At 39.8% G+C, this 129,938-nt stretch overlaps 1 protein-coding gene across 2 annotated transcripts; it reads right to left on the bottom strand.

The window, feature by feature from the left end:
* Positions 1-13,170: 13,170 nt before the first annotated feature.
* On the bottom strand, positions 13,171-111,367 carry mmp17a (matrix metallopeptidase 17a). 2 transcript variants are annotated; one of them, XM_080046209.1, is made up of 11 exons: positions 111,054-111,119; positions 96,422-96,482; positions 56,569-56,701; positions 55,403-55,538; positions 40,981-41,267; positions 31,604-31,780; positions 30,675-30,777; positions 25,160-25,242; positions 24,277-24,429; positions 23,813-24,070; positions 13,171-14,387 (listed from the first exon to the last, which is right to left on the bottom strand). In XM_080046209.1, exons 3-11 carry the CDS (start codon positions 56,606-56,608, stop codon positions 14,062-14,064), a joined length of 1,563 nt encoding a protein of 520 aa, XP_079902335.1. In that variant the 5' UTR covers positions 56,609-56,701; positions 96,422-96,482; positions 111,054-111,119; the 3' UTR covers positions 13,171-14,061. The 2 variants fall into 2 exon arrangements, with proteins under 2 accessions (XP_079902335.1, XP_079902334.1); XM_080046208.1 differs by lacking the exon at positions 96,422-96,482 and having other exon boundaries at positions 111,054-111,367.
* Positions 111,368-129,938: the final 18,571 nt, after the last annotated feature.

Here is a 129,938-nt window from a genome sequence, read left to right as displayed (position 1 = left end):
TTATGTGCAGCAGTTGTTGCCAATGGAGTTTTTGAGTCTCAAGCTCCCTTCAACAAAGTAATATAAAAGATGAAAATGTAAAAGAGAAACAAACACAGAAGTGGAAGAGAGTCACCTAAGTAAACACAACAATAGTGCAAAGCATGGTGAAAATGTAGTGTAGGGATAAGGTGTAATAGATAATAGATAGTGATTTTATTTAAGCACTATCAAGCTAACGTAATGGAAACAATTACGTACAGTACACAGATGAAGTAATCAGGTATTTTTTAGGACCACCAAAAATATCACAAAGGAAACATCCCACTCTCACAAAGTAACTGATAGCAAAGATCTTTTGTATCTCGTCTGAAATTGAGTGAGGTGGCAGCCACTTATTGTGTAATACTGGTGCAGTTCTGTCCAACAACACTAGTGTGTATGCTATCATAAATCAGTTATTGTAGTTTTACTGAGCCAGGAATCAGGCATTCACACAGCGCTGTGCAGGTCTGCAAAATGATGACAACACAACAGGCTGCAGCTATAGAATCATGCTGTGATGTGTTCATGTATGTATTAAAAAAAATGGTGTCCATTCTTCGTTGTGTTTCACTGAGTCTGGAAGGTTATTGGCTATATTACAGGACAGTTGGTTTATTTTGCTTTGGGCAGCCCACCAGCCACTATCACAGGTGTCAACTCTGCTGGGGTTTTGGAGTTTTAAATATTTGAGCTGCTCTGGGGTGGCCTCCCACAGAATGATTGAGCGGTTCTTCCTGGTCCACATTAAGTCTCTGCTGGTGACATTTGCTGCAAAGGCCTTCGGGTATAGAGTACACCGGTCAGAGAAGAGGCTCCATAGCTGTCTCAAAACACTAGCACACTGGAACACAAACTTGAAGGCTGTTTGTTAACTTTTAGTTGTATTGGAATAATACAACACACTTCTGTATCGGTTGTGAGATTGATATTCATGTATCATACACAAACAAAGTAATGGTATAATTTGTGCTTTATTTGAATTTTGACTCCTGGTAGTTAATTAAAATATTCTGTATATGGAATAAAGTTAATGAAGGTCCCATTGTGTGTGTGTGTGTGTGTGTGTGTGTGTGTGTGTGTGTGTGTGTGTGTGTGTGTGTGTGTGTGTGTGTGTGTGTGTGTACATGTGCTCACGTGTGTGTGTGTGTGTGTGTGTGTGTGTGTGTGTGTGTGTGTGTGTGTGTGTGTGTGTGTGTGTGTGTGTGTGTGTGTGCACTTTGTGGCGACCAAAAACAAGGTAAGGTCAATCCATTTCCGAGAAACAGCTAAATGACTTAATTTTTCATAGAGCTACTCCCTTTTATTATCTTTTCACAGAGCTTACCGTTTGAAGCCATCTCATCAATCTCTCAACCTTGACATTTACTGTCCCTCTAATATCTCCTAAATAGATCTCTTAACATGAACCCATGTTATTTAAAAATAAAAACTTTCTCTTGTCTCTGTATTGCTCTATTTACTTGTTTCTCCTCAAGGGTACACCACACCATGTGCATGTACCTCCTTGACTGATGGCTAGGGGGGCAGCCTGCCTCCAAGAAGGCCACTCCATCCACATAACTAACATTAAGTGTTATGACACTGTGTCCTGCTCATCTCCTCTGCCTTTTACTACCCACTAGGTGGGAAAGTTGCCCTGCTGAATGGTCGCCAACTTTTTCCTATAGATGGATAGCCTCAAATCTTGCCACGAAGGTCACTGCTTTTATCCAACCCATCTCCGCGCTCAAATGAACTTTTAGGACTTGATCAGCATAATAGTTTTGTCTGCACATTGCATTGCTGTGCTTGGCCGTGTGATCCTTGCCAGTAGGTCATGCCAGATAATTAAACTGAGAAGCTTAGGGAAATTCAATGCGCTCTATTACAAACATGGGAGCCTTAAGACTCTTGGGGGACTCTGATATTCATGGACTGGATATAAAGCTTTTCTAAGGCATTTAGTGGCTCCAACTCCACTTGGAAACACAGGTCGTTAAATGTTTCAGTGTTAGACCTAAGCGTTGTTCCATCGCCTTTCAGTAAAATATCACAGGAGCTGAGTGAAGGAACGACCACGATAAATCCTTTTCAAAACTGTTCTTTATCCTCTGCAACCCCTAACCCCCTGTATTCTCAATGACCATGAAGCTAACAGTTGACATATTTATTTTTATTGATTTGTCTTTAATTTGAATCAACATCCTGCTACTTCTTGATGAAAGGAGGCAGCACTATCCTTATGGAGTCAAGGATGCGGTCACGTATAGTAGAGAGACATAAGTATGCGGTCGTTAGAAGCTGTGTTAAATCTTCTTTATAATAAAATAGGAAATCAATTTAAAGGGCTCTACCAAGTGCTCAAATCAGTACTCCACTGATTGAGTATTGCACTCCTGTAACACTGAGTGATCCACGATAAAGAATTAATTAAAAAAAAGGTTAAAAAGTTATGCAGCAGTATGGAAGCCCTAAACAGACATGGAATCATACTGTTTTTCCATCATAACAACTTAATTTGAGCTGGTAACTCATGATCACGAGATAACCAAGCTTGTTTTCTCTCATCACTAGTAATATTATACTCTGTTATCTTGAGATCACGAGTCAATCACCCCATCATAACTAAAGGTTGTCTCCTCGTATTTCAATGTTCTTGTGACCTCCAGAAAACAAAGCACGTTTTTGCATGATCACAAGTTGTTTGAATCGTGCTCTCGAGCTAATTGCAACTTCATTTAAATGAATGACTGGAAATTAGCTTTGTTATCTTACGGTAACTAGTTAATTATCTCTTCATCGCAGGAAAACAGAGAAAATAAAATGTATGATTCCATGTTCATTAAGGGCTTGCATCCCAAAATGCAGCTCAACTATCGACAGTTTGGTTGGAGAGTTGGGTGTCTATGCTAGTAGCGGCTAATGTAGTCTCAATCCACTAACATCAAGCAGAGACAAGGAGCGGGCTACATTGGTCAGATGAGGTAACTATTTTCCATCTCATAACCCCTAAGAAATAATGAATTTTGGGGCGCTCTTAGCTCAGTTGGTAGGTCGTCCCCCCTTGGGCCGGGCCCAGCACAGACCCGGGTTCGATTCCCGCCCGCGGTCGTTCTCTGCATGTCACTCCCCTCTCTGCCCCATTTCACCTCTGTCTCTTCAAAACTATCAATAAAAAGCATGAATAATGCCCAAAAAATATCTTATAAAAAAAAATATATAGGCCTATATATATATTTTATATCCAGGCATGTCGCCTAGTCCTCAAAGCCATGCGGCGCTGACTCAAATGACGTTGCTTGAGGCAAGCAATCATATGTTGTGCAGCTTCCTCTGGAACCACAAACGTCTATGTTAATTAAACTTTTTATTTTTCCACATACATAGGCTACATACATTACATCGAGGGCTTGGCGCAAAAGGGGCGTAAGTGACATTTTCAGAATTTTACAGGGGAGCAAAAACTAACTTTTCATTGTTTGTAATTATTTAATAAAAAATAGTATATGAAAGCAAACTCTACTTTAATCGAGATTAGGCTTCAAAGAATTCATATTTTAAGAGATAATTTAAAAATATCCTACAAAACTAATACATTTTAACAGAAACGTCACTTACGCCTTTTGTGCGCCAACATTCTATTACTTTTTATTTGTTGTTAGGGCGTATGTGACATTATAAAATATGTGATACTGGAGCAGAGACAGACTAACAAGCCAAAATAAGTTTTATCATTGTATTTTTTATTATCATTACCAACACAACAGCACATTTAAATAAAAGTTAAATAAATAAATAAATAAAAATTTAAAAAACATGTATACCATTACTTTATTTAGTTATGGATACATACGCCCTTGAAAGTGATTTTTTTAACCCCATGTTATGGACATTTCATTGTGACAGTAAATGTATTATCAGTTATCATTAACATTGTATCATTAATATGTTATGTTTAAAAACATGTTATATCATTAATCATATAAATTAATTTAATCCTACGTTCAAAACATTCAAAAGCTAAACATACACAGATATTATGGCTGAAAGGCCCAAACAGATTACAAATGTGGTACTTGTTTTCTAGAACTGTATTACTTAAAATAGTTAATTGAACCTTTTGTTACTCCTGCTCTAATTAACTCTAATTCTTGAAAATACAATTCCCCAACTCTTCAATACAACCGTATCCAAATACAAGTAACCCCAAGAAACCCACCTTATTTAAAATCTAATGCGAGTTGAAACATTAGGATTAAGATCGAGAAGTTCAACAACGAACTGTGTACTGTAAATAATTTACTTAAGAATCTAAGTATTCCTTTCATCTGAATATTCTATATAGCTATTGAGCATTCAGTCTTCAACATTTAGAGAGTTATAGAACTCCAAGTAGACCTGCGGGATGCTGCCATTTGTGCATAAGGTGACAAGATCTTTTTTCTTTGCGGCACTGATCCCTGGAGGATTCTGAAACAAGGTTGGTAGAGAAGCTGTGGATGATCGTGTGTCCTTGTTGACCACAAGTCTCCTAAATGAGGCATCCATGTTATATTTAAATTGGATGGCATTTTTGTCTTGTTTTGTGTAGCGGAGCCACTTAATTTTTAGCCAGCTGACCTGCTTCGCTTCAACGTCTTTTGCCATGTTTTTTATTTTAGTTGATGCTAAAGTTTTAAAATCAATACATTTCTTGTGGCTCAGCTCATGGACTTTGTAGGCTTTGTTACGTCTTGCAGCCCTAACAAGAGTGTAGTAACCATCAGGAGAGTACACAGGCATTTTCTTTCGTGCTGTTTCAATAGCTGCATGGACACTGTCACACTCCATTTGGCTGTGTCCTGACTCAAAGAACTTGTGATCAATTATGAGCAGAGGAAGGTCCTGCACAGCCTGAAGGCACATGGTGCTAAATCCCACATTTCTATTTTGCCCCCCACATGTATCAGAATACATAATGACATGGTCCACCTCTGGACTGAGGCTGTGAAGGTAATTATGGACACATGTACTGATCTCAGAGGATCCTCTCTTCCCCTCTCCCTCATGCCACATGAAGCAATGCGCATCCTTAGTGTCAACTTCATACACTGTTAAGTTGTAGGTACTTAGTTTACGTGAGTAAAATAAACTACTGACGTTGCTCCATGGTGTTGTGAGGACCTGTTCAAGGTCAAATGTGATGACTTTAAGCGACTCAGTATTTTGGGCGTTCTCCTTGTCTATATTTTTATGCTCCCTTGACTGATCTTTCCTTAACTGATGTTCAAGAAAGTCTTGCCTTTGGAGAGCCTTCTCTTGCTCCGTAAGATGTTTGAATGTTTCGCATTGCCTGCAGGCATCCTTCTTGGGGACATGAAATGCCATATTAAATTCAGTGGTGAAGATGTTTCTATACATGCTTTCTTTAACTGGTGGTGTATTCCACTCAATGCACTGCAGTGTGTAAAGCTCATACATTTTCTTCAAATTAAGTGTTCCTTCAAGATATGCCTTTCTCGTGTCTTTGCGACAATAATGACTCTCTACTTGAGGAAACGACTTGATGTGTTCCCTAACTTTGTTCAAAGTTTCGTTTGGAATCTTGTTTTTTGGAGTATGTTTTCCTACATTTAGGCTTTCACAAATGCCATTTCCTGTTGCACTTGACAGTGAACTTCTTGCCATTTTCTCTGAAACATCTAGTGTCTTCAAGAAAAAATCTTTACAGACTCTAACTTTGGTTCCCTGTACAGTTAGGTTGTAAACTAATGTGTTTTGTTTACGTGTATCCTGCTTTTTCCCCCTTTTCTTTTCTTGTGATGTGATGTGATGTATGATAAAGTCCCTCTGCCTATTCTTATCCCCCATCTCCCAGAAATGTTTAAAAATGCTTTGCCTCTCTTGGTCATTGACACTTGCATTGCACTTAAACCTGCATCTCAAACAATCTTTGGGTTTTACTGCCCTGGCTGGCACTGAATTATTTCTGCCGTTAGTGTAACTGTGGCCAGCATTTCTTAAACGTTGGCGTTCATTTCTTTGCCAATGGTCAGGCTCCCTTTTCCTCTTCCTCCCTCGTTGCTGCTCAGCATCATCCCTAGCCTCTAGGTCCTCCCTTACGTCTTCCCTGTGTTCCTCTGAGGTATCAGGCAACTGTGTGACCTCTAGCAACTCAGCTTCTAGCACCTCTCCGACCTCGTCCCTGGTGTCGACCATATTGCTGACTTCCTCCCTGGCCTGCTCTAGCATCTTCCTGACTTCCTCCCTAGTCTGCTCCAACATCTTCCTTGCTTCCTCCCTAGTCTGCTCCAACATCTTGCTGGCTTCCTTCCTGCTCTGCTCCAAGATCTTGCTGGCTTCCTCGTTGGCCTCTAGCTCATGATTCTCTGCCTCAACATGTGCATGTGCGTGTGAGTGTGTCTGCCACGTCCCCAGGTCTTTAGATACAGTAAATCAAATAGACAGAAAAGGCAGATTTAAAAAAAATCATTTTATTTCAATGTCAGCTAAATACGCAAGATTTTTATAAACTAGTAAAAAACATACAGCAAACAGTAAACATAAAGACAAATAGGCCTAGTGCTAAATGGTAGGATTAATGGGCAAAGGCTAATGGACACTTAATCTACCTCAGTGAATTTATTTTAATTTTTCATTTAACCTTTATTTATACTCGAGATATCATTGAGGGGTGACCCTCATTTACAATGTCGAGAAACAAAAACAACATTACAAACACAATTATTTACAGCATTGGCTTATTTAATGTAATATTCCAATTTATACTGGGAGTATGTCCTTCAACAAAATATATTTATTTAAAAAAAAAAAAAAAAAAAAAAAAAAAAAAAAAAAAAAAAAAAAAATTCCTTCACTTTTATTTTGAAGGTCATATTCAAAATGGCCCGCCGGTTAGGATCGTTTGGGATCAACGATCTAGCTAATGTAATCAAGCAAAGTTTACTAAGCGTACCACAAACCTGCTAGTCAGCTAACAAGTTGATTTATGGTTAACCCAGTAGCCTAAGCTTGTTCTAGGTAGCTAGGTTATAGCAAGCTAGCTTAGCTAGCTAGCCTAGCATTTGGTTAATATTTAGTTTTCAGACTTATCCTTTATTAGGCGATTAACCTACTAACTATAGTTCAGAAGTAGACTATCAAATGATAGGCTATTATTTGCCTACTTACTATAAACTACAGCTATTAACCCCAACCCTAAATAGAGTAGATTTACCACAAACCAGCTGGCTATAGCCTACATTAGGTCAATAGATTATCTATTTCTAGGCCTATTAGGCTTCAGTTATTTCCTCACCATCAGAAAAAAGTATTTGCTCCTCTTCATTTGTGGGTATATCAAATTCTCCAACCATATTTAATAATACTTGTTCCGCAGTGTACAATTTTGGTCTTCCTTTATTCAGTTCAGCCATCTTCTCAGCTCTTGTAGGTGAAGAATGCACTTACGCCTTTGGTGCGCCAAGCTCAGTGCACTTACGCCTTTGGTGCGCCAAGCTCAATCGATGGTTTTCACTTACGCCTTTATGTTTCTAGCCTTTATTTCAAAAAGTAAAATGTAATGTGACTTTATTCTTTTACCATTTGATAGAGCTAATCAAGACCTTTAAAATGATATATAAAAGTCATTTTCGCAAAATATGTCACTTACGCCCCTTTTGCTCCAAGCCCTCGACATGCATTGTTACTCCGCTAAAGCCTGTGAAAAGATTTTGAGACGTGTTAAATCGGTGGAGTTCTCACTTAAGAGCTGGGGAAATAATTAATTCAAATGCCTGCTAGTTATTACAATGTCAAATTGTAGCATCTGGTATCTACGAACATGCCTGCACACCGCTTACATTTTTCACGAGCAAAGACGCACAACTTGTTTGTTTTGGGTGCATTAATGAGTCACGTTCAACTAGTTCAACTGTTGAATAATAAATGAGAACAGAAGGCTTTGGAGAGTTGTGTGTTGCTGTTTTTATCTCTACTGGATTAAGGGCCTCTGAGGCGCTTCACAGTCATCACCTGATAAAATGTGTCAGGCTGTTCACCAGAGGAACGCCAGACTGACATTCCAGTCGCTGCTCTCATCGGCTGCCAGTTTGATTTGTTTCAAAACTTTAATGCAAGTGAGAGGATAATGATGAAATGACTGACAGTTGGATCTAAGCTGACAGCATTGTGAAAAACAAAAAAAATGGAACGAAAAAAAAATCATAATATACACGGGATATATGCCATATAGGCTACCTTACTCATATTCCGACTTACATTTTTTATTTGTGCTTTGAGTACCCATATGAAATTGCAGCCTGCTTGTGCTCTGCATCTATTTTTGCAACGTGACTCCACACACATACACGTTCCATCAAGGTGCACCTTGCCATGTCCAGCGCTGTCACTCTGTCGCACCTGGCACCAAGAGTGGATTCGATGCTCCTGCTCAAACTTTTGTAGCCGAGTAGAAAAATAAACGGATCCTTCCTGCCCCTATCTCCAGGCTTTTTTGCAAGTTGAATTTGATGGTGACCTTTGAAGGAATGTGATGGCAGAGGTGTGCCAGAGCCCAGTCTGACTGGTCTGCCAAATGAATGTATCGCCCTGTAAGCTTGAACTGGCTCCTTCTGTGGGTCAGTCAGGGGTTACTTATCTCCAGATGTTAGCCATATAAGTCCAAATCTCTTCGTCTATCTGTCTTTTTTTCTTTTAATTAAAAACAAACTAACTTATTTCCTGTATGCCCTTCTGCCAAAACCCCGACCTCATAATTATAGCTGTACCAGTGGTTTCACTGAGGGCACCATCCAGATGTACATTACATAACATGATGGTAATGGCTAATTTTGTCTTCTTGCTCTTCTGGTAAAATGTACCAGTTTGAAAAGTATAAAATATCACGCCTAATATTACAATTCAAATATTCTGTGTTTGCATTTGTGTTGTAATCAGTTAGGATTATGCAGTTGGTTCTCAAACATGAGTCAGTCACAGTTCACCGCCTCAGAAGACATTGAGGTCTTCATTTTAATAAATCAAACCTGCCAAGCCGGATTTATTCAACCAGCTGTTGGACAGCAGCGCCAATCAAGTCCAAGCCAGGTTGGGATGTATTAATTAAAATACAGCGAATGTGAAACTGCTGATAAAAAATAAAAAATAATTAAAAAAAAAAGCAATAACTTTACATTCAACAGTTCTATTAAAATCACAGTTTGAGATAATCCCCATTACATTTCCCAGATCCAATACCAGGTACGAAACGCCTGCCAACTGTGAAAATCTTAATTCAAACAATAAAGTCTGGTTAAAGTAGCGGCTAAAATGGGATCAGTCAGACCATTTGCTGAAATGTGACCTGTCCTTTTGCATTCGCCCCTGGGAGCAGGTGCTCTCCCGGTGGCCGTCGAGGCACACCAGTTAATTAACACCACTCAAGTAAGTCAAGAAGCTGGGAAGAAATATTGCTGCCCTTAGTGGTTTCACACCCTGCCTTCCAAGGCGTGACAAAAAGAAGACGTGTCGGGGGGAATAACAATGGATTCATTTTAAAGTAACGTGCTGATCCATAATGAAAACTCAAACAAAGTAAATGGAAAAAAGCAAAATAGAAGTACAACCTCTTACAACAGAACACAATGGTCGATTGCGCTTTTTTGAGATTCAGAATACCAAATGGAAGTGTCTACAGAATAATAAACATTTAACAGGAGTGTCATTACCGAATAAATAATAGTCAATGCTTTCTAAACTTAACTCCAAACAGAGTGGAGTTTGCTTGTGCACATTCTGGTTGGAGTTTATCTGTATAGCCTCTTGGTTGGTTTAATTACTGTAATTTCCAATTGAGTAACTTAGTTTATGTGTGACTGACATGGGGATTTCCTGTGGCACGCAGTGTTCCTAAGCACTTGCCTTATAGCTGCTTGCCACCCACAGTTCACTTTGATCTCCAACTAAGCAGCATCTGAGCGGCTAGATATCTCGGGATCAGGTGACATGACTTCTCTCATCTACTTCCCTGAATAAATGCGGGTATATACGTAATCCTCTACCAGGACAAGCTGCTCATAATGCCACTCAGAGTGTGTGTGTGAGTGTGTGTGCAATGTGATTGACATAACGTGGTTTGTATTCCCATTACCAGAGAAAACGGGCTTAAGAAACATCAGAGAGATGGAGAGCAGCTGCCCAGTGTCTTTCTGCAAGCTGTCCCGTTACCTTCATCCCGCTTCAAGGCTGGGCTCTTCTTCATTGACACTCAATTATGAAACACTCCGCTCACACAGCCGAAAAAGCTGTTTTCCACAAAATATTGCTTGCCCAAATTCATGTAACCAGTTAGCCAATGAATTAATTCACATCCTTTTATTTTTCTACAAAAATATTTTACATTAGAAAACACACTTTGAAATATACACAGTCCACTTGATTTTGCAGGAACCACTGAAAACACCTCAACTCAAATATATGTGTCTATATTTTAAATTTTAGATAAATATATCGGCGAGAATAAAATCTGGTTGCCATCTCGAGAGGTCTGCTCGTGACGTCACAAGAGGGAGCTCGGATTGATGAAGGAAATTGTCCAGCGGCGAAAAAGGCTCCATGAACTACGATCTGATCCAAGTAAATATGGAATCACAAGCCATTTATAACAAAAAAATCTAACAAAAACAATACTGCCTCTGGTAATGGCAAGGGAATGCTTCCGTACCAGGGTTGAATATTATGAATCCATGGAGATACATGAGCGGCGGTTCCTCAAAGAGCGTAGGAGGGCAGGTAAAGGGATTTCAAGCTAACAGCATTGAGGATAATGGCGTTAAGCGACATGTAGAAACTCTCAGAATGGAATTCATCAATTTGTCTCCCTTCCCACACCTATATGTAGCTGTACTGGATTTATTTTTATTTTTTTACCTGTCTACCTCTTTACAGCCCTAGACACCATTGTTGATAACCCATGGGGCCATTCATATGTAAATGACTATCACTACCATTCAAATGTTTGGAATCGCCAACCACAAAAGATTGATCGGGTACATTCAGGTGGCTGAGAGGACCACAATTTTGAATGGTCTTTCATGCTTTCAAGTCATAGAAAGTCCTCTTTACAAATACATTTTCAAAAAAGTCATGTTTTGAACATGAGAACAAAACCCTGTACTATGGCTCAAACAGAATGACGAATGAAAGGGCAGAAAGAGATCAAGAGACCTCTGAGCAACAGTTAAATAAGAATATTTAAAAAATCACCAGTCGTTTGTAAAAGAAACCTCAAAGCTTTGCATTAAAGAAATGCAGATTAAAACGGAGTCAGGTGCACAATGAATAAAGCCTTTAACAAGCTGGAATTAACAGGCGTGTTCCTTCAACAAAGCTATTCTTAAAACTTTAAAATCAAAGAAAAATCAAGGTGAGTCTACGGTTAGCGCTATTGAATATCAGCTGCACGTATCATGGACTGAAAAAGGACAGTTTACACCTTTTCAGTCTAACCACTCAGAAGACTGCACAAGACCCAATGAAAAACGGGTTCCCAAAATATGTCCAGCCCAATAGAAAGCAGAGTTGTGTTTTAATAATGATTAGGGTTGCAAAATTCCGGGAATTTTCAAAGTTGAAAACTTTCCATGGGAATTAACGGGAATTTATGGGAATTAACGGGAATTTGGAGAATTAACGGGAATTTACTAAATTTAAAGCCACCCAAATGCACAAAATTCTCCTAACTGTTATTTCAGTCCAGACAAACGTTCTAGACTGTAAAAAAAACAGTTTTTTCAACTAAGCTTTAATATATTTATGAACATTTAATTTCAAATCAGATTTTTTTTAAAGTTTATTGAGACACCCAACTTGATATCATATATTTATTTTTACTAGACCAGGTTTACAGAGGCTTAATCTGTGATTTTAAATATAGTTGGGGACAATGTATTTTAGCATAATCTTGACTAAAACAACCAGATTTTATGCAAGTACACTTGGCAAATTGCACATAGCACACATCCTACTGCAGGGGTACTGAGGCCATGCCCCCTACATGCTCTGTGCATTCCTCAATCACATGGGGGGCATTTGACTTTAATGATTGACTGTGTATTGGACTGCAGATTCTTAAAAAAATAAATAATAATAATAATTTATATGTATATATATATATTTATATATATATATATATATATATATATATATATATATATATATATATATATATATAGCTATATATATATAAACAAAATGTTTTTTGTTTGTTTTATTTTTGTTTTATTTTCTGTAACAGTAACTGTGTATCTGAATCCGAATTTGATGAAAATGGGGGCGGGACCTGATAAGCCTTTGGCTTCTTCCGTCTCCCTTCGGACAACACAAAGTATGATGTATGAATATTTGCAAGAGAATATTGTGTATTGTGTGGAATTGTCCGAAAGAATAATAAATAATAAATGGGTGGGGTCAGACAGATGAGTATTATTTAACTCAACATTCATCTTTTTGTTGTTCAGTGAAATTATTGATTGTTCATAAAATAATCTGTTCTGTTCAAATGTAATGTTTTTTTTAAATTGTATTATTTTGCATGGATGACTGCCTATGACCAAACATAGTGTTTAAATGTTTAGATTTATGTTTGGGTATGAAAAAAAAAAAAAATTTAAATTACCGACATTTAGTTAATTCCTATAATTTCCAATTTTTAATATTCCCAAAATTCCCGATTTTCCGGTAATTTACAACTAACTTTTAAATCATTAAGTAATTTTTATTTGAGTCAAAACCATTTCAAATGTAAATATTACATTTGGTGTCTGAATTATACAGTTTTTCATTTTCATAATTATAAAAGTTCAACTTGCCATTATTGAAGGAAACAACAAAAACACAACAGACAAATCCAAACTTTTGAATGGTGGGGTGTCTGCCTTCTTTAAACAGAACCATTTGATTGGTTGGTGTACATTATACTGGAAGGCAGTGTAGCAGAAAGTTCCGCTCGCCTCGCTATTTAAAGCAATATAACTTTTTGCTTTCTTGCTGAGCGTTATATGAGGAGATCGATACCAGTCTCATTCAATATCTGTATGGTAAATATAAGGACAGGACCTGGTTAGCTTAGCTTAAGATAATGACTTGAAACGAAGGGGGAAACTGCCAGCCTAAATCCACCTACCCGCACATAACCCCAAGGGACTACAGATGCAAATTAGTTTAAAGCTATAATCTGGTATAGTGCATCAAATGGCAACATTTATGTTCTAACTGTACATTGTCCCTTTTAAATAAAGATTTAAATTTAAATTTAACTGCCTGTAAAACCACTACCAGAGGTTTTTGCACTTCAGTTTCTTGTTACAGTAGACAGTGTGGTTTGATGTTAACCCTGTTTCAAGCTAAGCTAACCTGTTGCTAGCTTTAGTCGAATATCAAGACAGGGATGAGAGTGGTTTTGATGTTCTCATTTAACTCTCAGCAACAAAGAGAATACAATTATTTAATTTAACAAAATGTTAGAGCGTCTCTTTAAATTTGAAATGTTTCTTTATATCCATTCACCTGTCTACCTATTAACATCTCAGGATGCCATTTAACCATCAACCTGTGTACATCCCACGCTATCATTCATTATTGCTGTAAACTTGCACATCCAAAAGGAAATAATAATTGGTAGGCCTACTGCTGAAATACTGTTGTATTCAATGATAATATATTTCCAAACAATTATCTTCCTTGCTAAGATGAGACGGTTTAGCCATTCAAGAAGAAACGGAGAGATAGAACCTGTGATTCCGTGTAACTCAATTTGTAAAGCACGGCACTAGCAGTGGATTGATGCCTTCTAGATATACCCTAGTATGAAAATAAGATAATGTACATATAGTATGCACTTTATATGACCATCAAATGGCATGTGAAATAAATAACAGCAAAATAATAGCAAAACAAATACCAATTGATATTTATATGGACAAAAGGTTAAGAGTTTGTAGTCCACTGGCCCTCCACCAATGGGTCTCTTGTTTTTGTTTTGTTCAACCAGCTTGAGAACCTTGTCCCCAGGCTTTGGCATCATAGCAGTACAGAGTGGAGGGCCAGCCAGAGCGTCCAGAGAGGTGTGAGCAGCCATACAGGGGAAGGGGAGGGGCGGGCCCCTAAAGGCGAGGCGCTGTCGGAGGTGCAGGAGCACACCTCGTATCCGTTCTCTGCGTGGTCGGGCTGATGCTGCACGTTGCCTCTGGTCTCGGGGCTCTTGGGCTCCGTGTCCGGAGAGTCCGACTGCATCTCGGTGCACAGCAGCCAGTCTTTAGCAATGAGGCGAGGGTATCCTGCCTCCACCTCCATGTCACTGCCCGGCACTCGCCAGTACTCCTTCCCCTTGAAGAAATACGACGAGCCTTCAAAAACACAGAAAGAGAGAGATACTTATAATTTGTATCACCATAATTTAATTTTATTATAAATGTGTTACTTTTTTATAATAATAATAATAATGGATTAGATTTTTATTGCGCTTTTCTAGGCACTCAAAGCGCTTTACAGGGTTCCATATTCCATTCATTCACACAGTCATACCGGTGGCGGAAGCGTGGCTGCCATTCAGCGCCTACGGCCCCTCCGACCACCACACACATTCAGCAGTCATACACATTCACAATATTCACAAAGTAATATCTGTAATGCTTTGGCAATACTGTTTACTCCAAAAGTCATGCCAATAAATCTTTTCAAATTGAGAGAGAGAGAAATAAAGAGATAGGGGGAGAGAAAGAGAGAGAGAGAGCATGGTATTGCTGGTATTAGTATTTTTTAAATAGAGGGAAATAACAGAACAACAAAGCAGACAATTAAATTCTAACTTCACACTGTCCTTGCCCTGAAGGCACGCAAAGCGTGGCAAGGATGTAAATTAACTTCTAAAATACAGCAAACACACAAAGAAATATTTCAAGGATTATTGAGAAAGACAAATTCATCACAGACAATAAGCATGTTCTTTTGCCGCTTCCCCTAACCTGTTTTTGATTTGCCCTCCAGCACTGTTCTAATTATAATCATATGATGTCTCTCCTCCTTTCAGCAAACCTGTGATTCCTCCATGGTCCTTAACACTCACTGTTCACCGCCAGTTGTCAATAAGTCCTCTCTATCTTTCCTCTCCTATCCTTCTCCCTCTATCTTTATTTCTTTCATTATCCTAGGCTTGTGGAAACAGCCTAAAGACAGATAGAGGCTTTGATCTGGCTCCAGTATATATATATATATATATGAATTTGTGTAGTCTTGTATATGAACATAGATACATATTTGCAATTTTTATGTTGTTTAATAACGTTGAGGATTTGTTTGTTTTTGGCCAGTTGTGTCTCACACACACACACACACACACACACACACACACACACACACACACACACACACACACACACACACACACACACACACACACACACACACACACACACACACACACACACACACACACACACACACAAACACACACACACACACACAAACACACAAACACACAAACACAAACACACACAAACACACACACGCATCAAAGGGCTTGGAACGGGACCTCTGCTGGCGGAAGCTCAGACACAACACACACCTCTAAACACCTGACAGGGAAAAGAGCTTTTGGCACGTGCAGCTGGGTTGTTGCTGCAGGGGAGAGAGGTGGTGTTGCTTGCTCCCACCGAGCGCGGCCTGAAATGAAACTCAGTACCATCCTGCTAATTAGTTGTTTTTTGTGCCAGGCTTTTTTTTTGATAACACCTACAAGTGCTTTTTATCAAAGCCTAATCTGTGCAGCCAACTGGTGGAGGCATTCCTTGAAGGGGATCTGCTCGGTAAGGGATGCCAAAACAATACCAGTGAAGTTAAACATCGTTAATCCTTTAAGGAAGGTAATACGTCTGTCCCCAGCATTTGAGATATATTGTAATTGCTTTGAAACAGCAGACAACCTTTCTGCATCACCTGGAGACCAACTCCAGATACGGACCCTTGTCTAGTCAAAAGGAAATGTCAGGACCAAGGCCATACAATTTTAAAATGTCATTTTCTCAGACAAAATATTCTCCTTATAAATGATATTATCTCTGCAATTGTTTAGTTGTACAATGGTATGAATACATAACCCCTTAACCCCCATGTTTTGTGTTCCGGGCAAAATTGGCCAACTTTCTGTAACAAATATAGTATATATCATTTGACTGAACAAATGTATTCCGGCAACTGGGTATTTGAACATGAACTGAAAAGTAGTGATGACCACTGTCACTGAAAAAACATAACACGAGTCAAAGTTGAACAGCATGTCGAGGTATATTTTTGGTATAACTGACAGCAAATAAGAAATGTATAAACCATCATGACCAGTGAATAAAGCAAAAATGTGTCTGAGCTCTTAGGAGTGAGTGAATAGTTTACTAAAACATCATCACCAGTCTAATACCATCAGCCACTTTAAATGAGTTCTTTACTTCCTCCTCCCTCGTTAAGGAGAGTGGGAACCAATCAATCTTTGATTTACACATGTTGCTAGGATCTCCATAAGAAGGTGTTAATTCAAACAAATCTGTTCATCCCTATGATGAAGGTGAATGGGTTTATCTTTTTCCTTCAAGCAACACAATTAAAGCTGGGGTATATGATTTCTGATTGGTCAAAGTTAACATGAGCTGACGCTTTGACCAATCAGAACGAGGCTCCGATTCTCTGTTCCTATAGGCTGTTGGGACTGTCCATTCACTTTGGCACAACTTTATTTGTGTAGAGCAGGGGTGTCCAAACTACGACCCGCGGGCCAACTGCGGCCCGCTTTTTATTGGCCCGCGGCCAATTTAAAAAATATAATGTAATATGGCCCTTTGAAAAAAATAATAATAGAAAAAATTGCATTTCTTAGTTAACCCACTAGTGCAGGGGTGTCAAAACTGATTGATTGGCCCGTGGCACATTTTAAAAATATAATGTAATATGGCCCTTTTAATTTTTAAATAATTGAAATGCACTCATTATATTACAGAGAAATATGTCCCATAAAAGAAAAAGAGCACCAAGCCCATCCCAGAGGACCATGCATAATATTTTATTTTAAATTAATATTATTATGGAAAATCCATGTGTCCTTCTCCAATAGCTTCTAATTCATCAAGAGGGGGAATGTATCTGTTTAATGTGCAAGTAAAGTGTTGCCGTGAAGAAGGATTACAATTTACGAAGACACTATGAAACTAAACATCAGAGCAGCTACATGTCCTGATAAATGTGTTATTTTTGCAAAGTGGCCCGGCCCTTCGTAGATTTTTCTGTATGTGGCCCTCAGGGAAAAAAGTTTGGACACCCCTGGTGTAGAGTGTCAGGGAAGGACCAAAGAGAACAAGTGGAGCGGTTGAGGTATTTGGATTTGAATCTCTATCCCAACTGCCATTTTCTCCCCAAATCCTCCACCCCAGCTTTAATATATCATTGGTGTGAAAAGGTCTTTCGTGTTTATACCAGCTGTCATATTTTAATGAAGTCTTGAGTTATGTCATGCTTGCATGATTCTTGAATTTATTTTGGGTCTTACACACATGGCTGAATGTAAGTTGCTTTTTCTGAATGTGATGTAATGTGATGCTCCACTTCCTCCTGTGCTCACAGTGATGAGGTGATCTCGTTATGAAACAGGCTCCCCGTATTAACCTATTTAGCCGAGAGAGGGGGGAGGGGGTCTAAATCTCAATAAACTTATGAAGTTCTAACTGGGAGAGAAAATAAATAAATAATAAAAATCGGAAATACTGTACATGTTATGCAAGACACGAAAAATAAATAAAAAGCATCACTGACAAACATTTCACACTTGAACTATTTGGTGAAACTGAACATTTTGATTATTGGTTCTTATTACTGCAATTCATTTGTTTCACTATGCTCATAATGGCTCTTCATTATGGGTAATGTCATGCTAATGCCACACGTAATTACACAGGGCCATCTGTGAGCTCTCTCTCTCTCTCTCACACACACACACACACACACACACACACACACACACACACACACACACACACACACACACACACACACACACACACACACACACACACACACACACACACACACACACACACACACACACACACACACACACACACACACACACACACACACACACGTAGGCTGCGTCGGTTTTTATAGAACAAACTAGACATTTTATAGGCGGTAAAAAAGACCAGAATGTTTTACAACCACAGATGCGAAAACTGTGTAAAGATTAGTGACATGGCAGATTCAGGCGTAACATGCTCCAGTAATGATCACATTACCCCACCTCCTCCTAGAAGAGCTAGCCACCTTCAGATAACTGAGAGGAGTGAGAAGAGAGGGGGAGGTGAGGGGGAGAGAGGAAAGAGAGACTTAGGAAGGGAGGAACAAACGCATCAACACACAGACCTCCATTTGAACTAATGCATTTTATTGGCATAACACTTGCTTAGTTAAATCGTTGGGCATGAATATCACCTTGGGCTGCCTGTCTTTAATGACTGCTCCAATTATATTGACAAAACTATTTTAGTGAGTCGGTCACTCTAATAAATGTTGATAGCACTATTTGTGCGTGGAGGAAATAACAAAAGCCATAACCTTAATGTAAGGTAACCAATTTGTTTTTAAGACGGTGTGTTCTGTACTTCACAACTCTGCTCCTGTAAATGTAAAATAGAATTCAGGAATTTATATTGTAATATATTTTATTGCTTCCTTCCAACCATATCAGCTCATTTAGAAAGATTACAAACGCAGGTAATGTAGAACAGATCTATAACAGTACTGCGTATGTCACAATGTCTAAAAAAGCCGAAACAATTTTTTCCTTTTTTCATTTGGTTTGTGCTTCCTCTGCAAAAAATAAAATAGTCCTCTAACCTCTGACTCAAAGTGAATTATGAAGCGGAATTCACTTATCGATCAAACATGAACTTGCTGAACAATGCTTGAAAAAAGTGATGGTTGACGTTTCTTTTTCCAAGTTTTCTTTTGTCAACTGCTGTGTCAGCGGTTGACCATGTGTCGTAAAAACCTATGAGGTAATTTTTTTACTCATGTAGCAGGGAGAACAATATACCCGCGTGTTGTCCATCTGGCACTGACACTACTTCCCCTGACGTTCCAGAAATTTCACACATTATAATCATGTGTTGGAACCAGTTTCATTATAAGCGAGCAGAAGGCAGTGCCCATGCTGCCACGACACAAACATTTTCTATGCGCCACTGCTCAGCGATAACAGACGAGTATAGGGAAATCTCAAAAGGAAAGAAGAAAAAGAAGCAGAAGAACAAGTCTTGGCGGTTGCCGGTGAAAGCCACAATCAGCTTAAATACTGCAGGCTGCCGGCTGTCAAAGTTGAACAAACAGTCTGGGGCTGACAGTGGAGATGAGCAGTGACAACTTGGGAGGCTGATGAAACACCTGTTATTCCATGCGGCAATGCCAAAGCTGTGGGCAGCATTAGTGAGGAGACACGCGTTCAATTAAAACAACAACTCAAACAGTGACAGCAGCACATATTACTATAGGTCAAATAGCACCTCACCCTGTAAGTCTGATTGACTTGACATGATTTCTCACACAGACTTTGGTGAAGGTGCTCTACAAAAAAAGCCTCTTGGACCATGGCAGTCCACCGAAAACAATGTTGACCAAATTTGCAAAAAAGCTAAAAACAAACAGTTGTTTCACCTTAACTTTTAGGTGATGATTTTATTTCACGGTAACGGTATAAATCACAGTATAGTATTCTTTTTTTGTGAACAGAAGCCAGTTACGCTTCCCCGGTTAACAGATTTGACCGTTTAAACCAGTCGCTCCGCCACCGTGACATAAAGTTGGCTATACTGTAACGTGACGGCGCACAGGAGCTACACTGCTAGAAGTAAAAAGGTGAGGCTTCTTCTGAATGTATTGAACCTGTCTTGAAGCCAAGCACTGGTGTAACTGTAGTGACTCAGAGGGACAGATGCCTCCTGCAGCATACAAACACACTAGGCATTTGCAAATCTCTCCCGGTAGACACATTTCTACAGTCGACGGTATAATACTGCCATACCGCCCAGCCCTACTTGTAATTAATTTTTTTTATCTTGTGATAACAAGAAAACGTATAACTTATATAATCAAAGTCTGATATCTCCAGATCACAATTAGTTATTTAGTTTGTCTTGTAGAAATGTGTTATCGTTATCTCGGGTTCAGCGATAATCAACCCATCATCACAAAAGGTTGTTTCCACTTATGGTCATTATCTAGTGATCTTGAGAAAGCAAAGCTTGTTTAAAAAAAATTATTGAAAGCACGGCCATTCTTGGCTTCCATTAAATATGTGAGGATAAGTAAAATAAAAGTTGTGTTAGCAAACAGTTGCCTAGTCATTACTAGCAAGTCTACACAAACTCCTGACAGAGTCGCTAACTTGCTTACATTGACTGTCCACCATCTGGTGCTGGGGAGCAGGGCCGCTGCTAAGCTTTTGGGTGCCCTAAGCTTAAATTGTCAGTGAGCCCCCCCCCCAAAAAAAAAGTTGCCTAGTATCCTACTAAATGCCTTTGGAAAGGAATTGAATGATTCATAGACGGATTATGAGATAGTGGGCCCCTGGGCACACACTCTTAAAGGGCCCCCCACTCGTCCCTATCCAGTCAGGTACACTGAATTTTCCACACAGATACATACAATGAATGGCAAAAACATATTAAGGAAGATGTTTCCCACAGGATTTTGGGATATTGTTGGAGGGACCCTGTACCTTGTTGGGGGGTTCGGGGGTATGCCCCCCCGGAATTTTTTTACCCATTTAAAGTAAAATGCATCAATCTGGTGCACTTTGAGAGGAAATTTTAGAGGCCATATCAACTCCTGAGATGCAGAAGGAACATTATTTTTCAGATTTTTCTTAAACAGGCAGCACTCTTTACTCTGCAACTGTAAAAACAGCACAGTAGATTGGTCTGCAGACCCAGGTTCTATGATGGAGGGGCCCATTTCAACAGATAAAGGGTGGATAGCTACTTTTTATGAACTATTTAGAATTCACACATAGAAAGCTTATTTGTTCTTATTTCTCAAGGAGCCCCTTAGACAGAGCTACTAATGCTGTTGTTTTTAACTTGCTTTTGTATTTCTTCCCAACCTGTTGAGGGGCCCATGATGATTTCTATCTTGTTAAATTCTGAGTATACTTATATTTAGGCTATTCCTTTTTGGATCCTGTTATTGACATCAGTGACTGAGCTCTTTGACTATGCGACATGATAAGTTACTATCAGTATCTCTGGCTAAGGGCCCCCCTGAGCCCTTGTGCCCCTGGGCCTGTGCCCGGTGTGCCTGTGCAATAATCCAACCCTGGATAGGTTACACAATTAAGAAAAAACAACGATGGGCCATAACTAATTTATATATTTTTTGTAATGTAATGATCATCATGAACTTTTTTTAAAAACCTCAATTTTGGGGGGCCCTCGGATCATCTCTTTTTCCTTTTTAATAATAAAAAAAAGGAACTTGGTGCCCTACGCGCTCTGCGAACCCTGCGTATAGGGAGCGGCGGCCCTGCTGGGGAGGTAACGTAGTGGATTTGTAGAGCTTTCTCACTGAAAATGAGCTGGATAAGAGCTGAGAGTGTGAATAACTAAAGGTGCGGGTCGTAAAACCAAAACAATGAACCAAAAGATGCTCAAACACTGTGTAGAGCTGAGGAGAACCACAGTTCTGAAGTGAGTATTTCAAACCGTTGTGAATGTAACATAATAATGATTAATGCAGCTGGATATCTGGCAAATACATTTTGTGCTTGTGGAAATGATTGATGACATACCAGAGAAGACTGACAGATACACAGTTCAAGACTGACATAACAGACAAGACTGATATAGCAGACAAAACAACAAACACATATTGCAGACTCAACATGCCGGTAGATTAAAATTGGTACTGAAAGTGTGTTCAAATATTTGAGATTTCTGTATTTAGAATAGGGACAGTGCATATTGATGAACATTTATGTAAATATGCAAGATTATAGCTGGTTATGAAAGCCGGTAAATGCAAATATGTTACTAGTCTGAACAGCAACGTGGTGAAATGACTTGTACACAAACTGCTGTGTGTGTGTGTGTGTGTGTGTGTGTGTGTGTGTGTGTGTGTGTGTGTGTTAGATAGAGCACCTGTGATGGTAATTGCAGGGATGGCCGAGGACGTTGATGACAGCAGGAGAGTAATTGATGCAGAGGCAGACAGTGAAAATGCGTGGGGTAAAATTGGCGCTTTCTTTCATTGGCTTATTTCTTGCTCCAGTGACATTTAGATCTTTAACCGAACACAACCGCAAGCTGGCTGGCTGACTGCTCAAAAAGTTAAAATGAAAAACTTCAGTTTTATCTTGCTAACAGGAAAGTGTTATCAAGAGATGGATCTATAGAGGTTAACTCAACTTAGGAGGAAAATTCCCTGTAAGACCTCCTTGATTATATTATATAGCGATCTTGTCGCCCAATCTAAGTAAAAAAAAAAATACTTAACTCCCCATGAAGCCTGAATTAATACAGAGAGACCGGCTTGTAGATTCACAACACTCAACTGGACTCTCTGCTGTGTTTGCAGTGTAAAGGTCAAGGGTGTTGTTTGCAAGCTGAGATGTCAGTCTTACCACCTCATTCTGGTATACTCACTCAGTGTCTGTAATAATGCAAAAGTCCCTATAGGCAAAACATACAACTGTGCTGTTCATCTCTCCAGAAACCTCGCTCACTTTTTATGGGTCCCTGATTTTCAGTTTTTGAATTGTGTTATTATCATTCTTGACAAGAGCCTATATATCTACATGAGTTTTTGTTGTAGACGTAGTTTTGCATGTGTTCAGTTAGAATATGGTTTTCACTTGTGGTATAAAATGAATTCCATTATTTGTTAAAAATTATACAAATGATTATTAACGTCAAACAAAGGCTTTCAAAATGTTGCTGTAGGTATCAATGTGAATTGGATTGAAGTACAGCAAAGCTACGTTATTTTTTTGCAGACTTCATAAGCCTAGCTGCCAACCACTGCTGCCGCGGGCCCAAATGACGTCGGGGCCAACTATTTGCTTAAGCATGATTTCCATATAAATGTCATTATTTACAAGCTAAAATTACCCATGGGACACAATTATACTAGCAGTTTTATAGTTCTCTTTAGAGCCATGTAAAATTTAAATGAACCCGTCGTTACCTTTTGAGTAGATTTCCATTGAAAGGGAAATTGTGATTGGTTTACAGGTAAATAGCATCAAGATGTTTGTTTTTTTAAAGCTACAGTGCATAACCTTTTCATATAAAAATGTTTTGGTTACATTCAAGCTATTGCCGTATGAGTTGACACAAAGTTGATTAAGCCTATCAGCTCCACAAAACTCTCTCTGTATATCTCATTATGGCGGGTCTAGCCCGGTGACACTGGTGCAGGAGTTCAACAAGTGCCCACAAAATGTGTCAGTTGTTGATTCTACTGCTAAGAAAACACTGCGACGTACAGCACAAGGAATAAAATCCACGTGCGATCACCAAAGGCTTACCTTATGTAGATGGGCTGACGGTGTTGTTGTTATTACTCAGAATTCCCAATGGGGGCCACAGAAGTTACGCACTGTGGGTTTAAACTCTCTGTGGAATTCAGTGCCACTCTTTTAAGGACAATCTAAACTAATTACATTGTATACCCACCTAATAACCAACTAATTGAGTCATCAGTAGTTAAATGATAGGTGCTGATCTTTGTGGCCACTCACCGTCAGACCACCTCATGGAATCGTCCAGTTGTGGTGGCAGCCCCTTCCAAAGTGAGCTGTCTTTAGGGTAGCCCAGGTCCATACGCCTCAGGTGGTCGTCGTAGCGCCAGTAGTGGTTGTCCTTGAAGAAGTAGGTTTTGTCGTTGTGTAGCCAAACAAAGACCGCATCCACTCCTTCCAAGGGTAGGCCAAAGTCACTGATTGAACGTGGGTAACCCTCTTCCACATTATTGTCTTTAAACACCCAGTACCTTACACCTGACGATGGCAGAAACAAAGGTGACAATTAAATGGGAGAAATAACATTTCTATAGGGTGGAATGTAACTACAGAAACAATAAAAAAAGAAGCACATTAATATTGATTGTGCTTGATGTGGAGATATGCCCAGTCAGTCAGTCAACTAAACGTACACTGGCAAATACAAAATGGATGCAGAGAGAAACTTTAATCAAGATGTTAACCTTTGAAAAATACTATTTTGTGGTCCCCAGGCCTCTCATACACAGCATCCACACTGTCCAGATTGGGTGGGAGGCCCCTCCAGAAGCGATGGATTTGAGCCGGACGCAGAGACACCAGGTGCTTCTCTCGAGTTAGTCGCCAGAAGTATTTCCCTACGACAGATGGGAACAGATTACAGCTTGAAACGTCTGCACAATCCCCCGTAGGATTCGTTTACAAGAAAAGCCATGTTAAGTAAGTCATTTTACAACAGGTCCTGACCTTCCGTCACATTGACAGGCCGAATAGACTAACTAAAGCTTCGATGTTACCATTAAATTGATTTAAGATCTTTCTTTAGAAATAATAATGTTACCTTGCTAGCTACCATTGTCTACTTGTATCAACATGTGAAAAAGAGCATTGAGAAATAAGGAAGTTGGGTTTGTGCTTAAGACAAAAGCGTCTGACAAAATAATGGGAACCATGCCCAAAAACATCATGTACAGTATTATGTTTAAAAAACTATTTTTAATATGAGTTTAAAGAAGATGTCCTGGCTAAGAAAATGTCTCTTGACTTGGCAACATTGACTAAATGTTCCATTTTAAACTCAGCGGATAATAAGCTTACAGTAAAACCGAGTGGGCCCCATGGGAACGTATTACTATGGACTGCGGTATATGTGACGGTGTGTGAGACAGTGATACGAGCCCTGGGAGCCACACATGACTTGACTTTCTATTGATCGCTGGAGCCAACACTCTGACCCAGCCCCCTTGTTCCTTACTATTTCACTTTTTACTCCATTCAACAATTTTTCTCACTGCTCTCAAACTGTCCACACCCTCTGTATGTCTGCCTGTCTCTCCTATACACTTTCTCCTTTCAGACTGGGATTACCTTTGAAAAAGAAGGCCTCCCCTCGTATTTGGGCTACGGCATCAAAGTGACTGGTGCATCTGTCGGGAGCGTCTCGTGCCAGCCTGAGAGAGCAACGTGGGGGAACAGAGGAAATAAAAGTAAAGAGAATAGCATATAGAGGAGGAAGGAGGAAAAGTTGTATAATGTAAGAAACAAAGAAGAAAAAACGGTATATGTTAAGGTGGAGACAGCACATTTTGGATAACGCTTGTTGTCAAAATCAGTGAATATCTCCTCACGATCTGCTACCTGTATGTACTCAAGCATTCTCCAGAATCGCTGTCTCCACCTTTAAATGCATACTGTATATTGAACATTGAGTGGTTTAGGCTATACACATAGAACATCCACACTTTTTTAATGAATGTATGCCATTAACAAAATAACACCCAAAAGCTATTTGCATACAAAAACAACAATGTTATAATTGCACCCACCCACTGAGGGACTAAATGTGTGCATGCATGTGCATGCGTTTCCTTCTATTAGAGAGGCTAAACATTAGGTGAAATGCTATCACGCTGTCACGCTGAGGTCCCTATGTGAATTTGTTCCGGGGGCTAATAAGCGATTTAAAGCTGTGACGTGGTCGGCCTGCCAACGATGAAGCCATTAGCACCACAGGGCTGCCACTGTGAGTGGGAGGCCGCCCTCGTATTATCAACAAAGATCTCCATTCAGAGCTCTATTAACACGACACCGCTGCCTAGCGTTCATCAAATCTGACCCCTGTCAAGCATAATCCAGCTTTTCCACGCATCATGACCAGATGGAGGTGGTGGGAAATGAGTAATGAGGACAGTGAAGGGCTTATACTAGTGAGAAAAAGAGAGAATTTAATATGCCTGATTTTGGTTCTGGAACTGCTGTGTAGTCTTTGCATGTTGGAGTGAGTGTATGCATGGAGGTTGGAAAGCTTCGGGTTTTGTTGTCTGCCTAGTTTGAAACCCAGTTTGATCTCTTCCAAAGCAGGCTGCCCTCCCTCCATTTTATTAATTTACGAGAAAACTCCAGTCTCTGTTTATTATGTTTCATAAAAATGCACATAGCAGAGGTTAGTAGTACTATGGCAAGTTTATTCAATCCAAAAAAAAAAAAAAGTCTATAATGCTGGATAGGGATGGTTAACTCTTACGTGCCCTGCTAGTTGATGTACATCATATCAATAATCAGACACAGTCCCAGCAATATAAAGATCACACTAAAAAAACATGTCCTGTTTTGGGTGTGTCATACTGTGTAGACCGACAGCTCCAGATATAAGGAATCCTATGAAGTAACAGAAGCCTCCTGAATCCAGGTCATCACTCAAAATTCACTTATGGTTCATGTGCTGTGGCACGCTGCACTGCTGCAGAATTAATGGTGGGTCAGCTGGTCTGTCCAAGTCTTTGGTCCACAGTGAGATGTCTTAGCAACCAATTAACATTTTGTTTTGATACCCATAGACCCCACATTATGATTCCTAACGATGTTGATGTCTCCCATCCACTTTCCTATAGGGCAAGATACTGAGTACACTCATGCTGAGAACACAGTGGGTCCACTGCAGAGATAAAGAGCCAATATTCATGTATTTCTTAAGTCTCCTAGTGCAGGGATTCCCAAGTGGGGAAAGTACTTGTACCCTAGGATGTATTGTTGCAGATGCAAGGGGTTATGTGGAAAGATTGTAGAGTCGCAATTTATTTGATGAAATATACAGTATCTCACAAAAGTGAGTACACCCCTAACATTTCTTCAAATATTTCATTATATCTTTCCATGCGACAACACTGAATAAATGACACTTTGATACAATGTCAAGTAGTCAGTGTACAGCTTGTATAACAGTGTAAATTTACCGTCCCCTCAAAATAACTCGACACACAGCCATTAATGTCTAAACTGTTGGCAACAAAAGTGAGTACACCCCTAAGAAAAAATGTCCAAATTGGGCCCAAAGTGTCAATATTTTGTTTTGCCATCATTATTTTCTATCACTGCCTTAACCCTCTTGGGCATGTAGTTCACTAGAACTTCACAGGTTGCAACTGGAACCCTCTTCTACCCATTCATGACGACATCAAGGAGCTGGTGGATATTAGAGTCCTTGCGCTCCTCCATCTCCCGTTTGAGGATGCCCCAAAGATGCTCAATAGGGTTTAAGACTGGAGACATGCTTGGCCAGTCCATAACCTTTACCCTCAGCTTCTTTAGCAAGCCAGTGGTCGTTCGGAGGTGTGTTTGGGGTCGTTATCATGTTGCAGTACTGCCCTGCGGCCCAGTTTATGAAGGGAGGGGATCATGCTCTGCTTCAGTATGTCACAGTACATGTTAGAATTCAATGAACTGTAGATCCCCAGTGCTGGCAGCACTCATGCAGCCCCAGACCATGACACTCCAACCACCATGCTTGACTCTAGGCAAGACACACTTGTCTTTGTACTCCTCACCTGGTTGCCGCTCCACACTCTTAACACCATCTGAACCAAATAAATGTATTTTGGTCTCATCAGACCACAGGACATGGTTGCAGTAATCCATGTCCGTAGTCTGTTTGTCTTCAGCAAACTTTTTGTGGGGTTTCTTGTGCATCATCTTTAGAATAGGCTTCCTTCTGGGATGACAGCCATGCAGACCAGTATGATGCAGAGTGCGGCGTATGGTCTGAGCACTGACAGGTTGACCCCCACCCCTTCAAGCCCTTCAGCAATGCTGGCAGCACTCATACGTCTATTTTCCAAAGCCAACCTCTGTGTACGACGCTGACCACGTGCACTCAACCTTCGTAAACTGGGCCGCAGGGTGGTATTGCAACATGATAACGACCCCAAACACACCTCCAAGACGACCAGTGGCTTGCTAAAAAAGCTGAGGGTAAAGGTTATGGCCTGGCCAAGCATGTCTCCAGACCTAAACCCTATTGAGCATCTTTGGGGCATCCTCAAACAGAAGGTGGAGGAGCGCAAGGTCTTTAATATCCACCAGCTCTGTGATGCTGTCATAAATGGGTGGAAGAGGGTTCCAGTTTCAACCTGTGAAGCTCTAGTGAACTACATGCCCAAGAGGGTTAAGGCAGTGCTGGAAAATAATGGTGGCCACACAAAATATTTACACTTTGGGCCCGATTTGTAAATTTTTTCTAAGGGGTGTACTCACTTTTGTTGCCAGCAGTTTAGACATTAATGGCTGTGTGTCGAGTTATTTTGAGGGGACAGTAAATTTACACTGTTATACAAGCTGTACACTGACTACTTTACATTGTATCAAAGTGTCATTTATTCAGTGTTGTCCCATGGAAAGATATAAAGAAAAATGTGAAGAAATGTGAGGGGTGTACTCACTTTTGTGAGATACTGTAAATGGTTTCCACATGTACAGTGGAAATAGAAAGTTTACACACCCCTACTAAAATGCCTGCGTTTTTGATGTAAAAAAATAAGAACCCGTTTAATAATTTCACAAAAAAATCCACCAGTAATATGACATTTAACCTGTTCAAATCAATTGAAAAGTTGCAGAAATATCTTAAGGGGGAGGAGTAAAAAATAAGAAACTGAAATAGGGTGACTGCACAAGTGTACACACCCTCTTATTACTGGGGGTGTGAATGGGATTTGAATGAACCAATCACATTCAAACCCATATAAAATAGGAGTCCATACACACCTGTAATGATTAAAAGTTCAACTGATTAACCCCAAATAAAATTCAGCTGTTCTAGTAAGCTTTTCCAGACATTTTCTCAGTCACATCACACAGCAGAAGACATGGTCCACAGAGAGCTTCCAAAACATCAGAGGGATCTGATTGTTAAACGTTATGAGTCAGGAGAAGGTTACAAAAGAATTTCCAAGGCATTGGATATACCATGGAACACAGTGAAGACAGTCATCATCAAATGGAGAAAATATGGCACAACAGTGACACTACCAAGAACCGGACGTCCCTCCAAAATTGATGAAAAGACCAGAAGAAAACTGGTGAGGGAGGCTAGCAAGAGGCCTACAGCAACATTAAAGGAGCTGCAAGAATTTCTGGCAGATACTGGCTGTGTGGTACATGTGACTACAATCTCCCGTATTCTTCATGCAACTGGGCTATGGGGTAGGGTTGCAAGACGGAAGCCTTATCTGTCAAAGAAAAACATCCAAGCGCGCCTCCATTACGCTAAAACACACATGAAGTCTCCCACAAACATGTGGAAAAACGTGTTATGGTCTGATGAAACAAAGGTCGAACTTTTTGGACATCCTTCCAAAAGGTATGTTTGGCGCAAAAACAACACTGCTCATCACCCAAAGAACACCATACCAACAGTGAAGCATGGTGGTGGCAGCATCATGCTTTGGGGCTGTTTTTCTTCAGCAGGAACTGGGGCTTTAGTCAAGGTTGAGGGAATTATGAACAGTTGCAAATACCAGTCAATATTGGCATCAAACCTTCAGGCTTCTGCCAGAAAGCTGAAGATGAGGAGGAACTTCATCTTTATGCACGACAACGACCCAAAGCATACATCCAAATCAACCAAAGAATGGCTTCACCAGAATAAGATTAATGTTTTGCAATGGCCCAGCCAGAGCCCAGATCTGAATCCGATCGAAAATCTGTGGGGTGATCTGAAGAGGGCTGTGCACAAAAGATGCCCTCGCAATCTGACAGATTTGGAGCGTTTTTGCAAAGAAGAGTGGGACAAAATTGCCATATCAAGATGTGCTACACTGATAGACTCCTACCCAAAAAGACTGAGTGCTGTAATTAAAGCAAAAGGTGCTTCAACTAAGTATTAGTTTAAGGGTGTGCATATTTATGCAAGTAGGTTATTGTGTATTTTTTGTTTTTCTAATTTTCCCTGAAAAGATTTCAGTTTGTCTTTCTTTGACTTGTCCAGGTTATAGGACACATTAAAAGATGGAAAAAGTTCTGAAATGATTATCTTGTTTCCTTTTTATTACATCACACAAACCATGCATTTTAGAAGGGGTGTGTAGACTTTTTATATCCACTGTAGGTGAGCACACTTGTTACAACAGCAGTGCAAGAGAACTAGCAAGTAAGTAGAGTTACACTTGAAATAGAATGCTAATAGTAATAGATAGGCGGCTGGACTAGATTGCTTGAATAATGCACACACAGTATAAATGAAATAATGCAAATAATTTAAAAAGGTTGGGATCCCCTGCCCTATAGGATATGTAGTGAAGTATATGGGGGGTGCTGGTGGCTTTTTTTGGTGACTTTTATCTGCCTTTCTGTGTCTGTCTATTGGGACATTTATTACAGCCTCTGCTCCACCATCTTTCCCAAAGTGTGGGACAGGGAGAACAAGGGCCTGAGGGAGGCTTGGAAAACAATTAACCACAAGAGAGTGAGAGTGAGAGTGTGTGTGTGTGTGTGTGTGTGTGTGTGTGTGTGTGTGTGTGTGTGTGTGTGTGTGTGTGTGTGTTTGACAGTGCAAGAAACAGAGGTGAATAAAGAAGTCGATTATTTAACTCCCAGATCTTCTACCTACAGGAGAGTGGATCTGTTTTCAGGCAGGTCCAGCAGGACCGGAGGTTCCGCAGTCTGGGAGGGGTTGCCAGGTCGAATAGTGTGGGAAACTGAGTCTCTGACACCTAAGTGAGAATATGTCATTAAGGAACAAATGCACAAACAAAAGACAAGGCAATTCATTTCAGAATAAATATACCTCTCTATTGCATTATGATGTATTAATTACATTGTATCGCGATATGACATGAAATTAGGGCTGTAACGATACACCAACTCACAATTCGATTTGTATCTCGATTTTTGACCCAATATTCGATACATACAGCGATTTTTAAATTTGAAAAGCATTTTATGTAAATACCATTTAACTTGATGTAACATTTAATAAAACATTACCTGAACATATTTGAACAAAAAGAACAATATAAGAAAAATTAATAAATAACTAACTAAAGATATAACATTTCTCTCTTCCCTGTAACAAAATAATACTGTTAAAAAAAAAATATATTGAACTGTGCTGTAAACCAAAAATCAAGTTAGATAACAAATAAACACTTAACAGCTTGCTTCACCAAACCTGGTTTAAGACGAGAGTTTAAAAAAGAAAATAATAAAAAAAAAATATTTCGGTTTTGATACACATATCGTTAAAGCCCTACATGAAATATACAGCATGCTATGCTAACTCTTAGTTGTGTCTTAGTTTGCTCTTTTTCAAATTCACTTCAATTAATTTCTCTCCTCACAGGACCTGGCCTTCAGCATAGCTTTCCTGAGCTTCATTCTCATCCTCAAGATCATTTGTCTCTCCCGTGGACTGCTACTCTCTGTCAGGCAATGGCGTGATAAGGTCATATGCCATAAAGGGGTCCAATTAACTCAATCCGCGTTCCTCATTAATCAATAACCATACACAGAGCAATGGATGGATCCCCCCTATCGTACCATAGAGCTGCCAGACGCGGACCTTGTCTTCATAGGGCAGGTCGTATTTCAGAGGGTCTCCTACTGGACCCTGGTAGTACGGCCTCATGATGGACTCTATGGCTGAGGTGTGCACCAGGCCAATGGCGTGGCCAAACTCATGGACTGCCACCGCAAACAGATCCATCCCGTGAGAGTCTGAAGGGAAAAAGAGAGAGACGCTTATTTTTACAATACGTTTTTATACATCTTAAGTTGATATTTGCAAAAAAAAGTACCTACTCTAAATTGATCAGGAATGGGATGAATTTCAAACTTTCAGTTTAAACTGTTCTAAAAAAGAATTTGACTTGTAATTAAGGGTGATTAGGCTCATGGTATCATAGAGTACAGGTAAATTCTATGGTATATGGCATTGGTTTAGCCTGGCACTGCCCGCCTACCTACTTCCGCTCAATTTTTATTTCCCTTCAGTAGTCAGTCTGGGTCTGCGGTATATTCTTTTGTTTTCTTCGGACAGATTTTTGGCGGTCCAATCAGCGAAAACAGAGGGAGTAGCTCAGAAGCCCGTGCATGACATACGTCATGACCAAACGTTATGCGATTGGTTGGCAGATCCAGAGTGGCACTGGGCACATCCAATAGTTGTAAACTTCAACAGACACCCACCTTCAAGTGAGTTAACATTTGCAGGGCTCCAGAGTGCGCCTAATTTGGGCGCACATGCGCCCAAAAATCTGTGGAGTGCGACCAGATATTTCCACTGGTCGCACCAGTGCACCTGAAATTGATCACGTCATATTAAATGTAATATTGGGTGTTGTGCTGCACGATTCATCTAATTGCGATGTGAGCAGCTAGTGCAATTACATAACCGCAAAATTGGCTGCTGCGATTGCGATTCAATGTAGGATAAATGTGCGCGCGTGTGTCTATACGTTCCAACTGCTGCTCTCGTCTTTTTGGTAGCGCCCCTCTGACAGTGTGTGTGTGTGTGTGTGTGTGTGTGTCGGTGTGTGTGTCGGTGTGTGTGTGTATCTGCGCGCGCACCTACACGGCGTGCAAGACGGTTGCCGAGTCGACAGCAGAGTAAACAAACAAATATGGACGCCGACGCGCAGCAGCATCCACGCTGAACTGTGACGGAAAACAAAGGCATATAAAAGAGTTGCCTACCATGAACTGTCTTTGGGTTGAAAAAAAACTCCTTCAACTCAGTATCCGTCTACCTGTAGTCCAAAAAAAATAAAAAAAAATGCGCACAGCTGCTGCTGCAAACGGGCTCGGAGAGTCGGCACCGTGCGCATCAACAGTCATTCAAAGCAGCGGTAGTTATCATACAACCGGACGGTGTAGAAAGTCCTGTCAGTTAAAAATAGTTATCCAGTTTTCAAATCCATGTTAAAATCAGCAGGATATAGCATGTGATATAGAGCTAGTTAGCTTAAAAAAAAGTTGCTAACGGTGTCAAATGTGTTGTGTTCAGGTCACCTCGGTAATATAAATTTTAGGCAAAGGTAAATAAAAGGTCATCATGGTGTGTTCAAATGTAACAAAAAAAAAGAATTTTTGGTTTTTGGAGATAAATTTTAATAATACAGTTTTGGTGAAAAACTTGTTTTTTCAGCAATATAAAATAGATAGTAGCCTAACTATGGAATTATGACCTGTTTAACATCCTATCTTGAGCTCTGATCATCTTATGGGCAATTAAAGCAATAATACCAGTTATCTTTCAACAAAATAATAGAAAAGTATGGATAGTGGTATCGATAAAGACCCGGATCGATAAGGAGACTCGATAATGCTTATAGAGACTATTGTCTTTGGAGGAATGCATTTATTTTAATGGGGAAGTATTTTTTTTTTTATTACATTTTTTAACTATAATTTTTATTATTTTGAAAACAGTATAGGCCTAGTAGAAGCTTTATTTTTTATATTTTCACTGATTCTTAATATGTGCTTGTTTTAAATTGAGATCAGGTATCGAAGCTGTCAATATTCTCAAATCTTCCTTGAAAACCAAGAAAGTAGAATCATAATAGCCTACCATTTATTATATTGCGTCGCAAATCGCAATATTGGCCACTATAATCGCATTTCTCCAATTCATGCAGCACTAATTTGGTGCACCCAAAATATATGCTGGTGCACCTAGATGAAAAAGTTAGGCGCACCGGTGCACCCAATGAAAAAAGTTAGTCTGGAGCCCTGATTTGTCAATTGAGCGATTCAAGACCTTCTGTACAAATGAAACAAAGTACGATGGTCTGGTAGGACCAGGCTAGCATTAGTTGATATACTGTCAAAAATAAACAAACAAAAATACATTAACTGAACATTTGCATTTGTAATGGTTCATTTATATTTGAACTTCGGGCTGCAATAAAACGGGACTGCCCCCCTCCTCCCCTAATTTTGGAAATTGCAAATCTGTGCCGAACTCATTTAGGTGCGCAGTCAGTTAAATCATAAGGAGCAGCCACAGAATGCTGCGCACAGCTTATTTTTTCTCTCCGACAATCTCTGCTGTCCAGCCTAGTAGTAAATTACTTGACAAGAAAATTGCACACTCAAAAAATCCTCGACATTTCATAAATGAAACTGCACCTTTTGGGTCCATGAGAAGAAAAAAACAAAACATACATAAAAACGGAGTCAGTAATGAGACAGCATTAGCACTTTCCATGACTAAGCCATCACTTTTAGTTTAACTAATGCTATCTCAGCTACAGCTTGCAGAGATCAACTTGCTGCATAAAGTTTGTGACTTTTGTAGATGCAACACTACCCCTCTTTGCGTGTTCCTCCCTTTCATGAAGTGAACTCTATAGGTTGCAGCAGGTTAAGAGGCGTGACAGACAGCTCTGGTGGCTGTGAGTGCTGTTGGGCATGTGGTGTATTGAGATAACTATGGTAATACTGCCTGAGCCCCTGGGCTGCCAATCAAAACCTGAGTGCGGAAAGACACCTAAAGAGCCTGCAGGCTATTAAAGCACATTTCCCCCGGTGTTCAACTAAAAAAGAAAAGGCAAAGCCTCCAAAAACTCCTTGTCTGGCTCTGCTAAGCAAGGCAAAAACCTGGGGTTTAGGGATTTAGATTTGCAAAAATGTGAGTGCTAGCGTGTCTTGCCGAGTTAGCTTAGTGTTCCTTGGTGGCTGGGGCTGGAGTCAGCCTTCTGTTAACCTTAAGTTGGCCTCGTCACGGGAACGTCACAGCGCTTTGCTCCGTCAAAAGACAAAGGACATTTGGAGACATGCATTTGTGCTTACAACACCTGGGATGTTCAGATGCCAAATGGTGGCTCTAATCTACAGGAGCGCATGGCGTAGTGAGCAAAGGTGTATAAAGGGAAGTACCAAGGGAGGAGAGAACAGGGATTGAGAACAAGTAGGTGCCATGCCACGGTATTTACAGTCCGTCTGAGGTTGAAGGAAAAAAATCCTAATGCCCGCAGTTTAGGGATTAGGGTGGATGAACGGGGCCCATTGAGTAAGACACCCACAGTAGGATGACAAAGAGAAGGAAAGAGAGATAGAGAGGGAAAGACAGAAATAAATGATTTAGAGTAAACAGACAGAAGAGAAATAACATTACTGCATGGCAGAGGGGATGATCAGTAACCAACCCATCACACTGCTTGCAGGGCATCCAAAGATATTGCATTCAAAAATGCATTACTAAGGTAACCATTAAATACGATATAATGAATACATGATGCATCCAGAGTGCTTCAAACATAGCCTTCAGCACTTTAAGGTGTAATAGGGATGGTGTACCATACGATAGATGGAAAGAAGCAGCAACACAACTAGCCCCGGGCAACGCTTTTCATATAATTGGAATCCTTGTGGTATTGTGACCTTGCATTACCTTTTGCCATCATGACTCTACAATCAAGGTTTTTTCATAAGTCCAGACCCCTTGATTTATTTTTTATTGCTGTTACGGTTCCCCAGACATGTCACAAATCTATTACATTCAGTCTTGTCTTGTTTAAAAAGTAAAATAAAAAATAGAATCAGTTTTATTTTATATCAGGATATTTGAGGCAGAAAATAGTTTTTTGTGATGTTTAAAGCAGGCTAGCAATGAGAGAGCAAGCTCTCCTAGCAGTTTAAATCACAGGGCTGGAAATATGTTGGATTTCACAGTTTAATATGTGTAAAGCTGCTTGCAAACAAAGACACGGAAACAAACAAGTGTTCCGTGCTGAGACCAGATGAGAGATGGCAGCTTCAACTGACTGAGTCAATATTTTTGAATTCCTCAAGTCTAAGAAAAACATTGATTCTAACAGTTTAACATAGTGGAAATGGCCAATATCAAACATTGAGGGGCCTCATTATTTATGGACAAATTGCTCAAGCAATGCTCACTGAAATAACTTTGGGAGCTTTCTAAAACACATTCTGGCAATATCTGCTGCCGCAGTCAACCCACGTATTCCATTCCTGCAATTTGTAACCTCAGAGTATAGATGCCATTACCCATATACAATATACTACTTAATTAGAAAGTAAAGGCTTAATTTTATTCAATGCTCCAGCTCATCTCAGAAACTCTCCCCAATTAGCTAAAACTGAAATGGCAAGCTGATCATGATATTCAGATTCCTTAGGAGTTCTGGACTCGGTATCGTTGGAAACATATGGAAATGTTTCAATTGAAATGAAAATGAGACCTCTGCACCTTGACATTATTTAACAAGATAAATGTTTGTTATTGAGTTACGGTACCTTAAATCTGGACAGTTGAGTGGGACATTTTATAGTCTCTATTTGTTCAAATGTTTCTCAGTGTGCTCTGGTGGACATACTTCGTAATACAACACAGTTTCCAAATTACCCCAATCCAATCTTCAGTATCCCTGTAGTGCTAGTAATTTCTTGTTAAACATCCATCTTGACACAAGCAGATAATCTGCAGATAATTTGCCCCATGCCAATGTATTGGTCAGGCTCCGTCATTAAATGTACATTTCCCTTTCCAGCTAGTCTCCATACATTTGGGGACAACGTCCCTTCCCTTTGATAACGGCCTGCCCAAGGCTAAGTGGATAGACAGAGCCATTATGCCATGTCAAAAACTAATTGATAGGAATGGAAGTCTCGTCAGCTCCCTTTGTGAATATTTAAACTGTTAAATTAGGCAAGTTGGCAGCTCTAGAAAAAAATATCCTTCAAGCCATTCAACAGACAGGGTGGCTGCTGTATTAAACAGGAAACGTGGTACTGTCACATCAATGGTCCAAATGTAGTTATACATTTTCAGTTGGCAACAATGAGCAGCAAATGACATGTAGGCGCATCTGGCTCAAAGCCACCGACGGGAAAACGCAGGGGAAGAAGTAAGGATGCAACTTGTTGCTTTTCTTGACCAACAGAATAGGTCTGTTACTTTCGGTCCAGTGTCACAAAAATAGACATAACTCGCTGAAACTGTATCAATAACCTTAATGTTTTATTTCCCACAAAACAACAAAGCAATTCACGTGGATCCTTGAGTTCATTTCATTACCTTCCACATACAACATTTGTAAAAGTCGATTTTTGCATTAGTACACGCTAGCAGCCTACATATGGCAGGAACTCTTTAACTGGACTATGATCTATTTTGCTGCTCTCATAGGTATTGTTTTGAAAAGCAGCAGGCATCTCTAAAATATCCACAGCACTTTACCCGCCCAGCACCGAAAAGCAGTAATCGCCCATCATAATGGAGAATGTAGCAGCTAAGAGTCAAACATTTCCTCAGGGGTTAATGGAGCCCATAATTATGGCTAATAATTAAGGCTAAAAAAGGAGTTATTATCATCAGTTGGCCAGAAACCTAGCTTTGAAGGTATGCTTACTTGCTCTGTGTGAGCTGGATGTGTACATTTTCTCACATACTTGCCATATCAACTTTCATTGTATTATAGTATGTCAATGTTGCGTTTACAGCTAGTTTCTGCACCACCACCAAGTATAAAAAAATCAATAAATGCACATTTATGAAATGAAAGAAAAATAAATGTTTTAAAGTTTTTGTGTTGGAATCATAGATTGCATCCACACTTTGTTTGTAGGTGCTGCATGCAGTATGCCATTTTTTAATAGAAGTGCATTCTTAGTGCTGTCAAATGACCTAAATGTCAGACAGAAACTTTTGAATACCACCACCCTTTAGAGTTATGCAGTTAATTGGAATTGGGTTGCTATTAGCCTTTCCAGTTCATTAGAAAGAAAGAGGTGATTTGAAAATCTATAATTAGCGAGGACCTTGGCCTAGAGGTAGGTCCCACATTGCTGAAGGCATTTGAGTAGACAGTCTCAGAGTATGAGAAAGATCGCAACGGCATTATATCTTTTTTATAGCATATAAATAACATTGTCTCTAGTTTGCTATCTGTATCTATAATCCCATAAACCCCTTATTCTGTTCTAAAAGAATGTGACACAATCAAAGGCTGGAGTATAATGCACAGCGTTTGTCTTTTATTACCATTGATTGGCAATAAGAAACTAAGTGCTCTATTGTCTTCATAGAGTACAACCTAAGAACAAAAGGTTGGTACTTGATTAACAAAGGATGAAGTCTGATGTGTTTTATTTTACTACATTTCACCCTTTATTGTTATCAGTGAAAGACGTAACCTCGAAAATATCTAAAAAGGTAACATCAGTAAATCCCAGCCATCACCTTTATGGGGTAGGACGATATTCACATTATCGTATTTTTTTTCCCTTTAAATTCAATAACATTTAAATAACCATGCTGTACTTTAATCACATTTGATTACTTTCACCAAATCTCTACCGGTAGATGCATTTCTACCGTTGCATGGTATATATCGCCATACCGCCCAATCCTTCACCTTTATATTCAGTTAGTCATACCATGGATGTCTTGTATCTGCAACTGCTGCAACTGCTGCTGGATGATTTATGCTTAATTTTTTTCTTTAAATCATTCTTTGTCATTATGTACAAACATTGATATATGCAGATGATTCTGTTATCTACTGCACCATGCCCTGCCACTGCTGTGGCCTGCAGGTAAGTCTAATGTCTTGTTTCCATTGAGCAGTGCGGCTCGGATCAAGTCATCTAGGTTACATTAGATCTGGTTTGCGATTCCACCGCCAACACTACCCTTTTGGTTTGCGGGGTTTATGCCAGACAGCGATAGCCACGTGGGGCGAGACAACCAATGAACGGACTGCAGTGTGTAGCTCCACTCATTTGGCATCCTTTCAGACAGCTAGGAGTGGCTCACACTGATCATTTCGGGAGCCTTCCCAACTTTTGACCATGGAACGCAAATAAAAGCGGGCTGAGCCGCAACGAAACCGAGCAGATTTACCAGAGCAACAGAAAATAATGGAAATTAATGCAGGTCCTGGCTGCATTACAGACTCAAGAGCTGGTACAAGCTTTAGGTTCCATCTCTGACAGCATAGTGAGCGTGTGAGACCAGATGAGCCAATCTTTCAGCCCAAGGTTTCAATCATGTTCCGTGAAGCGCTGTGTCCTCATCTGTCTATCAAGGGATCATTATGGTGTATTTACTGTAAAGACATGAGAGTGGTATCGGTCTTCTGATCTTATCTCTTAGCAAGTAGGACAATATAGTAGCCTGGAAATCCAGTCCCTGATATCTTGAACGATAGAGGGTCTGGCCACGATCAATAGTAATTTCCAACTCAAGGGGCGGCTCCTACTCGTGCATTTCAAATGCCACTGCACACAGTTGGATAGCACTACAACCAATCAGAGCGATGCAGAAGGTGAAGTATTAAGCCCCGTTTGTTTAGCGAACAGCTGTTCAACTGTTAAATTAAACTTTTGCCGTGGTCGGTCGGCAAAACAGAACATTTCACTTACTTGCTAATGAAAGATTTGAGTGCCGTCTTCCAAATCGTAAAGGGTCGAGGCCAAAGCAGTCTCAAACTCAAACAACATATCCGCAGCCATCTTTGATGTTTACTATCACGGCTTCGACGGCGCATTCACGTCACTATCGTCATCCGGTTACGTCCGCCCCAGAGCACCATACAAAGGGCTCTGGCCCGCCCATATTAGATAGAACCAATTGAAACGTCAGTCAGGATTTCTGGACTTTCTGAAAAAGCTTTAATGGAGAGTGTCCAGACCAACAGGCGCAGCAAATTTAATTTGCCAGCGCCTAGTGGCAGGTCTGGGAATGCCAGGCTAACAATATAGTGCATTTCCTAAAATTTCAAACTTTTCCTTGAAGTAAAAATAGCAATACTACAATGTAAAATTACTCCACTTCGAATTTAAGTCCTGCATAAAAATCACTTCAGTAAAGAAATTAAAACTTGTCAAATGTATTATATCATACTATATTATATTTTGTAATTACTTATTGATATGTAGGAAGCATTCTTAAACACGATGTGATTTGTTTAAAATATTGTAGTCACTGTAGCAGTCGAAAACAGGTACAAGATTTTCTCTGAAATGCAGTAGAAGTATAAAGCGTGCTTAAGTGGAAATAATACTCCAAATGTGTTCTTGAGCAGTGTTTGTAAATGTAGAGTTGATACTTTTTTCAACATAGTTCTTCTAAATACAGACTGATATTTCAACACAAAACCATTCATCAACAACTCAGGAAAAAGTCTTCACTGTTCCATTGTGTCAGAAAACTCTCTATTATCGATTGTCATCGGAGCTGCTTTTATAGTTGACATCACAGATTATATTGTTGCTTCGAGGTCTGGCAAAGACATATTCCTTTCAGCATTATATTCCCAATCATTGGTTTAGAAAAGCAAAAGACTCAAATCTTTTGAAAACCCTTTGGCATACTTTCACAATCAAATGGGATACAGAAAATAAACCTTTTTGTTCTTTAGTTCATTGTTTGAATCAAGAATTAATGGGTGTCATTGACATATTCAAGTTGATTGTTTGTTTACGGCAGTTAAGGGTAATGAAAGGACGCCTTTTATGCCTCCTAATAAGCTTGTGATAACATTCACCACTGCTTTGGTCTCTACCGCGAGCACTGCATCTGAACTTATTGTATATTTTCATATATCAAATATTAATTATAGAATCTGGAACATGAACAAAGGGTAGGAGCACAGCTTGGCTCCAAAATACACTCAGCATTCTCATTATGGGATATAGAAGACTTGGCAAGCGTGGAAGTTCAAAACAGTTTTTTAATTTTTAATTACATTTTTTTATCTTAAGTTTTCTAGACATGGACTCTTTCAGTCTCCTCATTTTATAGTACTCTGGGAGTCTCAAAGAAATGTTTCTGTGAGATATCCTTCCATCTTCATCCCTTCTTTTGATGCCGACACACATGCTGTACGACTCAGGCACATTCAAGCGCATTTGTAAAACCCTTGACACTTAAAAGCAAAGTTTCTCACCTGGAGATCTGAAGGTCCAGGCCTCGTCATCGTCAAAGTGCGTATCCCCGGCTGTGAACCTCTCTCCTGGGAAGAAGGCGTGTGCCACGGTTCCCCCCGGCCCGTCAAAGGGATATCCGTCATCGTGGTCGGCCTTGGTGAAGTCGATTTGAATGTCTGCGTCACTGCCGGCCACCTCGTGGAAATTGAGCGGCGCGATGTCGCTCCAGACCTTCAAGGCGTAGTACATCAGGGCTCGTACAGTGTCCCTGCCCAGTAGAGCCGAATCCTTAGGGAAGGTCCTCACTCTGAGAGGAGAAAGAGAGAAAACAGAGGAATGAAAGAAAATAATGATTGGAAAAAAATGTTCACTCTGTGTTTTGTGTTCACCTCACCAAGAAAGCCCTCTAGCGGTTTTTAGCAAACTCAACTTTCTAAGTAGACACCATTTTCCTTTAACATTTTAAGTAATACACCTATCCTGACCCCATTTAAGTTACATTGTCCAATTTTAATTAAAAAAAAGGAAATGTATAAAAAAACTCCGGAATCCTCACACTCAATATTTAAACTGCCTTTTTCTAGCCAAGCTACCACAAAACTCCTTTCGGATAATATCTTTAATGATTTATAGCAACATCTTTTGGTTATTTTGTTGAGACTTCGGTGGCCTTTATAGGACTGTAATAAAAAGCGACAGAGTAAAAAAATAATTCTACTTCATTTAATTTGCTGCTAATAAAGGTGTCTCTTTGCAGTTCTTTTTTTTAGTGCAGCTGTGGCATAATAACGTGCCATGAGATTAAATTAGGTTTTTTACTGGAAATAATAAATCCTCTCTGACAAAACATATCTCTTTTGTGCTTGAACAAAAAGTGTAAAACAGTATTCAGAGTCATTTAAGAGTTAAATGATGGACACAATTTGTCAGAATGGAAGCAAGTGTCAGACCTTCAGTTTTTAAAGTACACTCTTCAAATAAATGGTTTTACTTTGAAAATTACATTTATTTTTGCTCTCTGCTTTACCATATAAGGAGGGTACACATGTAATGTACTACTACATTTATCTATCAGGGCCAGCACAAATTAATCAATGCATGTACCAATATGTACACAATATGTCAGATTTGGCCAAAAGTCAAATAATCATCTGCAGTCCCCTGGGCAGGTTGATACAGGTTGATGTTAAATGTCTCAAGAGATGCTTTGGTGGTACTTTTCTATGTAAATACATGGGTTGGGTAATTTGTTTACCTTCACATCAGAGTCTCATCTGTTATATACGGACAAATTATTATTCACAGGGCACTGTGAAAATACAGCTAGGAACATTGGCCTGTGAAAGAAAAATCAACTCTGCATCTGTGTCAGAGCTTAGGCAGAAACCGAAAATCCTATCTGGACTCCCCACTGCATCACTGACATGACTACTACAGTAGATGTCAGAGTAATGTAGGCTCTCTAGTATATAGTCGCAGATGAGTGTTTCAACACAGGTTGGATGTATCCAACTCCTTTCTTTGCTCGGGTTAAATGGTACTGGTGCTACCAAACTCTTGATTCATAATTATGCCGATGACACAAGAGGTGACGTTGACTATCCCAAGTCAGTAGTTCCCTGCAGGTGAACATTGCTTGTAATTCTTGGAAATAAGTAACAATGTGTGCGATCCTTTACACTCTACTGACAAGACAAATACATGTGAGAAACCTATCCAGTTATGCTATGAGCTGTGTTTAGACCTCTTCAGAAGTTTGTCCATCCATCGTCAAGCCTTTATCCTAATGACGGGCCCAACGACTTTCGTCACCAGCTACGTTACAGACCTTTCGTGCCAAAGAGACAGAACAGCAGCTGTTCCTACTACTTAGTTTGTTGACCTTTTCTAGTCAAGCTGACAGCTGACACAAGCAATAGTTAGTTAAGCTTCTAGAAATAAGGGCACCCTTGTCATGTTTAATCTGTTTAGTTTTTTTTAATAATTTATCATTGCCTACTTTTTATCCACCCTTTAATATTTTATATTTATCTTATTCCTTTCTTCTGTTTATTGACTCCTTTCTTTTTTCCCCCATTTCGCCGTGTGAGGCCTCACGATGTACACTATACAGAAAATGATGGATTATCCTTTAGGGATCCAAGCACTGTAAGTGGTGGATTTTTTTTTTGCTTTTGTAAGTTTTCTCGTCTCCCTCCTTTCTCCTTAAAAAACACTATAATGTATAAAAACAAACAATTATAGATATAGCAATTTTTATTAACAGCCCTTTGTTATAAAAAGGAAACTGTAACCTCTTAACTATCTTCTTACTAATAGAATTCCTTCAACTTCATCTTTGACGCTTTCTCCTGCTCCTGATTTCCGGGAATACTTCAGCTGCTATCACAATTTCTTCAACACACCGGGTGATGCGAATCAGTTAATTAGTGCAGCTAATTAGTGTATTATTTAGCAAATATTTCTATGTCAACATGTTGACACAAAACACATGGGCGGTGTTAACAACATTAGCTTAAAGCAATTAGAGAGTAGTGGTTCAAAAAATGAGTTGGGGCTAGTCATCTGCAGTGCATTGTATTGATTGTTATTTTTTTTACTTGCGTTGATTCGTTCCTTTGAAAATGTGCCTACACAGTCCACTTACTCATACTGCCAGTGTGTCATAACCCTTTCTAAAGCAAAGTTAGCCAAAGTCACTGCTAATGGCTCAACCTCTGTGGTCAATTCACCTGCTTATTAGTCCTAATTCAGATGGACGAGGGTAAGTTTTGTATACGTCTGTTTGTGTGTGTGAGATAAAGATCGAGAGGCAGAGTGCATGGTTTTGTGCATGTGTAAGTATGTAATGTGCATCTAAATGTATGTGTCGGCTTGTTTGTGTGTGTGTGTGTGTGTGTGTGTATTTGTATGTCCTCCAAGGTCAGAACTTTCCTGAACTGCATCTCATAGGAACTGTGGAGTCCCAGGGAACTGCTTGTGTTTACATAAGGAGACTGTATGTGAATAGGAAATGAGCTAGGTGTACTGGGATGCCTCCTTTAAACTTGATAAACCTCACGGAGCATGGTGGAGGTCTTGTCAGTTTGTCAATCAAACACCTTGATTTTAACAACCTTATTGATTATATTTTAATCAAGCGACCAACTGCGGTCAGATCTGATGTTTATTTAACAGCTTGTCCTTGTGAAGTCCACACCAGTGGAGTTTTTTTTATTTCTATGTTTGGCTGTTCCTCCTCAATAAAATTTTTTTTTTTTTTTTTTTTTAATAAAGAAAAACTATTGTTTGACCATATCGCAAACAATTTATTTCCATTCTACTGATGACAACATATTTTCCCCCCGCAAAACACTTCAGCATTGGCCTGGAAATCCAGACCTGCCGCTGGCAAATTAAATTTGCTGCGCCTGCTGGACACTCTCCATTGAAGCTCATTAAATATGTCAAGAAATCCTGAGCTTCCAATCAAATCAATCTTTCTGATATGGGCTGGCCAGAGCCCTATGTATGTTGCTCTTGGGCGGACGTAACCGGATGACGACAGTGCTGTGCATGCGCCTCCAAAGCTGTGATAGTAAACAACAGAGATGGCTGTGGATATGTTGTTTGAGTTTGAGACGGCTTTGGCCTCAACCCTTTACGATTTGGAAGAAGGCACTCAAATCTTTCATTAGCAAGTAAGAGGAATGTTCTGTTTTGCCGACCGACCACGCCAAAAGTTTAATTTAACAGTAAATCCCGCTGTTTACTAAACGAACGGGGCTTAATACGTCACCTTGTTAATTGGACTGATTGGTTGTAGTGCTATCCAACTGCGTGCAGTGGCATTTGAAATGCACAAGTAGGAGCCGCCACTTGAGTTGGGAAGGTCTATTGATCATGGCCAGACCCTCTATTGTTCTAGATATGGGTCTGGATTTCCAGGCTACCGAAGCATATTATATACACAGGATCTCTTTGCCTAAACCCCGGTGGAATCAACATCATATGTTGTGAGAAATGTAGAACATGCTGGCCATTGGTTAAATAGTTCACCAACTGAAAATAACTTGTTCAATAAGTCAGTGTCTCTGAGCTAAAACATTTTACATTTGTTATGGCCCAATGATGCAATTCAGTACAATGTCAATCCAAAGACATTACAAGAGTTTTGGCTCTTTTTGTATGACCCAAGTCAAAATTCTTCTTAGTACTAGTTACCGATTTTTTTTCTTTTTTTCAACACAAAGAAGATACAGTCTATGGATGTAATGTGTGATTTAAAGCCTTCCTTGCCTTGTAATCTAATAGCATGCTGGGTCTAGAGTCACATTATTCGACTGAGTGAAGCTTAAGATTGTCCAATTGCCAATGACTGCTGCTGTAATTGTGGGAGATATATCTTGAACCAGGAATCTTGAGAATTGTATAGTACATCAGGTTTAACACCTGGCAAGAGGTTGAAAAAACAAAGAAATTCCCTACATGTGGTCAGCCTTTTCTTCTTCCATACCAATAACCTAACAGTTATGCTAACATTTCCTACCGCCGCTACTGCTCATAAAACCCCACCTGCACCCCAGCATCTACAGTATGCAGTAATTAATCTATGCTCGCCTAGTGTGGAGTCATTGTGATCACTCCCAACTCCCTGCTGTGCTAAGCTTGGTGTAACCATGTGTTGAGCGACGATGTTACAGCCTAACGCAACACAGTACTATTTCTGTGAAAAAATCATCACAAACCTGAATGTTGATGATGGTTAAATGTTGTAGTCCCGTTTTGTGAGAAACAATGCAGTGAAAGGTTTTCTTTGCTCAGGTCTAGAAGAATACACTTGTTTATTTTTTTACAATTGAAGGAATGACGATCAGAAATTGATTGGCGCATGGGCCAGCAGAGTTTGTTGAAAAAATAAAGTGCAGATCTAAGATTTTCGGCTGCAGCATAAATGCAGGAATCATCAGTGGCTGAGGGCTGTTTAACAGAAACAGACCTCCTGAGTGTGCATCGTTGACGCACAAATAAATATCTGAGAACAGAGTGTACCGTCAGACGTGTCCACATCCATCAAATATAATGCCTCCATAAAGAACTGCTCACATCAAAGGAACACCCTGACACTATACTGAGCAGGCAGTCCTGGGCAGACGGTGAATCTTTGGCCGTGGTGTTTAACTGACAAACAGAGGATTGAAGAGGAGGAAATAGCATGAGGAAGAAAGTGAGTAAAGTGAAAGGGAATGTTGTTCCAGTCTGATGGGAATGAAAGAGGGATGAGGCAGAGCGGGCGAGCAAAAAGATGAAATATGTCAGTGTCCCAGCATTCTAGACGATCGGCACTTTTTCAAGCGTTTCATAAAAGTTGTCACTAAATTTAAACCTGATGTTCCACGACAACAACCTGAGTGTCATAAAACAGAAAATAATATTATGTATTTATGACATTTATATTTAGCATTTGGTTTAACCAAAGGAACAATTGGCTATTATAGGGATAGCTCCATTTCAGGGAGAGACTAACTAGCTCTGTCAGTGCTGCTGCCACATTTTTATTGGACAAATACAGCCCTGGAAACAACTAAGAGACCAGTCTTAAATCTTCATCTCTGCATTACTCATTTACAAAATGCTCTAAATGACAATATTTTTATTGTGAATGTGGTAAAAATGTTGTCAGTTTATATAATAAAATCAAAAAGTTAATTATACTCAAACATATGCCTCTAAAGAGTAAAACAAGAGACACTGAACATGTGGAGTGGTCTCTTAATTTTTTCCAGAGCTGTAAAGGAATATACAAAAGAGGACAAGTAAATGAGATATGTCATTTCGAACGCAGTTGTAACATTAATCTGGGTTTCATTTCCCATACAAATTACACTTGCTATGCTTGTTTCTTAGACATTTGATTTTTGGAGGTATTGGGTCTCTACTAATTTTCCTCATCTGCAAAGGAAATCTTCAAGTCACCAAGTTGCACGAAAGGAAAAGCTATTAATTGAATACAACTACAAGTTTGGGAAATCTTTTTACCCTTAAATCAATAAGAGGAGGGTAGAATTTTGCAATGCAATTTATATGGAATGCATTATTTGAGGAAAATGAATGTTCATCCACTATTAAAAAAAAGTATTTTCTTCCTACAAAAGAACATAGTCACGTAGGAGCAGAAATAAATGCAAATAAAGCCTAACATGTACACTTATAATGCTACGCAATACAATAAAACATTTAAATTACACAGGAATAGTGTGAGATGAATTTCCCAAAAGCCATGGTTGGCGTTGTAAACCTTATAGTTATCATGTAAATAAAATGGCTTGGAGTGGAGTTTATATATTTTTTTACAGCTTTAGAGTGACTGTAGCCTGGTCCTACCAGACCATCGTACTTCATTGCATTTGTAGAAGGTCTGGAATCGCTCAATTGACAAACTTTAACTCACTTGAAGGCGGGTGTCTGTTGAAGTTTAAAACTATTGGATCTGCCCAGTGCCACTCTAGATCTGCCATAACCAATCACATAACGTTTGGTTGGGACGTATGTCATGAACCGGCTTCTGACTGGCGGACGACCTCAACGTCATTGTTCTGAGCCACTCCCTCTGTTTGCTGATTGGACCGCCACAAATCTGGCGGAGAAAATCCACTAATATACCGCAGGCCCAGACTGACTACTGAAGGGAAATGAAATTTGAGCGGAAGTACGTAGGCGGGCGGCGCAAGGCTAGAGTGACTGTGCGCTTTAAATTTAACATTCTATATGGAAAAAACATGGAATAACGCACTTTACTGAAAATGTAAATAAAAACGTCTTTGCAATGTCTTCGGCCAAACTATGTTATAATTGTGTATGAGGAGGGAAATAAGTTTTTCCATTACAGACTTATTACACGATATTGTCTCAGAGTGTTCCTTGTCAGTTTAAAATCCAAAAGGAAAACAGAAGCGCAATTACATTGTTATATTGTTGAAGAGTGTGTGGGTAGGCATTTCCCCTCTCAAGGAACATTGAACTTGTGTAATTATTTGAGCACCATTCAATGCCTGCAGTATCTCACAAAAGTGAGCACACCCCTCACATTTCTTAAAATATTTAATTTTATCTTTTCATGGGACAACACTGAAGAAATTACACTTTGATACAATGTAAAGTAGTCAGTGTACAGCTTGTATAACAATGTAAATTTACTGTCCCCTCAAAATAACTCGACACACAGCCATTACTGTCTAAAGTACTGGCAACAAAAGTGAGTACACCCCTAAGTGAAAATGTCCAAATTGGGCCCAAAGTGTCAATATTTTGTGTTGCCACTAGGGCTGCACGATATTGCCCAAAATGATTATCACGATTATTTTGGTCAATATTGATATCACGATATTTTACCACGATTATTCAGTAATTGTAGTGAGTAAAATATTTTTATTGGATTGTCACGTAAACATAACAGCGCTTTCATATCCATGTGATCGGCTATGCAATATTACTGATAATGTACATATATTTGCATAAATATAATAAATATTTACCTGAAGTCAATGCATTTCCACAAAGAAAATATAAATCAAAATATTGCACCAAAACTTTACTCAAAATCAAATCAACAGAGCACTGCTTTAACTTTTCCTTGTGCTACATTTCTGTTGAATAACACATCTTTGTTTCCTCACCTGACCTCATTGCATCTCCTAAAAGCAAAAATATAAAATATTTTACTCCATTCATTGTACCTGCATGATGGATGTGTATAAAACTTGATTTTGAACTAAATAAAATTGTGCCCACAATGTATAACTAAAATAAGTATATTATGAGCTGCGCCCTGTCAAAATAAATCACAACCTATATGGCTCTACTATGTCAGAATTTAATTTGAAAGGACGGAGACGGGAAGTGGCAGGTAACACTCAGCAACACGTTAGTTAAATGTTGCTGCCTCTCATGCCTTTACTCCCAACGCGAGGTTTCATCTTCGCTTCAGGTCGTGTGTACGCTGAGGCACTGACTGTATGGAGTTATTAGCAACCCTGGGAGCTTGTCTAATAACTGGAATAGTCATTGCAAACCCACTAGGTTCTTATGTAATGAAAACGTAGTTCAATACGCCAGCAAATAGGAACGACCAAGGATACGAACTAGCAACGGTGGAATAGTCTACTCGCCCAGCTAGACTGCTTCAGCTGACTGAAGGCTCCGGCTCAGCTGTTAGCCAACATGCTTAACCAGAGCTCCATCTAGCTAACAAAGCATTATTCCCCAAAATCTATAACAATTCACGGAGAAAATGACTGCCGAACATTTACATGGCGGGCTGCAGCCTGAAGCAAAACGTACTCACGTCGTCTTGCTGGAGTCCTGTCGGACATTAACCATGACTCCTGTGTTCCCTGCTCTCCTGATACATGCAAAGACGTGTTGAAAAAGTATTCCATTGTTTTCTGAACGAGTAGCCCTGTTTGTGGACGTCTATCCATCAAAACTATGACGTAGGTCCTTAGGTGACCCGTTCGCTATACATTATACTCTTGACAGCGGTCTGTCTGGCTGGATAACAGACCTGGCAAAGTGTCATGTAATAATGGGTTATAAATCCGGTCCCACACAAAAAAAGAGACTAACAAGGGGATGTATGTGATTTCACAAGCGCAGATGTCTGCTCTCGCTCGCGCGATAAGCAGCAGCAGCTTGCTTCTTCGCGCGGCTCTTGGAGTGCTTTCTGTCTATGCGGGCAGAAAATTGTTCACACTTTGGGGGCGGAGCCACTGGACTTTGATTGACAGCTCTCGGGGAACCTGGGGTTGCCAGGTTGGAGCATGAACAGGCACATGATCAGCGAGTGGTTTGGGGAGGGATTGATTTGCTTCGCAGCTGAGCACACATTTAAAATATCGCACATTCATGTACACGTCATCGTGGGAAGGCAATATCGTCATCGCGATGAAAATTCGATATATTGTGCAGCCCTACTTGCCACCATTATTTTCCAGCACTGCCTTAACCCTCTTGGGCATGGAGTTCACCAGAGCTTCACAGGTTGCCACTGGAATCCTCTTCCACTCATTCATAAGGACATCAAGGAGCTGGTGGATATTAGAGACCTTGCGCTCCTCCATCTCCCGTTTGAGGATGTCCCAAAGATGCTCAATAGGATGTGGGTCTGGAGACATGTTTGGCCAGTCCATCACCTTTACCCTCAGCTTCTGTAGCAAGGCAGTGGTCGTTCGGAGGTGTGTTTGGGGTCGTTATCATGTTGCAGCACTGCCCTGCGGCCCAGTTTATGAAGGGAGGGGATCATGCTCTGTTTCAGTATGTCACAGTAAATGTTAGCATTCAATGAACTGTAGATCCCCAGTGCTGGCAGCACTCATGCAGCCCCAGACCATGACACTACAACTACCATGCTTGACTATAGACAAGACACACTTCTCTTTGTACTCCTCACCTGGTTGCCGCCCGACACTGTATCTTTGTCTCATCAGACCACAGGACATGGTTGCAGTAATCCATGTCCGTAGTCTGCTTGTCTTCAGCAAACTTTGTGGGGTTTCTTGTGCATCACCTTTAGAATAGGCTTCCTTCTGGGACAACAGCCATGCAGGCCAGTATGATGCAGTGTGTGGCGTATGGTCTGAGCACTGACAGGCTGACCCCCCACCCCTTCAAGCCCTTCAGCAATGCTGGCAGCACTCATACGTCTATTTTCCAAAGCCAACCTCTGGGTATGACGCTGAGCATGTGCACTCAACCTTTGTAAACTGGGCTGAAGGGCAGTATTGCAACATGATAACGACCCCAAACACACCTCCAAGACGACCACTGCCTTGCTAAAGAAGCTGAGGGTAAAGGTGATGAACTGACCAAGCATGTCTCCAGACCTAAACCCTATTGAGCATATTTGGGGCATCCTCAAACGGAAGGTGGAGGAGCGCAAGGTCTCCACCAGCTCCGTGATGCTGTCATGAATGAGTGGAAGAGGATTCCAGTGGCAACCTGTGAAGCTCTGGTGAACTCCATGCTCAAGAGGGTTTAGGCACTGCTGGAAAATAATGATGGCCACAAAAAATATCGACACTTTGGGACCAATTTGGACATTTTCACTTAGGGGTGTACTCACTTTTGTTGCCACCAGTTTAGAAATTAATGGCAGTGTGACGAGTTATTTTGAGGGGACAGTAAATGTACACTGTTATACAAGCTGTGCACTGACTACTTTACATTGTATCAAAGTGTAATTTATTCAGTGTTGTCCCATGGAAAGATATAATGAAATATGTTAAGAAATGTGAGGGGTGTACTCACTTTTGTGAGATACTGTATGTACTTCATCTACTGCAGATAGATATATGTTCTCTGTGTGGCTTCAACAATACAGAGACCTTGGATCTGACTAAAGGCGCATGACAATAGAATGCAAACGCTTTATGCTGATTATTGAGAGAACAGTATGTGTGTGTATTTAGTGATAACACTACCTCAAAAAATAGCCAGGCACAATAATATTATTGTAGAATAATATATTTATTAAAGTTTATATGCAAGCAATGTGTTACTAAGTTGCTTTATTGATAAACAACACCATATGGTAACCTCTGAAAATGTGACATGTTTCATGTTTCGGAAATCCCCAAAAATACTCCACAAGTGTTTATAATAAAGGCATAATCATTCCACCATCTGTTTCTTTGGCAAGAGCTCCAGGCTGTAAAATATATATATATATACAAAAGACAAGAGGTCTATATATCGCTATTTTCCAGTAAAACTTGGCTGAGAGCTGCGAGTTGAATGGTGTTCTCACTGGACTGTAAAGACAGGCTGCCTTATTTTAGGAAAGCCGAGACGGGCCGAGCTGTAGGGAACCGTATGCCGTGTGATTGGCAGTGGTGCGTTGGCAGTTGTAGAATGGAGGGACAAAGAGTGAGAGAGAGAGAGAGAGAGAGAGAGAGTAATGAGAATAAAAGGCCAACACGTTCCACTCATAACAAACTGCTGTTTTCAAAGTGGCGCGTATGCTGGTCCCTTGAAGCAGATGTTGACTCTTGTGCAAAAGTTTTGGTGCAGCGTGATGCTGAACTGCTGCCACGCTGAGACCTTACCAGAGCCCTCATGCCATCATATCTCAATGCCCAAAAATTGTCTCCGTCTCTGAAAAACTTCCAGCGGCTGGATGTGGGGGATTATTTCACAAAGGCAATGCCACAGGGACAAAGTCGGCGGGTAATTTGTTATCAATAAGACATAACCATCCTGCCCCCAGTGACAAGTGATTCATCCCTCTGAACTCATTCCTCTTTCTGTCTGATCTTTCTCTGCTGCAACAGTGTGGAGCAAAGCCCCTGTGCTGAACAAGCTTACCCTCCCCAGTCGATCCTGGCTGGATGAACCCGCCCACTCATTGGAAATACGTCCATATTCAACGATTCTGCACCTCAACATTTACGTCGAACTCCAAAATGCAGTGCCAGTGGACAAAGCAATGTGCCATGTATGTTGAGAGGCAGAAGATTATGTGCCAAAAGCTCTGTGAGGATGTACCCACAGCTCACAGTTCCAACATGGTGATATTACCCAGGTATCTAACTGTAAAATATGTGTGTGTGTCCGTCCTTCGAGTTTCTCATCAACCATTCATCCGATTTACTTCACACTTGGTGGTTGTATTGCCAAGGTCCGAAAGGGATACAAGTGTTAAGTGTGAAGTTGTTCAGATCAGTGAATCAAAAAAACAGCGATATCCTGCGAAAGCCAGTCGGACTGTGATGCGTGTCTCTCCGTGCTTTTACAATAACATGCTTGGAGATGCCAAGGGGTGCGAAAATACAAGCCACTTGACAACAATGACAGAACATACTAGTTAGAATAAACCTATTGTATTTAGCCAATTTGTACTGTGCCTTTTATATTGATATCTGGCAAAAAAAAAATCAACTTCTTTTGAGTATTTTTTTCTCTCGTCTTCTCTCAGTCCGAACTGTACTTGAGTTTTTCTTCTGCTTTTTCAGTTACTACCGCAGCCCCATCATTCAAGCTCCGGCATCCTACCATCGTTCCTGCTTATCGACCTGTTTCTTCAATCCTCCAGGGTCCTAATGTCCTGCTTTCCCCATGCATCTTGCTTCATTCTGCTTTGCTTCCTCCCTATAGCTTAGATATATTACCCTTCTTGCTTCATTATTCCCCTGCAAGTTGCAATGGCCCATCTTGTCCTGTGTGCCGACTCTTCTCAACTTAGACTGGCCTGGTCTAAATAAAGACTTTCCTCTGAGTTGTTAGTTTACAGTACCGCCATCACTTTCATTCCAGCCGAAACACTGTGTGCATTTGCAAACCAAACACCTAGCACTTTTCTTGATAAACAGTATCTCAGCATCACACATTCTGGAAGCGTAGCCAAGATTTTCACAGCCTACCTGTCGGTTTCAGTGTGTTCCTGCCATCAGGTACACGCTGATGCAGCTTGTGGCAAAGCAACCCCCCGCTAAACTAAGATGTTGTGCTGACCTGTCAGCTGTTAACACTACCCTCCTCATCTGAAAACAAAAGCAATTTAACCACTGGAAAATTACTCAATACAATAGTGTGTAAAGTGGGAACGAAGCAAATAAATACTACTACTACCGTGTTTTATAGAGGAGCATCAAATGTTGCTGAAGCTACAACGTAGACTAAGTGGCACTTATGTTACCTTTCAGGATTTGTTTGCCAGAAATGTCTCATTACCATCCCTAAATTGTATACATTCTGCAGCTGTTAGCGACCCTAAGGTGTCGACATTATATTTAGCAGCATTTTTCCCCAAGCTTAAATATTAGCTTTGCATCTCCGAAACATATCCTGGCTAAGCAATCTACATTCAATAAAAGCTATAAGAGCTGTGCTGTGGTGTTGAAATAAACTATAATTGGGCAACTGATCAACTGTCACAGTGTGTGCAGATGTGTATGGCTTACATGCAAAGCCTTTTAGATCAACACCAACCCTGCATTTTCTATTCTACATATGTGGAATGGGGCATCTCGCCAAGCATTGTAGTGGAGTCAGACATACAGTATATCGGTCAATTAATAGATTCCCTTGCCGCGCTTGTATACTGGGACAAAGCCAGTAGTCCAATTAGATGGCCAAGTCGTGCTATAACCCTAGCTTGACTTGTGCATGTATGTCAAACAAGTTAGTTCCTGACTGACTCTTCTCATCAGCAACAACAACACTGTTGGTTGAAATGTGGGAGCTATCCCTGCCCATGAATGACAGTGGTGCAAAGATTTTCTAGAAAAGTCTTACGACTTTCATGTCTCACTTGTCAAACTGAGAAGCACTTACCCTTCCTATCAGCAGGTAGAGATATGACATAAACTCTAGAAAGAGATCCAACGTTAAGCGTGTGAGGACAGTGTATTTGTGTTCCTCTCATGTACTACTTGTTTCCTAACTGTATTGATGTGTATGTTGTTGTCTTTTGCCGCATGCGTACACACGTACTGCTTGAGCTGCCACCACACCAGTATGCTGTATATCATCTCCGTGTTGCATCACCCCGGACAGAGTGTGTGAATCAGCACAGGCCGAACATATGTTTCACTGCCTCTTCCTCTGCTGTCTAAGACTAAGCTGCATCCCTGACAGATGGCACAGCTGCACTTAACGCGACCGTATTATTTTATCATGTACAGTGTAAACTACAGAATGACTCTTTGACAAAGCTTTTTATCTTGTTCTATCACACAGCTGCATGGACCTGGACCAATTCCATATAGTGCTCTTACTACGTTTATTTTTTAATTTTTTAAATAACTCCACATTTTAAACACAAAATTGGGAATGTGTTTCTTTGTGCATCCCCTGAGAAGAGAGACATGTTGCTGTTTCTTTAAGGTCTCTCTAACCAGCATGCCACTTTTACAAAATGCTCTTTCTCTAAGCCAGCATTTATCCAGTTACAAAAGGATACTCGCCTAGAGGAAGAGTCCCTTAATCTAATCTTGGATGGATGACTTGTACATACAGGATTGTATTCGGCTTAGATAGCCTGGTCTCATTTGACACAGGCTTAACTGAAAAACATAAACACTGAACGTTGTTGCATGTATTCGTACAATATCAAATACAAGAGTGAGTAGCTAGTAAATGCATCTTTGATTCAAGCGATTTGTTCCTTTAACCCTCCAGCATAAAAGGATGAATTGGACACATTTTCAGAAGTTGTAAAACATTTAAAAAATTGGCTTCTGTGGTGACTAGCCCTAACCCTAACCCAGTGCATGACCAATAGCTAATGATGTGCCAATCAATAGCAAGATTCTTCTCCCTGCCAATAACAGACTAGTGTGATCAGGATGATATCCCATTACTACAGATGTAATACATTGCATTGACCTCTGGATATTCTGATCTTATTTCTACAATTCTTTTAGGTTCAACCTTTGAAAGTAAGGTTGAAGGTTGGTGTATCCTTACCTCCATGACAGGTGCCTCTTATCCCATTTGTTCTGAGGGTTCAAGGCTCGTTTCCTGCGGCCCGTTGACACCTCGGCCTCAGACACATCTGGCAGAGAACATCTGGGTGTTTTCATTAGTCCCAATGTGGCTGGGTCTAAAGAGGAGAGGAGAGGTAATTGAGATATAGACTAATTGAGGTCCATTCATTCAACCTTATATTGATATAACACAGTTCATATAATTTTACTGCTTCGGTTTTATGCCAGCCGGAAAACAAAGTCACTCATCATCACATGCATACAGCCGATGCTTAATAAAACATAAGCGCGCTTTGTAAAGTGGAAGATGACACCGAGGTTCATTATCCGTATCACTTGCTCATACTGCATGTGCTCATATGCATACATATGTGTATTTACGGGAGGTTATGAGTTGCTTTTCATGGCCATAAATCATACTATGCTCATGCTCTTTTCTGTACCCTCTTACATGCACAATCACACTCTCACTCACCACTGTTGGGCCATAAATTATACTTGCTCACACCCACCCACCACTGTATTCTTTTAAAACCATTCGCACACAAAATCACATTTTCGACCCACTGCAGTCTTGTGTATGAGATGGAGTCATGGTGTGTACGGTTAAGAATAATGTGGTTTCTAAAGGACACATTGTGGTGTGTTTATGTGTGAGGGAGCCTGACAGTACTGTGTGTTCTATTATGTGAGAGAAAATAATAGAAGGTACACTCAATATACTGTTATTCGGTTTTACACATACCGCTATCATCAATCAATGTTTGTGCGACAGGGCGCATGATTTATGCTTACAAGGTCTCTCAAGGTTTTCGGACTTAAGGTGCAGTCGATTGCAATCCACTACAACATGTTTAAAATCAACAGTAGCTTTGTAATGATCAATGGTTGTCGGAATGATTTGGATTCCATTCAGCAGCAGCTTCTACGATGTCACTTGGATCGGATTATATCGTAAGGTGTACCTTATACTTTCTTCCATATAGACACACTTTACAATAAAATACAACTCGCTTTCTAACTGTCATAACCTCTATTCACAAGGTGAGCGTGCACAAACAAGCACATAGTGCCGTGATCCATCCAAAATGCCAACTTTCTCCTATAACCCTCCCCCTTTCACCACCTTCCCACACAGCGGCATACCTAACACCCCGGTCTCCTTCAGCCCTCCGTACTTCTGCATGGCTTTGATGGCCTTGGTGAGGGCCTCCTTGGTCTGGAGCTGACCAGTCACTGGGTCAGGGGGCGGGAGGTAGCCAAACTTGCTCAGCCAGTCCTGGAAGGGGAAACAGTAGACAGTTAGAGTTCAAGAGTCAAGCCCAGGCATTTCAAGGACTCTGAGTATCCAAAAGCTGCTGAGAAAGTCTGACACCTGTTCATGTTCACTGTCAGTGGACACTATCAACTCACATATGAACATTTGGTACACGCCTTTTCTTTCTATGAAATGTCAAAATGTGTTGCCAACTTTATATTGTACTGTTCCATATGAGCACATGATACGTTTTGTAAAAAGGATTTTGCCACTTCCGTGATTAGTGCTGAAAAGTCTTTCCTTTTGTGCTGATATGGTTTGGGATATTGTATCCATTTTCAAGTTGTGTCAATGTAGTTCACTTTCAGGTCAGTTATATTCCATACATGTGGGACACAAGGTAACTGAACTTATATCAAATCCGCCCCCTCCTTTGTTCAAACTAAATCTAGCTGTCTATCTTTGTCTCCCTCCTTTTACTCTTGCCTTCTCTCTTTGGCTTTAACCGTCTCTAGTTCTCTATGTTCTCCATCTATCTCAGCTCCGTGATCTGATAGCCAGTCTGACAAGTGTGCTTTTTGATGGGTTTCTGATCAGCACTCATCAGGGATGAGTGACACAGATCGATAGTAAGGCAACTGCCCTGTATTGACGACGCTGGGAAAATTCCATTAACTAAATAATTGACTTTAGCTCTTACAATGCTGTCCATCGACTGATATTCCTGGTGGATAGGGAACGATGCTAGATGGAAAAAGTATCGCCTGAGATGATGAGAAAGCAAAACCATTTTCTTCAAGGTTGATAATGTGTAGGAAGAGGGACATATTTGTCTCTGTTTCTGTTACCAAAAGCCCTATAAACTGTAGTGTGTGTTTATGCACATTTTATTTTACTTAAATGTCCTGGTAAATGTCATGGAGACAGGCTGCTTTCCATTTTCTATTAAAACTGAAGTAACTGTCTATGTGATAAGCTTTAAGTGTCTGCTCTCACGTCACTTGGCTTAAACCTGGATTTGCAATAAAAAGTGGCAGGTTTATGATTCAGATATACTGTACGTATTGTGACATACAGCGGCTAAAACGCTAGGAAGTTGAGAGAATTAAGAACATTAATAGAGGGGGAAAATAATCTAATAGTAGGAGGAAAAATAGAAATTATATAGAATTCAGAAGTCCGAGCAGAATCAAAAGTTCAATCGGATGTTGGAAATGTGCAATACAGTGTGTGGTCTGGGTCAAGGGCATTGGGATTCTGGTGCAGGTTTTGCTGAGCTGGAGGTTCTAGTTAAGCACATTAAGGTTCAAAAGCCACTGTGACCAAATGATACGTCAGCATAATGAACATTTTGGCAGGATGTAAAGAAAAAAATATATAGATATACAGTATGCCAATATTGATCTGCATCTTGTTTAATGACACTTGAACTCAGTCCCTTAAGTAGGGCAATCTCACTTCACCATCAATTAACTGCTAAATATAAACTATTTGTAATGTGTGTGTGGTCCATGAAAGAAATACATGGATGTTACATCAGTCTGGGTCTGCATATACATACAACTGTCTCAGTGCTTCACACAAATAAGATACAAAAGAAGAAATACTATTTATACTATACAGACACACAATGGTTGCAAATTTGCCTTTGGAAACCGCAAAGAGAGCATCAATCAAAGATGGTCTTTGTCAGTTTCAAAGCAGCAACAAGGAGAGGGGGAAATGTGTTGCACATTTCAAACACAGAGGGAATCTCATGGGCTTTGAGTAAGGCAACGGCATGCATTAGAACGTTGATGGACATACCAAATGGGCAAATAACCAGTAAGTAGAAATGAATTAAACCACAACAACAACAGGTGGAAAATAAAGGGCAGAGAAAGAGTGTCAACCCAATATTATTGCTTCTTTCTCATAAAAAAACACTCAGTATAATCACACTGGGTGTATTCCATATGACTGAATAATGAAAGGCAATTTTTGTAAAATATGGATTTATTAATAGTAACAATAGTATGTATTGGTAGCCTCTAGCCTGTATCTTAAAGAACAGAGGGACATGTGCAGTATGTTACCTGAAACAACAATCAGCTGCATGTGTTAACCACAGTGATAGTCATATAATATTTTTTATGTATTTTTTGAAAGACGTCGCTAGGCACTGTAGACGCACAGAAGCCATGGAACAAATTTTCAGTAGTGAAATGCATGCCACTGAAGGCCACCTTTGATTAGATACAGTATTCCAGAAGAATGAGCAGAACAGAGAAAGGTTTTGTGACGATAGGGCAAGCATCTTGCTCTCATGCAGAATGAGAAAATGCTACGTATGATGAAAGGACTGAAGCAGCCCGTAAAGTTCCTTCTCTCTAAATCTGTGATTAACTGTAGCACGAGGGGGCTGACGCAGATGGCTGAAGCTCCAGTCTCTTTTAATCATGCATTATTGAGACGGGCAGGCCCAGAAAACGATTGCAGAAAATGACGTCTAACACTCCAGTCTGCCCATATTCTTGTACCTCACATGACGGGCAGATATTCAATAAACATGCTAGGTCAAGCCTGACGCCACTACAGTGAGCTGTTTTTGGGAACAATGAACTCTCGCTGTGGTAGGAAGTTGTCTTGTCTCAGCTGCTCTGTCGTGATCGGCATAACAGTTTATATGCCTTGGCCAAGTGTAGCTTTACCAAAGAATAACTTAATTCATAAACAAAAAACAACCTTTCCCAGCGTTCCAAATCGTATACTCTTTTTGTTCTTTCACTATGCTACATACTGCAGCTGTCAATAAAAAGTATGTAGTTTGCATGCAGTATACATAAAATTGGGACATATTCATACTTATATATTTCGTCATAACATCTCGCATTGAACTCTTGCTTGTATCCATCACATTTCTGGTTGATTTCACTCTGAGGCTCAGTCGATATGAGGTAACTTGCACAGTGGTTGTGGGTTAGAACCGCCTAAAATACATGCTGGATTTGTGCAGAATTGCAACAGATGTAGGACCTATATTTTGTCATGCTGCATTTGACATAATGTATAAGCGATAGGGACATCCTTGTTTTTACCATACTAAATAGAATGAAAGTATGGGTATTGGAACACACCCTGAGTTACTAAGTTGGAGTACTTCACTGCCCCCACGCAGTCCTAAATTTCTAATTTATGAATGTATTTTGGTCTCAATGCCCTGCAGTCCTTTTCCAAACAGTCAGGGTTGAGCTCCTTATCGGAGTAGATATCTCCTGTGATGAAGATGAATCATGTTGCTTGGAGGCAAATTCTAATTTTAAACACATATCAACACTATACTCAAAGTAAAGTTGAGAGTGAGGGATTTCATATAGTTTTGTAGGTAATTAGGTCAAGAACCAAAGATATTAAATGGTGAAAATTGAACCTGATGATTTCCCTAGATAAAAAACCAGAGGACCAGTTGAAAGTTATGAAAGTTATTGCAATCCATCTTGAGGTGGACATGAAAGCGCAAACCAAATTTGATGGCAATTAAAGAGACTTTCATTTAAGAAAAACTCCCAGAATGTCATGCAAATGTGTTGAAAAGTAATGAAGATGTTTCAGTGTGGAGCAAAAGGGTAGACGGACTTACCAATGGTGCAATCCCTAAAGGCAAATTAAGTTATGCCTGAGCAGGATATGTCAACTTATCGATACTTTCGGAACTTGAAGACCCAAATGTAGCAATAAAGGCATATACTGTACTAAGAAGCAGTGATAGAAGCATTCATAAATATTAGTTACTATTTGCAAGCTATTATTTAAGACATTCGTTGAAACTCATACACCCTTTGTAAAGTATATTTCAAAAGCAGTTAAATACCTTTTCAGAAATGATTTTCGAATTCATAAAACAAAGTTGGAAAAAAGTACTGTGGAGGTCGAGAGAAAAAAGGCTGGCACTGAGTGCTCAAAACTTTGTGATTGGACATAATCTGGAGATTTACAGTATTGTCCAAAAACCAACATTCAGACTCTGGAGATAAGGTTGTTTATTAGAATGGCATTGTGGTACGTGATTGTGGACACAGAGCAAGGTCGTTGTTGTATGAATGTCAAGAATCCCAGACTGTGTCATCTATCTAACTGTCAGGACTGCCTAGTGTTCCAAAAGGTGACTGTACAGTGACTGCGGCTGACTCCGAGATTAGGCATGCATGTGAGAGTGAATCGAGTCAGAAAACCTCATTCAAAACATACAAACAGGGAAATAAACGGTGAGTGGAGATGTCAGGGGAAAACAGAACAATGAAAGACACTGAGGGGGATATGATGAGAACTCTGATGACGAGTTCTTCTCGACTCGCGAGATCTACTCATCCTTAAGAGAGCCTTCTGTTGCACAGCCTTGTAAACATCAAACCAAACCAGCACTTACTATGATTTCACACACCACAGGAGACAGAGAGAGAGAGTAAATGTGAGTCACCATGAGCTGATTAAATAACATGAACCAACAAAAGAAGACAGAATAGACAAAAATAAAGTGCCTCCAGTGGTTCCTATTTGCCGTATGACCTTCCGAAAAGTCCTTACCTTTTGCATCTACCCAAGAGCTATTTGCATCAGGGGGGCCCTAACAATCCATAGCATACAGTCCTCAGAATCAGTCCTAATCACCACAAGGTTGAATGTTGTAGAAAGAGTCAATTGCCGGACTGAAGTTCTTGTGAGCACTTCACCACGCTTTACCAGTGTGTTTTCTATTGTACTGCCATAAATGAAGACTAGTGGTGCAACGGATCACGGGTTACCGTTTTGTTTTCATCGCAGTTTCAAACAGCTGTTTGCATCAGCTGATTGGCTCACGACAACGGGAGTCTGTCTAAAGCCAGTGATGATCACTCAAAACAAAAGGATAAAAAAGCTATCACTTCCTCCCTCTATATATCTGCATGTATTTCTCTCCACTGCACACTCAGTCACTACCATCATAACCTCATTTAGCACTTTATTTTGTTTTTGAATATTTTAAGATTCTATTTCAAATAGCCTTTGTGGACACAGGCTAATTTGTTATTCACTGTGGATTTTTGAAAAATAAAACGCAAAGGTAATTAAAAGCAAAGTCATATTCGTCTTATCTTTGCCTTTTGTATTGTTGTTGATCCGAAAATTATCTGACCCGTGTCTCAAAAACCGTGAGTAATGTGATCCGTTTTAAACCCCTAATAAAGACCAACTTTACAAGGAATAAAAAGAGTCTTGGGTAGCATGGGACCAATCGTTTTAACATGATATTTCAATTGAGGGATAGATTCCTTGTCATAAGAAGGGGCAGTCGTGCTAAAGGATAGTGAGACAACCCAGCTGAGGATAAGGAAGTGAGTGATACTTAAAGATCAACAAATTAGTAAAAAATGCACTCTCTTTCTGTACACTGGAATGAGTTCGACCCAGTGCTGACTTTAATGAAATATGGATGGCTTTGTTGATAAGTCTGTCCGTCAACAATGTTAGTCCACAGAGAAATATCCCAACAACTGTTTTATGGATTGCTACAATATTTGGTATAGTCACTCATGATGCCCAAAGGATGGATCCTAATGACTTTAACGAAGAGTGTTCCTCTGCTGCCACCATGAGAGGGCCATTTTGGGTTTTGAGTGAAATGTCTTCATGACTACTGGATTGCCATGACATTTGGATAAATTGTAATAACTTTCAAAATTAAATATGTTAAATATTATGAGAATATATATTGGTATTCAAATGTAGTTAATAATAAAATGTACTTGTTAGTTACCACTTTTGATAGCAGTTTGTTTCTTATAGAACCATTGTGGGTATGTCACCTATGGAAGCGAGTTGGAACCCATCAAGCACTCAAATGCCTCCGGCTTTTAATTAGAAAAGCCGACACACTTCCCTCATCCCATCTCTGTGCCTTCCTCATTGAATCATTGTTGCCCATGCACATCCTGACCTGAAGTCAGTCAGTGTTGAACATGATTGGACTCGGTCCTCTACGAAGCAGAGTGGCCAGTTGGAAAGAGAAAAATAAACAGAGCGGGGAAATAGGATATATCGAAGAGAGAAGAGCTGCAAGATAGCGAGAGCAGGTAAAAGACTGATATATGATGATCTTGTCATCAGGTCCCCTTTGTTTCTCACAGGTCAGGGAGCAAGTTGGAAAAAGGGGAGAGTGGGTCATGGAAAAGAGCAATTGTAAGGAGTGAGTGTCAGACAGGGTAGAGGCAGAATAGAAAGAGATGGATATGATGCAGCATGACGCAAAGAGCACCAAGGGGCGTGCATATTTAAAGGCCTACTTCACCGGTTTAAATATGAAGGTGTATTGAATTCTGAGATCCTATGTAGTATAAATGTGCGAAAAAAATTTAAATCGGTTCATCCTATCCTGAGAAAAGGCAGAAAGAGTCTTTTTTTAACCCTATATTTCTCCTTCTTGTGACATGACAGAAAGAGAAATATAGGGTTAAAAAAAACTTACTTTGTAAATATTACTGTGATGTCACAGTAAAATAAATCACAGTAATATTTACAAAGTACGTTTTTTTTAACCCTATATTTCTCTTTTGTCACGAGAAAGAGAAATATAGGGTTAAAAAAAACACTCTTTCTGCCTTTTCTCAGGCTAGGATGAACCGATTTTAATTTTTTTTTGCACATTTAACTACATAGGATCTCAGAATTCAATACACCTTCATATTCAAACCGGTGAAGTAGGCCTTTAACTAGATGAGGACTTTAACCTGCACAGTGAGGGGTACACTATGTTGAAATTGGTTGAATTTAGATCACTATTAGGATAATTGTGTTGAAAGTAACAAAGGATACATTTCAAACAACTAATACAAACAACTATTTTTCCTTTGAGATGTTCATTATTTGCAGGATTAGGCACTAAATGTTATAGGAAGATAAGAATGAATAGAAATTGGTTGAAATTCGGTCTGCATTCATGGTGCAATGTGTTTGGAGATTGTCTGTCTGACGTGTTGCCGCTTTTTGGGGGATTTGTATCTGCCTCCTAATGAGACACTTTGATCTCCGGAGTTGTCTTAATTTAGAAATGAGGCAGTTTGGAGGAACTTCTGAAACAGCAGGTTAGATGAAAGAATGTGGAATACATAGATGCACACAAACAATGCATTGAACAAAAGCAATTTAACTTTAGAAGATAAAAGATTGGTTAGTTTTTACTGTAGAACAGGGTCACCGTATCTGTTCCTTTACGTCTCTAATACAACTGAGTCATTATTCGTGTACAGTCGTTTTTCACAAATGTCCCCATTTGCATGAATCATTATGTGCAATTTATGGATAATCGTGCTCAAAACATCACACTACTTCATTCTTAGATCAGTAAGACACTTATGCAATGGTACACATAATTCAAAAAAGGATAAGTAAAAGCAGGTAATGTAAACAGCGAGAGTGAAATACAGCAAAAGCCTTTTGATAAAGTCAGTGATTATACATCATTATATTTCCCATTACTCTGCACACTGTTCACTGTGCAACTCAGATGGCACACTGTTAACTGCTTTTGATAAGGGTTGACAGTACACCAAGCTACCATTGTGGGTAGCTACACAGCTAAGTGTGCATACAGCCTCATACTGGATAAGGGCACCCATATTTGTTCGTGTCTCTTTTTTCTCACCTCTGCACAGCTGGCCTGCCAGTGTAAAGTGGGTATGAACATCTGACAAGCAAATTGGAGTAAAGTGAAACATTCACTAACACTCCCAAATCCATATCAACACATAGATAATACTGACCAAGGACTGGTCCAACATAATCAAACCAGGACTAGTATGATCTGTCAAAAAACAAAACTTTACAGAAAATGTATAAAGAGTAAACGTATAGAAAAAAGTGAATGCACAGAGATGGCTCGGGCCAACAGGCACAGTGATCGGACAGTGCTGCCTACAGCAGCTATGGTGACATCGTAGAAGGACACAGTGTAGCCCGCTGATTAACTCAATGAAGAAGAAAAATTACAATAAACAGAGATCTGCGTGCCGACATTTATCGCTAAACAGTAAACACTAATAATAATAATAATAATAATTGATAGGTTTTATATAGCGCTTTATTGCCTAGGCACTCAAAGACGCTTTACAGGGTTCCTGGTTCAATTCGTTCACACACAGTCATACCGGTGGTGGTAAACTACGAGAGTAGCCACAGCTGCCCTGGGGCAGACTGACGGAGACCCTCTTCACTGTGGCTGAGGTAACTACACAGTGGTTTAACCACACTGCTCAATGGAAACGGGGCTATAGAAGGGAACCTGCTGCCTAGACTGTAAAAAGGTACATGTAGTATTAGTATTAGTTATCAAGTACACATCCACACATTAAAACAATGTTTTGATACAAAATAACATGTAACTCATTTGTACCATATATTTTGCCATTTAAGGGTTGTTCTTGTATTTGACTTGATACATTTAGCTAAAACATGAAGGTGCCCATCGTGCAATAATAACTTTTTATTATTATTATACTCAAGATTAGGGATGACTTGGACACTTATTTTTGGGTTGCAAGATAAAAATGAGGAGTCACAATATGATTAAAACGATACAGTAAGAAGTGCGTTGTTTGCTTTTATTCTGTAATATTGGATATTTATTTTCACCCCTCTCGTTTCAAAATTGTGTTCAAACTAAACAATCCGAGGAGGGAACAACAATAGGGAGCCGAAAAAGGAAGAAACCTCTGCATTACAAAACATTACTGGAACAAATGCATTATTCTACGGTGGCGCTGAGCATTCACCAAATAAAAAAAAGTTTCACAGCTAATGTAGCCGTTAGCACACTCAGGATCTCGTAATTACGAGAAAAGATCTCGTAATTACGAGATAAGGATCGCCCCTTTCATTCATCAATACGATGGTTGGCTGGCTGCAGGACGGCAACGACTCTGTCCGACCTTATCGTCTTTTATTCCTGCCCTAAAAGCACACTTTACTCTATTTTTACACACAATCCATGACCAGGATATAAGTAGGCCTATGAGAATAATGGCCTAAATGTTGATTTAGCAATTTAGTGGTTGCGGTTCCGTGTCGTGCCAAACTTATAGTGTGTGTCTGTGTGTGTGTGTCTGTGTGTGTTTGTGTGCAGACGAGGTGAACCTAGCCATAGGCAGACGTAGGCAATTGCCTTTGTTTCCGGACTACAATGGGCCCCATAATCAATACAATTATTTTAAATATGTTTTGAATGTTCATTCATTAATCAGCGATCGCATCAGGTAGCCTATACTGAGGGACAGACTCGGCTTTACGCCCGTGATCAGCTGCTGAGGTCTGACTGGGCTTTTCTCCTGGACTGCTTATCTGCGCAAAGTTGACATGGCTATGCTCATTCTCATGCCCTCCTTGTAGAAGTTCTTATGTGTTTGTGTGAGTCAAGGATCACACCGAGTTTAAACGACTGCATTTAATCAAAGCATTCAATAAAACTGCGCTCCGATACAGTAACAAACAGGAGGTAAAAGTAAACTAGCCCACAGGGCATTCTGATTGGATGAGGCAACACAGTACGGTGGCTCCGGTGGCTCATAATGAACAAATTGCAAATAATTTAACCAAATGTAGCCATTAGCACAGCTAATGTAGTGCTAACGGCTACATTAGCTGTGAAACTTTTTTTTATTTGGTTAATGCTCAGCGCCACCGTATTATTCAGTCCAGGTCTCACCCGTTTTAACATCCATGAAATGCCAAGCAACAAGTAAGTCACATTGTGTAATGCAATCCCAAAGTCTTTAATGCAGATCCAAAGCACTGTTTAAGTGAACAACAACTAGTTTGTATTTTATCCACACATATTTAATAGGAGTTGAAAATCAATCCATGCCATACTCTCAGTTCTGCTCTGCTATAATTTAATAGTTCTCATATGCAACCATTCTCCGCACTTCTCAGACTCTCTCATATACTCACACAGATTGTCGATGGGTATTGAAGTGGGAATATAATCATCTGAGGTTTTGTTTGTTCTATTTCACGCTACATTATCTGTGAAATAAAAAGAGTTTGCTCTGAAATGCTTAGCTCAGGTCATTTTAATCTTATTATCCAGTGAGGACTACAGCAGGTAAGCGGCTATGGCACAAACATTTTCATCACTCCATCTCTTCGTTCACTCCCCCCGTTCTGTATTCTTCTCTCAGGACCTTTCTCTTGTCTCTCGCCTTTATGCATACTGGCATGTTCTGAATGAAAAAGAGGAGCGATAGAAACAGAATGTGAACACTGCGACAGGAATACTCAGACTGTGCCAGAGAAGTGGACAAAAACTGCTTATAAACACCCCTTCAGATCATTCTGTATTTAACTCAATGACATTCCATCATCCTGTTATAGATTAAAGTCACTCCTACATCATAGAACACATCCTGCCATATGGGACTAGCTCTCTTCTTGGTTCCCCAGAAGGTCAAAGATCACCCTGCCGTGACCTCAGCCTCTGTGGAAAGCTCAGTGGGTTTCATCCTGCTTGCTCCGTCTGACAAAACCTCCCTCTGTTTTCCCCCAATCAACAGCTGCCCAGTCCCCTCGGCCTGGGCCTTATTGACAAGAAATGTGTCCCCGGGAGACATTTAACCTGACAACCCCACTGTCTCTCAAAGTTCAATGAGGTAGCAGTGGCCAGTGGTGTGTACATACATTGTTGTTAAATGCTTCAGGAACAAGGACAGACGTTCACTTCCCTATCTGTGAAAAGGTTATGAAGCAGTAAAGTGCTGAGACAAAGCAGACAGAAACGGCTCATATCTGGGAGCCTTTTATAGAAAAGTCTTGAAGTTGTGCCAGGCTACTGCAAGAAAATCCCTTAAGATCCGGCTAAAGAGCAATATAAGCCTTTGGGAAACTACCACACAACTCATTCCTTACAGCAAAGTGTAGAAGTGACCTTTAGAAGCAGCTCTAAATGATTAAAAATCATCACATGTATGCTTAAAAGAGGGAGAGGCAATACGAGTTAAGGAGTTCTTTCTCATTTTCCCTTATTTTCAAAATAAACTTAAACTCATTAATTGATCATTAAACAAAAGCATTTAGGATTTTAAACTGAATGGATTTCATTCCTCATTCTGGCTTAACGGATCTATATTGTTGATATAGACAAACACATCCCCTTCCTCTTCCTGGCTATTCCTTTTTAAGCTACCACTGTAACTATACAGGAAACAAACTAGTCGTGCAAAGCCTACATACAACCATTGTGATTTGGCTTGAATCGTATAACTATGGCAGGGGCATGGGCCTTTGATACTGATCTGACCAAGGAATTGATCCGCTTCACAAGAGCACCTTTGATACTGGTTCAACAAGGTTCTACAATAACTACCCTGGCATTATTTTGTAAAGGGGTCAATGACGAATAAGGGTTGTCATGATGGTTTTTTGAAAATCTTTCAAAAATATATTTTAAAAGCATCCTTGAATCAATTTAAAATATACATTTTGTGTTTGTTATTTTTATTTCATGGGAAATGGGATTTACACAATTTTCTACTAAAAGTAGGCCCAAATGGACCTGACAATGTCAAATGGTGTAACCACAAAAGAATAAGAAATATTCATTATTTTGTCCACCATAGTGTAATATGAGTGTAACTCATAAGAATAATAACTTCCATTTCAAAATATCACATGAAAAAAGATTTTATTTGGATAACCCCTAAATCTAAATTTTATGCGTTTTTGCAATTTTGAGCAGGGCGTTAGCTGGAAACATCTTGTTTTCTAAATAATTGTTGACCAATCGTGTTAAAAGTGTTAAAAATTATTTAATACATTTAAGAAGAGTAATCAATTCTGGCCTACATTAATTTACATGTACATTTTGATTTTTTTAGGAAAAATACTGGTTACACCATTTGACACAAACCAGTTACACCACTTGACGGTGTTGCTTCTACAGCCAAAAAGTTTAATAAACAACACTGAAATCAGGCACTACAGTCAATATAGTTACTGTGTTTGGACTTGCCATTGGATTTTGTTTTCATGTACTTAAAACATTTGTCAACAAATACCATTAAGGTGACTATGGAGTAATTATCTATCTTTATTCACGAGCGTGGTCTTCTGGTTCAAGAGCATGCCGTATTGTTTACACATTCAGATTTTGTAATTATATGCTCTTAAACCTAAAGAAAAAACACTCTTAAATAAAGATCTCCATGGATGACACATGTTCTAGGGTGGAACTCATTTGATTGTATTTATGGAAAAAATTCAATCAACAACAAAAAGTCTTAACAAATTGTGTATTTGTGCGTTTAAGTGCGTCTATGTTTGTTTGTGAGAAAGAGCTAGGTGGATGGGTAGAAGAGACTAGGAGATTCATGTATGTTAAGGGTCCTGCTCCTGCATTCCCTTTTAAACAGTGAATTCATATTTAGTTATATCTATCTGAAAGCAAGGTATTATTTGGTTGACGTTATGCCTTGTGATCTGATTACATTTAAGAAAAAAGCTTGCAGCAGCACATGTGAGTGTGAGTGCACGCTTGTTTCTGTTCATGAAAACTACCTTTCCTGTCCTCTTTTTGCAAGGTAATTGGCTTGTTTCCTCTTTTGAATGTGTCATCTATTGTAGAGAAAGTTGCTCAATTCTGCAGCCTAAATTTGATTAACATTTTCTACTATTCACAAATTGTTGGAGTTCTAAGTATTTAAAGCTGCTGTTCATCCTTCCACATTAGGTGTCACTGTTCATATGCTTCATTTATATAATTTATTCATGTATTATGAAATTATGTGACATTAAAATGAAAAGGAATGATATAAAAATATGCATTGAAGCTAAGCATGAATTAAAAAATCACAAAATCATGCCACTTAATGATTTCATCCTAGCCGTACCTAGCTTTGGTGATAAAAGTTGTGGAAATATCAACTATTTTAGAAGATACAAACAATAATAACCTAAAACTGGTTTAAAAAAGTAATTGAGCTCATATTTCATTTTAAACCAGTATCATAAACTAGTGAATTTTGGAAAAAAATTGACAAAAACCGAGATGTTTGTCAAATTAGTCAAATGGTGTAACCGGTTACACCATTTGACATTTTGACTAAAAATCGATTTTGACAGGCATTATCATGGACTCATATCTGAGGACATGGTCTTGGTGTGAATAAATCAAATATAATTCTTAAAACAAATAATACTATTTATGTAAAAAATATTTTTTCAACGTTTTATTTGGGTTACACCATTTGACATGTAACCCAAATGATACTTGACATACCCTAAAAGTGCAAATATCTTATATTTCTTGGAGAGCTCTTAACTTTGGAATGCAGCAGTCATGTTCATCAGGGGTCCTTTACTGTTCTTAAAGATTTGAACAAAATGGCACCTTGAATGATGGTTACACCACTTGACAATTCAGGACATTCGCTCGCTCCCCAAATTATTAGAACAAATATGAAAGTTGTATTTAAATATAATTTATATACTCATAATGACCTCCATTTTAGGATAATGCCAAAATAGTTTATAGGATGTTATATTGAGAAATTCACTGTATTTAAGCAAGTTACATTTTGTGGTACGAAGTTTTGACGGTTACACCACTTAGACATTTTTGCCTTTTATCTCAAAATATTCTCTCAAAATTGAATAAAACCAAAAACTTTCTAATAGGGTCTCTAGAAATGATTGTGTTAAAGTAATGTGTAAGCTTTTTTTTTGTTTCCACATTTTCAAATTTAATTTAACCTTACGGACACAAAAAAATGGGCGTCACGTCATTGACCCAAAGACACTGTTGCTGCTTCACGGGCCTAGCGCTTCCCAAGACAAGTGTGATTGGTTTAAAGAAATGCCAACAAACCAGTGTTTTCCCCTCTATAGCAGAAATTATAGTACATGCTGTGAGACCAAACTGAGTGTGCTCAGGCTGTGGTAGACTACTTTTCTCATGAAACAATAACAAGCTGTTTTTGTTTTTTTAATAATGGCTTAACATCGATGAAATTCTAGCAGTCTTCTTACTTGCTTGATGCATTGCTATGTCTGTGTGTATATGATACCATTACCACCACCCACTGTCGATCACTGGACAAGCATGAAATCATGATTGTTATGAATGAGAAGAACTGGCAAAAGTGGGACCCAAAATAAAACCAAACTGGGAAAAATAGAGGTAAGATTTTGCTGATTGAGGATGTGTACACCAACAAAAAAGACAATTCTATAATTAAAAGGGATTCTACTACCACAGTCTCACGTGCAGACAAAAAAAGATGCAGGGAAGGCAAACAAATAAAGCTGTATTGTTGTCAGTTTACAAGAGCTGCAAGTGGTAAGCTAAGACAACACTATTCTGAATTATACATATTGCTTCAAAGGATGTCTGGCTGTCGCTATGAAAACTGTAATTACAGTCAATCCAAAGTGTGTTTCGCAAGATGTGTGCTTGTCTCTGTCTACACAACCACAGCCAATTAGCACTGGAGCTCTCTTGAGTTCAACATGTCTTAAATGACTTAGATAAACACAGGCCCAGATCTAAATTCATAATGCAATATGGTGTGATTCCAAAATGGAACACAAAAGGTATGTGTATAAGAAATGCCTACAGTCTCACACACAAAGGATTGACTGTTGTATTCAGAAAACACCTCCTGGCCCGCTAAAAAATCTTTTTTAAGCTACCCTGCGTTTGTCACATCAATCAACACAAAATCTCTGCTCTCAGGCACGGAGATGCCCCCAAATCATTTCTCCCCATAACACCAAGAAAGTATATGAAATAGCCGCAGCAATGCTATCATTCTCCAAAGCAGTTGGAGCAGCTTTCCATTTAATATCACCGGCTTATTCTGAGAAAGCATTTACTTAAAGCATTCGACTCAGATGTTATAACAGGCAGGCAGCTTGTGTGTTTGACTAAGGAGCTAATAAAAAAAACAATGGAAGACTTTGAGAAAAACACCATTGCCCAAACAAATGAAGGGTTTAGTCTCACCTGTGTGAATGAACAGATGAGGTGAAAGAAACAGGATATAAGAAATAGCGGGACAGATACATTGCAGGCCATGTACAGGGATGGCTGCACAGCCTTAGAAAACATGTTCGATCACAACAAATAATTTTTGCTAGATTTGCCAGGCAGTAAACGTGAGAATTATTTTGAGCCTGGATGCCGTCTGTTTTTGGTGATGCATTACCTCACCTGTTGTCTCACCTTTCACAAACAAACAAGACCTCCTTCTCTGTGACAGAAAGAAAGATGGAACTAGACTTTCCGCCAACTACTGTAGAGAGCCAGGCTGCTTCAGTGATTTACTGTAACACCCAGCAGATGACTGGTCTGATTTAAAACAAGGATGCGAAAATAAAACCAGCGCCTGCTCTATAGAGATATTAAGGACTCTGTAACAGGGACGTTCAACAGGAAAAAGTGCTGAGCAAAACTTAGAGAGTTAAAATCGCTACGTCGCCGTGGCAACACAACCAATCTGTATCAACAGCAGAGACAGTGCAGAAAAAACGGCATGCACTCGTTTCAGTAAGTTTACAGTCTAAGTGCCACACTGCTACTGCCTTTGGCATTCTTCTCAGAAAAGCATTCATTTATTTTCAGGGGACATGTTAACTGTTAAGTTATCTTGAAAACAGCAGGCCATAGTAGGCCTACAATCTTTATTTTTTTGTATTTTCAAAGCTAGGCCTAGCCTACTTTATTTTTATGTTTTAAATTAAGAAATAGGCTGGATGAAATATAATGGTCGAAATAGGGAATTTGCCTTTTGTAGCACACATGTTGATAGGCTAATCATGATGTGTAGCCTATGTTAATTCATTTATTTTCAACAAGGCTATTTGCATTAAAAAAATAAAGACATTTTTTCAATAGGCTAGCTTCAAGGTTAGGTGATTCAGATTATTCCAGAAATGAGTACTAGACAGGACCTGTCTATATTAGATCTTAGTGTTTATTGTTTTTAATTGAAATCCACATGTTTTTCTTCAATAGTTTACATGGCTTGTGTCCAAATTATTACAGAAAATAGTTATAGGCAGGACATATGACAGTTGTTTACAGAGCACAGAATTAAACAGATTTCACCTCTCAAAGTGCACCAGATTGATGCATTTAACTTTAAAACAATAAAGGTTTCTTCTGCAGGGGGATGCCCCCAGACCCTCCTAGAAGGTCCATTCTCACCCAGCAGGATCTGAAAATCCTGTGAGAAACACCACATGTACAAACATACTGAATGTGAAAGTATACTATGCCCTCATTTTTAACGGGGCTGTCAAAAGAGGCTCATCCCAAATGGGGTTTGTTTTGGTCAATTTCTTCTAGAAATTTGGTATGCACGTGGCGCGCATACTCTTTATCAGCTCTTACCACCGGGCCTAAAAAAAATTCTAGGGGAAACACTGTTTAGTTTCTGTAAAGAGTTTCCGAATGGAATGGAAGTTGTATGGCCCCTTATTTTGAGAGGGATTTGAAAAAAAATGTCAGGGATTTGCATACAACAGTTGGCCTGAAACAGATTTGTGTCCCCGCCACCTCCATACTCTACGACGGCAATTATCGGGCCGGTGTGTCCGGGCCTTTAAAGATTGCACGTTACGCTATTTTCACTGTTATAGAGTTAATGTATGGTTAAACACTTCCTCGACAGTGACGCTAATTTCAGTTAGCGTGTCAATAGCGTTTTCCATTTAAATTAGCACGGTCTCGGATAGCTCTACTACCGGTGAATGTAAACATGATCGCTTCCACAAAATGTTTGAAATCCGTTAGAAACTAACACCTAAACGAGCTAAAGACTATGTAAGATGCAAAAATGCCCTTCATTTTGTTTGCAAAAATAAATGCTACTGCCTTCAAGCTGCAATTACCAATAATTTTTTTTTGCTAGAATAAAAGGATTATACAGTATCTCACAAAAGTGAGTACACCCCTAACATTTCTTCACATTTTTCTTTATATCTTTCCATGCGACAACACTGAATAAATGACACTTTGATACAATGTAAAGTAGTCAGTGTACAGCTTGTATAACAGTGTAAATTTACTGTCCCCTCAAAATAACTCGACACACAGCCATTAATGTCTAAACTGCTGGCAACAAAAGTGAGTACACCCCTGAGTTAAAATGTCCAAATTGGGCCCAAAGTGTCAATATTTTGTTTTGCCATCATTATTTTCCAGCACTACCTTAACCCTCTTGGGCATGGAGTTCACCAGAGCTTCACAGGTTGCAACTGGAACCCTCTTCCACTCATTCATGACGACATCAAGGAGCTGGTGGATATTAGAGTCCTTGCGCTCCTCCATCTCCCGTTTTAGGATGCCCCTAAGATGCTCAATAGGGTTTAAGACTGGAGACATGCTTGGCCAGTCCATAACCTTTACCCTAAGCTTCTTTAGCAAGCCAGTGGTCGTTTGGAGGTGTGTTTGGGGTCGTTATCATGTTGCAGTACTGCCCTGCGGCCCAGTTTATGAAGGGAGGGGATCATGCTCTGCTTCAGTATGTCACAGTACATGTTAGAATTCAATGAACTGTAGATCCCCAGTGCTGGCAGCACTCATGCAGCCCCAGACCATGACACTCCAACCACCATGCTTGACTCTAGGCAAGACACACTTGTCTTTGTACTCCTCACCTGGTTGCCGCTCCACACTCTTAACACCATCTGAACCAAATAAATGTATTTTGGTCTCATCAGACCACAGGACATGGTTGCAGTAATCCATGTCCGTAGTCTGTTTGTCTTCAGCAAACCTTTTGTGGGGTTTCTTGTGCATCATCTTTAGAATAGGCTTCCTTCTGCGATGACAGCCATGCAGACCAGTATGATGAAGAGTGCGGCGTATGGTCTGAGCACTGACAGGTTGACCCCCCACCCCTTCAAGACCTGCAGCAATGCTGGCAGCACTCATACGTCTATTTTCCAAAGCCAACCTCTGTGTACGACGCTGACCACGTGCACTCAACCTTCGTAAACTGGTCCGCAGGGTGGTATTGCAACATGATAACGACCCCAAACACACCTCCAGGACGACCAGTGGCTTGCTAAAGAAGCTCAGGGTAAAGGTTATGGCCTGGCCAAGCATGTCTCCAGACCTAAACCCTATTGAGCATCTTTGGGGCATCCTCAAACGGAAGGTGGAGGAGCGCAAGGTCTTTAATATCCACTAGCTCCTTGATGTCGTCATGAATGGGTAGAAGAGGGTTCCAGTTGCAACCTGTGAAGCTCTAGTGAACTCCATGCCCAAGAGGGTTAAGGCAGTGCTGGAAAATAATGGTGGCCACACAAAATATTTACACTTTGGGCCCAATTTGTAAATTTTTTCTAAGGGGTGTACTCACTTTTGTTGCCAGCAGTTTAGACATTAATGGCTGTGTGTCGAGTTATTTTGAGGGGACAGTAAATTTACACTGTTATACAAGCTGTACACTGACTACTTTACATTGTATCAAAGTGTCATTTCTTCAGTGTTGTCCCATGGAAAGATATAAAGAAAAATGTGAAGAAATGTGAGGGGTGTACTCACTTTTGTGAGATACTGTATATGGCGCAACAATTATGAAAGAAAGAACATAAGTCACATTGACGAGCGATGTGACAGCCATTTCAATGACTATGTGACACTACCTATGTGTAGGCTACATCTGTTTCTGTGTCCCACTTTCATAGATGGGTTATATTTAAGCATGCATAAGCTACCCGCTTCCTACGGGCACTGCACTAGTTGTTATAAGCCACTCAACCAATCATAATGGTCCATAATTGCATAATTGTTTTCTATTTGTGCCCTTTAGTTAAATGTCTTAACCATTGAATGGACTATTATCACATTGGTCATCATTTATATTAAGTACTAGCCAACCTCGTCACAGACATGACTCACCACTCAACTCAAAGTAGATTACGGTACTAATTCTTATCCACTATATGTTGTGTATTTATAACCACTACTTGACGTATAACGTTAATGTTTGGTATTACGTTTTCAAAAGATCCGGAAGTGATTCAGGATGAGGTAGTCTGAATATTTGTGTACAGATAATACAACACACATGGTGACTGCATTTATTTTCTTTAGTCAATATATTGCTGTGCATATGTTTTAACATTGTGCAAAACATCTTTGATCAATTACATGTTGTCCTTCAGAGTAGTCAAGGCACAAGCTCTTCCGTAGGTTGAAATGTACTGCCGTAGTTGTAATGCAGGTAAAACAATACAAACTTAAAGAGGACCTATGATACTTTTCGACTTGTATGACCTATAAACGTTGTTATAATGATTTATAGTCATGTTTAACCATACTAGAGTATCAAATAATTACGTACATGCATTTCGACGTATTCTCTGCTGACCGTCTGGGGTGGCTGTGCAGAGCACTAAAAACTATGGCAGCCGGTCGAGCCGAACTTGTTCAAATTTCCGGGTAGTTTCTGTCATGTTTCCATGTATGGTAATGCTGCTCAGGCAAGCTCCGGCTGCATGCCCCCACCTTCCTGAAAATTTCCTGCTGCTGGAAGGAAGGTAACCAATCACAACGGAGTGGGGTTTGCAGCAGGGGGGAGAGGCGGAGAAGCTCAAAGCAGTGTGTAGAGAGACTGCTGTGCTCGCTAGGGTAAGAGGAAGAGTGTCCCGAAAATCTACATAGTTTTTTGTGATGTGATTCGTGTCAGGTTGCTCTATAACAGTTTTTAACAAGAAATTAAGACCAGAAAAGTAGTATAATAGGATCTTTTTAAACTCTCTCCTCTTCATTGCTCTCTAACTCCCAGGTCAATTCAAGTAAAGGCAGACTGTCTTTTAATTAATTAAAATACTTCACTTTATCACTCATGTGAACCCACACACAGTGATTTATTCTTGTTTTCAACATTCTTTATTTTAATTTTGTTGCATTCTCAATGTAGATTTTCAAGAGAAATATCTATCTCAATGTCAAGAAGACAAATAAACACTTAAAATGTAAATGAACAGTAAGCGGATGCATTCGAAGCCAGAGGGCTTGTGGATCCCTTGTGTAGCTGGTTAAAGTGTAAGTGAGAAACTGAAACAGTGGTGCTGTGTGTGCACTACACAACCAGCATATGTTGACCCTCAGGTCATACTTAATCTGAGATGTTCAGTGTGTGTGTGTGTGACATTCACCCTTGCAAGCATGATGTCAGTGAGGGTAAGAAGGACAAGTTGAATGGAAACTTGGAGAGTGGAGCATCATTTCTCTTTTCATCTGATGGCACATGTGCTTCAGAGGACAGAGACGGTGCACAAAGAGAATAGCTGAGGATAGTTGGAGGGACTGTTCTGCACAGGCTGTTCACATCTTTGAACTACTGGAGTGTTGTTAGTGCCCTTGCATTGATTAAAATGTTGTTATTCAGCAGTTTCCTTTATAGGAACCAAATTATAAGGCTTGAATCATACATAAAAATTAACATTGGTGAGATTGCATGTGTGTAATTTGTTCAAAACTCTCTCAAAGCTTACAAGAAATGTAAATGTATTGAGTGCTACATTGGCAACTAACCGGTAACACAATGTGGTAAAGCACATAGCAAGCCTGAGTGCAAATCTTTCTAAATGGTTGGTGGAGTCTAAAACAGAGTAGGAATATTGCAGGAAAAAACAAATATATATATATATCATATATATATATATATATATATATCATATATATATATCATATATATATAATATATATATTATATATATATAATATATATATTATATATATATAATATATATTATATATATATATATATATAATATATATTATATATATATATATATATATATATATATAATATATACATACATATTTATAATGTGGCCACACACCTGACTACAAATGAATGCCAATGTACAATGTACGTTATGGGCCTGCTGGATGGATGAATAGAAAAGTGTCTTTATAAGTGACAATACTTCGGCTATCGAGTCCAGTTGACTTCAGAGTTCTTCTGCCTCCAAGGGGTACACAGACAAAAATCAATCATTACTGCAAGTCTTAACATTAATCATCCCTTTATAGAAATCAATTTCCATTTCACCTCTGTTGATATATTTTCAACCATTCCATTTGAGTTGACTGTCCTGACCCTGTGGCCCTCCCCTATTTCCAATGGAAAGATAAAGATAAAAACTGAAAAGGAACATTTAAACCCCACCATCCATTGTCCTCTATAATAAACACAAGGTCCAAAAGGAGAGAAGATAGATGGATCAGCCCTCTATGCATTGGTCAAAAAACAATGGGAATATTGGTGATGCATTTATTATCTGCTTCAGGGAAAAAAAGCTCCAAGAGAAAACAACAGACTCCACAACTGAACATGTAGATGACTTCAGAAAAGAGTGATACAAATAAACAAACACAAAAACAGACATATATTCCTCCTCACCTTGTTTACTCAGTTTTTAGCCATGCTAGTTAGTGATTTTGTTTTGGTGGGTTGTTTAGTCCTCCACTTTGGTCCAGCTTGACATCTACATAAATGTGGGTGATTTTCACATTAAATGTATTAAATTCTCTGACTTTTCATTCAATGCCAATGCCTTCATCCGATCAAAATATTATGCTGTACAAACTGATGACATTCCCATCAGTCTCTGATGTACTTTGTGTTTAGTGCAAATTAGCTAATTTCATGCAAACACGCCACAGTAACCAAGTTAAGGTTAAACATTGTGCCTGCTAAATGTCAACATTCTATCCAAGGGCACACGTCAGCATACTGATGTGAGCATTTAGCTCAGGTACAGCCTGTTGGCATGGCTGTATCCGTTTGATTGCAGGTCACAGACAAACTGCCTTCACAGAAATGTCAGGGCACTCAAATACCAACTCTTCACTTCTTTACTCTTTCCAATATCAATGGTTCAGAGCTTCTTATAATGCTGACATGGAGCTTCTTATGCAATTTAGCCTCTATCTGACAGACAAAACAGCTAATTGAATTGCACTGGTTCAAATTATAGTATTAATCCATTGTATTATTTAAGGACAGTTGTTTATCTTGTGTGGGAATAGTGCTAAAACGTACTGTCTTTAACAGAACATACTCATACTATACAAATCCAAAGAAATATACTCATTTACAGTGAACATGCCATGGACATGTGTAAAGTGTGCATTACCCATCTAATCCAAACAGACCTACTGCCATATTACCCAACTTGTAATTTGTTATGTAGCTATAGATAGTGTTCACATACATAAGCCAGTCATTTTTACCTGAATGCTTTCAAAAGTTTTTGAAAATGTGAGTTACATTATTTCTGTGGACTGCACTCTGCCAAAATGTGTCACCCATCAAACTGTAGAGCTTATTGAAATACCCTGGACATTTCTGATGTTTGAAAGGGGGATTTGAGTCTTGCATTAAAGAGACATTAAACTCTACATAAAATTGAAGCGGGGAGTTATCAGTCTTTGTTATACCTTTCTATCATTCCTTTATTCAAAAAATAGTCAGTCTCGCTTTTGATGTGTCACCAGCCTATTTCAGGAAGGTGTTTGACTGATGTACAAGATTAGAATAGAATAAAAACACTTTTGAAAGCACACTTTGGTTGCTGATGACAATGGAGCGGTTCAACATCCATCATATTTGTAATATTTATATATGTATAGTAACTTACAATATACATGTATGGGTATTTATAATGTAATATAAATAGTTTATAGTATATATATATATATGATTGTTTATTATATATATGTATATGTGTGTGTGTATGTATGTATGTGTATGTATATATATATATATGCACAAAATGATTCGGTACTCATGTATATATGCATTATTATAGCTTTTTATTATACTGACATGCTAATAACATAATCTATCCAAGCAAAATTGATCTGTTAAGGGGTAGGACTAGATAAGTTTTTTACTTCCTCCTACCCCCTTTCGAGCATGTCTGTTTTTCTTTTGCTTTTTTTAATTCTATTTGTTTGTTTTGCTTTTGTTTGTTTGTTATTTATTCATCTATTTTGTTATTGCATGTTCGAAATAAAGACAATCAATCAATCAATCAATCAATCAATCAATCAATCCCAAGTTATTTATATCACACTGGTTACAGTACAGTGCCAAGTCATCTAGCTTCATTAACTTTCAAATATGTATACTAAAAATGCAAGTTCTTCAGAAACAGAGAATATACAAAACGTGTTGTGCTTGTTGGAAGATGTTTAAAAAGCTGCCCTGGATAATTGTTTATTTTGACTGTTGGTAAGAACAGTCAAAAGTGTAGAAGCCCTTTTTTAATATTGGATTTGACATGATCACATACTAATTTGCAATCACCAAACCCCTTCAGTCAACAAAAACCCACTTGGGATTCAAGAATTTGTTAATTAACTATATGTGCATTGGGGTTAATAGACTTGGAAAACTGATGCTCAAGTATATGCTGCTCTTGAAAAAGCATGCAGACTTTCACATCTTCCATTGTAGTTTAAATAACTAAAGTTACCTCTCAAAAGTAGACCTTTCTCAAATGGTTTTCCCACATAAAAGACGGCAAGGTGAGGATTTTGATATGCAGGAGTGTGATAATGGCAAAGCTCTGTATAGTTGTTAAACAAAATAGAAAACAGTGAGATGAAAAAAATAAGGGGCTGTGGGGGTGGGGGGGGACTACAAAGAAGTAACTCAGCTTGTGGGCCACATATTGAGGGCAAGGCACTTCTGGCTCTGAAAGGGACAAACACAATGGAGGAATTATGGGTAATGGATTGCAATGTCAGTCAGGCAGTCAGTCAGGGAAGGAATTGAAATCTGGCCTGATTTCAATGCCATCTTCATTTCACATAATGAAAATCAAATCCATTTTATAATGTGCATGATAATAATAACACTTGGGACCAAGGCCCTTGCAAGTTATCATAACATGATGGACGTCATGAAGAAGTCATTCAGCCTCCATGCAGAGTTCGGCAATCTTCAAATTTAGATTTCCCAAGACTGAAATATTTCATAAATGTTCTATTATTTTCCATTTGATCATAGGTCACAACAAAATCTTCAAATCTTCAATAGTACTCAACAAGTACCTCAAGTTGCACTCTGTGCCAAGGCATGTGTGAGCAATGCTTGCAATGCCTTAATACAATATGAAAGGACAAGACATTTGACACTGCTTCCTACAACTGCTATTCTAGGCAATACTCGTCTCTCCTTTCAGTTTGATATGTTAAAAAGTAATTTCTTAAAGGGCATATAAAGTGGAAAGATGTGGGCAAGCCAAGTGCCACTCTTAGGCTTCATAGTTTGGATTGATTCTTGGCAAGTTTTTGCAGTTTCTCATAACTTTTTCAGCATTTTGTAATTTTTTGTAGTGTTGCATGATAAATTCTGCCCAGTTGGCAACTGGAGTTCACAGCCAACAATGCAAGCTCTCTAAATGCCCATCATTTGTTCCACATCCATGTGTTCTACATCTCCCTGCCGCTCTTGGTACAAAAAATATTACATCAAACCATTTACTTATTCATCGGCTACTTTATTAGTGAAGTTTCCAACCGATGCAGCATTATCGGCGTGAGGATGGCTTCTCTGGGTGGGTCAGTAAAGTAGTCCAATTTTTGATACCTTAAAACCGTCCTTAAATTATACCCTGGTATATGACATTACAGTTGCGTAGTGACGTTGGCCGTTTTCTATATTTTTGTTCTTATATTAACTTTTTTCTGTTTAGTTTTTATTTATTTTTTCTATTTACTACTTTAGCTATAACCTATTTGTTTTAGTTTCTCGCCAAACACTACATTTTACAAGCTAGCTGTAGCCTATTTGTTTTAGTTTGACGCTTTATACTCCATTTTACAAGCTCACATTGAACTAATCAAAATGACATTACCTCCGTCAAATTCTGATTTTAACCTACAGCACTTGAAATCATCACCATGTAGCGTTGCGTGGCCAAGAGGCTGTGTGAAGCGCAGCTGCGGAAGAATGAGCGAGTCTAAACAGCTTTGTTCTTTTTTGAGGTTACTTTTGACAAATTAAGGGTACATCACTTATAGTGGAGGTGCTGGGAAAGTTTTATATGCACTTCATTTAGCGGAGAATATCTCAACTGTTATAGACTAATATGACCCCAGTGAACAACGTGGTATGTGTGATAAAATCTCTATCTGGGGCGAAAGTCCTGAAAATGAACAGGTGACACTAGTATCACACTACGTGGTGAATGGGACTTTTTTTTTCCTTTATAGATATCCTCATACTTTTTTACCAGATTAATCTTCATATTAAGAGAAATACTTTTTGTATTACACTTTGTCTAAAACATTTAATAAAATATGCAAATGAAATGAGGCAATATCTCATTCAATTGACCTCTAGGGTTTATATGTAGGCTTCTCATATTGAATGAGATATTGCCTCATTTGAATATTTTATAAAAAAAATAGACAAAGTGTAATACAGTTTTTCTTTTAATATGAAGATTAATCTGGTAAAAAAGTATGAGGATATCTATAAAGGAAAAAAAAGTCCCATTCACCAAGTACGTAGTGCGATACTTGTGTAACCTGTTGTGGTCATTTTCAGGACTTTCGCCCCGGATAGAGATTATGTCACACATCCGACGTTGTTCACTGGGGTCATATTAGTCTATAACAGTTGAGATATTCTCCGCTAAATGAAGCGCATACAAAATTTTCCCAGCAACTAGACTATTACAGGATTTATCATCCGTCAGCTTCTTGGCCTAAAACGTAGTTGGGATCGGCTTGTCTCTCTGAGCAAGTGTCGTTGGCTTGTAGCCGCTCGTAGCCCTTAGCTGCTGGGCTAACTAGCTTTAGCTGTCCGATCAACTTTGCAGAGGAATAATGTAACGAGTGATTGCGGTGGCGTTAATGGAAAGGAGCTTTACTTTAACCCGACTGTACACTTTAACTGGGAGGGTGAAGGCACTTTTAAGCAGCTAACAACAAAAACACCTGTTGCATGGGCTGCCATCACACCACCATCGCACCAACACCAATGTGTGTCACCTTGTAGCCTACCAATCACCATACTGAGAGACGTCATCAATCATTTGAACTAACAGGCAAGTAGGGGGAGGGAGAGCCTGTAACACTTTTATATTGTGTTCTAACACAGGCAGTGTTGCTGACAGACGGCCGGCCACACACTGCTAGGGCATTTATCGTAAACATTCGCAACAATACACAGAATTTTATTTTTAATCACGGTAATGCCTGTAATGAAAGGAATACCGTTACTATTTGTAGATACCCCGGTTTACAGTATTACTGTAATACCTCCCAACACTAGAGTAAAGCAATTTCTTTCTTATTTCTTGGCTCTGCCTTAATGAAGATTGCAGTTGGCTGCTAGTTGGTTTCTTGTACAAAGGTAAATGCAAGAATTTGTCATTGGTTCAAGTGCAGCAGCAGGGAGGCCACATGCTGATGGTGCAGCACATTTGTGTTGAGCTGTTAAAGCTCCCATATTATACACTTTTCGGTACTATTATACACCATATTATATGGTCTTAGTGGTCACTAATACGTTTTTCTTTAATTGTTTGCTGAAAAAAACTTTCAGATAATTTATTGTACTATGCTGAAGTTCAGCTAATCTCACAATGGCCTATTTTTTAAAAAGAGCTGCAGCTCCCCTCGTAAATATACAATCTTTGCGCTGCCCCCGCCCCCTGTCCGGAAGCGAAGCCAGATACGCCTCGCCCTCTGTCTGTCAGGGCCGTGGACCAATAAGAAATAGGGGTGTGGGCTGCACAGTGGAAGCTTCTGGCTTTCCAGTTTGTGAGGTCAGAAAAGGGGAAAATTCTGACTGGAGTATATTGGGTGGGGGAGGGGTGGTGGTTTCAGAAAGGGGGATTGTGAGAAAAGGAGAGTGTTATTTTTAAAAATATTTTGGCAGTCTCTAGGCACACTGTGGACCCATGGATATGTTGGAACACATTTAAAAAGTGCATTTAGCATAATATGTGACCTTTAAGTATATTTAAGAGCCCTCTATCGTTAAGTGGGCCACTTCAGATCCGCGAGAATGGTAGGGTTGTAGTCATCTGCGAACCTTATACAACTTGACGCAGAGTACATTCAGAAATATACAAGAATAAGCAATAGAAAACAGCCCTAAGGAGAAGTAGAGCTGGATGATGATGTATGGGGCATCCGAACAAGACGCCACAAAGACAGCATAACATCTGTTTCCTCCAGCAGTGGACAGCCTTTCTCTCTTCTGCTTTTTCTGTCTTTCTTGCCTTCTCATCAAATGACGGTCTTAGTCATATAATATCCTTGGTAAAGCATAGAAAAACAGAGAACAAGCTGGCACATTCACAAAATCATATTGAATGAGTACAAAGCACATGGCAGAGAATTAAAACAAACAGAAGGAAAAGATGAATGTGCAGGAGCACCAAAAGAAGGGGAGCCAAGGTTGGCACCAGAATCACTGCGAGTCATTGTTTTAATATTTATCATCTTCTTCACCAGGGAAACATTTAGTCAGAGCACAATTATGACACTGCTGCGTCCATATAATTCTACCATTGTCTTTATTAAAAGGTGAAGAAAGCAATTTATTTATGTTAATATAAGTGTTCAATCGCTCTTTATTCATACAGTGATCACTTACAAAGTGTGCGCGTTTCATAAAGCCAGGGCTCTAGACTGCGACCAAATGCTCGCATTTTGCGACCATTTTTGGAGACAGTGCGAGTAGTTTTTAAAACTAGAGGCACGCGCGCGAACGGAAAATTCGCCGACATTTGTATCATTATTATTAGTACTTTGAGAGAGAGAGAGAGAGAAGTCCGCGAGTGATCAGTTAAACGAGCAACAGCGCGGATCACGTAACCTACTCTCATCTCAGTGTCCCACTGTCGTCACGTCTTTAACATGTTGCCAACTGGTGACTTTTTCCGCTATACCTGCCGACTTTCCGCCATAGCGATAAGGCTGTTAGATTTATTTTTTAACCGCGCGCTCAAGAGCAGAGTAGCAACGGAGCTGTCTACTCCTCACCGCTGACAGCACTCAGTCACACGGGCAGTCTGATAGAAACCCCCCGCCACCTGCAGCAGCCAGCAGACAGCACCGTGTGTCAGGGGACGTTTGTGAACACGAAAATTGTTTGATATGTCCACATTCAATAGGCCACTGCATATCTATAAAAAGCTAACCTTGTAGTAATATGGCAACAAAAAAAGTGTGTAAAGTGAGTTTGTAAATATGTAAATAGGCCTAGTTAATTTGTAAACTACCTGGTCAGCATTTTCTGTTCATTTTGACTCTTTCAGAATAGCATAGGCTATAATGCAAATTAGTTGATAATGTCACCTAGCTCCTACTAGGTACTTGTGGGCCAATAACTAGGCTATTTTCTTGGAGTCAGCAGAGATAGAGTAGGACAAATCAGAGGGCTTGGATGTAGAAGTGGTTGTGGTGAGAATTGGCACAAAAAAAAAATCCTTTTCCTAAAGGAATGTCTGAAGAATTTCACATGGTGATGCAAAATCGAAAACACAATGAACTGTATCATCTGTTGTCAGTGTGGTCCAAAACATGCTGGCAATACAATATCAATAGGCCTAATATAGTTAAAACAAGGGAAACATTTTAATAGATGCGTTGCAGGTCTATTTAATGTTTGCCCCTAAATTTTCTGCTTGCGCCCCTAAAAATTCTGAGTTAGGGGCGCCAGTGCTCCTAGTAAAATAGGTTAGTCTGGAGCCCTGAAAGCCGATCTCTCAGTCACCCGCTCTGCGTGTAATAAGTAAGGATGGGGATCGAAACCCGGTTCTATCAAGGACCCGGTTCCACTTTTTTCAAAACCCGAAAATCAATAACGTTTGGGCTTATCGATACCACTATCGGGTCTCGTCATTTTTATTCTCCCGTAGGTCCTGTAACGCAATTGTGTGTCAAATCAAATCAAACCAATCACTGCTGCGTGTCCGCCAATGTTTATGAATTAAATGCAAACAGGTATTAAAAGTAAAACAAGTGAAGTTTGGCAGTTAACTTCGCTCGCGAGGATGGCTGAACGGGCGAAAAGGTCTATGGTTTGGCTTTATTTTACCAAGCTCGAAGATAAAGCAGAAGCGAAATGCAACTTATGTTGCAAAATCATTTCTTGTAAAGGGGGGAACACAACCTCAATGGCCAAGCACATCAGCATTGTGCATCAAATAAAGGCCAAATGCAGTGCCTTCGACTGTCTCCGCATTGAAAAGACTCTGGGCCAATCCGAATAGTCTTTTTTGCATAGGAAATTTCCTTTCCTATCGAGATGAACCGGAAGTGCTCGGCGGATAGGTGATTCGAATTCTCAAAATGCTTAGGAAAGGCATAGGAAAGGAGCCTCGATTCATCCTTTAACCCTCCTTAAGCATAGGTTACTCCAGACCAACCTATGCGAAAGGAAAGGAGATAGTGGTATCCCATAATCCTTTACGGCGGCAAGATTTAAAGCAACAGGCCACCGCCGGAGTTTACCGACTCTACACAAATACGAACGTGAGGTAAAACAGAAGAGAGGAGAGGAGAAGAGAGGAAGATTTAACTCGGCTAAAACAAAATACCCCCCCCCGTCCCCCATAAAGATAATAAAGAACCAAAGAAAATAAAAGACCAACATCATAATAGTTATTTTCGTAGCACATCATTTACACCATAAGAAAATAAAATACCAACTTCACTTTTAATGAAGTTACTGGGGGCAGTTCATTTCAACATCAACATAAGTGTAGCCTCTTTTTATTCCACACGTGAATTGGGATATATGCGAGTGACTCTCACTCTGTTGGCGACAACCTGATTAAAATCAATATGAAAAGAATGCATGGATCAAACGAGCGCTTGTTGTAGTCAATTTTCGGAGAATAGGCTGTAGTTTCACGCTAGTGACTCACGTCAGCACTAATCGCAGTCGCGCAATGACGTCGGTTAGGAAAAGTGGAGTCGAATTCATTTGAAAGAGTGCTGTCTTTTCCTATGTTCGATAGGAAGCACCTCTCATCTCTCCTTAACCCCGATGACGTTTAGGGGTTAAGTTATAGGAAAGGAGGCTTATAGGTTAGGAGATTGGACTATTCGGATTGGCCCTCTGTCTCCTCCTCCTGCTGCTGCTGCTGCTGCCGCCGCACCACAAACGGGCCCGTATTCATCATCCACAAAGTACCAGCGGTAAACGCACACACACAGACTGTGTAGCTTGTTGTCCCGTCAGTTAAAAATAGTAATCCAATTGTGAAATCCGTTTTGTAATCGGCAGCATACAAGCTAGTTAGCTTAATAAGTAAACAAAGTTTTCAGACGTGCTGCGTGATGATGTGTTCAGGATGGCTCAGTAAAACGACTATTAGGTTATCATGATGCGTTCAAGTGTAATGTAAAGGAATGGGAAATTGAGTTTTTGGCGAGAAACATGAGTAAAACAGTTGAATAGTGCTCTCATCATTTTAAGATATATAATTAAACTACTGATGCCAATATTTATTAAAAATGTAATTTAATTTGAAATACAATTATTTATTTCCTAAATATTTTCCTAATCGTATCGATAGTGGTATCGATAAAGACCCCGGATCGAAAAGGCGTATAGATAAAGGTATCGATATCAATAAATATTAACGATCCCCATCCCTAGTAATAAGCTTAATAAACTTTTCTGTGAACCCTTTACTGATATCCAATCAGAAGAGAGAACCCTACAAACCGGCACCCGTCTCACTGACGGTGCACGCGCAGAACGACAGATCAGTGAATGTTTATGCGCCTACAATGGCGGAGCAGGTAAAAATCCTTCCCAGTGTCTGTTTTGATGGTTTTTATCATGTTTTATCACACTGACTTATCTGAGATGATGCTTGATAACTCGCTGCTTGAAGACCGCAGTGCATTAATGTGGTGACGTGAAGGGACTGCTAACTGCAGTCAGTGACAGTCAGGAAGTTAGCTAAACTGACCAATCCGCTTACTGAACCTTTAATTAAAAAAAATACAAATAAAGTATAATCTTTAAACTTCTTGTTTTGTAAACTGCTTTGTACTTTTAATTCATAAACAAAACAATTAATTGACTAGCAAGATTGTACCGGCGCTACACTATTGTATGTGCGGTGGACTGAAGCGGTAGATAGAGACAGCCATGGAGTGACATAAAATAATACTCATCCGTTGGATTCAAAGACACAATGCTGTAAGCAGTTGGAGCACTGCAGAAGCACTATATCACCTCATTAGACAAGTACTTCTCTTTAATGTGCTTATAACGGGCACACACGGCTGACTTGTTTTAAGGATACGTTCTGCTGGTTGTTCTTGCACTAACACCTAGTTTCGGCTCTCAGTAATAAATGTAATTGCACATATCTAACTCTCAGATATAATTCAAATATAATTCAATTGAGTGGACCCACGTAGAGCAACAAAGTCTGTGCAAGAGAATTTGTGTGTGTGTGTGTGTGTGTGTGTGTGTGTGTGTGTGTGTGTGTGTGTGTGTGTGTGTGTGTGTGTGTGTGTGTGTGTGTGTGTGTGTGTGTGTGTGTGTGTGTGTGTGTGTGTGTGTGTGTGTGTGTGTGTGTGTGTGTGTGTGTGTGTGTGTGTGTGAGAGAGAGAGAGAGGGAGAGTGTGACAGCGAGGATTAAAATGTGGCTGGTAAGTGAATCATTTAATCCCTGGTTTAGAGACAGCTGGTTCTGGAGAGAGCTGAGACACTACATCCGTCTGTTTACTGATGGAGAGGAGGACAGAAAAAGAGAACCACAGACAGTGGAAGAGAATGATATGGGGAGGGGGGCGGGTAGCTCTCTCACCTAGCTCTTTAATACTAAGTGACCTAGACATGCCTGGTTAATGGAGGCTGCCATTTGTTCACTTTCTGTTAAATTAAGAGCAGTGAAGGGTAAAGCACTAGATGGGTTGTTGGTGATTGATTGGATTGATCTGAAAGGCAATAGTGATGGTAGAATAGGAAAGAGACAACAATTTCGCAATGCATGTGTTGACCCTCAAACTGTGCACATTAGCATGAGAGGTTACAGAGACCAGCGCTTCCAACACATAGGCTCTACTTGGGCAGCCTGCCCAAGTGAAGACAAATCAATGCCACCGCAATGTCTCGCTACTTCATTCCTCTGTAAAGTTGATCGGGCAGCTAAACCTAGTTAGCTTAACCGAGCGAAAACAAGGACACATGTTTAGAGAGACTAGCGCTCCCAACTAGGCCTACAGTTCGGGCCAAGAAGTTGATGGATGACAGAACTCTTGTGAGTGAAAACTGAAAAGCCCTTCATTTGTCAAATAAAAAACCTGTCAAAAAAGGGTAGCAGTGCTATTAAAACGTGAATTATCGTGTGTCACTGACAGCCTCTGGGATAAATAGAAGAGAAAAAAACGGCACGTTACATATTGATGTGTTTAAGTGATGTTGGTTAAATTGAAAATTTGGCTCATCGGGATAAGTTCAAAGTGATCTCGTCAAAAGTAGTATTAGACAAGAAACTAAAAAAGGCTACAGCTGCTGATGATGAAGTAAATAGAAGAAAATAATGTATGAAACGGCCAACCCAAATGTAACACTGTGTACCAGTGAAGCCTATGATTTCAGGAAGATTTAAAGACATCCAAAATTGGATACCTCCCAACCGCCTGGTTTGTTTAATATCTAAATAGTAGTGCTGTCAGTTTAACGCGTTATTAACGGCGTTAACACAAACCCATTTTTTCTGTGGTGCATCTGTTTGGAAAAGGTGTGAGGGATGTTAGCTTTCTGAGTTGTGAAGAGAACCTGAAGTCTGAGAAAAGCTCTGCCAGGCTGTATAATGTAAAAGCAGCACCTTGGAACACCATGCATTATTATTCGTGTTGATTCCAGATGTAAATGCCAACCAAAGCTTAGCTACTAACAACACTTTTGTGAACTTCCTTCAGAATGTAAGGCCAGAAATCATAAAGTGCATCTGTGAAGCAGTTGTTCAAGTTTAGTCTGATTTCATTGAAAACAAAAAGCAGTGGATATGTATGGGTTTTTAAAAGTAAAAAGTGCAGTAAACAAAGAGAAAATAATACATTTGTATTTTAATTGCAAAATCAAACATTTTGTGGATTGTTTTGTAATGCACCGTTAATGTAGGTAGAAATTGATGTACCAGAAGCGAGTCCATTGTTTTATGCGGCTGGGCTTCTATCTGTGGGTTTATGAATAGTAATTGCCGTCAAAAGTGAAGAGCACACAGCACTGACACTACAAAGGTATCTGTCTTTCCATAGGTGTCAAATTATCTACCAACTGTTTTATTTTATGTTGGGTCCAGGGGGGATTCATGCAGAGCGCACACATTAAAAAATAAGTCAGCCTAGGTTTTAAACATAAATAAACGGATGGCTTTTGGAGCCAATTAGGACTTGCCCCCGTTACTGGAGTTTATTTTAACAGGCAGAAGATTCAGTGGCTCCACTCGGGGGGGAAAAGCCCCCAAACCGTCTTTGAAGTTCCTCTCTCTGTGGGCGGTAATGTAGCATGGCATCCAGCCAAAGCACAAACACAAGGATTGAATAACGCCTGACCAGTGTCCCTGCTGTGGCATTCCTTCCATATGCCACAATAAAGAAAAAGTAAGCAAAGTCCCACACAATAAAAATATGCATAGAAAAATAAGAAACACACACTCGATGATGTGCGTGACAGATCAGCTGAACTGTCAAATGCAATTCTAAACCACAAACAATCTCAAAAAGTTTTATTCAAGAGTGTGAATTTGTGATTTTTTTTTTTTAGTGACGATCCAAACAAATCCGGCGAATTAAGAAAACATTTGTATGTTCTCCATTTACTTTAGTTTATAGGTTTTTTGGGTCGTATTGCAGCAGCGTGAAGTTATGAGAGATGGAATCTCCACTGGCTCCAACTTCGTACAAGCTGTAGGAATATGAGTGTATTTCTGGATCTTGTATGTAATTTATAGGCCCTAGGGGTTTAGCTATGGCAGCATGACAACGCACACTGAGAACTAGTGGCAACTGGTCTTAGGTCAGCGGTTGTAAACGCTGGTTCCACAACAAATTTACACAGGGGGTTCAGTATGTAATAATGAGCATTTCAATTCTGCAGTCATAATGCTACGGACTGCATTCAAATGCCATCAGTCACACTATCATCTTTAGAAGTTGTTGTCTTCATTCTCTTTTCAACTTTCCCCGACAGTGAAATTGATGCAATACTCTGCTTGGTGTCAATGTCAGATGATTGACCTTACACTTTGTATCTTACTTGCATTTCCGGTGTGAAAGCACAGTACTGCTCCCTTGAAGCAGGATTTTACAATTCTAGATTGTTACAGGCAGAAACAATTTGCAGATCCATCCCAAACCTTGCCTGGTAAACAGTACTAGCACAACAAAGCACAGTATATTCCCCAAAGCAATATACCTGGAGAGTGCACTGGCAACATGTACTCGATTTCAAATTGAGTGGCAAAAGCTAAGCAGAAGCCTGAGCCTCTCTTTCAGGCTGCACTTTGGGATAATGTCGCTCTAAATGCAGCCTAACATTTTGTACGTCCGTGTGCCATGCTGTGCTCTCTGCGTGATACCCCATGTGTGCCATTGTGTTTGACAACGAAAGCAGAACGCCTCCTTATGTGTCAAACAAACTTATTGTCCCTACAAGGCTTCAAACTTTAGTTGGTTCACTTTAACACGCGAGCCTTTTCACCCTCCAGCACACAAACACTTCATCACCTGCTAGAGTGTAGCTTTTCCAACAAAAAAGAATCATCAAAAAAAGAACAACAAAGTCAGCGTTTTGTTTTTTGAGAAACCCCCAAGGCTCCCACATGTGAAAAGTACAACACACCACCAACTTATGATGAGCAGTTATTGTGACACCAGTGAACCGTGTGTGTGTGTGCGTGTGTGTGTTTGTGCACGTGTGGGAATGCTACACCTGCAGAAATGGTGTGCATATGTGCTGTTGCAGTAGAAAGAGCAATAAAACAGCTAAAGACACGCTATGTGGAATGGTCAAACACTAAAACCCACCATAGTGAGATCAGAGCACAAAGAAGTCAAACTTCAAGGCTGAAGAATGTTAAGTTAAATTGGACAAAATGAGGTGCATAAGGAGTTTGTTTGCTTTGCTATTTGACACGGCTGTAGCCTTGAAATGAAGTCAAAGTTCAAACTTCTAGGAGTGAAATAGGGGTGCTAGACTGGGACCGTAAGCTCATTCATGCGTGTATGCACAGTCACGTGTCTGTGAGCCAATGTATTTCATGGCCTATCAGTTACTCTTATGTCTTTATTACTTATTTGTCAATGCTGGATGACAGGGGGATGATAGTGGTGTGTATGTGTTTTTAAGTCACCCCTGTGGATAACGCGGCTGCGATGCTTGGTAATAGTATGCTTGTCTAGCAGAGCACAGTGCTGCATTGCTAGGTGTGAAACTGTATACCAGGAGTATTCTAGTCAGTAGCAGGGGAGAACTCAAAGTGGAGCTCACGTTACACTCACGACAACCCTGATGGTCAAGCAAAACATAATGCAAGTTCTAACTTTTGTTTTTTACGACGTCATAGGAGGGTAAAAAATAAAACACTGTGGGGTCTTCTGTTGCTGTAGCCCACCTGCTTCAAGGTTGGTCGTGTTTTGCGTTCAGAGATGGTATTCTATACCCTGGATGTAACAAGTGGTTATTTGAGTTACTGTTGCCTTTCTATCATCTCAAACCAGTATGCCCATCCTCCACTGACCTCTGACTTCAACAGTTTACGTCGACACAAATGCCGCTCACTGGGTATTTTTTTCTTTTTCGGACCATTCTCTGTAAGCCCTAGAGATGGTTTAGACTGAAAATCCCAGTAGATGAGTAGTTTCTGAAATACTCAGACCAGCCATTCTGGCACCCTCAACATTGCTATGTTCCAAGTCACTTAAACCCCCTTTCCCCATTCTGTTGCTCGGTTTTAACTTCAATAAGTTGTCCCGTCCAGGTCTACATGCCTAAATGCATTGAGTTTCTGCCATGTGATTGGCTGATAATTTATATGTTAACAAGAAATTGAACCGCTGTACCTAATAAAGTGGCCGGTGAGTGTATGTGCACACAGGGAGGAAAAAGGGAAGAATGGAGGAAACAAACCAACACACAGGTACACAATGCCACATCTCTAAAAAGAATCTGCATAGTCCAAAAGTGAAAACATAACCCACAAAAGTCACTCAATATGATAAAGCTGTATGTTCCTCAAAAAATCTTATATATATATATATATTAGTGGTGGGCCGTTATCGGCGTTAACGTGCTGCGTTAACGCCAGACTCTTATCGGCGATAAAAAAAATATCGCCGTTAATCTCTTATTCCACCTCCTGTTCGGCTCAGGGAGCCAGTCATTTGTACAGTTCAGCTTAGACTCGGCCGTAATGCTGCTGCACACACACACACACACACACACACACACACACACACACACACACACACACACACGCACACACACACACGCACACACACACGCACACACACACACACACACACACACACACACACAGACACACACGCTGCATGTCAGAGACGAGGGGCGAAGCTTCTCTCACACACCCGCCGCTCTCTCTCTCCATCACTTGCCCACGACACAATCGGGTATTGGAACGCAGGGTGGGTGTGTGTGGCCACCGGTCGCCACGTGACTATAAGTTTCCAAGTTTTAAACACTTCTATCTCTTCAACGTCAACGTCACCGTACCCGAATCCTAAATATCCCCATAGCAGACGCTATATTTCATCGGGGGGAAAACTTTGTTTTGCGCCACAGTTCGACTCGGCCGTAATGCTGCTGCACACACACACACAGACACAGGCACACACACACGCTGCATGGCAGAGACGAGGGGCGCTACCAAAAAGACGAGAGGAGCGGTTGGAGCAGTTGGAGAGTTTAGAGACACATGCGCGCACATTTATTTACATAAAATCGCAATCGCAGTCACTTGTGCAGTTATGTAAAATGTTTCACTAAGGAAAATGACAGAAAAAGTAACGCACAGTGACTTTGATGAGTAACTTTAATCTGATTACTGGTTTGGAGATAGTAACGCGTTAGATTACTCGTTACTGAAAAAAAAGGTCCGATGCCGGTAACGCGTTACTATGTAACATCTTGTTGAACATTATTTATTTTCATCACCAATTATCATAGTAGAACAGCTTCCTCAAGCAGTTTGTGATGCATGTTGGAAACAGGAGATGAGCCCCTGGTCTGATGCGCCACCTGGCTTGAGAAACACGTTCTCAAAGACTTACTTTGAGTCATTATTTAGGGAGCACACACATATTATGAATGAATTCAAATGAGCCATTTTAATCTAGATTAATTCCAAAATTAATCTAGATTAATCTAGATTAAAAAAATTAATCTATGCCCACCTCTAATATATATATATATATATATATATATATATATATATATATATATATATAAGATTTTTTTATATATATATAAGATTTTTTGAGGAACATACAGCTTATATATATATATATATATATATATATATATATATATAGAGATTCAAAAAAATCTATTATCTTGTGGAACTTTCATGCTGATTCCTTTCACAAAACACCTGTTAATAGCTGCCATTATAATCAGAAATACCAAATTAACCAAAAAGGAAAAAAATAATCCAAAACAGCCAAAACGAAACAAAGTAAACAACCAAACCACCACTAAGCAACCACAATACATTGCATATGCAAGTGCAAACACACAAACTGTATACAGGAAAATGCATACTATATATATATTTTTTTTTTATCCTTTATTTAACCAGGTTAGTCTCATTGAGATTAAAATCTCTTCTTCAAGAGAGACCTGGCCAAGATGGACAGCAGAACACAGTTACACATAAAACACAATACAAAATACAAGTTTGATATTAAATACAGTTGTACAACATAAAAATAAGATTCTTAACTAAAAACATTCACAATTTCCGATGGAGTCCAACTTCAAACTCTTAACAACAGCCTTAAATTCGTTTAGAGTTACTAGGTGCTGAAGCTTAAACTGCTTTTGCAGGTTATTCCATGACGACGGCGCAAAAAACGTAAAAGCTGTTTTACCCAGCTCTGTACGTGCATAGTAATAAATAACAACACAATAGTTTCCCATCCTCACCTTAGGCTACATTTATGTATTGAGCCAAATCGTCTAGACAATTGCATGGAGGATTAAAGGAAGTAAATATTTAGACTGAGCCTGTGTTCATGGGACAACGATAGACAAAGCCAGATAAAGGACAGAGAAAGCCCCACAGTCCTGGAATATAATGGAAAAAAATGTATCACGCTGACAAACTTGGATAAGATAGGAGTGTGGAGAAAAATAGAAGTCTAAACAGTGTTACTGGGTTTGTGGAGCCACTGGATTTTAGTTAACCTCAGCAGTTCTTTAAACAATAGAGCAAAATATCCATTACAAATGGGAATGTACTCAAACACTTTGATACGTAAAGATAAAAGTCTCCAGCGTACACATGTTGCGAGGGAGGGTGCATGAAGTTGTTCTTGCAATGATTGGTTGATAGATTAAGAAATTGATAGAGGGAAAATGAATCAACATTTAAAAACAAATATAGTCAAGTCAAGTCAACTTCAAGTTATTTGAAGCAGTTTATCATTCCAGGTTGGCCAAAAGCAAGTGGTTTTAAGACAACAGCGGCACATGCATTTGTCTGTTGAAAGCAGTTGAAACAGTGACTGCAAAAAGTATTTCGATGAGGTAATGTATTTATATGTGACTAATGTAAGATTAATAATGGAAACATGACAATAGTGAATCAAAGTAAACATTGATTTAGTAATGTTCAGGAATCACAGGATTTTCTGGTCTGAAAACAATTAGTTCAATTAGTTAAATTATAATTTTGTCTAAGTTCACTGGAGATCATAGCCGGGCAAAGGCATTAATAATAATAACATAAAAATAGCGTTCTTTTCACAGATGAACTTGTCTGCTGTCATCGGTCATTTATGATAATCGAGGAAAAATTAGACCGTTTCATAAACATTTAAAGTTTTGTGAAGGTTTAACTTTGCTTGGACAAATATAGAACAACACCTTAGGCTCTTAGTGTTCAAATCATCATTAGTCGTTATTTTTTAGACATAGGTGAGAACGGGGTTATATGTCACACGGGTTGGTTGTCACAATCGTTATTTCTCTGAACCAGAAGGCGCTATCTGTTAAATGTGGGTATGTAATTATCCAGAATTGGGATCAGAGGTCACCTACATAGTCTTCCTTGGAGTTAGAATGCTGAATTTGAGGCGAGAGGACTGTTTGTGTTTTTCATGTCAAATTAAAAATATTTAGCTCCTCAGTATTTTTCTTCGAGGCTTTTACACAATGGGTTTATAACAAAACACTTGTTACCATAAACAAGTGTGAAGGGTAAGCTATAGTTTGGATAGTTGTTAGCAAGCTAATTAGTTGTCAGATGGTTGTTGGCCTTGACGCTAGCAAGAAATTCCAGTTGGGGTTGGTCGTCACATTTTTTGGGGGGTTGGTTGTCACATGTTATCCAAAGGGTTCAGCCAGGAAAGGAACCCAATAACAAAATAAATTGTATCATGTATCCTCACTGACAACCCGGAGAAGGAGAGAATAGAGCAGGAAAAGGGAGCTAGCATGCAAAAGAAAAAAAGGCAACAAAATCAAAACGAACCAGTGCATCCCAAACTAGACCAGTTGCCAAGGCGACGGCACGCCAGTGCACTCCACACCAGCTGGGGAAGAAGAAACAGAAGAGAAAGAGACAGGAGGAGGATTCTTCATCAGTTGAAGAGGATAGTTGGTGTTTGGTTTGTATGGAAACCTTCTCCGGCAGCCGTTCAGGGGAGGTATGGGAGTGTTGTATGTGCAACCAGTGGGCACACAAGCTCTGCTTAGTTCGAGTGAGCATACCCTACATTTGCCATCACTGTAACTCAGATAGTGAATGTGTGTATCATCCTAGAGACTTTTATACTTTTATTGTTAGACCTATTTGTTTTGTTCTTTATGTTGTTACATAGGCTGGTCTTAATATGGATTTCCTGTTTGTTTATTCCTTGCTCATCTTGAGGCTACGGTGGCGCTGAGCATTCACCAAATAAAAAAAAGTTTCACAGCAGGATCTCGTAATTACGAGATAAGGATCTCGTAATTACGAGATAAGGATCACCCTCTCATTCATCAATAACGATGTCTGTGTGTGTGTGTTTGTGTGCAGACGAGGTGAACCTAGCCATAGGAAAACGTAGGCAATAGCCTTGGTTTCCGGACTACAATGGGCCCCATAATCAATACAATTATTTTAAATATTTGTTTACTGTTAATTCATTAATCAGCGATCGCATCGGGTACTGAGGGACACACTTTCGGCTTTACGCCCGTGATCAGCTGCTGAGGTCCGGGCTTTTCTCCTGAATAGTCCCAGTGACTGCATATCTCTGCATATCTCAGATCTCGTATCTGCACAAAGTTGACATGGCTATACTCATTGTCATGCCCTCCTTGTAGAAAGTTCTTATGTGTTTGTATGAGTCATGGATCACACCGAGTTTAACGACTGCATTTAATCCAAGCTTTCAATAAAACTGCGCTTCGATACAGTAAACAGCAGGTAAAAGTGAACTAGCCCACCGGGCATTCTGATTGGATGAGGCAACACAGTATGGTGGCTCCGGTGGCTCATAGTGAACAAACTGCATATTTTAACCAAATGCCAATGTTAGCACACTCATGCCTATGGCTAGGTTCACCTCGTCTGCACACACACACACACACACACACACACACAGGCATCGTTATTGATGAATGAGAGGCGTGATCCTTTTCTCGTAAACGAGATCCTAGTGTCGTACATACGATATATTATCTCGTAATTACGAGATCTTTTCTCGTAATTACGAGATCCTGCTTTGAAACTTTTTTTTATTTGGTGAATGCTCAGCGCCACCGTATGAGGCCTATTTTTCAACTTGACAATGAAATTAAACTTTCAAATTTAGTTCTGCTTTCTTGTCTTCTTTTTAAGATTTTTCCCATTAAGATGACATTGTGACAAACAACCCCATAGTGTGTGACAACCGACCCCCTTGATGGGATTGGTTGTCACAATGTGTTAGAGTGTCTTTGATGGTAAATTTCTTCTTTATTACAATAAGTTAGAAAAAGTGAGGGGTACACATTTCAAGCCAACACCTTAAGTTTTAATATAATGTAGGAATGACTATTGAAAGATGTTTAGGTGATGAGCAATTCTCACTAGAGTAAAAACTGTGCCTACTAGGCTAGCCCCACTACTGTTAGCTTCCTGGTTCGGTATCCTCAGAACTTCGTCACTCAAGAGGCATGTGCCTCAATTGTCTTTGATGGGTGCGCACCCTCTGAGGATTCAATGCTCCTACACATGCTAACATACGCTGATGGCTGTCGGTCATGTCACTTGTGCCACCTTGCTGCAGACAATCTGCCCTGCGCAGGCTAAACGAAGAGCCGAACAGGCCACTGTGTTGAGTGTCAAAGCAACCGCAGATTACAGACAAGGCTGTCAGATCCGAGGATGTGTTGTGCACCTTTAAGTTTAATAAATGTCAGAATGTGAAATAAAATCAACAGTCACGGCCCGTGTTAAACACTCAGATTTATAGGGGGAAAAAGGATATGCATGAGATAAGACAGCAAATTATAGTACACGGTCTATTTCAGCATAAATGATTATGTGGGTCTCTAGGCACCTTTAAATATAACAATTCCCAGTACTGCGATTAAAAAGAAAGCAAAAGCCAACATGCACATTGTGGTTTATGGATGCATTCATGAGAAACTCAAAATATTCTCCAAGAGTGAATACTGAAAAAGACCAAAGAAAACACACACACACACACACACACACACACACAGAGACACAACTGCTTTGGCTCTTACTTGAGGGCACACTTGCTTGGCAAGTTGGCATCAACAACTTATGTAGCTCCAGGTGGAACGGCGTAATGTGAATGTTAGTTGTATTGCTGTAATACTTGATCATTCCATGACCCAGTTTGCATATGTATGTAGATTCGAAAGGTCTATTTGGATTACTGGTAAAATCCAAAATGACAGCTTAGTCTCAGCCGGAAAGAAACGGGAATGCACCGAGTGACGTTTTGTCAGTGGGGATAGAAAATAATAAAGTCTTTGGAGGAGCCATAGAGCACTTGTCAGAATTGGTTACTTGAACGAAACGAGATCAAGAAGCACAATGCCTGCCCCTGGTTAATATAACGTTCATCATGATCAGTTGACCGGGATTTCATCATGATGTATTATAATAATCGGACAGACCGAGTTGAGCTGTCGGTCATTAAGTCTGCAGCGGTTGCATGGAGAGCTCTTTGAATTCTGATTGAGGTGGAGTGTTGACCCATCAATAGCACAAGAGGGGTTTAAGAACTTGATGAAGGGTCCGCGTTGTCTTCCTTCTAAACAGGCTTTGTATTGCTGTGGTTCTTCAGTCTGCGCGTAGATCCGTCAAGTACCTGAATGAATCCTAGCTGTCGAACATGAATCTAGTATTTTGCTAATGCAGCGAGTGTATGTCGGTTACCTGCTCCAAGTAACTCCTGTTTGTCAGTCATGATCCTGAACTTTGATCTAATTTCTTCTTTATTCAACTTGAGTGTAGTGCTTGGAAAAACAGTCTGATCACTCAATTACTTCTTCTTTTTTGTGGAGTATATGCAATTAGTTAAATTGTCAATTAGGGAGAGTCTTACTGAGAAATAACTATTTTTGATTGTCTCCCATGGGCTGGAGAGAGAGGAAAAAATAACACCGCAAATACTTAATTAGCCAATGAATAATTGCGGAGCTAATGGAACCTCAAGATACAATCTTGAATGTAACTGTCACCCTCCTAATTAATGGAACTGTGTACTGTGCGGTGGGACAAAGTGATTTTTCTCTCAGTGGGCAACGTCTGATTTTTAATGCGTCCGTGCTTATTGCATCCAAGCTTTTATCATAATTCTAAAAATCAAATAGATATTGGCCGAATTCCCAACGTCTCCCAGTTGCGCAGTTTGTCTCTCTGTCTTTCTCCTTCTTTATTCATTACATACAGTGTGCTTTCCTTATGTGAGCATAAAGCGCTGAAATTTAATTTGGAGACACTCCCACAGATCAAACACTCCCTAAAGGCCAGGACACACCGGTCCGACTACCTGAACATGGAGACTGCCGATTCAGGCAGCTCCAGTCTTCCCGTTGCGGCCAAAAAAGTGCCAAGAACACACCGAGCCGACTGCTGACTTTCCGTACGCTCTGCGCTTGCGCGGGACATAATGTCTCCATAACAGCAGGCGGCCCTAATCTGTATTGCGGCCCAAAAAAATACGGAAGCCGGAAATGATGGGAAAGCTCTCTAGACCATAAACATAGAAATACGTATTTATATTTATGGACCATAAAGAGCACCATTTTTAGCAGAGAGTGTCGAGCATGGTGTCGAGCAGTCAACAAGGGTTGATGCATGTGAGTACTCGCTGAACGAAACAAACAAACACATTAAAACAATGGCTAGCTGTTGTTAGCTGTTTGTGCTACCCGCCTCAGTTCCGGGCTTCACTGATTCGCTAGCCCTCCACCAATAAAATCGCTCCAACTGAAAGACTGCCCACCACCGATTGAACATTATCGGGCCGGTGTGTCCGGGCCTTAAGAGACAGTTTTTATTTCTTCTTTTCTTTTTTGCACTGTCCTTCAGCTTAATATGGAAACAGTGTTGTCACTCCTGTGCTAATGTGAGCGTTGAAGTTCAGTTTTCATCTGCTCTGGTGAGGCAACAGCCCTTTTCTTCATCCTCGCGTGCATATAAACCCACATATATAGCATTGTAAAAAATACAGCTCTGACAGTTTCAAAAGGGAAACTTCAAGGGAGTGTCTGTGGTTGCATTGGGGTTTCCTTCAGCTTAGTTGGCCTCTGGATTATTTTAACTTTTAAAATTCAAGCAGTGCAACTGTAGAAACCACCATAATTATAAAATCTAGTCAGTGACCTTTGAATAGCTTTGACAAAACCCTCAATCTGGTACATGCCTAGAAGGGGACGGGATTCCTCTGTTAAAACGGGGCGGCCACATGGAGTTGATTTGGGATTTTCTACATGGGGAGCCTGAGAGTGAGCCAGCTTGCTTCTAACCCACAATAAGTGATAAAAGCAGAGAGCCAAGAGGAGAGAGGATCATATGCCGCGGAGGGAAGCGGTCATTCCTGCTTAACTGCTTACACACTTTGCTCCATTATTGCTGTTAACTCGCCTACTCTGACATTTGGCTGCTCCAAAAACTCTGTGAAGACAGGATTAAAACTCTTTATGAGGTTTTTTTCATGACTTGCATGGTTCTGTTTTATAAATCCCATTCATTGTGAAGCTAGGCATACATGCCCAAGCCTGATTTCCCCTCTCGCAGTTAGCTATTGATGGATGTGCACATCCACAATTAACTGTTTGCCGATTAAATGCTCCTATCTGATCTCGTTTCAACGAAACACAAGTCCTCAATGAGCACCAGAGCTGCAATCCCTATGTATGGCTATGTAGAGCTGTATTTTCACAGAGGAGATAGTCCCAACTCCATCCTTGCAATTTGCTTTTCTTGTGGTTTAAATGAGGCGGCACAAAGACAGTTGTTGGCATTTTGGTGGAAATTGCTCACGTTGCTCTGAGATTAGACGGCTCAGAACCACATCTGTTTTTTGGCGATCTTGTCAACAAGCGAGCGTAATACTTGCAGCGCACGTGCAAGAATACCGGAATGATGGTGAAAATGTTGTTCTACCTTATCTTGTGAACAATCCTCAACAAGTAGATCCATTCTATTGACATAATGATAAGCTGCAATGTTAGGGGTGTAACGGTACATGTATTTGTACCGTACCGTGACGGTACAGGCACGTATTTGGTGTTACAGAGGTGGGCCGCGGTCCGTTCGTGGCGTACATAGCGTTATATGGCGAATGCACAGGCTTGTTTTGCTGTGTGGAACTTAAAACTTGTCGTCGGAGTTCCCCCCGGACCATTTAGCCGCCGGCTCGGCTCGCACGTGCGCAGTAGCAGCCAGCGAATGAGAGTCTCTTATCTCCATGGTGAGCATGAGGGTCAGGCAGTGTTGCTAACTTAGCAACTTTGTCGCTATATTTAGCGACTTTTCAGACCCCTCTGGCGACTCTTTTTTCAAAAAAAGCGACCAATCTAGCCGCTTCTTCTGGTGTTATTGGTGACTTTTGGAGACCCTGGCTGTCGCTAAAGCATGTATCGCTCTTAACTTCTAAACGAGCAGCGGGTGACTCCGCGGCCACTCCCCCCGTCCCAGAGCACTGACAGGCGGCCGAGTTTTCACGCAGCAGTCCCTCCCAGCTGCGGTCAGAGCAAGAGATAAACAGATCTTCGCTCTAGTGTTCCGTTTGCATCCCTACTAGCAGTTGTAGCAGCGTTCCCCCCTCGTTTACAGTCTATCAGTAGTGCAAATAAAGATGTTATACAGTGCTATCGAACAGAGAGCGAACTGCATGACGAAAGTCAACAGGAAACCGGAGCTTGGAGGCGTCCCCCTGTTATTCAAATCCCGTTTGAGAGATAATTTAAGATTCCAGGTGAATTATGAAAACAGTGATAGACGTTTGGAACAATGTCGGCAGAAGGGGCATTGTTTCACTGCGATCGCCTATGCGGCAACACGTCGAATATGCATGCGCATTTTAGAAGGCAACATCCAGGTGTTACTATCACCGTTACTGTGAAGAAAAAATGATGCCACATTGTATCTCATGCCTGATGCTGTGTAACGCAGTATTGTTACTTTATCTAATTTTCATGGCGTGCACAACATAGAGTGCACCGTCACTGGTGAGGTGGGTTTTGTTGATGTTTTAAGACCACTTGACCACCCAAAAGTTGTGTGGTTTGCCGAAAATCACGCCAATCAAAAAAATTAAAAACAAATAAATAAATAATAATAAAAAAAATACGGGGCGATAGTGTATTACAGAACAGTTTGTGGCGTTCGGAGCGCAGCATCTAGGTCTACTATAGGCTACTGACGAAAATCACACAACACATTGCATCTATTTATTAACAATATTTATGAATTTAGGCTATATTTTGCTGCTCCAACTCAAATTCAGCCCAGCCAGGCGATAGTTAAGTTTCAGTTTCGTTTTCATCTCCGTGGTATACAGCCGTTTGGACCAGCTGATCGGCTCCCGACAGCAGGAGTCAGTCTGCGTTCCAGTTGTAGCCTACTGGGAAGTCGGATTTATGGTGCCAGTGATAACTGAACTAAATGATAAAATAAAGCGATCTTCTCCTTCCTATATCTGTCTATCTTTATCCCTCCACTGTACACTCAGTCACTACTATCCATGCTAAAAGGAAGCAGGATTATAACCTCATTTAGCACATTATTTTTAAATATTTTATATTATTTATTTATTTTCTCCCCCATCTAATTTTGACGATTTTTAGAAAAATGTGTTGGTCTGTAAGCGCTAAGGGAGCATGTTTAAATAAAACCTGGGAACCTTAACTTTTAAATGTATTTTATTTCATGTTTCTATGTGCTACGCAGGCTTAGATATTAAGGTTTTGGTAGACTTGACAATTCGTACTATTTTTTCAGAAAACCCTCAGGCATTAAGGACATGCATCCTAGATTGCAATAGTCATCAATGGGTTAAGAGAGCTGCATCAATATTTTCTTTTTTTAAAGTCAAAAAGGCCCATTAATAGCCTACTGTATATTTTTTCATTGCAATTTTAGTTGCTGCACCTTCACTAGTATTTAATAAGTATTTTATTTATTGGAGAATTGCAGCAGTATTTTTATATTTGTTATGCATTTTATTTGTATGTTACATACTGTCAGCTAGTTACTGACAGCTAAAGCTGTTCATTCTCCCTTAACTATGAACCGTACCGTACTGTACCGTACCGTGACTTCAAAACCGAGGTACGTACCGAACCGTGACTTTAGTGTACCGTTACACCCCTATGCAATGTTGATAAATCCAACCCATACATTTATCTATAAATTAAAATGAGTGATATGATTTGTACTGTATCTGTTGTGCTCAGCTGCTTTTACTGTTTGAAAACATTTTCTTTTATTTAAATAAATCCCTGCAGCCATCTGAAGGCAGCAGGACAAATGTGTGATTAATCTGCCGTCTCTGACTGTGCAAACGTCAGAGCACACTGCCATTATGCATGACCGTTTATTGTGATTGAATCACGTGCAAACAACACCAGGCTGCTACAACATAACCACACTTACAGATCTGTGTAATTGTGCCGTTTATGCAGCAGACACTGGATATAGCCATTTCAGTGCTAGTTTTGTTCATGGTGGTAGGCAATACTTTAAAGTAGGTAAAGCTCAGTGTGACATTACAATAAAGTTTGCAGGAACCTTTGACCTCCTAAATCAAATTAGTTAATCCTCGAGTAAGTGTAAATTTGTGATATAATATCCCTAAATGCATACTATGAATATTGTGCTCACAAGATTTGAGGTCATAGTGACCTTGACCTATGACCTCGAGATTGTAATCAGTGTGAGTTTTTGCCAACTTTGACAAAATCCCTTAAAGCTTTCTTGAGATGTTGCTTTAATGAGGCATGAGGTGAAGGTGACCTTTACCTGGGACCTCCAAAACCTAACTTTTCATCCTTGAGTCAGAGTGGACATGTATGCAAAGTTTGAAGAAAGTACATGCCATGCTTCACCGGTGCGGGGGAATAAGAAAGATGACCGTTGCGCTACATTTGCTAATGGTTCTTCGAGGCATCAAAGTGCAGTATGTTGAGAGTATTTTCCCTTAAAGTCCTGTAGGACTTACTTTTCGAATCTATTTATTCTATCCAAGTCACCAGGAATTGCCTTCAGACAATCAAGCTATGAATCCAGACTGTCAAACTCCATGTGTTGCTATTGTAGTTGTACGTGTATAAGTCTTGCAGCTGCCATACGTCAGTCTCGAACTGGCCATGATACAGTGGCAAGCAATGAGGTGTCAGAGCTCTTGAGACCCTTGTTGGATTGGTTTCTGAGGAAATCATAAACTCCTCAGTAATATTGACAGTCTTCTCACAAACGTGCATGTCTCTGGAGGACTTTTATGCTTAACAAGGCTTCAGTGACAGATTGGATGGGAGCAGATTGAGTGACTGGTTCACCACTTCCTGAAAAGCTGGGAATGTACTCTATATTACATGCTGAACAATCCTTCTCCAGCAGTCTTTATGGGGAAGTGTGCTCTTTCAAATGTTCAAGTCCTCTCCCACATGACATTGTGCCTGAAATAATCTCCTTGCCCTGAATATGAGTCCCACGATGCATTTCTACAGACAGAGGGTCACACAGTGTGATGGAAGTGGGACAGCGTTGCTAAAAGTATCCTAATGATCTAAGAGCTGAGAGCACAATATATTTGCATGGAAACTATAGTACCTAGCCCATTCAGAAGGTTTTAACATCCCTGCATACCTCACCAATCACTTAGCTAACCAATACCTCAGTATCTGTACTATCCAGAGGCGAGAATTACCTTGTTCAATAGGCTGACAGTGATATGAAAAAGGGAATATTTCTTATTTCATGTTCTTGGCTAAAAGATCTTCTTCCTCTTGTTTGCTTTTCGGTTCTTTGTCACTTCATTGTTTCAGCACAAGAATCCTGGTGTCGTACTTTCCCTGGACTGTCACTGCATCCCATTCTCTCTGTGAGTCTCCTATATTCCCGGGGCCTCTGGGTGTAATGAGAACAACTGTGGTGTGCGGGTAGAAGGAGGGAACCCCTCCTACTTAAAGAGCACAAGCAAAATAGTAGCAAAGATACTGAGAGAGTTACGGGACTAAATGTAATGTTGCAGATATGGTACACAATTTTTCGGGTAGACATGACTTATGAGGGTAGTAGTACCGTTGAGGACCAGGCTGGTTGTACTAGACTTGAAAATGAAATAGTTTCCATGTTACAGTCTTCAGAAAAAAAAAATATATTAAAATGAACATTATCCTGAACCATTGTTGAGAGGAGGGTGGAGAATTAATGATACTTGAAGAAAATTATTTGGGATTCCAACAGAATAGAGAGGGTGAGTGGATATTCTTCCATGAGCATGTTTTAGCCAGAATTTTATTTTGGTGCTGAATGGTGCAACATGGCATACTGCAGCTTTAAGTAAACTTTTATCTTAAGCTAAATCAAACCATGTCACTTACCCTTCTGACTCCAATGGGGTGAAAGGTCTTGGATGAAAATATTGTAGTTCACATAACCAAAGAATAATCTCGAACCCCAAACTCTGTGGGTAAAGTTACCGTTTAAGGGAATTCTGTATAGCCTCATTTGCCTAAATGAAGAATGGAAAAGGATGTAAGTAAAGTAAAGTGTATTGCTTGGAGTGCCATGGCAACATGCAAAGAGTGTTTACAACAAGTCTGGATTTTCTTTTTCATAAGCAATAGGGCTATTGATATGTTGATAGACCAACGGGTTCATGTACAGCCAGCATGATGCCAGTATTTCTTAAAAATTAAAAATTAAATTGTTTTCTCTTTTGGTTTTTGTCATTGCCCCTTAGCACCATTTCAACACCTGATAAGAACTCATAATTTTGATGTAGCACAATGGGAAAGAGTGAGTGGTGGAGTTATAGCAGCAGGAGAGGGGTGCTTACCGCTCCAGAGGAATTATGCCAGATGGCGGTGTCATTGAAAGAAATTAAACAGGAAAATTAGAGATGAGAGTGAGAAATGGACTGGTGAGGTGTGGTTGCCCTTCACACACACACACACACACACACACACACACACACACACACACACACACACACACAGGTTTAAGGTTTGAGGATCAATGGTCGTTGTTTCTTTAATGAATACAATCTACAGGTGGCTGGATGTACAGTAATTAAAGGTAATTTATCAACTGCTAATCTGTTTGGCTCGCTCTCGCTTCTCAAAAAGGAAGCCATGAATGTTCCAGTGAATGGTTCCTTCGGGAAGCTCTGCGGTTCTGTTTGAGTGTAGAAAATCCTCCTCCCGAGGAACATAATGCGATGAGCAGAAAACATAGAGCATATTATGTTTTAGTTGTTATGACTCAGTTCCCTCAAGGGCTGAAATTGCATATTGGCACAATGCAATGATACTGTATATCAAACTGGATAGCAGCGTAGCTATGAAATAAATATGTCTGATCTGTGCTTACGTGTACGTGTGGGGGTAACTTATATGGTGTGTCTTCATAACAGCCACACATAACGTAACAGATAGAAGATCACGACAATGGGACAGGATAGGAGTGATGATAGTGATCAGAGGATTGTCTAGTGCTTAGACAGTTGTTTTCGTCCGTTGCGTTAAGTCTTGAGTGAAAAGCAGTTATTATCAGACACGCAGCGCAGACAAACAGCCACAAACATGTACACACACACACACACACACACACACTGAGGATAACAAATTATATGTACAATCGTAACGATAATATCTGTACTTTACAGCTTTTCTGGTGGCACAGAATGAGGCTCACCGAGTGTCATCTGGCTCCCCACTGACAAGAGATCTATCATTGGCCAACTAATCATCATCACAGCTGTCTACACCAATATTCTCTCCATGTCTTTCTTAGTGAACTACTGTAGGAACTGCAGTTAGATTGCATTGTCTAGATAAACTCTATTTGCCATCGGTGATCATACCAGAAGATATCTGTTGTTTTTCCAATTAATAAAACTTTATCTGTCTCTCGTGTAATTTATGACAATGTTATGTCTAAATTACATTTTTGCCCTTTATCGGGAGTAGCCTCTTCCAAGAAATATGCTGCAGTGGTCTTTACTTCACACATGTGTTCCCTTATATCAGGGCTTTTTCAGAGTACCAAATGGTCAGGTTTCTTTCATTGGAAGAGTTATGACTATGAGCTGATTAGTTTTAGGCTCTACCGCCCCTGATCTCCGGAGTGAGGGAGTCCCACAATGGGAGCAAGAGGCAGGCAGGAGGACACCCTTTCCCGGGGGCAACAGGAGCTTCTACAAAGACTATTCCTATGACTTCTGTGCAGGAAAGAAGAAATAGTCTTTATTTCAGCCATTTCTTGGCACCCAGCATAAAAAATGAAAATATGAGACCTGTCCCTGGGCCTGCTGGCACTGCACAAAAAACATTCCTCCTGCTTACTAATAAGAAATGGTCAAGCGAGGTGACTGGTTTGAAAAGGATCCACTTGAAAGGGACTTTCATGTATCTGCCGCTTGTAGCCACAGTCGCTTTTTGACGTGCTTTGTCGTTCATGGTGGACCTTAAGTGTAGCAAGTGACTTTTCAGATGCTGCCATTCATCAAAGTATTTGTGGACGCACACTGTGAATCATGTTGTGGTAACCATTCCATTATGGCTCATGTCGCACCAGCACCCTTCTGGACACTCTGGCAGAAGCACTGAATAAAGCAACGGTTATACCAAGGGGACGGCAAAGAAAGAGAGGTTTGAAATGTGTCTATGGATCCTTTTAGTTTATGGATTGTTTTCCCCACTATGAAAACGTGTCAATAAAATTGCCCTTTTTCAACAAAATAAATAAACTACACAAACACACACACACACACACACACACACTGCAACCACAAGGCAAGTCCACAGGCTGGAGAGCTTGATACTAAAATAGAAATTGTGGTTTGGATAAATTCAGAAAGTGAAGTCATCCAACTGGAAATGTTCCTCTAAACATAGTTTACCGAAGTTCATGTGTTTCTGTGTGTGGAAGTATTGTTTGAAATTGGGAAAAGTTAAAGCCTGGAAACAAGGCTTAACATGTGGGAAATGGTAACTTTTACTGCATGAATGGTTTGATCTCCTCAAAGAGGCATATTTAGTGGTCCATCAAAATGTAGACATTTTCAGGTCTTTTTCCATCGCTGGACTGGCTTCGTTGCTATGCATTTACTGGCACATGAACCGGGGTGCGAGGCATCCCATGCATCAAAGCAAGAGTAATGGGCCCCCCCAGACCACGGGGCTGCTGCGCAGAGCCTGCATTATCACTTTGGGCTGAGTATATCACACAGCTGTATCTAGAAAAACGCTGCAAAGCTTCCACTTTGAGTATTATTTGCTCTGCCATTGTAAATAGAAGAAAAAAGCTTCTTTGCACTGCTGTGTTTGTGTTTGTACTGTCTCGGTTCACCCGAGTTTGTGCAAGAGTCAAACCTAACACCTAGTGTATTTACCCAGGATGATGTGTCACTTAAGAGCATGTACTGTATACTTTCATAACAATGTTTTAGAACAAGACTCCTTTTTTGGTTTTCTTTAGTAAAAATCAACAACATAAAGTAGAAAGATAACAGTGGCCTGTAACGATTATTGATCGTACTAATCATCTCAGAGTGCAAGAGATGAAAAGTTATGTGTTACTAAAAGAAATTAAGAAAAAGCGAAGTAACCTAAACAAGTTATATTGATTGAAAATGAGTTGATTCCTTTCATATTTTGCTTTCCTATCAGTACCCAAAAGTGTCAGATGAAAATAAGGCTAGTTTTCAGAGAGAGCGGCATAATTTTATGCGGTACAATAAAATGAGACAAGAAGTTAATGCCCCGGGTTGGGGGGCTGTCTTTAAATGTAATAGCCTGTTTCAAGGCTTTGGTTGTTATTGGCAAAAGCTACACAGCAAGGAAGCAGTGTGAACAGGTTGTGATTAAAATCCTGTCAGATGTATGGCCAAACTGACCTTTTGGATAACTAGAAAAAATGAATGTAGAGTGCCAAGGCGAAACAGACCGTGTCCTGATGTCAGGGTTGTTCAGAAATGAGTCTGGGCATTTTCCAGATACTGGGAAAAAAAATACAATGAGGAACAACTTTGAAAATGAAAGCTTATTGGGTGTATTGTGTGTGCCATTTTCTTTTAGTATATTCAACCTCGGTACATGTTTTGGTAGCCTTAATAGACATTCTCTTTTTCTCGCCAACACACAGTGGAAGATAAGATTAAAAAAATCTCAAAATTAAAGCATTTCTTTTGTGAGATGTGTTAAAAAGCAGCAATTCAAGGTAATACAAACTTGAATCAAACATATAAGTAAAGAAATAGAAATGGATATATTTTTTGTTCTAGTCTCTGTTAAGAAAAACATAATCCCAAAGCTTAGGCTTCAGAGAGAATATTGAAATCCCTGAGTAAGTCAAGTTGCAGAAAATGCTGCTTCGATGGGGATTAAGTCATGAAGACACTAATCAGCTTTTACAAGCTAAGAACTCATCTATTTGGATCAATGGCAAGGATAAGCACACACACACGGCATGCATTTACACACATCATACCAATTACAACTCTTGTGTTTTTGCTGGTGCCTATATCTGCCTGAATATTAGCGCTGCTGACTGTGCGCTGGTACACATATGCTGTGTGTCTGTGATGATGATGATGATGATGATGATGATGATGATGATGATGATGATGTATCGTCATTATACTTTACAGTCCATGTTGTTTCTTTGATGACCCCAATCAGAACATATAGCCTACATAGAAATACATATGAAAATGTATTGGAGTCACCGTTAAGACATTTTGGGGTGACCCAAAACCAAAAACTCCCTATTCCATGTGGGCTTAGATTTCAGTTAAAATGGATTTGTGCACAACAATGCTCCTGCCTGTTTTAGTGGATTGGTTGAGCTCAACCTATTGCTCCACCACAGAATACAGTATGAGGTCCTCTGTTTTAAAGACAGCATTGTCTGAATTTGGCACCAGTTATTCATAGGTATGGCTCGGGAAAGCACAGATATGATGTCTCATGGCTTTAGCCTGTCATTTTATATGTCAGCATACTATGGAAGAGGTTGAAATAATGCCATACATAGCCTAATGCTTCAAATTCATTTAAGTATATATCTAGGCTACTTCTAGGCCTAAACTTTATAATTTGAATTAATTTATTTTTAACCGTTTACCCGACTAGTTGATATAGTTTCTATTGGCAACACATTTTCATCATTTAATGTGTAGCCATACAGTCACCATACCATGCCTCATGCACTGGACTGCAGAGCGGTGTTAAAATTCAGAGCAAGTATCCCGGGGAAGATAGCACTTGCTCTCGGACGTTCAAGAGTAGCCAACCCCAAGAAAGGAGATGTGAGAGAAAGAAGAAAGGCGGTCACCACACATGCACTAGTGCCAGCAGTAGGTAGACAAACTTCAGAAAACCCCCCTCCACCTGCTCAAAAGGTAAGGTATTTAAGGCAAACTTACCACCCCCGTGTCCAACTGCTCGGTAGTCAGAGAAGGAGCCCCTCCAGTCAGAGGTAAAAACCACAATATCGGCACCAGCAGCAGCAGCATGTCCGGAGAAATATTCCTCATCCACTTGTGAAGAAGCAGAGAAAGCATGATGCCCTTTTAAGACAGGCTGATCCCGCAGGGCTCAGACACCGACCCCGACAGCAGCATCAAGGGGAGAAATCACACGCCGACCCTCCTGTAAAGTGAGCCCGAATAGTCTACCTCACTGTTGAGCGCAAACACATGAAACACATTAAAACCGGTGGCGGTAAAATTAAAATAAAACGCACGTGAGACCATTGGAGCAGTTTATGTCCCGCAAAACTGCACTTGTAAATGACCCTAAAGTGGTCAGAGTCATAGACAAACTGCGTATACCAGACTTATATCAAGTCTGTCTATAAAGATATCCCTGGAGCAAGAAGCGCGAGCTCCACTCGCGTCTCGAGCGCTGGAAAATGAAAGCAGCTGCGCACGGTTGTGGCTCGCACAGCGGAGATCAACCCCAAGCCCGCCACAATAACCTATTTGACTTCCGGAAAATATTGCCAAAATAAAACCATCGCTGCTGGAACGCCAATAAATTACATTAAACCTTTCGTTCAAACCAAAATCGTTCAAGCATGATTATAAATGGATCTACCAGACAATTAAAATGTAATAGTTATCGAAGTGCTGACATGAGTAATAAAAAAAGAATGCATTGCTATTTTCAGTGCTCATATGAAGGTAGCCTACAGCCTACCGCAAATTAAACATGTAGCCTACTGTAACCTACATTAGGTTTCTTTGTTCTTAGTTTTAACAATTATGAAACATCACTCAGGACTGTAATAATTTGATATGATATATTCTAGTAGGCCTACATTTCAACAATTGTATAGATTTTTACAATTTTATATATCCTAAATAATCCAATGAATTAATCAGAACAATTGCGTGACTTTAATTATTTGAATGGTCATTAGGTTAATAACATAATCATTTGTATAATGTACACGGTTTGGGATATTTAAGATATGACCAACGCAGAGAGAATACAAACATAAAATAACGTAGGCCTAATTTAATAAGACCAAATATAGCTGCCTTTTGCTATTTATTGGTCTTTCCTCCTATAGGCTACTTTATAATAACCAAATGTGCATGTTTAAGCAATACAGTAGGCCTATATGCGCTACCAAAAGTGGCAACCCTCTCCGATCCACCTATATTCTTTTAAGCTCTTGCTTTTATTTTGAAGTTAAATGTTCAAACTACCAGTGGGCAACCTTTGATGTTTTTTCGGGCTTTATATAAACAGCTGTGAGAGAATTTAAACTCTTGAGGCACTTTTATTTAAATAAATTTAAATTCATGAAAAAGATTAAACAGTTGATGTCTTTAAAAAAGTAATTAAAGGATGATTATGTTGTTACAGTAGTAGGCTAATGTTATGTAAAATGATGCTGTAAAATAGATGTCTCGTCTGTGATTAAAAACGGCTGCTACTGCTGACAAAAAAAAAGTGTTATTATGATACGTATTACTATTTATATTTCCGGAGGCAAACCGTTATGCTCAGCAGAGTTGTGTTCCTTGGATATGACTCACTGCCAAGGATGATTGCCATGCCCAAGGTTAAATAAACATCATAAAATCCTCATTTAAAATAAACAAAGGAAGCCTGACGTCAATTAATAGTCTAAAGTTGGAAGTGCTTCAACAACAAGCAATTACATTTTATTTTCTCAGTTTGAAACTTAAGGCATCATGGTAGCTTAATGACAAGCAAGATCCTTCAACTGGAGGAAGCAAGTTCAAGCCCCCAATATGGCAATTATCCACCCTCCTGAAATGCCCTCAAGCCAGACGGAATCCTTATTAGTTCTAGCAGTGCTGACCCGAAGACAACCCTAAACCAACGCACTCAGGCTTCTCTTTGGAGCATCGACGTGAAAAGAACATTTTCCAGGAAGAACTTTAAACATTAAAACATTATTGTGAGAGCTGTTGAGAATCCCCGTTAACTGCCTCCACAACATGAAGGTGAGTTATCCATTAAGAGCTTGAATCATGATGCAGATGCATGCACACGCCTCGGTGCCCACCCACATGCGAGCATCTTAAACATTCTGTGTCTACTTTGATAGACATCCTCCGTAACCTTACTGCACTGTCACTAATGATTCACCGCTCCCCTTTATTGTTCCACAGCCTCATGACTCGACTGCAAAAAAAATGCATAATGAGTGCATTGGCACGGGCACCCACATACACAAATTAAACTTATCTAGTTGATATACCGCAGGAACAGGTGAATTTGCATTTCAAATAGTTCTCCTATGTATTATTTAATAGTCATATCATTATTTTCCACATGCAGGTTCAAACAAACGGATGTCACATGATATAGATGTTTATGCCATTACCGTCCAGGAGGCCCAAGGAAACACTTGAATTGACCACCAATCAAAATTCACATTTCAGCATAAGCTTGCTTGTTGAAGTGAAGAAAGCGCACACATCTCCGAAATGCAAGCATTCTGTATTCCTCATTACACTTCTATTTTTCACCATATGTTACACAACATGACAGAATCGCACAGAATTTGCTGAACTGCATATAATCTTCACAAAAACGCTAAAATAAGAAAAAAATACTGTCATTTAGGCCTAAAAACATGGTACAGGTTTGCCCACTCCGTGCTTCCTCTAAGGAGAGATTCACTGACTCATTTATTAGTTTAATGGGGATAATTTATAACATCCACTTGCCAATCCAAGAACATTTCATGATCAGGGAATTGATCAAAAAAGGCAATTTACCCATACATACTTCCTTGGCTGCTTCTGTTTCTTATTCAGATCCATTACTCCATTCATTCATCACCGGTCCAGAGGAGAGAGACATAAAATATATGTTTTCAGCTTAGCATGCATTAAGTTCTGCTGTCTTAGTGCTGAAGGCTTAAAACCTCTTAACTGCATCGCTTCCAGTTCCAACCGGACCCGTTGTATAGAAGCAACATTATGGTAATTCATCTGAATAGCATCTGACTATTGTGTCTCACAGCATTTCTGTGGGCAAAGAGAAGCTTCAGTCATTCAGTTTTATATTGAAAGAGGGTTAAAACATCCATTTAGCCAGTTCAGTCTGCAGTGCACGTTTTACCTGAAGTGTTTCACACTCCTCAGACTATTTCCAAGAGATTTGCTTTGGTCAGATCCTATAATTATAGGAAAACCCATTGCCCAGTGTGGACGTGGACTGAATTAAGTGTGCGTTGGCTGCCATAGTAACACACCCATTTTAATATTTGTTGGAGCATTTTGTGCCAACTTGGCCACATATCTCTGGCACTGGTGTGGTTAATTTCCTGAGGACAAATTAATATTGTCGGATATCTTTCTATACCATCAAGTCATGTCATAAAGTATCACAGGGGAGTGACGTGAATGTTGATAGTGTAATGCTGTGTTGATAATGAAGACTGTGTCTTTAATTGTTGATACAACATAAGTCATACCCTAATGTGTTTTGCATTCACACTGTCAGCTCAGCTTAATGGGCTTTCCCATTAGTCATTTAAGATTGGGGTGTTAAACACTATCATGGCATTCATTAAATTATTTGTATAAATTAGTTCATGTGTATGTGTGTGTGTATTTTGTGTGTGTGTGAATGTGTGTGTGCGTGTGTGTGTGTGTGTTGTGATATAGTCTTTAACTCTTTAACTGCCTGCTTCACCATATTAAAGTGTTTGTGTGTTTTGTTTTACACATTTCGTAATGTTAGAAACGCTTTGCATTACGAAAGTTGAAATCCATAACTTTTCTCATGTTGTAGGTGAGGGTTAATTGGAATAAACTTTACCAAAGAAAAGATGGCAAAAGAAAACACTGTAGTTAAATAATAACTAATGATATTATTCCTTTACTATCATCATCATGATAAAACTTAAGAAGGCATACAATGAATGAGTGTTAAAAACTCAGTTTAAAAAACACTGCAAAGATTGCAAACAGAATTGGAAATTAAAATGGATCAGGTCAGAGGTACTGTATGTTTGCAATGGATAGTCATGCAGTACCATGACCAACCAGTGCGAGGAGTCACTGCAGCTACAACGATCTAAATCCAGCACCAGCATCAACAAGTAAGACCAGTGCACACATTAGTGGTAGACTAATTACACATTAGGAGAATACTGTATTAGTATTAATTACTGTTATTAGAGTAGCATGTCAAAACACTACTATAAGCTTTATGTTGGTGGAAAGGTCTTTATGCAGTATTTACAGAACAAACCAGAGCTGTTGTCATTGTGTAACTTCTTAAAGTCCTTATTTATTTGACACAAATATCTATTTAGGGAATTAGTTCCTTGTGCTAGATTTGGCAGATAACACTGTAACAGTCTTACCTTTTTTTCTACATCTGTAGAATACGAAAGAAGAAGCTTGTCTTTGTTCTAAATATATGAATACATTATGTGTGCTGCTCAGAAAACCATACTACACAATACAATCCGTATGCACACATACACACTGGCAAACTTCCTCCAGTATGTTGAGAAAAATCTCCCGCTTCTAGCCATGTCATTCACCATGTATTCATGACCCTCCACAATCGACTAGAAACCACCTCAGATCTCCTGGAATGAAAGGCTGTGTCAGTCATTTACGGGTGCCATGAGGTTCAAAGCAAATGTAAAAAAACTAATCATTCTGTTTGTTTGTTTTTTATTTGTTCATGCAGAGGACTGACAGGATTTATTGAAAGGTTTATGCCACACTGATCCTCAGAGACCAAGTCATATTGTCTCAACTTTTTTTTCTTCAAAAGACCATGTCACATTTCTAAACATACTTCTATATTCCCATTTATTCTGGTGCAGCAGCACAGATGAAATACTCATTATTCTTATACAAAGAGAGTCTTCCTGTATTAAGAAGGAGATGTAGCACAGGGCATTAGGGAACACAATTCCATCTATTCACCACATCATGCATTGGGCAGAATGCAGAGATACAAACCTAGAGAGTCCACTGTGAGTCAAAATAAATTCAGCTCTGATGAAAGAATATCATCCGTCACCCTAAGTTTGATTTAAAAAAACCTTACTGAATCTTCCATTCCGAAAATATATTTCTGAAGAACTTTAAGTTTGAGGAGCTTAATTTAATGACAGCAATATATCAGTGTGTTACATGGTGAAGGACCAATCCTTACCCATTGGTTGTGGAATTTAGTTGCATTAAAGGAATACTTCACCCATACGGAACCGGCGTTCTATCATTATGAAATCGCTATTATAATATAATGAATGAGGTTTTTCTTCCCTCAGTCTTCCCTTGGCCCAGCTGTACTGTTAACCTAACCCTACATTTTACCAAGTGTGATGTCACACATGGGAAAATGTGGGGTTAGACAGTGAGACCATGAAACACTCTTTCTGCCTTTTCTCAGGCTAGGATGAACCGATTTCTAAAATGTTTGCAGGTTTATACTACATAGGATCTCAGAGTTCAATACACATTCATTTCCGCTGGTGAAGTAGGTCTTTAAGTTAAAGTAGTGAGTAGACTACTTTCATTGCTGGAAAAACTGCCCTATTCAGACACAGAAGGTAGAATTTTGCAGAGTTAAGAAGTGCCCCTTCAGTGTGTGGACTAGCTTCACTCTTAAAAGCCCTTCTAGAGCTGCGTTCCACCACTAAGATTTATTTTACATGTGATTTAACAGTGATGAGAGCGTGTTTTTATGTGTGTTTTCCAACAATAAGATTCAAGCTACATTGAACCTCTGTAGCTGCTGTACATCCATTGCCATAATAATAATGCGTTAGCGTCATCCTTATACTTAATATATATAGCTCCATCTACATTCTGTATTCCCTGCATATACCAGGGAAGCCATTTTAGGGGGTTTGAGTTTTAAAATCTCCCCTTGAGGGATTATTAAAGTTTATGTGAGGTTTTATATGGGGCCGACCTGTTGGAATTTCGCAATTTATTGTTTTTAGACCAAATTATGGTACTAATGAAACAAGTCTGTTGTGTGTGTTATTTACTGAAGTGCAAAGGTGCCGGTAGGTTTGTAATCTTTGGACGGAGCCAGGTTAGCTAGCTTTTGTCTCCTTGTTTCCAGTATTTATGCTAAGCTAAGCTAACCGTCTCTTGGCTTCGTCTACATGCTGTTATATACAGTAAATATATAGTAATAAGTGAGTAATTCAATCGTTTCACCGATTGGCAAAAAAAACCCTTCTATAACCCACTTACACGATTAAATATGTGAGCTGTATTTCGTAGTGAAACCATTCTCATATCCAGAGGACACATTCACCTCCTTATCCTCCAAACATGGGTTCTGTGGACTGTTAATTTTTTAGAGCGATGGAAAGCGGCGAAAAAAGAGCTGCACACCTGCTCCCATCTTGTTACATGACCGCCCTGATAGAAAACGTGCTCTGTGTTAAGAACGTGTTCATCTCATCTGTAGGGACCTCAACGTGAGCCAACAGTGAGAGCCATCAATGATTTAGATCAACAGCGCTCCTCCTCGCTCCTTCACAGGAATCTGCAGGTGAGCTGGCACGACCGCTAATCACAGAAGCATTGTAAATTCTTGTCCAGTTTCCTCTCGTGGCCCTGCAAGCGACTTCCCTTCTCTCTCTCTCTCTCTCTCTCTCTCTCTCTCTCTATATATATATATATATATATATATATATATATATACTTACTGCCTGTTACACCATTGTGCTGGGAGAAGTGTAATTAATGAGCTGTAATTAAAATAATTTTTCTTTTGATAATATATGAGATTCTTGTCAGACTCCACACAATATTGGGCACCTGTGGGCAATATGCTTCTAGTTTTCCTCTCTATGGAGCCAAGTAACCTAAAGGGAGAGCAAAAGGACATCTGTCAAAGGTGGGACAGTAACGCAGGGACATCAAGGTCACGGTTAATATTCTTCAGCCAACCTAAATGGGGTGTTCAGGTAGAGATTGGATTTTATTTTTGCATTATTTACGTGGATTTCACTGGTGGATAATTTATTTAAATTCCCCCTTAACAGACAATGTATGTTGCCTACTACCCAGCATAAGCTATCTAGCAACTAATCTCTTTCCTCTATGTTTGGGAAGCATGTACATAAATAAATCTGTGTGATCCCTTTAAGTTCAAGTTGAAACATTTCCAACTTGCGCATATACCTTTTTTGTGCAAATCTGCGTCACCCTGTGCAAATTTGTATCCAAACATGAATGTTAGGTTTCTGTCTGTATTGATTTGCCGGAAAACAGATATCTTAATGGCTTGATGCCCATTTGTGTTTCATTCACTTCATCCATTTAGCCTGACATTGTGCTACCTTCTGCAGGTTGGAGGGAGGCCTACTTTTTACAACTAGCTTAATTTTTTCCAGCACTAACCGAACAGTAGCCAGGGAAAATTTTCTTTCTTCAACCAAGGCCATCAAACAGAGTAGTGAAGGGCTGTTGTATCCACCAAAATACTGTTTTATTGTAAGCCATGTAAATGTTTGGGATATTTCCAGATCGTCTTGGAGAGGTTCTTCTCTTTTAATTATTTATTTGGAAATATTTTTTAATGAGCTACTGAAATTTGCTTTCCCATTTACATTTCAAAATAGCACAATATTTAAACCTATGACACACAGACCACAGGCTCTGACTGAGTCAGCTAGATACCAGCTAGATACCAGCTCCTGTGTGGCAGTAAGGATGAGTGGGATGTTGTGGTTCAGCCTGACATTGTGTGCAGTATTGCAGTCAGGTTTGTGTCCAGAACTGGGTATTATTGCTCTCCGGTCCAGAGTGGTGTCCTGCTATCAGTGTGACCAGTTAAATATTGGGATTAAGTTCAGCAGAAACGGACAAAGTTATCAGTTTTTCAGCTTCTAAGAGCTCCATTAGAGGGCTTTGACCTTTTTGAAATGGAGCATTAGTCATGCATGTAAATGCGTGGATGTAAATTCTGATGAAGAGATGAAGAGATGAATGGCCGAGCCAAGAGGCCTGTAAGTGGGTGGCCATAGAACTAATGTTGCAATGTCCGCCCATAATATTTTGCTTACATGACACGCATATTGATCATAACTGCATTTTAATTTGTTCTGAGTGGCAATAGAATGATGACATGCCTTTTTAAGTCTGTGGCAACATCCCAGTTGGGCACCTAGTAGCACCTAGTAATGAAATCTGACATCCAGGCATCCATGTCCAAATTTGAAAAACTATTACCTTCCTCTCCGTCCCCTTGAGTCAGAAGGAATGCCAGCAGGAATGGTACACTCCAAGGAGAGAGGTCAAGAGGTTTTGTGTCTGTTCATATGCATCTCTCGTTTTCCTTCCATGCTAATCAGACTCTGGATCTGCAATAAGTCATTGCAAAACATGGTATATGTTTTGGAAGGAATTCACATCATATCTAGCAACAATGTAATGGGCTCAGGAAGTTGCCCTTTAGTTTTACATTACAGGAACTTAACATAACCCTAGACTTACCATGACCTTTTACAAAAACTTGTTCTCTTTTGTGTTTTAAATGAATTGGGACACCTCACAATTGTGAGCTAGAAAGAGATGCCGACGCGGCAAAAACTGCTTCAAAAAACTTAAATTTTTTTTTCTCAATGATTCCCTTTCCCTTATTCTTCTTAATGCAATATTTATGGCACACCTTTTCTCCTTTACAGTCGATATCAACTCTCTCCTCTTCTTCTCCCAAATTCTTTTTAGTATCACTCAGAAAGGTAGTTCCAGGACAAAAACCGCATTGGAACAATTGCAACAGCCGCCTTTTCACACAAGGCACTTTTTTCGGGCTAAATGCTTGTTGTGTTTGAACTGCTGTAAGTGTTATATTTCTTTATACTGTGTTGCAGTTAATACTTCTTGCTTCCCCGTGCCTATGTTTACGTGTTGGGTGGTCTGTTTAGCATCCATTCTTCAACGTTAATAAGTGTCAGCACAGGGAGGGCTGGTTAGCATTGCTTGCTTTCCCTCAGTTCGACGGTGCTGGGTGTCTGACAGATAACAAACAGCTGCACCATAGGGGATGCAGCAAAGCAATGCATCAGGGTATGGTCTAGTCACCCTGCCCTCCTCCCTCTCTATATTCCCCCTTCATTTGCTCCTCACACATCCTTCTATTCCATCGCCTGTGTCGTTCCCATAATTTGTATTTGTCGGTGTATGCCGCTAGACTTTGAAGGCTTGCTGTGTCTCGACCGCGAGACAATAAAAAACCTCAGCAACTAGTGTTTAGCAAGTATAGCTGTTCAAAGGAAAGATCAATCCTACCTCATTTGCATAGTCTCTGTATGGAAGGCCGTGCCTAAGTGCCACAAGGTTACATGCTCCATAACAAACCAGAGTTCTGCTGACCTGAAAGGTTCAAGTACTTGATGAACATGAATAGTTGTAGGGAAATCAAGGTAAAAGAGAAACTTAAGAAAGTGATAGTTGAGTTACAAAGAAAAGTATATTGGAGGGGAGAACTAAATGTGATATAATAAGTCTAACATTATTGTCGACATACAACTAAACCCAGGTTCCACTAAAAGGCTTGCTCATAATTTATCATGGTCGCTTGGAAAATGTATCCCTCCATTGCCAAGTGCTTTCGCACTTTTTATGGAACAGACAGAATCAGGCCATGGAAACACCCCAAGGAGTCCATTTACAGGCTCTAATATTAGCAAGTAACAGTAAAAACAATGGGGTTAATAGCTATTTAGTTATCCAGCTTAATTACCAGCCTGCAGCTTACTGCAAGTCCTACAAAGCCCAGGTCGGCAGAGTAGGGTGATGAAATACCTGCAATTCTATCCAGTGCATTGTCTCTTATCCTGGCACTGAGAGAAGATTTGGTCAAATATTAAAGTTTTAACCTTCCAAAAAGCTGAATCATGTCCTTAAAATGAAGGGTTGGTAGGGAGAAATTGCATAACATAGACAGCAGGAAGTGAAAAAAATGTACTACTTATGCAATTGTTTTTAAGAGGGCCTATAAGGCGCTGGCCATTGCTTACTTGGAGGAATTTACAGTGCCAAATGGTTTGGCTTTGACACTTTTGCAGGCCGTGTTGAAGGATTGTTGTGTCCTCTGGCAGTTAAGACAATGCTGATAAGGGAAAAGACAGCAGGCAGTTCTGACTTCTGTGAGCTGCCAGCGCCTTGCCACTGTCTGCATCCTCGTCCAAATCTGTGAGAGATGAATGAAGGCGTGACATCTCAGCTTGTTTCAGGATTACAAACACAGAAATAAAACCAGCAAGGGCATACACAGCAGTTGTTCCCTTGTTTTACTAAATTTAGTCATCATAGGCAGTACCCTGGAATATTTATAAAATATAAATAAAAAAAAAAAGAGATTAATCAGCCCGCCCCCCACTAATTAGCCTTTAGTTTCCTGGTGTGTGAGATACAGTCATGTTTTTTACTGAATAGAGATTAAAGGCAAAACAGATACGCTTATCTCCCCTAACTTCTTGGAAACGAGAAAACTGTGCAGGGAAATCATAAAAAGTGAATGCACATTAAACCCCGCTGTGACCTGCTCCCAGCTTAATATCAGCTAATTACTAGCAAATTGAAAGATGGATAGAGGCTCACAATGTGGAAATTAGTAGTTAAAATTTGCATGGCAAAGAATTCTTGTTTCCTGGCATTTCGAGAGAAAAAAAACAAATAGCAGAGAATGGTTCAAGACATTCTATTATGTTGACACAATAAATGTGCATTAGCTCCAAATACATACATACCATGCTGTCTTGATAGAATCTTGCAGTTTCCGTGTATTTTCAAGCTTTAAATGTAGGCTACATACCGCCTGTTTCACCCCTGTCTGGACATTCTGTGTTGAATGAAAACTGAAGCCACTTCAGCGCCTTGAGATGGGGAACACTTTGCGAAAGGGTGCATTCATTCTTGCAAGAAGCATTGAAAAGGGAACATTCTCTGCATCTATGAAGACTAGAATGCAGAAGAGCACTATGCCATTAAAATGGCCCCCACCAGGTGTTAAGGAGCCTAGTATGCCAAATAACACTCCCACACCATCACAGGGCAGGATGGATCATACTGCTGTATGTAACATCCGTTGTCATTGTTAGTGCCATGTGGTGCATTAAGAAAAAATTCAAGGCTGTTTGTGAAATGCTGCATGAAGTTGCTTGGGTCACACATCTTGCGTATTGTTTTGTCCCATTAAAAAGGAAGTATTTTTGCATAATGTTACACATTTTGTAATCGCAGGCTGCTGTAATTTGAGTCCAATGTTCTTTCTTTTTTGCTGACAGCTGTAGTTAAAGTCGCCTCCTTATTATTAAAACATTATATTACTGCTTACTTATGTAGAAAATAAGATGAAAACCATTCTACGCAAATATATAATTTTTTTAAAGAGTTGTCTGTTGGCGGTGGGGTTCAGAGTAAAAGGTTGTCAGAGTTGATACAGAAATTATAATTCCATCCATCAGTGTGGAGTCATAGAGCCACACCATGAATGTATTCAAATCATGTTTTAACCTTATCCCTTGTTACTTATTGATTAGAAAAAGTAAAACATAATTAGAACAAAGGCATACTCATTTGGAGATACAAGGTAGGCCACTCTCTCAACAATGGTGGGTAATGTATTGATTTGACTGTCAGTTTAGATTGTTATTATGGTGTTGGAGATTCATCTCATGCACACAATAACCTGTCATAACCTTTTCCCTGATTATTTATTCATATGAACACAGTTCAAACAAATTTGCCCTGCTCTGGGCTTTCTAAAATATTCCATTTCCTCTTTGGAATCCTCCCTTAAATTAACATTAATGGAATCATCAGAGTGCAAGTAAACAGAGTGCAGCGCTTCTGTGCTGCTTGAGTGCACACAGCTCTGTTCCTAGTCTTTCAGCTGTTTATTCATTATCCTACTGTTTGTTAAGCCTTAACCAACTAACTTTATTTGATGAGATTTTCTTTTTCTTTTTTTAACACAGGGAGCACTGACTAGCCATCCGCTCAACTCCTCATTTTAAAATTCCATTTGGCTTGATAAATTAATAATGTTATTCTCTATCCAAATCATCTCCCAACAGTCCAGCTTCTGTTTGTTTATTTGTTTGTGTGTGTGTGTGTGTGTGTGCGTGCGTGTGCGTGTGCGTGTGCGTGTGCGTGTGCGTGTGCGTGTGTGTGTGTGTGTGTGCGTGCGTGTGTGTGTATGTGTGTTCAATGAATGTGAGTGTGAGAGCTCATGGGAATAAGTGACTAGTAAAAAGAAAAAAACATTTATGGCCGTTTCGGCCGATTGTAGCGTGAAATAATCCTGGAGCCTAGAAAGACTCCTTTGGGGATTCAAAGATTCAACAGCATCAAACACATCCAAAGCAGCTTTTCAAAATATTCACGTCCCTTCACCTTTCACCACAAATTGTTTTGTTCACACAGTTGTTCCTCTTTGAGGCTGTAGAGGTTTATAAATCATAATCAATGTCATTCAGATACTCGCCCCTTTACCACTCAAACATTGTTGTAATAGTGCCAAAAGGCATTCATCTATGCAACTTCAGAGTAGGGCCTCCTTTCTGTTTCGAGGATTCAAGGGACTTTGGGTGGGGGCACTCGTACTTTCCTCTTAATGTTTGTAAAATGCAGGGATAAAAGGCCCCTGACTTCACGAGAGCCATGAAGTCCTTTCCCTAATGCACCAAATTCTAAAGTGCCTCACAAATACCAGTCACTATGTCCTGCACCATTGAGTGAGTGTTCAAAAACTTTGCCAGCCACTCTACCGTCATTTCTTGATCGTTCAGTGTTTTCAGAGGAGCCCAGATACCCTGTTAGAGTGGTTATTGTTTGTTTTGCGACCAACACTCTTCTCGTCTTGTCTGAGCTAGACAGCCAGCTCGAGCAAGACTTCAAGTTGTTCCTCACATTTTGTACAATAATGAAGTCCTCGCTGCTCCTGAAAACCTTTTTCTTTATTTCCTTTGTTCGTGTTGAATTCTGTCTCCAGGCCTGTCAGAGGTCTACATACAGCAGAAGTATGAGATGTGTTAAAGCTTTAAAAGGCAATGTAAACTATGACTTTATTAAGTGACTCTTTGCCATTTTAAATCACAACTCATCAACTCAATATAGTTGTTCAAATAATGGATATTAAGTGCAGACTGGTGGAAAAACATATTTTTTTGTTATTTACACATCGAACTGTATGAAAAGTAGAATCTGGATATTATCGTACATATATATATATATTCACTCATTCAAAGTGAATGGCCAATTCTTCAGTGAAAACACTTTAAAGGAGAATGTTTAGAAAAACTGCCTTTTCAATTATTACAGAACCTGACTCGAGAGTGCCTTTGAGAAGATAAATGAACCCTTCAGAGGGGTCAGACCTAAAGAAATGTCAGTTCATATATAGATTTTGTAAAGCCCACTGGAAAATCATTACGCTGCTTCTCTATGAAGTTGGTGTCCTTCATAAATCGTACTGTCCTCTGTGCTTTCTTTGGGGGCAAACAATGAGTTGAAAGATATTTGGCAAGGCAAAGGTTTCTGTTTCAGATACAGCTCATCACCTTCAGGTACTTTGCAAAGAAACACCTCTAAAGGGGAGCTGCCTTAATGTTGTCTATTTACGGGTTGGGGGCATTTAGACATTCCTCAAATAGTATATATGTATTCTTTTTTTATGATAATGATTCAGCCCATATGTGGGGAGAATTCAACATGTTCGTGTAAAACACGTAATGTGTTCAATATGGGACCTAGATAAAAGGTCTGCACATTTAATTAATCAGAATACATGTCTTGAATAATTCTTTTTTGAATTTAGATTGACATTTAATGTAAAGCTCATTCCATATATTGGTGCAAACCAACAGGTTGTGCAGTTCAATGTTATACCAACAAGTGTGTACAGACCATGAGAAAATCTTTTTAGCCCCAAGTTAGCATAATATAAACCCAAGTACTTTTTTGAACCTACTAAGCATACAGAGACAATGATTGCAGGTCTGGTTGCTTTATCCGAGTATTACGATTTTTACATGTTCCATATCATAAGACACATTTGTGTGTACTGCATGCTAAATACAAATGCATTAAAAACAATTGGTAAGGTTGGTGTTGCTCTCTATTACACTTTCTCCAAATAACTGGTTTAGAGTTCCGAATTGGTCCTCAATCATGACACTTAACAGATGAACAAACACACACACACACACACACACACACACACACACACACACACACACACACACACACACACACACACACACACACACACACACACACACACACACACACACACACACACACACACACACACACACACACACACACAGAGCTCCCCCGCTTGTCCCGGCGCCATTCCATTTAACTGTTCCATTAAACACTAGAGAGGGTCCACAAAAAGGAAGTGATTTATTTATGGCCCAGTACCATTGAAGCACACTTAAAACCCCTAGCATACCACTACAGGCCAATTCTGTTAAATGTACAGCTTGATACTCATGTAAATTTGTACATCACAGGGAAGTGAGTAGTGTTTCAGCAGGGCACCACTGAGGGAAGTATTATCCTCAGTCAATCCTAATCACATAAACTATCTGGCTGCATGAATGTAAGAAAGGATTAATTACAGGATGAACGAGGATCCATAGACATTCCCATTTTTCAATTTAACTGGATTATCATCATCTTCCTCAGCTCCATGAAATTGGCAAAGCTGCCCAGACTGTGATACACATTTGCTCAAAGACACTGGTGCCCTTCAGTGAGCAATAGAGGAGAGCGGAGAAGGGGGGTTGGAAGCCATTATCCTCCACAAGAAGATCCCACATTCATATCCACTTCCTTCCTTCTGTGTCACTTTTTAATCTTCCTCTACTGTCTAGCTGTTTTCACTCTCTTTCTTGTCTCTTTCTCACTGAGAGAGTATAAACTCCCTTCTTGCTATTTCTCTTCATCTCCCTTTCCCTTTCTCTTCCTCTGCTTCACTCTTTCTCTGGGGTGTCTTTACTGTTCCACACAGCTGTCTGTCATTCTCTCTGCCTGTCCCAACCTCCCTCTCCCTCTCTTTGCTGTTATGGTTTCCCGTTCCCTCTCCCTTCATCCGTCCTTCCACGCTCATCCAATCTCGCAAATGAATCTGGTTAATGGGCCCAGCCAACCGAGCCAGCGGAGCAGGTGCCACAAAGACGTGTGTTCCAACCGGTCGAAAAAAAAAAAATATAGGCCAACATACATATACGCACAGATGTGCACACTGTGACTAGCTTTGTCAATAGAAAAAAAAACATCCTGCAATCAAGCACATTCCCAGGAGCATTCAAACCCATCAGTAGCCAAGTAAGCTAATTCAACTTTATTTATCTCTTTGCTTAGTAGTTGCTCGGATGACACTCGCAGCATCCCGTAGGGAAAAGAAGGAGCCTTTGATTTATGTTTTCCAGTGATTTAATTAGGTAACCCTTTCGTAGCACTTCATTGATTAGCAGATGGAAACACGTAAATGGCAAGCCCACTGCACTGTCTGAGGAGACGGGAAGGGCATCAAAGAGCATGTGTAATAAAGTTCATAACCCAAAAAACCTAAGCAGCAAGCGAAACCTTTCTTCATCATTCGTTACTCTTTTCTTTAACCACTGAGTCGCTCAGTATTGCAAAGGCCCGTAAGGTAGCACATGTTTGATTATGCTGAATCCCGTACAATGTAACCTTTAGTAGAAAATAATGTTTTAATTTACTTATTCAATTACTCGTCACTAAATCTTACTGCCAGGCTGTCTTTTACAATTCAGTAAATGCCACCATATGTTACAGTGTCAACTTCCCACCCAGAAGGTCTGACTCCCTAAGATGTTTTTTTTTTCTCTCAGCGAACATGCAAATTAAGGTCTGTGAACTTTCCCTTGGGAAAGGTGAACATAACCATTCATGCCTTTCTCATCACTGGGTTCTTGAGACAGATGGCCATTTGCATTTACACACTTTCACTGTGTGCAAACTCTTTAAACCAAACTGTTGAGAAGCTTTCTCAAACTGACATGTGATCCAAACGGCCCACCAGCAGCTTGTCTGGGATATTCCGAGTTCTACTTACTTTTTGTCGTCAATCAGACCTCTTGAAAAGCCCAGCCCTTGGTCTTGTGTACAATTCTCTGAGCATTAAAGGTGTGACAATAATGTTTGTCTTGTTCCTCACTGTCAGAATGGCACCGAAAATAGTCACAACAGGCTTCTGTCTCTTTACTCAGTTTGCTTCAACTCCTATACATTTTGAGTAAATTACTTTTGGTCTAGTAAGTAAGAGATACCCATTGCCATTGTTGTGTTCAAATGTTTTTCAAACATTTATGGTGTTTCATTTGACTTTTTCCAGTTTTGCAATTTCATGAGCCACTACACAACTGCAGTTAACCGGCCCGGTACACAATAGTATACCTTTCAGGCTAATTTGGGTAAAATCCAAAGAAGTAAGGTACCGCTGGTCGCTTCACTGGAAAACAAATTTCCTATCCATCCATCTATTTTCTAACACTTATCCAGAGTCAGTTCACTGTGGCAGAAGGAACTGTCCTGTTTTTCAGACAGATTTAGCCTGGTCTTTGCATGGTGGTGGAAGAAATGTCTGGATCAATTTAACAATATCACACTGCTGGGGTAATCTTAAATAAAGGTCCTGAATTGAAAAGGTTAAAATGAAAAATAGCCCCAGTGAATGTGCGGTATAAAACGATACTCAGCTATACTGGAAGCTATCTGTATGTGTGCTTAAATACAGTGTGTGGATAAATGTGCTGTACATAAACATGTTGTCTTGAAACCACCAGTGCCTTTTGGATTATGTTTCATACAGTGTAGAGTTGTTTCCATCGTTTCAGCTGAATGCTGTAGAAAACAACATTAAATATGTAAACGAGAAAAGCTTGAAAATATTCCTGCCAAATAGCCACAGGCTTCAACCTCATAGCCTGGACGTTGTTAGATCTTCAAATCAAGAGCATAACTACCCCGGTTTTATTGGGATTGACATGAGGTTCCCGAAGGAAACAAGACCACAGTGGTTGAGAAAATAAAACAAACATTGAAAAGGGAGCACCATTCACCATTCTGCTGTCAGTCTATCCGGCCCTTGCAGAAAGTTGACCGTTGGTTTTCCAAGTCATCCTGAGCACTGTCTCAAGTTGGGTTCCTCTGTAATCACATTTGCTACTTTGAGTGCATCAGTGCGTTAACTCTGATGGTATATGTCAAAATGCAGTGAACTGTCAGTACCAGGATAGTGTAAGCAAAAAGGAAAAAAACAAGTTTAGTGTGGAGCGATGGAGACTTTGAACCCTCAACTGTCACCATCTTGACTTCATAGCGGAAGAGGTGGGGCCATCAATACATTTTCAACCGTGGAGGTGGTTGCGAAAGCGTAAATAATTTACTCAGGGATGCCCGTTTGCAGATTTGTGAGATGGATCCAGCTTGATATATGTAGAGTAGGGGAAGGTGGGGTGATTTGTGCATTTTGGAAGTTGCAAAACCCATTGTTTCTAGAAAACCGTGGAAGAAATTGGAAATGTGACCACATATTTAAGAAGAGCCATCCATTTGACTCATCCTGTAAAGAAGGGAGACACAAGGAATAAGATATAAGCACATTTAAGCTCAAAAAACTGTGTTTTGCCTTTCAAAGTAAAATTTCCATGATCAAGGTTTTTTGATTATTGTGTCTGAACAATTATAGACACGTTTGAAAACATTTGACACATGTTTTAGTGCTTTGGTATGCTACACTTTGAGTCTATATAATTAGCACAATGTCAACCCTAAATTGCTGCATCATGCCTATTATCCAAAATTCTGGGGATGGGGTGATTTGTGCGCAAGGGCCTGGGTGAGTTATAAGTAAGTAAGTAAGTAAAATGTATTTATAAAAGCACATTTATGACAGTTTGCACTGTCCAAAGTGCTGTACATAGTGCATTCAGTAGGTAAACAATGAAGGTAAAATAACAATAACCAAAATAAAAGACGTAAAGCCCATACATCCACATAAACACAGATAGTAGTGCAGAGGTAAGTAAGTAGTGCAGAGGTTAATGGGGAGGAAACACCAGGGTGTACATATGGGTTTTGAGCCTTGATTTAAAGGCAGAAATGTAGGGGGAATCACATTTGTCAGGTGGCAGTTGGTTCCACAAGCACGGAGCAACTAGTGCAAAGTACATTTCTGAGAGTTGTGCCAGTGGCATGGCTGTATACGCTGGTCACCAAAAGAAAGTGATTGTCTACAGTAGCTCAGAAGAGAGTGACATCTCAATTCCACTTAACGACACCACTGATGAGAGTTCAGATGGCCAGAAAGATGATGATGGTGACTTTGTCATTGTGACACAATGACGCACAAATCACCCCACTACGTGGGGTGATTTGTGCGACAAGACAACTTTTTTTCCGAAAGCTATATTTCTTAAACAGTTTATTCCAGATCCAAAGTTTTTATTGCCAGGGATGCACAACATCCTGAAATATATGTACATATTTGAGTTGGAGACATAACTGTCAAGGCCTCACTTTAAAATCACTTTGAGTAAAAAGTTGCACAAATCACCCCACCTTCCCCTATATGGAAAATATTTACCCTGGTGATTAGTAAAAAAATTGTGGTCATGAGTAATTAACTTTGTCAGGGTTAATGAGTAATCCATCAGGGCGCTCTCATGGTGTCGTGGGTAGAACACATACAATTGAGTCTCAGTCCGTGTGGCGTCGGATATGGGTACAACTCCGGTCTGGGCCGTTCAATGCATATCAACGTCTTCTCTCCCCATTTCCATCAAA

Source organism: Ammodytes marinus, assembly GCF_949987685.1.
Source record: "Ammodytes marinus genome assembly, chromosome: 18".
Lineage (NCBI taxonomy): Eukaryota > Metazoa > Chordata > Actinopteri > Uranoscopiformes > Ammodytidae > Ammodytes > Ammodytes marinus.
Note: the sequence above shows the minus strand (reverse complement) of the source record. Positions and strands in the feature narration are given on the sequence as shown.

Excerpts from the sequence above, each read along its gene's own strand:
- mmp17a (XM_080046208.1), bottom strand. The coding sequence starts at position 111,191 with ATGCTTTCTCTGCTTCTTCACAAGTGGATGAGGAATATTTCTCCGGAC. Across the intron at positions 41,268-55,402 it reads AAGAGGCACCTGTCATGGAG|AGTGAGGACCTTCCCTAAGG; the intron begins GTAAGGATACAC and ends TTCTCCTCTCAG. Across the intron at positions 31,781-40,980 it reads CTGGACCTTCAGATCTCCAG|ACTCTCACGGGATGGATCTG; the intron begins GTGAGAAACTTT and ends TTTTCCCTTCAG.